Source organism: Falco cherrug, chromosome 7 (assembly GCF_023634085.1).
Source record: "Falco cherrug isolate bFalChe1 chromosome 7, bFalChe1.pri, whole genome shotgun sequence".
Lineage (NCBI taxonomy): Eukaryota > Metazoa > Chordata > Aves > Falconiformes > Falconidae > Falco > Falco cherrug.
The window spans coordinates 33,870,956-34,014,709 of record NC_073703.1 but is presented as its reverse complement, the minus strand read 5'-3'; the positions used below and the strand labels follow the sequence as shown (position 1 = coordinate 34,014,709).

Here is a 143,754-nt window from a genome sequence, read left to right as displayed (position 1 = left end):
CCAGCTCAGGCACAGCCTGCCAGCTGCGTCTGTTTGCAGCCCAGGTTTGGTGGGCAGAAGCACCTGCTGCCATTCATCTTTCACATCACAACCTGGAGCTAGAAAACTTAGTGGGGATGTCCAGCCTTCCACATACAAGATGCTTTGGATCCTGCAGGAACTTTATTGTTGCTTTCCAAAGGGCAATGGCCATTAGGTAGTGGTGGCAAGGGAAGGACGGGATGGTGCCAGTGTCTGTGGAGCAGGGTGTCATGGCACAGGCTATACGTTGTGAAAGCTATGGGTATAAAAGCAGAAAAGGTGCATTTCTCAGCCCCCTTGTCTCAGCGAAGGTACCTAACACCAGTGGTGAACACGTAGCACATTTGTAGACCTCAGGGAAGGACATGACTTCAATGACATCCAAATTACCATGGCACCCAAATTACTTTCAAAAAAGCAATGCCCCCTTCCTCAGCTGTTTGAGCACTTCCAGAAGTTTTTCTGCCTGTTTCCTTACCTGCCGTGTTTCTCTTTGTGAGATGCCAGAAGATCATGCCGAGCTGAGGAAACCTGGGCTGTCTTTCTGCTGTGTCTTCTAATGCTCGGAGCGATGGCAGGACAATGATTCCCTCAGATCTGGCTCTCAATTCACAGCACTGAAAGAAGTGCGATGCCCCCTATTTTCTTCCAAAATTATTTTGAGATCTCATGGAAAGAATTATACAAGAACTAAACAGCATTATTATTTTTCTCAACTTAACCGTGCTTTTGACATTTTTTGACTTTGAAACTAGAAACATTGGGGCGTTTTTTTATTATTTCCCAGGAAGCCATTTAGTTAAATTGTATTTTAATAGTGTTTCAACAGACTTTAGTGCAGGAAATAAAGTAGTCAGAAGTTATGCACCTAAGCGCTGCTTTGCATTATATTTCCCCACAAAAAATGTATATTCGTTGTTGCTATGAAACCAGAAGTTTTGCTTAGATCAGATCATTTTTTTTCTCATGCCATGGATAAAAGAACTGAATGAACAATGCACTGCTAATGTTTTTCACTTTAAATCTACTTGAAGAAACCTTTCACCTCCCACACTTTCCAAACAAATAAGGTCTTTTAAAAATTATTTTGGTAAGTTTAGTGCTCCTGAAAGTGCCTTCTGCAGCACAGGTGGGAGAGGCAGTGAGAGGGGTGCTGGGGCTAAGTGTTGGCTTGGCAATTTGAGTTTTGCAATGATTTATGCCTTGGTTAAATTGAGGGGTGTGTTTTGCTTATGTACCAGTTCCTCACTTCAATAGTGGGGGGCTCTGAGGGTCCTCCTGAGTCCCGAGCCCCAGTGGGAGCCCATTATGGCACCAGGATGTTGCCGATGGTAATGAGAATATAATTTCTCATTGAATAACTTTTTCTGGTTGCCTTTTTGAAGAAAGCTGTGGTTATGAAAGATTCACTTGACTCCTGGGGCTGGGTCTTAAAGGGGAAAAAAAAAAAAAAAAGAGGTGAAAAAATTGACTTTGGATGATGATTGTGTCTGGCCTGCGGTGAGACAGGCAGGTTCTCTGTTTTTTGTTGCTTGTCTACATGTACAGTGTGCATACATCTGTATCTATATCTATATCTATATCTATATCTATATCTATATCTATATCTATATCTATATCTATATCTATATCTATATCTATACAAATATGTGTTTATACATGCTGTATATGTAAATGTATATGTATACTGTATAGCTCTAACAAAAATTCTTGAATATATGGACATATATATGGATGTGTGCCTGCATGTGTGTGTATATATATGTGTATGTGTGCCTGTGTATATATATATAGATAAACTTTTATATATATATATATATATATACACACATACACACTAGCATATTCCTGAAAAAGGACTCAAAGTGAGAAAGTTTCTCTTGCTCCTATCCTCATTTATTTCTAATTGTGGATGATGGATTGCATTTATATGCTTTCCTCTAATCTCTTTTATTTAAATACAAATATATCTCCGTAAGAATTCCTTGGAAGAACTGTGGGCAGAAAGCTAATTTAGCCTCGGTACTGCTTTATATTCCTTCCTCGCTGCAGACATAACAGTAATGGGCTTGTAAACGCCGGTGTTTGCAGAAGCCCCCCACCTGTTTCAGGGAGCAGCTCCAGGGTGTCTCGTGAACCCCCGTCTTTCCCCTGCTATCAGCAGGAGGGTGGCTGTAAGAATAGTGCCTGTGTAACAGCCCGTGAATGGGAAATGAGATGCAGCAGCCAAAACTGGAATGAAAGTCTCTTTTTAGCTGCCGAACAGAAGATAGGAGTTAAAATATGCAAGTCCGTGATACAGCCAGAAAAATGTGTGCTTTGTTAAAATTAACTAGTGAGGGCTGTTCTCCATCCTTCCTCCTCTGCCGCCGCAGTAAACACCACAGCTCCTCTCCAAACAGGAGCTTATTTTTGGGTTCACTTTGCACAAGCTTTGACCCTGTGCTCCTGATTCTTGTGCTGGAGGCACTGGGTGCCGCTAGCTGCAAAAACCTCCCCAAGACATCTGGCCTGGTGTCTATATACACACACATATATATGTAAATATACATATATACATATATATTTTTTTTTACAAGTCTCTAGCTGCTCTGTTTGCAAAATAAAGTTGCAGTCTGTGAACTAAAAAAAAAGGCAGAAAAATCGGCAGTGGGTAAACATAAAGCTGTTTGGAGCAAAGTGATGCTGTCTGTAAAATCAAAATGTTTCTAGGGTTCCTTTTGCTGGTATAGATATAAGTCATACCAAGTGTTACCTGCTTCTCTAATGCAGCGCCCGTGGCAAATTTTCTCTGTCAACTTAGACTGCGTTTTCAGGGAGCCTGAGAGACCAGCCCCAGATATTAACCTGGTTCCTACCACTGTTTCTTTAAAGAAGAGCATCTTTAACTACGACTTAGTTCATTAAATCAGGGATGAAAGGAGAATGCAGCTCAGAGTAGGGGAATTAACCCAGCAGGGAGCTGGGTGAGGGATGGAAATGAAGGGAGGTGTAATATCCAGCATGCAGGGCTCCAGAAGCTGGCCGATATGAGACATTTACAAGTAGCCTTTAAAATTTTGGGAAATTCTTTTTCTACTCAGGCAGCAGGATTTTCCAGGGAGAGGGGATGTACTTGTTAGTAATTCAGGATAAGCCCTGTGCCATATGTAAGCCACAAATCCAAACGGGTTTCTTTCAGGCTCTTTGTAAACCCTGGCATTAAACTTCCAGCAGTTATACTGGTTAAACTGCTGGTCTTGTACAGATACAGAGGAGACAGCTAAGGGTAAAGTGTCACCTTTCCCTTTTGCATTTCCAAAGACAAACTCCCATAAGAAGGTGTCCTCAGCTTTTGGGGCAGGAAAGGAGCAAGACCCACATTGTCTCCCCTTGAAACCAGTGCTGATTCCCAGCTGGTTTGGATGGCAGAAGGAGAGGAATTAAAGGATGCTACAAAATGTAGCTGTTGTGATCAAAGTGAACTTTTGGGTTTGTCACGCTGAGGTGTGATACACAGTGTGGCTGTTTATACCTCCACTAAGTTAAATTAATATTGTTATCCCTTTACGAATGATAGATATTACCATGCTGCCACTTCAAAAAAGCAATTACTGTATCTATTGGGCAGTACATTAAATGACACCATTTAATTACAGCCTAATTTATTTCTGAATGAAAATATTTAAAATTTCTGTACAGTATATTATTCCATCCAATTACTGCAAAGGCCTGTCCGTTTGCTGTCACAGATGAGCTCAGTTGGCAAGCTGGCCACACGCACCCGCGAGCACTTGGCTTTTTTTCTCCTGTGCATGGTGAATCACCTCCAGATTCAGCCCCAGCAGCCTGATTTATGTTTCTGATGGCCTTCCTGAGCTTTAGCGGAGGTGAGATATTTTCTAGCCATCCTCAAATCTGAACCCAGGGCCGAGTTCAGCATCGCTGCTGCTGAGCCCTCCAGAGAAATTGTGTTTCTGTGGGTGCTGGAGCCCTTTGGAAAGCTCAAGCCAAATGGCATGCCTCATCCTTGGAAATGCTCCCAAAATATTTCCATAGTGGGCATTACACGAGGTCAGCTTTGGAGCTATCGGGGGAATCCCAAGTCAAGCCAATAGAGGATTCAGGAAGAGGCTGGAACACCTTTAAGGGGCATGGTATGATATCCCAGCCCCACTGAGGTCAAAGAGGCACTGATGACCATGTTGGTTGGGGTTTCTCCTGGGCCCCCTGGTGAGGTCTCCATGGTTAACCCGGAGCGATGCCAAGCTGAAATCCAACAGTGGCCCATCATTTTAGTCCTTCTAGCAGAGTTACACCATGCCCCAAAAGTTTACATTTCACAAAATTCCTTGTGATTTCAGCCACAGAAGCCCAACAAATGTAATAATTACGGCCAGATGGGCCAATTTGGCATAGATTTGGGCAGAAAGACCTGTTGCTGCTAGCTAAGAACAGATGATTTGCTGTCCGTGCTGTTAACCAGTCACAAGAAAAGTGCCTGCTTTTATGTGTGTGTAACTAATGGACCAGTAAAATAGAGCTTTAAAATAAATAAATAAAATAGCTACGCCTCTGGCCATATGTTCTGGGTTGATGTTATATCATGTCCCAATTTAGCCATGCCATGTTTGAAGTCAGTGGCAGGAAGGTGCATGAGACACAGGGGCAGTATGCTGGCCACAATGCAGCAAAATTATCAGGCAGTTTAAGAAAGCCATTCTTCATTTGGAAAAAAAAAGAAAGAGAGAGAGAGAGAAAGAAGATTAAATTATTAAATTGAATTTATAATGTCATTTCTGGCAAGGTCTGATGTCTGAAAGGGCTGCCATGGATGTGATTGTTGCCACCGTCGGTTGCCACTGCCTATCCGAAGGCAGATATTCCCCACTGCCCCCTGGGCTTGTGGCATACCCACGGCTCATGCTCTGGCTTGCTTTAGACCAGCAGAAGAGGAAAGTGCCTGCAAAGCACTTTTCCATCAGCTTTAAGAGCTGGTGGTGGTGCTAAGTGCCCTACCGATGGGATGTTTGTGACTGCTGTCCTGTTTGCACAGAGTGGTGGGAATCGGGAGAGAGGATTTCACGGCTTTGGGAATACAAAGGGCAAGCACTGTTGAAAGAATAACACTTTTGTGCAGCAAACCAGAAGAGATACAGATGCCCACTGGAAACCTTTTAAATATACAATGGCCATGAAGCACACAGCCACAGCCTTGCAAAGGGCAGTGTGGGAGAGAAGTTATTTCTATATTATTATTTTCTGTGATATTGGTGTCTTCTGAGCAGCCTGAAACAGGGCAAGAAGTTTAGGGAAGGCTGGGAAATGGATGCAGGCAGCGTTCCCACTGCTTTTGCCCTCAGCTATAAACCTCCCTGTGTTAAAGGTTTTCTTCAAACACAGGTGCCATCACTGCTTCGTCCCAGGGCTGTGAAATTTCTGGGCATTGTGTTGTGAAAGGGAGGAAAATGGTGACTCGTCATGCTCCATGGCAGTGCAAGCCCTGGCTCTAGAGCACGGGTTTGAGCACATACCAAAGTCCCAGCGATTTCAGTGCTCTAGTGCTTTGCTGAACAGGTTTGCCTTCAATAGATGTTTAAGGTTAGGCATTTTCCAGCCTGGGACCTGGCACTAACCGGCACATCAGCACCTGCCAAAAAGGTTTTTCTTACCAGGAACTCAGTGCTTCACAACAGAGGGATGAGATGCTGATCTGCTTTTAGCAAAGGGTGAAGACAAGAAGAAAAAGGGAAAGTGAAAAAAAAAAAAAGAAAAAAAAAGTTAAAGATATAGTGAAAGAAGAAAGAGAAAAAGAGAAAGAAAAATAATAGAGAAAAGGAAGACTGATGGTAGACTATATGCTTTTGCATGCTGCTGCTTTTGTGGTTGGTTGGCAGATATGAAAGATGCTGGTGATGGGAAGATCAGACCTAAAGCTTTAGGGTTCATTCACCCTTATAAACCAACTGGGACTGTGGTCAGGTGTGAATTAGGAGCTAGAAGCTACTCAGTTCACATTCAGAGCTACTCAGAAACAGCCTGGAAATGCTCTTCTGGACCACAAATCCTTCTCCAGCTGTGGAGAGGATGTTGTACAGCCCCATGTGCACTGAGCTCTTGTCCTTGTGACCACCTCTGAACTACTCACCAAGTAGGTTTACTTGCAAAGAAAAAAATGGGTTTCTTTCTGGGAGCAACATTGCTCCTTTTTCTTCATGCTCACAGTTTTGGGGTTTTTTTTCATTATGGCTGGGAAAAGGGAGAAGAAATAGAGACACAGAAGAAACCTGACAGTTTTCACCTTGGTAGGGAATCTGGGCTGGTAGTTTGCTCTTAGATCTGTACCACAACTCTCATCTTTATCAGAGAGGGTGGCAACTATGCTTATTTCTCTGTGTGATAAATACACTGTAGTAAAAGGCTGTTTCCAGATGGTAATAGCTGGCATATGGGAGTATACACACATATAAGCAAAACATCAGTACCCCCAACAGAAACCGTCAGCAGGCAGGCTGGTCAAAAATTCTTCAATTTTAATGGTGTGTGAAATGTCACATGAAACGCATTCACTCAATAAAAATCATGGGGAATGTTATTTTCAAATGAATTCTTTAATTAAGAATTTTTTCTTCAGTCTGAAAGTTTCACTTAGTCCTGGAACAGCAAAAAAAGCCACCAGAGCTGATCTTAGCAAGATGAAACACGAGTACTGGAAAACTGGGAGGGGGGTGGGGTAAAAGAGATAATTCAGATTGTAAAATGCTAATTAGCTTCTGGGATAGCAAAACCATTTGTTGGGGGGTTTTTTGGCTGCAAATACATTTACCATGAAGACACCTAACTGCGTTCAACCTGGGGAAAACCAGGCTGGATGCCGAGGTTGTGCTTGCAGAGAAGGTGGGGTGGGATAAGCTCTTTGCCCCCTGAGGCACAGACATGAAGCTGTCACAGCTGTAATGCATCTTTCAAAGCAGGTTAAACCTCTTGCTCTTCATTACCGTGGGATCTATAAAAAGTGCTGGCATTTGCCCATTTGTTTTGTATTTAGATGGTGGTGTTCACATTTGCACCCAGGATGGGAGGTGAGTTGTGTTGGGGAGCTGTGCTGTGTCCTCCCCTTCTTCCCTCTTGCCATGACTTTCTTCTGCTGCTGGCTGCAAGTCTAATAAAACATAAGCATGGTGAATTTTGCAAAGCCTTTAATTTAAAATGCTATCCATAAATCCAGTCCGCTTTGTTTTGCCATGGATGTTTTTTGAGCTATATTTGCTGCTTTTGCATTTTTTTTCTTAGGTCTCTGCTCTGAATCCCCTTAGACCTGCAGTCAGGGTTTGCTCTAGGGACCACATCTGCCCTTGCCCTCCTGCCTTCATGCTCTTTCCCTGCACAGGTCCTTCCATGCAGCCACAGAAATGTGCTATATATTGCCTTTGTGTTATATATTCTCTGCCTGCTACACACAGTCTGTCTGCTGTATGTGGTCTATGTGCTGTATAGCTATATAATAGTATTCCAATTACATTTACATACGGCGACTGTTACATGCACTAGTAGCTTTTGCCTAGAATCACCCAGGTTTGGTTTATTTTACCAAGGCAGCTCCCTAAGTGTGCCTTTAGTGGACACACCAACCTCCAGCCTGCAGAAGGGTGTGTTGTTTTTCTGAGGTAAACAGTCTAATAGCCACGCTGGCTCCCACTCAGAACGTATTAGTTTATGGATTACATGTAATGCAACCCATTGTGCAATGTGGCCCGGATTACAGCCTGATAAACTCCGTGTAAGCGCAAAGCTGAAGCCGTCTTTAGCGCCCTTGAGTGATAGTTACCGATGTGAGGCTGCTCACACGCGGTGTTTAAAGGCTCAAGCCCCGCAGTTTTTAGTTTTCCATTTCAAACAACGTGGGGAGCTGAGCCTCCAGCCCTCCCCGCCCTGGGGACACACCTCAGTACGGGGTGCCCATAACTCGGGGGGAGGCAATTGCAGTATTTCAGCTCCTCGGGCACATCCCCATGGGGAGTACATCCCTGTTCTGGGGTGCAATGTCTTTTTGCAACATCTTCAGGTCCTCAACAACTCCTCCCTCTGCTGTCTGACTGATCCAGAATTACACAGCTGGGGCGATGTCTGCCATAAAGTTATGATGTCTGTGTGACCTTTTTTTTCTTCTTTTCCTCCAATCCAAATACTATCTGCTTTTTTTTCCCTGAGCTATGATAGCGTCATCCTTTGCCTTTTCAGAGTACCATGCTAATTGGGTTGGAACAGAGGCTTTCATTACCAAAAGCAATAGCTTGCAAAGCGGCACCAATTATTTTCCTACCAAATGCAGGATTATTTAATCTGAGGCTGGATTTTGAAGCCAGTGGTACAGGGGGATGGGGATACCCCACTGGCTTGGCACAGGGGGATTTTGAAGCCAGTGATACAGGGGCACAGGGATGATGGTGGTTATCTAGGAGAGGGGCATGGACAGGGCATCACCTGCTTTTCAGGCAGGATTTGGGGGGATGAGGAGGTGTCAGATCTGATAAAAGGTGACCTGCTGCAGGAGCCAGCTGGTATCAGGATTTCCTGAGGCCAAAGTTTGGCCTGTTCGAAGCTGTGTGAGTCAGTTGTGGAAAATGAGAGAACCTGGAACTGCAACGGTCATTGATAACGAGAGAGCTGGTGGGGATATTAATCTTCCTGCTTTCAAGGTTAAGCTTAATTAACCTCTCACTATTAGATGCCAGGATGAAGCCTTGCAAGAGGGACAGAGCACCTGAGGGTTGCCTGTTTCCATCCCTTAGAACACTGGGTTTTTTTCCAGCCTAACCTGCTCAGTCAGCCCTACTGCACTCACGATCTCTACCTTCCCTTCCTGCGCTGGGGCTGAAGGATGCACATGGTAAAGTCAGTGATGAATACAGAAAAAAGCAAGATTTCCTACTGGGGGAGGATTTGGGGTTGCCACCAGCTCTCCAGGTTGGCGTAGAGGAGTAAAAGACGCAGAGCAGATGCAGTAAAATATCCTTGGTGTAGGGGAAATACTGCTCTAAGCTGTTGTAGGGCATTAGGACCGTACAAAGTCAGGCTGTGCAATAGGGATAGAAACCTCCGGGCTACATGGTGCCTGCAGAGCGAGACCTTTCCTAATCCCTGATCTCTATGCAGCTAATACAGGAGATTAAGGCAGTAAGGACAGATGCTCCGCTCCTGCAGAAACACCCGCCTTGGCTGCTGCGCCGCACGTCGGGTTTTGTCCTCCCAGAGAGCTGCTATTGAAGATGGGGAGAGAGGGAAATCAGCAAGGAATCATCTCTGATTAATCAAATAAGAGCGCACACGTCCACGGGGATCAGATCAGCCCTCCACGGGAACATGAGTGCTGCCATGCCGGATTAAGCCCCTGTCCATCTCCTTCAGCATCTTGCACCAGTACTGGCTATCACCACATGTTTCTGGGGAAGGTGTAAGAAAGCCTGGGAGCAGTCAGAACCACCCTCCCCCCTGCAACGTTTTCTCTCCTCTGCCTCTCTGCCTTGTTTCTCTGCCATGCAAAAGGGGCTGCTTTTGCTCCGGACTGTGGGACAGGCTCTGTGTGCTGGGGGGTTTCTTTATTTCTAGTTTTTTCCTTTTTTCTTTTTTTGAGCTGCTATTCATCACTATTGGAAGTGGCAGGAAATGCTGCATTTGTGGCTGGCGGCTGAGGTTGCAATGTGACCTGTAACACCCTGCCACAAGGCACTAGGGACATGGTGGGGACAGTAGACTAAGCCCTGGGCTGTGCTGCTCACTCCACAGTGTCTCAACCACTTGTCCAGCAGCAAGGACATAGCCTTAGAAAGTCCAGCCAGCCCAGGAAGAGGAGCAAGGCAGCGGCTGGAAACGCTTTGGAACATTTATTTTGGATTTGAAGTTCCCTCTGTCCCCTGGCAGCTCATGCTCAGCAGGTTGGCAAAGGAAGCTTTGCCTCCTTCTCCTGGCACTAAGCCTGCTGTAGGCAGAGCCACAGCCCCTGCTCTGTCCCCAGTCACTGTCCCAGAGGACATCGGGCATGGATTTTTCCGAGCTGTTCCCTCCAGCAAAGGCAAATGATGGGTGAAGCCCGGGAGCGGTCAGCTGGGGACAGACAGGCAGTGGGTTCACCATGTGTGCCCCTGCCTTGGTGGATAACTTTCACACCTTCCTAGCCTTAGAGCAGAACCTTGTCTTCATCTGTCCCTGCTCTCACTTTATTGCCCTCCTTGACACCTGGATGGGTGCAGGGCGAAGGGTTGGTGCCCATCGTGTTGCTGCAAGCATGTCTTGTGCTGAGCCTCCACCAGCGCAGCTGTGCTGTGGAGGTGCTGATTTTTTTGCTTTAGAAATAAGATCCATCTTTTCTTAGATCTGCAAGGCTAATTGAGCGGAGGAATTGATTACCATGGGCATAAAAACTTCTTATCTCTTTAAATCCATAAATGATTTGTGCCAGTGTAGTTATGAAATCCCCATAAAGTCCCTGAGGTGTGTTCCGCTGGAGAGCAGAGATGCTTCATGGGGTCCCTTCTCTTGAGAAACACGTAATCCAGGGAGTGATGCCCCATACCTGGCACCTCTTCAGAGGGAAGCTATGATTTCTGTCTCGAGTGGCTCGATGTTGCTCCAACCAGCAGTACTTTTCCCCAGCCATAGTGGTGGAGACCACAGAGGCAGCTGCTTTTTTTTTTTTTTTTTTTTTTTTTTTTTCCCTTCTGGGGATGAGGCTGATGCAGGAACATCTCAGCTCACCAGTTCTGTTCATCCTTGGTTCACTGTAACCCACCCGTCTGAAACACACAGGACTTGCCACTCCTGAACATGCTGAAAACAACAAGGTACACTTGGCAGTAGCAATCTTGTCGCAGCAAAAGACTATGGTGGTGGGTATCTCATATAAAGTATTTTAAATAACTATATGTATTTTAATGTATGTATTTAATATTTTTTAAAAAGAATGTATTTAATATTTTTAAACATATTTTACAATATATTTAAATATAAACTTTAGAAAAAATATTTCTGAGCTCCAGGAGGAAGTGCGATGCAAGGCACCGTCCCTTGATGCATTCAAACAGCTCTAATATTTAAACTCTGCCTTTTCCTGGGAACCTCAGCATCCCTCGCTGACAGGCGTGTGCAGAGTCACATAGAGTATTACAGGCACCAAGCACTACAGTTTCAAGCCAGGTTTTGGGGGACTCTATGAGTTTGTGATGAAACCCAGGCTGTTAGCAATGGCTTCTTTTTTTTTTTTTTTTTTCCCCCACTAGAATATTACCAGCCTAAGTGGATGCTTTCTTCCCCCCCCCCTCCTTTTTAATGTATCCTCTGTAGGCAGAATCATGTAGTGAGCAACCTGTGTGCTCCAAACAAGATAATGTGATGATACTGTGAACCCCCTGCTCAGCTGGAGATTGCTAGATAATATATGGTATTCTGGTGAGATAATAACCCAAAATGGAGTGAGTATTTCTCCCTGCAGCATTTACATCAAATACTTAAGGTAGCCCTTTGTGGACAGAGAAGTCGGAGGTGGTATCATCTGACTGGAGAACAGAAAATACTTGAAAAGGGGAAAAAAAAGAGCTAGTCATTGAGATGATTTTGTTTTCTTGAGTCTGCAAGGCTGGGAGCCTGTGGGATGAAAAGGGACGGAGGGAATAATTGGAGTTATAAATGTGGGCAGCAAGCTTGCTGCTGGGTGAGTTAATGAGCTATATGAAAATTAAATCCCTGGCCTGAGAACCCTGTATGAAGTTGCTCTCCCTTGTATATTTTTCTTGCTGGCTGTCAGCAGGTAGTAGAAAATGGAATGCACAGTGGCATGGGTTTTGCCATAGATGATGCCAGGCCAGCCCGCTGCCAGCAGAGCAGAGTTTGCAGGCAAGGAACAGAGAGCGGCTGCGGTCTGCCTGCCTGCCCGAAAGCACCAGCCGTGTGCCCAGGGGAGATTACAGCAGGAGTTTAAGGGTCAGTGTTGCTGTTGTGGGCTGGGGGAGGGCTGCGAAAACAAGGGGGTGGGTGAGAGGTGATATAAAATAGGTCAAAAAGCCATATTGCAAAGGATGAGCTCCTGAATCTGGGCGATGAAGCAGATTTTCTGCTAAATGAGAGCTAATGAGTACAAATTACAAGGAAGAGAAAAACCTTGGTGCATTTGCTATGTGCAACTTATATGTGATGTTGCTGGGGAAAAGGAAAATGTGACCCTAAAATGTAGTAAGCAAAATAGAGATGAGGCAGTACTTAAGTGTCCTGTGAAACACTGGGGAAATATCTTTGGGAATGTGCCATAGAGTTCTGGTCTTTGCCCCAAAAAGGCTGAGTTGAAATGGCAGCAGGTGCAGCAAAGGCTCGCTGGGAAGGGCAGGGGGAAAGGGGCCTATTTTAGGCAAAGAGATGAAAAATATCATCTGCGTTTGGCCAAGGAGGTTGGGAGAGGACGTGATGCCTGTCTATAAATACAGCGGGAATGTAAACAGGGAGGGAAGCAAACCGATTTAACTCGAAGGGCAATGTCAGCAGAAAAACAAATTGCTCTGAACTGGGCGGGCATAAATCTAAGAGGAGACCCGCACACGGCTATAGGACCTGCGATGACGAGGGCTAATAGGATTGTTGGGGGTGAAAGACCTCAAAGCCAATTTTGAGGGAGAGCTTGTTAAATTGATGAAAGATCTGACAGGGCCGTTTCTGCCAGCAGCAAACTGGGGGCTGAGCTGGGAAATCCCTTTGGGTGCGTGTTAGTGTGAGCTCCCTGACTTGCATCCACAGCATCCCGTGACCCTTAGCTTATTGGTAGTATTAGCAGTGACTATTAATAGCACCATATGACGTTTTATTTTTTTCAATGCCTATCTCATGCTACTTGTAAAAAAATATTGGAGGTATCTGAAAATACCTCCTCACACCAGGCTGGATGGGAGGTTTAGATCGGATATTAGGAAAAATGTCATCACCAAAAGGGTTGTCAAGCACAGGCACAGGCTGCCCAGGGACATGGTTGAGGCATCATCCCTGAAGGTATTTAAAAGCTGTGTAGATGTGGTGCTTAGGGACAGGGTTTAGTGGTGGGCTCAACAGTGCTGGGTTAGTGGTTGGACTCAATGATCTTAAGGGGTTTTTCCAACCTCAATGATTCTGTGATTCTATGATATCAGGATTAGCACGGGGGCTTCTTGGCAAGGTCTCTGCTATAGGTACAGAGGAGGGGCAGCAATGCAAAGCCACCCGTAAATGAGCTTGCAAGGGTCCTGTGCCGATGAACAGAGCAATGGCAGAAATGCTGTTATTAGTCCCCAGGCACTCAGGAGAGTTAACAAGCTTGTGCGTGGGTTGGGTTCATGCTCTGCCTGAGCCAGGTCCTCTCAGCTGGGCTGGGTAGCTGAGCCATGCCCTGGCAATGCCAGGAGGTCCTGGGGCTGTTTTTAGGAGCCTGCAGAGGGTGGTAAAACCAGCACAGCTTTGGCTGGTGAGGCAGGCACAGACTGGAGCATTTGGTTGGGTTTGGACACTGCAGAAGTGGGGCAAGCAGTGCTGCAGGCTGCTGTGCCCCAGGGGAGGGGAGACAGCAGGAGCTTGGAGGGACTGGGATGAAGGATGCTCGTGGTGGGGAATGCTCAGCTCTGCCTGAGAGAAGGATGCGTGGGGGAGTGGGGGCACAGCAAAACTGCTCTGAGCTGCTGTGTACTGCTCCTGTTATGGGAACCACAATATTGCATTAGTGCTTTATAAAGCAGCAGCCCAGAAATGGGCAAAATTGACCTTTTTTTCCCCAGTTGGTCTGAATATCTCCTGCAAGCTGAGAGCCTCCAGGCAGATGAATTGTAAAGTCCTCCTGGTGCTTTTTGGCATAGGCCCTCACAGGGAGGTCTGTGGGCTGCCAGCCACGCTTGGGATTTTGGAAAGGGTCATGCAAGGGAAGTGGGAGAGGCTTCCTTGGGGCGAAAGGGTGTTTGTTCCGCAGCAGGAACAGACCTCGGAGTGATTTCCCTATTTTTTTTCCCTAGGCATTTCAGTTTTGTTAATCAGACGAAGCTTGCAGATCTGTTAATTCGTTGGACTGGAATATGCTTAACCTCGTGATGAGGCTGTTTGGATAAAGCATTTGGGAGGCTGGCTGTTTGGACACAAAGGGGTCTGCTAAAGCTTATGCAGGGTCACAGTGACCTAATTAACAATCTAAGGGAAACGCTGGTTTTGTACATGGGCTGTAAAGGAAGAAGGTACCTGGAATGTGCTTTCAGATGTAGGATATAGTGTTAAATGAACATGTAAATTAGATGGCTCTCATTATAAAAGGGCAAGTTTGATGAACAGTTCCTGAGAGCTTTCCCCAGAATGACGCCTTTGACTTCTGCCGCTCGTCTTATTACGGCAGGACAAGGAGGCTGGGTGGTGGGAAAGATAATGAACTGCTGATAATGCTGCCTTGGAAGAGCACAGCTTTGATGCTGGCAATAAAGAGTGATCATTTCATCTCTGAGCCCAGCACCAGCAAATCTGTGCATCACCACCGAGTTTAGCTCAGCTTCTCGGGAACATGGTGAAACTACTGTCAGGCCCTGAGGGGCTGAAGTACATCTGAAAGTCAAGGTCAGCATTGGTGGAGGTTTTTGGCAGGTCCCATGTCCTGCTGGGGCTGGTATGAGTGGGTGAGTCTCCCCTGGGTGTATTTATGGTCAAACCAAAAGTTGCATGGAAAGTTCCTCCCAGCATCTCCCAAAATTCTCCCCAGGAGCACCCCAGAGCCCAGGGCTGCCACCAGCCATGATGGAGAACAAGTCAAGAGTCATCTCCCTGCACATGGCTAAGTCCTTGGGATGAAACAGCACTGGTTTTTACCTGCCTAAAATAATCTTGACTACTACTAGCCTGATGATATCACTTCAGAGGCATAAGGTGATTTCTTTTGAGCTTTCTACTTGCTGGAACAACCTATGTTTCAGCTCAGCCTGTGCGTGCAGGCTGCGTGCTCCAGCCTGGCCAAGAGCAGAGGCTCTGGGGATGTAAGCAAAATCCCATTTATCTTTTCTGAATGCCAGCAGTTGGAGTATCAGAGATGTCCCTCGCATTTAGAAGCAGGTTAGAGCAATTTTCATGTGCAGGGTATAGATTTTGCTGAATAAGACCAGGTTTGTTATTATTCCTGCAACTGAAGATGAAAAGCCTGCTTCTCATCAGCTGTATTCCTGATTTTGGTGGTCACCTCCTTTAGTTTATCAGAGATAAGCTAACAGGCACAGGGAGAGCCTTGGGGGGTAACAGAGTGGACCTGTCTTTATGGGATCTGTGCTGGATCTCCCAGCTGAGGCTGCAGAGTTTCCTGAACTCCTCTGCTCTCCTGAAAGAGGTGCTAGGCTCTGAGACACCTCTCCAGCCAAACATCCCCAGGTGATGTGTATGTTCACGATTCTTCTGGATAAGTTTTCTCGGTGACATGGAGACTGATGCCCTGAGCATCTGTGAGTATATCAAACCCAAAGCATTTTCCTTTTGGACTCATATTCTTCAGGACCAGAAATGAAAAGGTGTCCCATGCACTCTGCATGCTGTTTTTCCTCATCTCTCCTGCACCCTTGATCTTTAGCTGTGGGTTTGTCAGGGCCAGGACTACCCCTTGCAGTGTGTCAGTGTGGGTTTAGGCAATGAGGTCCTGGTGTTGGCTACACCCCTCAGCAGAAATTGAAATTCTCTTAAACTGGAAACTACACGAGTAAACCCCCAAACTGCAGCAGATCCTACGCTGCTTTCCTGACTGACTACGGCAGTTAGCAGCGCTGTAATTGTCGCTGTAATTGTCACAGTAATTGTAGGGGACTTGGAAACCCTGAGCCCTGCCAGAAACATAACTTAATCTTTTCTGAGATGCTGCTTTGGGGAGCTGAGCATGGGGATTTGCTCTTCTCATTGTGGTGGGGACCAACCCTGAGCCCAGCGTCGGCGGGGAGCATCCAGGGTTTGCTGGATTCTCCTGGCATGTAACAAGGTGCCCAGGTAAGGGCAGCACGTAAGCTTGTTACAGAGGCTTATTCACCAGATGGACGAGTTGTTCCCAGGTAGATCTTATTTTTCATTAATATGCCATTAGCCTTATTTGTGTGCCCTGCTCACCTCTGGCTGTATCATCGTCTGGTGGAGAGCTTGTGTTTCCAGCTCAGCCTGTCCTTGGCATCGCATTGCCGGTGCTCCTCACCTCCCCAGCCGAAAACAAGTGGCGAGGAAGCTTGGGCCCCCTGGCTGTGGCTATGCCAGTTTGCTTGGGGCTCAAGAGACATCCCGAATGTCACAGTCCCAAGGCTATGGGGACAGACATTGGTCCCAGTGCAAAAGCATGGCTCTGCCGTCCCCTCCCTGGGTGTGGGTGTGAGCAGCCCTGGGTGATGTGCCACAGGGTGAGAAGGACTCTGCACCAGTAGGGACACGGGCTCCAGGGACAAAAACCTCCTCCTCACTTCCCTGCAGCCAAAATCAGGAGCTGACAAGCAGAGAGCATAACACCATCATTAAAAATGAATTAACTACGTTGCCCAGAGAGGTGGTAGATGCACCATCCCTGGAAACATTCCAGGAGGTTGGACGGGGCTCTGAGTGACCTGATTGAGTTGCAGATGTCCCTGCTCATTGCAGGGGGGTTGGACTAGAGGGCCTGTAAAGGTCCCTTCCCACCCAAACCATCTTCTGATTCTATGGTTTGACTGCTAGAGATGCCAACATTTTCTGTATCTTCTCCAGGTGTGCTCTCCTAACATTATAAAAAACCTGGGAACCCAGAGCCCCTGGAAGGGTATCTGTGATCTCTGCAGCATGTCAACATGAGGACAGGTGGGTGACATGAAACACCTTGACCTACAGCACAGCGGGGAGCAATTCGGGGCCGGGAACCTGCTGGGTTCATCTGTAAAATCTATCAAACTCCTCTGAAAAACTAAAGCCTGGCAAAATCCCTCCTCCTGTGTCATTCTTTCTTAAATGTTTTCTGTCAGTACATTCGGTTCTCTGTTTTCCTCAGCGCGTACTGAAGTGGGAGATTTTATAATGATTCACAGTGTTCTTCCAAGCAGCTCCAAGCAGCAACCCGGGAGTCTGTTAAATAGACATCCAGCCCGGAATATTTTGTACACTGTCTAAATGCAGTTCTGTAATTAAAAGACATGCTTGAAATAAATGACGGAGAGCTTGGGGTTTGGGTTTTTTCTCCTTTTTTTTTTTTTTTAACCCCAAGGGAGATGCAAAGGGGGGGTTGAAGTTGCACTGAAGTATCAAAAGGCACAACAAGCGTATTTGAACAAACAGTCTCCAACAATGTGGGCCGACACAATTACTTTCAAATGCTAGATGTTCGGTTATCACCCAGGGAACTTTCTGTCTGATTAAAAATAATTATTGCTGGCGTTAAATCTGTTTAGAATTACTCAGTGCAATTTATCTCCTATTGCACGCCGCTACCATATGCCTGGTTTGTTGAGTGGAAAAATGTCTCTTTCGTTCAGATAAATAATGCTTTGTAAATATTTAGAGATGAATGTTCTGGATCAGTGAGCGGCTATTTTTTTCTGATGATAAATATGTGCAAATGAGCTTGTTTTTGGCGGCAGTTCTGTTTGAGGCAGGCGCTATATGGGGCCAGATTAATCCCTATGTAACCGCGCAGAGGCCATGCCAAGATGACTTACCATAGGGATGGCAGAAGGGTCATTTCTGCTGCCAAGCAAGTTGGGCAAAAGCAATTTTGTCAGATTTTAAATCTATTAAGAGCAGTATCTGCAACGCCTTCCAGCCAGTTGTGGTCATGGATACCCGGATATTTGGCAAATGCCGTGAATATCCCCTGTTCCCACTGCCAAAGTCCTGGGAGGACCTATGGGACCCAGGGAAGGGCACAAGAGGTGGATCCTACATGGTGTCCAGATCTGAAAGGAGGTTTTGCATGAGGAGGGGGGGACGCAAACCTCTTGGCATGCCCCAGACTCCTGCCAGCCTGGTCGCTGCCCTTGCAGGCTCGTGGGGCTGGATGGGACTGTGGATTATTGCTCCTGAAACGCTGTGATGGTGAGGGAGCTGATGGTCTGAATCTTTCCCCTCTCCGACATCCAAAGTGCTACAAGGAAACCGCTCAGTGCCAAAACCTGTATTTGCTGAACACATGTAACCACCAGTACAGCTGCTCTGGCTGAGTCTTGGTGAGTCACAGAAAGGGAATACAGCAAGGGCTGTCGGAGGATGCTCAGAATATTTAAAGTATAGTTTTCACATGTAGTGCTTTGTCCAGAGGCTTTAAATGAGACAAAATCTCTCCCACTGGTGAGATAATGGGCTTTGCGAGGGGTGGGAGTTCAGCCAGACACATCCCTCCGCTCCCTAGGAGCAGGGGTGTTGGATAGCACGTCCAAAAGATGAATTTCTTTCCCCTGGGATACGCACAGGAGGGGAGATGCAAGTCCCAAGCTGCCAGTCATCTCCGGCAAGGTCCTGACACCTCTTGCTCTCCATCTCCTCCTTCTTCCAGGCAAATTAAAACTGGCAGGAGATCTCAGTCCTGCCTGACTTGGGCTGACTGTCTCAGCGAACACTCTTCAGATGTATTTGCTTTGCATTCAATTAAAACACGAAGGCAAACAACGGGCATTAATGAATTCATTCGTTTATGATGACAATACGGTTTTGAGTCCTCCCATTGATTTGCCAAGCAAGCTGATAAAAAGAGCAAACTTTGCATTATTTACCACCCCGAGTCCAACTGTAATGTCTGAATCAACTGAGCCTGTTTGCTTTTTAAAATTCAAATGAGGATGACAATAATCTCCTTTCCAGGAGGCTGGCAGTCCCTTGCAGGAGAGATTTTACCCACCTCTCTCAAAAAGATGTCACAGCTTGAGGGCAGCCTGAAGGACCTGATGTAAGTCGTGTTTCCCTGAGCTTCAAAGTCCGCACTAATGCATACAGGGGTAGATGCGGGGTCAAGCTGCGAAAACGCAAAACCAGAGCAAAAAGGCTTTTGACAGTCAGCTGAGTCATCAACTTCTCATGGTTAATTAGGCATGGTTCCTAATTAAAGTCATTATTTACCTTGGAAAGCAGGGAGACTGGGCTGCTCCAGCCCTCGCTAGGTGCGGGGCTTGGCTTTGACATGCTTTCTGAGGATGCTGAGAGGGAGGATGGGTGGGAAATGGAGGCACATAGTTCCTTTGGGTGCCTGGAGACAGAAAAACCCAGAAATTATGAAATAGGAGCCATTGGGAGGGTTGGTGCTGCCTCTGGTGCTCTGGGCTTTCCTCTGCGCTGTCCCATGTGCAGTGGCGGCCACGGGATGGAAAGGGATGAGCAGTGGGAGCCCAGATGACAACAGACTGGATCAAAACTGCTGCTGTGTAGGTTGATAATAATAAAAAAATCTAAAAAGGAAGATTAAAGGCATTCCTTTCTCTCTCTGGAATACCAGAGACTGCAGCTGTACCTCTGCCTTCACACTCACCCCAAGAGCGGATGGAGCAAACACATCCTCTGCTTTCCACTCCAAAGAGGCCATTACAAAAGCAAGTCAAAGCCTTGATTTAAACCAGTTTGTTTAAATATTTGCATGTTCCCTGTGGTTAGGTTCCCAACTTTTACTCCCTGATTACCTTAGCCTGGAAAAAAAAGCCATACGTTGGAAGGCGAAAAGAAAGGCCTGATTCATTGATGAAGGCGCGGCACTCCTGAACACAGGGGGCTACAGTTTCCCCAGGAATGCCTTTGGGTCTCAAAACTCCCTGTAGTAAATACAATCAACCAAAGATTGCCAAGGAGCAGGGGAGATAATTCTGTCCAACCTAACGAGTTACAGGATGCCATTTGGGCGAGTAGTGTTTAGGGGATGCTCCCTGGCCACAATTAGCAATCAGTTGTGGTTACTAATGAACAGTCTAAGCTTTTGGCACCATCAGATTAGTTTTGTTCAGCATCCTGAAGGGACTTCGGGTTTCCTGGGTACCCCCTTCCCAGCATGCCCATGGTGAGGGGTCGGGAGGACCCTTCCCGCCTTGTTTATCGCTCTGAAGTGGTGGCTGTGGGAGGGCAGGGGGGCTATGGGGATGTGGTCACTCCATGACTAGCTCCAGCTTCAGTCACAGATTAATTATGGTCATTACTGGCTTCCCCCTGCAGCCAGCTCCTGGAGTCCTTGGGGCACCTGGTACCACTGAGATGCTCAGCAGGCAAAAACCTCCCAACGTGCTCCCCTTCATGTCCAGACCCATATTTTCTCATTTTTCCTGTAGCCAGGGATGTGCTTGCAGGAACCCCTTCAAAAGCCACAAACTTTGATGTCCAGGGAAGAGACCAGGGAGATGTCCCCCATACCCTACATCTGACAGGCACTTGTGTCCTTCTCCCTTTTCATTGGTGGTATCGGGCCTGGCTGAAAGCCCATCATGGCCATGAGCATCTCTCCAGGGCCATGGACCAGGCACAGAAACAGTGTTTTCTGCAGAAGAAGATTTTTAGGAGGAAGGAGGCAGCTGATGGCAACATGCACTCTTTCCAAACAAAGATAAACAAGAGTGCCCCAAATAACTCCGTTCTCACTGGCAAGGGGTATTTTTAACTAGCAACATGACATAAAAATAACACAGACGGCTGGGAAAAAAAAAAAAAAAAAAGGAACGGCTGCTGGGAGATGGGTTTGCTGTGTTTCATGGGGAAAGAAAGAAGCATCTTTTCTGCAGCCCTCTCCCAGCTCTCCATTAGCCATGTCATTCCCGGGAGGTGCTACCCATGGTGTTTCCATGAACATGGTGGATGTTTTTAAATATCTGCTATAAAGTAATCAAAGTTGAAAGGTCAGGCTTGGATGAAAGCAGCTCCCAGGAGCTTGCTTTTACCCCCTGGCCATGCCCTAAACAATGAAAGAATTGTTTGACTTTATGAATCTGTTCATCCAGAGATACCTTGGACATCTGAAAGCTCTGGCTAAGGCTGTCAGAAGGCAGAAAATACAGCTCTGACTCAGTGCCACCCCAAGAAATGACCTTTTTGCAACAAGCCTGCCTGCAGCCTGCCTTTCCCATTGTGCAGCAGAGCCAAGGCTCCCCTGGACCATGCCAGCAGTGGTGCTGAGCATGCCTGTGGCAGAGAGAGGGCTCTAGCACATCCTTTAGGGTCACCAGGTTTTTCTAGCTGAGATAAGGCTTTGGGGTAATTTATGTACATGCCTGTCAGCTGGTTTTTCCCTTAGTAAAGAGCAGGAAACGAGTAAGGATGGGATGTGCAGCTTGTGGGGGAAGTTTTGGAAAGAGGTTTAGACCTCTAGGCTACTTGAGGCATGTGGAGGTTGCCAGAGATGTTATATATTCAGGTGGGAAAGCAGGCATATCCCCATGCAGGTACATGCACACACATGCATATATGGGAAATCAAGCCTCTCTTGTGCTTGTCAGAGCTTCATTTGGGGTAAGCAGTCAGGAAAAAGGAGTTATGGAGGAAAATCGTGGCCCGTGCTCATAGTGCAGCCCCACGCAGGGGGAAAATCAGGTCTCACCAGCCCCTCTCCATGTTGCTGTGATGTGAGTCAGCTGCTTCCCTCCGCCTTCCCCTCCAGGATGAGTAATTCAACTGTGATAACCTTTAACGAGTCCCAGGGACTGTCACAGCTTCATATTTAAATGCAGCCTTGTGTTTTATTAGCAGAGCCCAGGATGGAGAGAAAGTGGCAGTGTAGGAAATGTGGAGGTGTCTGCGGGGGGTTCAGAGGAGACCCTCCCAAGAAATGCAGCTAGTTCCTATAGCAGCGTCTGCATTTGGTGGGGAGGCAGCCCCGTAACTCAGCCTTCTGAAATTGCAGCAACTTCCAGTAAATCTTATTTGTGTTTTAATGCTTAAAAGCTCCAGCAGCTCTGAGAGCCCTTGCCGCAGTGTTGCAGCACCTGGAGTGAGCCTTTGCTGAGTGGATCTTTGCAGTGCTGTGGCTGTGCCGGGAAGGGGACGCCTGGCTGCAGCCTGTCCCCAGAGCAACCCAGCAGCTGCAACAATTCAGTCAGAGACTGGGGACCAAAATGCACATTTCTGACTCAAAACTGGCCCCTCGATTTTCCTAGGCTGTGGGCTTTTTGCAGAACAGGTTGCTTTCACGGACTCATAGAATTGTTTAGGTTGGAAAAGACCCTTAAGATCACAGAGTCCAACCACGATCCTAACACTGCCAAGTCCATCACTAAACCATGTTCCTAAGCACCATGTTTCTGCCTCCTTTTATTTGTACAATGGCTTCAAGAGGTAAGTCCTGACCCATGAGTGGGATGTTTTGTGGTTCTGGGCTGCAAATAATGATCTCGATCACGATGGGCTGAGTCCAGTGGGTGCTGAGATCTCCCCTGTGGGTGAGGGTAGCCTGATTTCCCCAGTGCCCTGCACTGTGGGCAAGGGTAATGGAACTCCTGTGAAGCCCTACGCTTTTCAGACTCGCACATGAAGTATCCGTACCACATAACGGATGTGCCGTAATTGCACTCAGGTTGGTGAATCAGAGAGGCAAGCAATTTATGTCAAGAATGCCCTCCCCACCTTGCAAATTATAATGTACTATGTTGTCATTATAGGATTATGATTATGTCTAATAAGTAGGAATTTTGGGTGCTGGCAGCTCTTTAAACTTTACTATGGTGTTTTCTTTGCCTTTCTGGAGGCAAAGACCAGCAGTAAAGTCACACGGACTGAGAGGGCTGCCCAAAAGGAGATGGCTTTTGGGGGTCAGAATGAAAGAAGCCGTTGTGTGCCCCAGTCTGCTGCCCGGCATGGGAAGGGCTTGGTGGTCATGTGTCAGCTGGGCTTATCATGTGCCAGCTCTGAGCACAGCTGTTGCCCTTTGATTTTGGAACTGAGGGGTTTGTTTGGTCCCCTGGGGTAATGCTCAGCCCTGTGTTGGTCGTCATACAGGGATGCTTCAGGCTTTGAAGTCATGGGGTTTTGCAGAAGTGTGTGATCATTCAAGGCAGTGCAAGGCCTTTGTTGTGGTCCTCTCTCTGCACAAAGGGCTTAGAAATAGGCTGGTGGTGATGCAGATGGGGGAAAAACAGATGCAAAGAAAGCAGGATAAGACGATAGCCACAGGTGAGCCATTTTAAAACCATTCCTGCTACTAGGTGACTTGCACGTGCTGGTTGTGTCATGCCTGTCTCATGTAAGTCCTATGCTGCAAGGGACTGCCCCCAGAGATGATGGGCACGCATGAGATGTGTTGCTTGTCCAGCAGCTGGGTAACTCCTTGGCACCTCTCACTGCCTGTGAGCTGTCCTGATTGGGAAGAATAACACAGGTGTTATCTGATACATTAAAATATAAAAAGCTTTTTGGGTGCCTGGGCAACAGGTTGCCCAGAGCTTCTTACCTAACGCAGTTCTGCCGCTACATGCAAAACTGCCCTGCATGGGTTATTTAAAGGTAAAGGGGTTTTTTTTTGTGGGTACTGAGCAGTTTCAAAATATGAAAACTCAAAACCCCAATGCCAAATTAAAGAAAGGGAGTGCTATCTGTAATCTGCTGATTTTTTTCCAGTGTCAGTCTCAAGGTTTTGGGGGGCTTGGTTATACCTGAACAACTGCAGTTGGTAAGACTGGATTGGAAGGACTATTATTTGTATATTAAATGTCTGGTATTCAGTTATGTGTCATTCTTGCAAAAATCGAAGCCACCTACTCCCTCAGATCTCCTGCTAATAGTCTTGTTTTAATTTGGGATTGTTAATGGGCTGTATAATTTAAGGACAACCCCCTGTGTTTGAAGCATTCCTAATCACTTCGAGTCACTCATCAGTGCTAATGACTGTCCTGCCTTTGCAGGAGGAGGCAACTGGAAAAAGGTCTCCAGAGCCAAACTACAGGTGGATGCCTCCATCTCAAAGAAGAGGTTAGGTATGTGCATGTTTGAGTGCCCAAGCAATCAGGGATCTGTGCATGCTTGTGAGGACTCAGCATGTTTTGGGGGAAGTCTGCCTCCTTGCTGGAACAGCCCTCAAAACCCATGGTGTTAGGGTAAAGAGCTGGGACAAGGAACCAAACTGGTCATGCCCAGTTTGGCAGCTGATGCTCCAGCTAGGATTTCTTCTCTGGAGATATTGCCTCCTGAGATTTTCCTCCTACTGCTTCCCTGATGGTCTGCTGTGCTCCTTGAGCAGCAGGAGGAGAAGGAGGTGGGCTGTCACACAGTGCTTGCTCTTCTGAGGCTTTTACAGCACCTGTGCCAGCTCCCTGAGCTTCCTACCATGGCCTTCTCCTCTGCAGAAGGATCTCACTCTCTGTGCTGCTGTCTGGTCTCATTCTTCCCTCATGGCTCCTATCCCAGTCTTGAAGGAGAGGTCCTACACCTCCTACAGCTTTAATTCATCCATCTCTCATGGTGTAAGACACAAGAACAGTGTTAAGCACATGCATGCATCTCTGCTGATTTACAGTCCAGCTCGGGAACTCCGTGGCTTCTGGTTGTTGCTGAGTGGTTTTGCAAGCAAAATAAATACCATCCCTCCAGGATTCAGGGTGATAGCTTTTTTTTAGGCATTTTTCCTAAGGGGAAAATATAGAATCTACCCTTTAATTCTTTGCTGATACTTGTTCCTTCTGAAAAATGTTGCTCAACTGAGTCATGGGGGGAAGTATGTCTAGTTGCGAAGTCAGTTCCCACTGCTTGGGATTTATGTGATGGACAATGTCATTCCACCAGGACGTGGCTGCTGTGGGCAGCTTGCCAGCAGGATAGGAAGCTGCATTTATTCTGTTGTGTGCATGCAGAACAGGTATCTTCACGATAAATCCAGTGCCAGTGCCTCACTGGAGGATTTAATTTCTGTGGTAGGAGGAATCTCATTAACACGAACTTCAGAGGAATCCAGCACCGCCAGCCAGAAGACAAATGCAGCAGTGCTGTCGTCATTTATCAAATGGAGAATGACCTTTGCTATCCATTAGGGTGAAATGAAAAGCTTTGGGCTTTAACTTCGTTAAAATGCACATGGCTGTCTTTTTAGATCTCGGAGTCGGCGCGTTGCTGAGATTAATCAAATTGTGCATTTTGCTAGTGCTTAAACAGTATTGTTATATAATTCAATCTCTGCGTGATTTCAAGACAGCAGGCAGAAGAATTACACTGAGCCTGGCTGCAAAATCATCCTGCTGTGGTCAATGGCTGAGGAGGCAGAAGGGGTTTGGAGCCAAGTGCCAACCTAATGTTTTTAAATTGCATCACTTGGATTCAAGTTACTTTTGGTCAGAATTAGATATGTGTCTATAAAGCTGTGTGTGTATGCTTGGGAGCGCTCAGCTGAAGGAAATGCGTGATCTCACTCTGGTCTGCTATAAATCTCCCCATGGGAAGAGGGTGTAGGGATGTATTTCACTTTGAAAAATGCTGATGGCCCAAGGAAAGGTGGCCGTGCTGAAAAGAGGGAGAAGGCGGCATTGCTTCTGAAGCACAGCTTCAGAAGGGGATGGTAAAGGAATCGACTTGTATGTTAAAGCAGATGATCCTTCCTCATACATGGAAGTTGTTCAAGCTGCCAGTGCCAGTGGAAACTGGGAAGAACTGGTGAAGTATCTCCAGATGGCACGCAAGAAGGCCCAGGAGTCATATGTGGAAACGGAATTAATCTTTGCTTGCCAACGGCATTGGCCATGGGAGAAGGGGCCTGCAGAAGGGGAGCCAGGCAGGGGGTGGGTGTCTGTGCCTCTGTGCCCCTTCCCCTCCCTGGACTGGCTGGGGAGGGGGCTAGCATGCTGGTGCAGAACACATCTGAGAAGTCCCCTTTCCACCAGCTGTTTAAGCAAGAGGCCTCAGGACATGGGTCCGTCCTGTTTGCTCACATCTTGCCTCCAACAGTCATCTACCACAACAAATTTGGCTGTTCCCTGGGAGAAGGAATTAGCTGGATGACTGCATGCAAAGTGTTGCAGTCAACAGCTCCATGTTGAAATGGAGACCATTTGGTGGTGTCCCTCAAGGGACTGTACTGGGACCAGTGTTGTTCAATATCTTTATGAGTGACATAGACGATGGGTTTCAGTGCACCCTCAGCAGATTTGCAGATGGCACCAAGCTGAGTGGTGCAGTTGATACACTTCAGGGGAGGGATGCTATTCAGCCTGACCTTGACAGGCTTGAGGAGTGGGCCCATGTGAATCTCATCAAGTTCAGTAAGGCCAGCCATGGCAGGTGGGTTGGAAGTAGACGACCTTTAAAGGTCCCTCCCAATCCAAACAATTCTCTGATTCTAAAAACTCCCAAATCCTCCTGAGCAACTTGGCCACCATCACACACAGCCTGTACCTAACGGCTTTTTGTGTGTGTCTGGCAGCCCTTCCTCCCCCTTTCTCCCCACAAGCTCTCCCCTGCTTTTTTCTGGTCACAGAGAAGCCTACCTCCACCCTGGTGGTTCTGTGGGCTGCTAATTTGGGACCATCTGTGGCCTAGAAACTCTTGCTGTTCTCACACCAAAGATGAATCTATTTTTCTGCATAGCCATTCCAGTATTTCTATCTTTCCTGGCAGTTCATAAGGTGAGAACACTTCTGCCAAGCAATGCAGGCAAGGCAATAAGATGGTGGCTGAAACCTTCTTGTCTTCACCCAGGATCTGCACCCAACTCTGCATCCCTGGGTTTTCAGCCATTGCTACTCCCCAAGAAGTCGGTTCCTGCCATACAGCCAAGTGCCATCTCCAGCTGACTTGAGCAAAGGCAGAACAGCATTGCAGCAAACAAAACAAACCCCGAAAGTCCATGCACTTGTGTGAATTCAGTCTGAGGTCTCAGCCTACAGGCTTCTCCACATGATGGAACTGAAAAACTATGATTGGGTCTCTGGTTAGAAAAACTACAGTGTTTATAGGTTGTAACCCAACTTGTATTTATTTCAGTGTAGGTCTGTGCCCATGCTTCATGTAAGCTTAAGCAGATCTTTTTTTTTCTTTTTTTTCTGCTTAATGTAAATGCTCGTTTACAAACATAAATTAAATCTAGTTTAGAGCATAAGACTTAACAGGGTCTTGTATTGGAATAGTGGCAAACATTGTGGTCTGGCTGGTGTAACTCAGCTTGCAGGTAAGACCATAATACTTTTGCATATAGGCAAGCCTAGAAGCAAACATATATATACTTACAGCTTTGGTGCAAAAAGCAAGAAAAAGCAATGACCATGAGTGCTGGAGCTTTGTAAATCAACTAAGCACCATCGGCTGCTCTGACAATAGCTGAACAAAGAGTGACTGATACCTCAGTGGAAATCAATCCATTAACGGACAGGTTTCCTTGTCTGTTCCTAAAGTTAATGCAAGTCTCTGCAAGACAGAGGCTCTAAAACAATTAGTTGGAAATACATCCTTGTTTGAGAAGGGTCTTTGGGAAGTGTCTCTTTATCTAAAGTTATGGGAACTTTCAGTTTGCCAGTGACATTGATGGAAACCACCTCTAGAGTGGACCCAATCCTGGATTTTTGTCATACCAAATGGCACGGATATTGGTATATAGGATGTGGTATTTATTTCTGGATGCTTGCAATAAGAAAGTTTGCATCACTCAATTACAAATACATATGTAAAGGTCATTCCCAGTGTGCACTGTGAATACCTGGAGGAGCTGTGCAGCACCAGATCCACCTCTCGCTGGGACCTGACTCTTTCCTGGAAATGCCTCTGCTCTGAGAAACTGAGCTGAGAGGCTTGAACAAGAAACAAGTGACTAAATATTGACTCAGAAAAAACAAAGATCCCATTTAGATGTAAATGGAAAATGTGGGGGATGGAGAAGAAGGAAGGAAACAGAAATACATAAAATAAGAGTCTACAAGCAGAATTATCTTGCTGCAGATCCATTTTCCAGACTTCCCTTGGTGAGTTATCAGCAACACTGCACATATTTGTGCAGCCAAATAGCTGTGAGGCACAAGTACATTCTCCAGTAGCAAATAATTCCCTTTCCTGATAACATCTTCAGCAGGCTTGGCTGCAACGTGCAAGTGCAACGGCATGGATTTTGCTCTGAAGGGGGGGGGCACCCAGTGCGCTGTTCGTCAGACAGCTCAAATTCAAAGCAAAACCAAAGTGTGCACCCAGGAGGGGAGGCTTTCAAAGGCACTGAGGTTTTCCCATGGGAGACAGGCACGTCGGTGGCTGGGGGACCTTTAAGCACCTGCCTTCAGCCTTTCTACACAGTCTGCATCCAAACAATGAAGATTATAACTAAGAGGTGATGGGAGCATTTCAGTTCTTAGCAGGATGGTGCATGGGTACCAGCTCCAGACACAACAAACTTTTGGGCGTGGAGAGGGCTGGGGAAGAGACAGAGGGTAGGAAAATGGATTTTTTTCATCTTGCTTCCTGACTGCGTTGTGGATCTGGGTTGCTCATAGGGTCCTCTAACAATACCTGCATTTAGACCTGAGATATGTCAGGTGTTGGTGCTGCCAGAGCCAAGTCTGGACACTGGCCTTTCCCATGCCCCACTGAGTCCAGCTTCACCCAGCTCACCTCTGCCAGGCCTGTCCACCTTTTCCATTGCTGACTTAGATTATCTGCAAGCAGGCTGTAGCTGTATCGACAATGAAATGAATGTGCTCCATTGCAGATGTGAGCATGGACATCAGCGCTGGGCCGTTTCTGAGTTAGAGCAGTGGGAAGGTCTACCAGGGAAACCTGCATCTCACCTTTGCCAATAACACAAGACGCACCTTGGTGTGAAGTGTCAACACTTCAGTATTTGCAAACCAGGATCTGTCAGACGTCTCTGCATGAACACTAATTGTTTGTGCACGGTGAGGCTGTGCAGCCCGACAGGCAGACCCGGATGACTCTGGCCCTCACCCAGCTCCTCTGTGACCACCCAGTCTTTCAAAGACAGGTCATCCATTGGTGCCACCTGTCTGCCTTACTTTGGTTGGGGAGTTGTCACCTCTGGGTCTGAGAGTGTGTGGCTCCAGGAAAGGCTACAGTGAGTTGGAGTAGATCAGATCTGGAAAGATAGAGTGCACCCGTCTCCCTGGCCAGCAGAACGAGTGCCCAGGATGTGCGAAATTAGGTTAAAACAATGTAATAGCCATTGGTTCAGCTTTTTATTTCTCTTCTGTTGGTGTCACTAACGGTAACTGACCAAGACAAAGTGGAGTACCTGGAGAGAAGGGTAACTCTGCTTTCAAGGTCAATGATTTTTCTGAGCTCCAGCAGGATAATAAAACATGAAGGAGCAAAAGTCATATCTCTGCTACAAAGCCCTGAGCCTACGGCATGAAATCATGCCCCTAGCAGGGGTTCCTCCACCGCTGCTCACATCAGTCCAAGTGTTGACATCAAGGCATCAGACCTTGCAGGGACATGCTTGCCCACGTTGGCTTGGCTGCAGGTGTGAGGGGTTACATGCGTCCTACCCTTGCCAAGCAGAAACACCCCTTTTTCTCTCTTTTTTTCCCAGCTTGCTGTGAAAATGAGGGCAAATGCAAGAGTCTGTCATCCAGGTACATGGAATTCAGCTGCTGCTCTGCATTGGCGGCACCAACACAAGAATAATCAGTGCAAGAGCTCAGCCAAGGGACCCTGTTAAGCCAGGGCTCCCAGCAAGTGCTGTTTATTCCCATCTTGAATTTTCCTGCAGATGAAGAGCACATTATCCGTGGAGACAGAACCCAGAGCTGGGCTTGCAAATTGAAATCTTGGTCCCTGCACACTTGCTGGGAAGTGGTGCATTGGCTGTGGATGCTCGCAGTACGCTGGGCTCCACGGGGGCATATCTGCAGGGGCTTCGCTGCTTGCAAGGGTCTCTTGCTCCACAGCAGGGGAAAATGTGATTTTCCTGGAGTTTTTTTGGTGGTAGTTTTGGGGGTATTTTTGGTGTGGGGTTTTTTTTGTTTGGTTTTTCTTTTGCGTTTTTTTGCGTGTGTGTGTATGGAAGGCTTTACAGGCTGGGATTTGGAAGCTTTCCCAGTTTTTGCAAATAAAACTGTGAGTCTGTCTGTGGAGCGTTGGAAGAGGAATCTCAGGAACGTGGGAGCGTTCTCCCCAGAGCTGCTCTGGAGTTTCTCCTCTTGCTGCCTTGAAATACTCCTAAGGCAGTGATTGTTCTGCACATCTCTGTGTGCTGGAAACAAAGGAAAAGTGGGACCTAACAGCAATTTTGTTTGAAACAGGGGAAAAAAAAAATGCAGTGGCAGAACAAAAAGAAGGAAATATCAAGCTCATATTCTGCATAGTGAGTGTAGGACAAAATTAATACCAACATTTATTTGGTATTATTTGCTTGTGCATGGTGAGGCTGTGCAGCCCGACAGGCAGATCCAGTATACAAAAATAAAAAAAAAAGTTTTGCAGTCCCTACTTCAGTCACTGCAGTTTGTAAAAGACCTCAGTGCATCCTTGCATCCTGTTTTTCATGTCACCACACAACAGAAGCTGTCTATCAGGGTGGCTAACCAGTTTCCTAACTCTCATGGGACTTGAGCAAGCCAAGTGATACTCAACGAGCTGAGATAAAAGGCTAGAGCTGTCTCCCAGGCTGTATATATTAAAATGGGAGATATTATTTTCTTGTTCCCCATCTACATGAAGGATACAATGACTAATCATAAGATTTTATGGAACAAAAGCTTATGGGCATTGTATTCCCTGTTTTGTGAGTTAGGAGTTGCAGCCAATTCAGGAATGTGATGAACCCTGAGAACAAGAAGTTTTATCTTCTTAACCAAGGACTGGAGCCACGCAGTACCACCGGCGGGATAATCTATTTCCTTCAGGCTGCTGCTTTAAAAATGTCAAGAAGTTAAAGAGATTTGAGTAAAAATAGAAAACGACATCCTGGATGACGAGGGAAGGCTTTGCGTCCGGTGGGGAGCTGGGGAAGGCAGGAAGGCACCAGGCAAAGCCCAGCACCAGCGGGGAGCCCAGCTTACATGGGAACCTGCAGGCTGGGGTGGGAGGGGGGTGAAGAAACCCTGGGGGGAGTCAAAAATCCAACCTGGCCCTTTTTCTGGGGGAAACATGGGGTTGTTTCTGCTTGTTCTTGCTACTCTGTCATGCGCGTGGGGCCAAAGTGAGATGGGTGCCAGGACTCAGGCTGGCTTTCAGGGCTGGTGGGGTGGAGGTGGGGGGCAAAGCACCTTTTGCTTCCCACAGCAGCCCTGGCGTGTGGGGCAACCCCCCTGAGTTATTGCACATGGGCCATCTTGACAAACAGGAGTTCCTGAAATTTCCTTTCGAGTAGCAGTGGATGGGCAATGCTGGTGACCCTGGGATGCGGATGTGGGGACATTAAGAGCTGAGCAGTGGCGTTTTTCCAGGGTTCGGTGCTGAAATATCTTCTTGTTATAATTGAGTGAAGAAGACTCAGTCTGTCCTCTAACAGCAAATTAAACACAACTTTGTGGGTTTGGTGGTTTGCTGCCAAGTGCCAATGCAGCTCCATATTAATAGCTTATGACAGGATTATTCTCCCTGTTTTTGGCAGGAAGGAGCTCTTTGGCCTTAATCCTGCTTGTGGCTAAGGGAAGAAACCCAACACACCCCCTGTATTTACCAACAGCATAACTCTTCACTCCCAAATATCACTTAAATCACAAATTTTCAGAGATGAGCAGAGTAGAACGACCCTGCATCAATCCAAAAATGCTGCTGGGCAGTAGGAAGAGGCGAGGACCATTCATTCACATCCCAGCTGCTGAGCCCAGGCTTCCCCATGAGGATGGATTCCCCTGCATGACTGAGGGCACCGATCCTCCTAAAAAAGTACAATATAAGCCCTCAGGCTGTTAAATTAAGAGCTCTTTAAAAATTTGTTTACACCTGCATTGACCTCAGCATTTAAATGCTTGAAAGGAGAGAGAAAAAAAAAATAATAGGGCTGGAAATAGAAAAGCAAAAGAGATTTGAAGCAGTAGGTTTAAGAGGGCAAAGTACTCAACATGTAACCAGGTCAAAACCTCTTGGGGGGGCATCTTGATGAAGGCTCCCACAGCACTAATTCTTTTAAAAAATCTCAGACTCCAGCCAGGGACCTCAGTGGCTGTGGAGAATATATTTAAATTAAAATCTCCAAATTATACAGGTAAACTAGTTTCCTGGTAAATCCAGCATCCCACCCTTCCCTGTGCTTGCAGCAAGGAGGAACCGGCCAGAGACGCTTCTAGGGCTTGAGTTTGGGAAAAGTCGAATTGTCAGCACTAGCAACTGAGCTTCACTGAATTGAACTGGCAGCATCCTTGGAAATAAAAGCAGGGATTTTCTCCAATAAGAAATTTTCAAAATTTGTCCTTAATTGTCAAAGTTTTGACTGTGTATGTCAGAATTTCCTGGTTTCTGTGTGGGCAGTAGGTCTGGGCTGGCACTGGAGGCTTTTGGACGGGCCAGCGCTGGGGCTGAGGGGGGACAACAAAGATACGTGTGTGCAAACCACCAAAACCTCCAGGAGAAATGAGGGCAGCCTTGAATTTTTATAAGGAGGTCAGCACAACCATCGCTTTGTGCTTCCCACGGACCTGTGGACAATGTGCCTTCTCACTGTTACACATTTGTAAAGAGGAGGAGGGGAAAAAACCCGTCAGACTTTGTCTCCTTTGCCCTCACCATGCCCGCCATGTCCCATGGGCCCAAGGGAGGTGATGGGGTGGCTGGGGTGGAGGTGACACCCTGCAGCACTGAGCTGCTGTCGCTGCATCCATCAGTGCTGCACACAGTGCTGCACAAAGCTGATCTGAATTTTGGGAGGTAGAAATGTTTATCACGACTTCATGCTGGAAACTGCATGAAATAACCAGGAGTCAAAGCATGAATAAATAACTACAGGGGGGAAAAAAGAAACCCAAAGCCTCTAAGATGCTTGTGTCTGCTTTAAAGTTCTCACGTGGCATGAAACAGAGACATCTGCACTTTTTCTGTGTTGCCTTATCTGACCAAAAACACAGAGGAGCATTTACCCACACGCACACAAACATTTCTGGGAGGATCCAGGCAAAGACACACTAAAATATTTAAATGTAGCACTATACTGAGTCAATGACCTTTGCATAATTAGAAACTCTTTCTCTTTGTGATCATGGAAATGGCCCATGGCTTCTACCTTTGTTTTCCTTGCTATAGTCTCCATATGCTCCATTTGCATCCTGAAATTATTGATCGCCTGTGCGTCTCAAATGTAAAGATTTATAAGCATGGGCTTGGGGCTCCCAGGTGGTGGGTTTGCAGGTCTCCAAGGTTTTGGCTGCTGCAGATGGGACAAGCAGAGGGTTTAGCTGTGTAGGGCCTCGCTAATGAGTTGCAAGTTGGGCTAGTTCTTAAAGGAGGAGGCTTCCTATGGCTCTGTGCCCATCTGCTCCCAAAAATCAGGCTAACAAAACACTACATAACTCCCCGCTCTCACATTGGGCTGTCACGGCCTGTCCTTCCTCGTAAAGATCTCAGCGTGTTCCTACCATTGGCTTCATCACGTGCCTTGAAATCAGTGCGTTTAACAGCCCACAGAGAAGAAAATGCAATGTGTGTCTTTTTCTCAGAGCAGGTTTGGGATGTTTGTCGTATAATCAGCTTGGCAGGGGATGTAAATGTGGCCGCAGGGCCACCTTGCATTGCTTTCACCCTTTGGAGCACCAGAGTTACAAGACCCTATCCTTTACCTATTAAGTCAATGAGATTTCACCACCAGCTGTACGGCTCCTTACTATCCAGATGTGGATTTATAAGGTTGCTTTTGCTTTCCTGGATGCTTTGATTTGACTAAAACTTCTGAATCGAGGAGTCCTTCATTCTAGAAGGCAGATGGCGATTTTTATTAGCAAAAGGTTTCCCATTCTTTCTATTCCTTCAATAACGTATTTTCTGTTGCTGTAGTTGGATGTATGCTATATACATGATTGCTAACACTTAGCAATGAATTCATGTTGGTTTTCTTTCAGCTCAAAGGCTTTTTTCATTCATCTTCTGTTTCTTAATGGCAACAGCAGGTATGTGTGTGATCTTTTTGTACCAAAGACTGTCTCACAATCTTTTCATAGCTTCTTCTAGTGTTTCCATACAAAATCTTCCCTAATTTAACATGACTAGTAAATCTCAGCAACACATAACTGTGCTTTTTCCCTGTCCGAAAGACGAGGAGCTCTCAACCTCTTTCAAGATAACTAGGCTCCTTGTTAAGGAAAGACATTATCTGATGAGGTGCAAGGCATCTTCATCTCCTGACAATTCCAGCAAAAGCCCATAGCAGTTGGGGACCTACCAGAATTGCATTTCACAGCCATTAACTTATTGCTGCGAAATATAGTTTCAGCTTTCCATCTGCTAAAGAGCCCATAATAATGACAACCTGACCAGCATCTCAGCCCATCCTGACGTTAGCAAGCCTTTCAGCTTACAAAGCTAACGACTTACTAATTACCCACACCGATCAGGTGTAGGAGGAGTGACCATCTATAACCATTCATACAGCAAAAGCTCCCATGACCAGGAGGAAGGCAGTGCTCAGGGTTTCAGGAGCATGTCTACTTAATAGAATGTCGCAGGATGTTGTTCCTTTTGCTACATCTTTCTGACATCTGCGCCTGGCTGGTGGTCTTTTTTTTTTTTTTTTAATGGGGTGTTTGTTGTTTAGGGTTTTTTCTTCCCCCCCCCCCCCCCGCTTAGATTTCAAGGTTTCAGGGGCAACAACAGCCTTTTTTTTTTTTTTTTCTGAGTTTATCCATCGGCTAGCTGAAGGCATCCTGGAAGCCTGCCAGGAGCACCTGGCAATGCACTTAGTAAATTATAGTAATGAAAAGAATGTCAAATGCTAGGAGGTAGTTAAAAGGCTTTACTGATGTATATACTTTGAAGGCCAAATGCTACTTTTACCATATTCAGATATGACCTGGCACCTCTTTACCCTAACAAGATGCAGAGGAGCAAACTGATTAATTGCTAGGTCTGACTGCTGGTGAAGTCTGAACTCCCAAGTAGTTATTAACCGCAGATCTTACAGTCCTTAGAAAAATGGTGGGTTTGTCCTCTTCTAGAATCATATGCATGTATCAGTGCTGTAAAGATTGCAAAAGGCAGTGCTGAGGAGATTGGGGAGACAAGCCGATGGGCCCCCGCTGGCTCGGTGCTTTTGGCTGCAGAGCTGAATCCTGCTTGGGAACAGCACGGGCTGGATCACACAGGAGATGGGGAGGGTGTTTCTGTAACCCGCTGGCTGAATGGGAGCCCAGGGACCATCTCCTGTTTCTAACATGCAATAATTTCTAAAAAGCATTTCATTCTCTGTAGTGGAAATATGTGAAAATTATGTTTGATTTTAAGTGACTTTGTGGGTGTTCATGCTTTGCTGGTGTGTGAAATACGTTGGTGCCTACAAGTTGAGGAAAGTTCTGGGTCTGAGGTTCACGGTGCTGACACAGTAGAGCTCCCATCATCCCGGCACTCCTCGAGCATCCCCTGAAAAGCAGATTCTTTGGTTAATAAAAAATGGTGGTGTAATACCAGCAGCTAGATGAGGCTTTCAGCACATGCAGGGATCAGTGCAATTAGCTGACAAGCCGTCCCAACAGGAGCCTTTCATACACAAGCTGGTGTAAGGTAAACCAGAGCCAGGCCGAGACCGTGCAGCCAAGCTTTACCAGAGCTTCAGCACTTGAAAAGCAAGGCTCTGCTCCTACCTGATGTCCTGCAGTGATTTGGGTGTTTCCATTGTGTTCGATGGGAGAAGTCTGGTTGATTTATGGGCTGGCTGAGTACCTCTTTGTGGATGGGGACCCAGCCATCTGCTCTCGAAGCTGCTCTCCTGGGGGATGGGGAACATCATTGCCAGGGATTTTTCCCATAGTAGGATAATGTGGTCCGAGTCCAGGGAACCAGCCTCCCCAATTTTGCCTGCTGGGATGAAGGTCAGAGTAGCAGAATTTCCCCTAAATTAGATATAAGTACATTATAGGGAAACTGTCCCCATCCTCTACCTCCTACTACTGTGTTAGTGCTAACTTTCAAATGGGGGCAAAATTTAAAAGGAAAAAGGCGCAACATCTTGGAGAGAGAAAGTCCATCCCCAGATGAGCAACTGAGGCAGGAGAGAGCATCCTGCAAAGAGGGATGTGGGGATTTGAGAGGGGACTTGGCTCTGGGCTGCAGATCCCCGGTAGGGGTTGGAGCTGCAGATGGATCCAGATCCTCCAGGGGAAGTGGCAAGAAAGGCAATGCTGAGATTCGGGTTGTCAGTGCTTCTGATTTTGGCAGACACATACAAAAGATGTTTATTCCCCCGTAGCTATGACGAGCCCTTCAGGAAAGATGTTGCGAATAAAGTGCACAGTGCTGGTGCTCCAGGGAAGATGCGTGAACTATGGGGCACAGGGCACAGCACTGGCTCTGCCCCATAGGGAAAGGGATACAGACCATCCACCCAGAATAACCCATGTCACTGGAAAAGACATAAAGAAGCTTTGTGGCAGATTCTGCATTTTAGACTTAGGTTCATCTCTGAGCTGATCTTCCAAGAGGAGGACCTATAGTGACTGTAAAACCTCAGGATGTCTTTCTTGAATGATAATGGCTCAATTAGAGCCAGTCATTAGACCGCTATGGCTAAGGTCATCTTCTCTTATGTACTTGGACGTTTTCTTGCTGGGTCCTTCTACGACTCTTTGCGGTCAGCTTAAAATTTTTGTCTTCTCAGCAAACTTTTCCATTAGAAGTCAGCTGCCTGGCCAGGGCCCCACAATACCACAAAATCCCAGCAACAGCCTCTCCCCACTGTGAAAATGAGAACCTGTTTCTATCCTTTGGTTCCTCTTGTAATCAGCTGCTAATCCATGGAGACCTTTCTGTATCTCATGCTACTTTTATTGCTTTGACAGCCTTTACGATGGCAAAGCGTTCATGAAGCCTAGGTGTGTGATACACATTTGGTCACCTTCTCCATCATGTTCATTGCTTCAAAGGATGTGAATGTGTTATAACTTTGATGTCTTTCTGCAAAAGCCCCCCACTGCCCTTTCCATGGTGTATCACATCTGCCAAATGCATCCCTACATATCCCTATTTACCTACACTTGATTGTATTTTCTGGTCATTTGCCTAGCGCAGGTCAGACCAATTGGACCACAGCTCTTTAACTTGCCTCTTCAGAAACCAGTGTCAAGTTTGCTATTTCTTATCTGCTGTGGACAAATACTGTTAATTATTCATGTAATTATATCTGAATCTCTTTACAAGTCTTGGGCCAGTGACATGTCACCCTGGCAATTTGCTCCTCTCTCAATTGACCCATTTATTCCAAAATCTGTGTTGGTGACACTTGTATTTTAGATGCTTGTCAAACCCATTCCAGATGAAGAGACTTTAGCTGTGGAGTCTCCAGCCCCGTCTCCCAGCGCAGACACCTGGGGGGCTCATTTACCCAACCCTCTAGGGTTTTATTTCACCCAAGACTTCTTTCACACTTCCACTGCTTGTTGGCTTCAGTGAGTCCCTGGTAGGCTTTCTGTCTCTGCTATGTTTTTACCTGCATTTTTATGCCTCAGGCAAATTGTTCTGCAGTTTCTTTCTCACTTGCCTTATTGTGGTTTTAAATGTAGCTTTTTGATGGCTATCTTTCTTGTTCCTAATAGCCCTCCTCACTCTGTTACTTGTATTGTCTGCTTTTAAAAAATCCACTAGCGTCTTATGAAGTAGTGTTACATGTTAAGCTGGAGCCTGTAACCTATCTTTAAGCTGCTGCCATGATACTTAAAAGTATTTTATCCTTTTAGCTCTTCCATTTATTTTTTAATTTAATTCACCTTTCTAAGTTTTAGGTGTTACTGTGAATCAAGAACATTACATGGCATGGTGGAAAATTAAGACAATAGCAGGTTCGAAGCACATAGCTTCCCAAATGTTGTAGAGAAAAGCAAATCTATCAAGTTAGGCACTGAACCCCTGAAAAGTAGGACTGAAAGGGTCCCCAAAATATGCTAAACTCAGTACTGCGCCATTATGAGCATTCACATAATATTTTTTCTGTAGTATATTTATCAAGCCTGATGTTAAAACCTCTACAGCTCTTACTTCTGCTGTTTCCACTTGCTGGCTGCTCGAGAGACTCTGTTACCTGTGAGCCTGGAACTTTCCAGCTTGAGAGGTTTGCAACCACCCAGGCGACACCTGGATAATCCTTACCTTGGAGCTGGAGTTTTTCTCCTTTCCTGGGGTTTATTCCCCACCCTGGAGCACCAAAGCTAGGCTGCTGCTACCCCGGAGATCAACTTTCCCAGCCCCAACCATCTGCACTAATGGCTGGACATAAACCTGATCCTGCTCCTGGAAACCTTTTTATTAACAGCAATAGTATAGAGCTGGGAATGAAAAGATTTATCCCTATATATGTGCCCATCCCATGTACCATGAGTTTCATGTGTAGTGTAAGCCACAGGTAAGATACAAGAGCTATGTATGTCTTTCAATACTTTCTCTATATTTTTAGCCTGGTCCCTTAGCCCCGATTCATAAAAGCGCTGAAGTACTTACTCAGAGTCCAGCACATCTGTAAGTACTTTGCTGAATTAGAGCCTTATTAATCTTCCTGCATTTAAAATAACTTTTTATTACATTTTAAAAATAAATGGGCATGTACTATTTCTTCATGTTTGGGATTTTTTCGAACATTGATTTTAATGCTCTTCTGGCTTGGCTGGATATCCCTCCAGCCAGCCAAGCAGCTGCTCGTGCTAAACCTGGGAGCAAATTGCCTCTTGCAGTGCTGGTGTCGCTGGGAAAGAGCTCCAAATTATCTGTGATTCTCATTTCCAGGGGGTAAAGAACCAAACCTCCCTTCACCACCCTGAAGAGCCATGCTGAGCCATCCCAGATCCAAGACCATGAGGCATTTTGAGTTGAAAAATAGCGGAATGCAGCCGTGGCTACGTTTGTCAATTTTTTCAATGGATTTGGGGAAAAATGCCAGGTTGCAAAAGGAATTTTTGGAGCTGGAGGAAATAGTGGTGCTGGGATTTGGGGCTGCGATCTGTGTGGGATGGGGAGCAGGGTGACATACAGCAAAGCTGCTCCCTCCTCCTCCTGCCTCCACTTCAGTAGACAGAAATTAAAAAATTAAAAAGTGAAAGCAGGTTTCCAGTGCTGGGAGCAATAGGACCTTAGAAATGGCAATGAGAAAACCTATGATTTGGGAAGAAAAGACCCAGAAGCCCTTCAAACACCTTGTGGGGCTGTGGCTGAGCTTCCCTCTTCACTTGCCAGCCCAAAATACCCTGTAGGGAGATGCAGAATGAAGAGATTGTGCATGTACAAATGAAGCACATTTCCAAGGAAAAAAATAATGCGTCAACCCAAGTGGCAGAGGTTATCTTGCTGTCTCCCAGCACAGGTATGTGGCGGGTGGGTGCCTCCCCACCCCAGCACAGCTCATTTGCCTCCTACAAATGCATCAGGTGCAAATATTCCCCCCTGAAACGCGCCAAGCTCTTTGTTCCAGGCCTGCACGTTTATTTTTCAGCAATGCAAACCAGTGCATTTTCTGTATTTAAGATTTTTTTTCAGCAATACAAACTAATGCATTTTCTGTAGTTAAAAATTTCAGTATTTCTGTATTTAAACACAGCAAATGTGCTGGTTTGCATGCTGAAAATAAATGCTCAGGCTTGGCAAAGGGTGCAGAACCTTGCAGTTATGAACCTCATGCACAACTTTTTCCTGTTCTCCAAAAGACATAGCGTTGAAAAATGAGAAAGTGGGAAAAAGGGGCAAAATCAGATCTTCAGGGTCCTTCCTCATCCCTCCATCCCCACATGGGGCTGGAGGAGCAGCAGAAGATGCTGTAAATCCAGCCACATTAACAGGAGGTTTTGCTTATGGGAAGCCCAGCTGAGCAGAGTGGTTTGGGAGCACTTTTTGGAAGAGTATTGCAGTTTGTTTATGCCGTGCAAAAGCCAATCTACTGCGAAGGTCTTGCTTTCAGGGGGAGAAATGGGAGAAGTTGAAGAGGATGCAGCCAGGAGGTTTGTTTTTTCACACTGTTTTTGGGGCCGTATTTGTTTTCTTTGACAGTGACTTACAGCCCGGCTTTCTTTTCTATTTTGTTAGGGCAATAAAGAAGATAAATCTGTAATAATTCAGCTCTCTGTCTTTAATAAAATCTTGTCTTCTTCACACAGCCCCTGGGAAGATCTCCTTTTTGCAGCCCTATGAGATTGGCTGGGTTTTTCCATTTCACCTCTTCACCAGAAACGACAGAAAAATAACATTACCGGGAAAATTAATAGCTAAATACAATTTCAGGCAGAGGGAAAGCTTTCGGCAGAAGAAGAACTCGATCCTGAGCCTGAACGTGCCGGCCCGGGGGAAGCTTTTTGCTGAAGGCCAGGAGCAGCGTGGCAGCCACTGCAATTACTTTTGTCTTCGTTAACGGGCTCCCAGGCTGGAGACTTCAAAGAGCAGCTAATGAGAATTTCCATCCTCAACGTGAATCGATGTCGAGCTAATCTTTGTTAGGTTTTTCTGCTTACGTTGGGTGCTGAGGAGAAAGGGAATTAAGCTCTGAGCAAAGGGCATGGTGGGGAGGTGCTGGGGCAGTGGTGGGCTGGGGCGGGGGGAAAGTCTTTGGTAGTCACTGCAGAAAGTTTGGTGTTTGGGGCTTTAGCCTATGCTAAACCTATGCCTTTTTAGCCCTGTTTTGGATTGCACAAGGTCTTGGTGGATACGCATGTGTCCCAGACGCCTGCCTGCCCACCAGTTTTTTGACAGAATGACTTACAATGTGGGGATTTTTTGTTTGGAAAAGAAGGTTTTTAAGGAATAAAGGCAGCCCGGCCCAGCTTTGAAGCAGATCGGAGATGCTGGGGATGGTGGTCGTGCCTGGAGAGATAAGTCAGAGCATTGACAAGCGCTGGGTTTGCAAAGCTCTGCCTGAAGAGCAAAGGCTGGTGGGGGTGGGGGTGTTCCTGCACCCTCAGAAGACACCAAAGAAAAGAGGCTGGATGGTGGGCTCGTAGCTCCTTCCTCACCGAGGGACGAGAGCTGGGAGAGCAGCCATTCCTCAGCCACAAGCGCAGAAGCTGATGGCGGCCCCATGGCTGGACATCGACGTGCTGGAGATGGTGGGGAAGGTGCAGGAGGCGGGTGGTGGGTCTGGAGCCCTGTTCCTGCTGGGGCAGGAGCTGACTTAGGAGCTGCCGCGGGGGGACACCCGGAGTACCACAGCTATCCAGAGCCACAGGGAGGTGATCTCACAGGGAAGTGGCCTCCTGGGCAGGAGGTGGCCTGAAGCCCCTGGAGATGACCCAGAACCGTGAGGTGATCTGGAACCCCTGCTCTAGACAGGCAGTGACCCAGACGCCCAGGTGATCTAGAACCTCAGGCCTCCAGGCAGGTGTGGGTCTAAAGAGAGGCGAGCTAGAGCCCCACACAGCGATCCAGTCCCCTAGGTGATCTGGAATCCAGGACACCCCCACGCGGTCAGGTAATCTAGAACCTCCCCCTATCCCGCGGTCAGGCAGCGGCCTGGAGCCCCCGCCGCTGCGCCCGCCCCCCCCCCGCTCCCCCCGCCGCTGCGCCCGCCGGAGCGCGGCCCCTTTAAGAGCAGCCCCGTCCCCTTTACTCTATGTTTACATAACACAGCTAGGCCGTACCACTTGCCGGCGGTGGGGGGGGGAGGGAGGGTGAGAAGAAGGGGGCGGAGCGCCGGCGCACCCCCTCCAAAGGCGGTGAATGGGAGCGGGAGGGTGGGTAGGAAGGCGCCGCTTTGCTCCTCCCACCCCCTGCCGCGGCGGGTTGGTACGTCCCCCTCGGCACTCCTCCCCCCGCCCCCCCGGTGTAGTGGCCGTTGTCGGGCGGCCGCCGGCTCAGTGCGGGTCGCAGCGCGGAGCCCGCTCGGCACTCGCCCCCGCGGCGGGTGGGACTGCAGCGGCGGGAGACCTAGCGGCGGCCCCATGTTTTCCCCCAGCCAGGAGGAGCACTGCGCGCCTAACAAGGAGCCCGTCAAGTACGGGGAGCTGGTGGTGCTGGGGTGAGCGCTGTGGAGGGGCGCCGGAGGGGAGCGCGGCAGCAGCGGGGCCCGTCCTGGGGCGGGGGGGAAGCGGCGGGGGGGGCCCGTCCCCTCAGCGCCGGCCGCGGCTCCCCGCTGAGGTAACGCTCGGAGGGGCGAGACCCCCGGAGGGGGGCGGGGGGCGCCGCTTCCCGCCTTTCCCCGGGCCGAGCGCACGGGGCGGCCTTAGTGTCGCGTCGCCCCCCACCCCGCGACCGGGGGGCGGCCGCCCGCCGCCGCCGCCAGCAGCTCTGCCCTGCGGTACGAGTGCGGCTCGGCCCCGCCGCCACGGCTCCGGGGGCAGAGGGAGGGCCGGCGGCGGGCTGTCGGGCACCGGGACCGCGGGGACGGCGCGGCGCGCTGGGAAGAAACTTTGTGCGGGAGTGGGGAGGGGCGCGAGCTGCCGGGCGAGGCCGCGGGGGAGCCCCGGCCCCCCAACACACCTCCCTCCGCGGCGGTGCCGCTCGCAGGTGCCGGGAGCCGCCGTCCCTGGGCGCAGCCGCTCGCTGAGCTCTCCCTGGCGGCTTCTCCCCTCGCTGCGAGAGCCGGCGTCCTCCTGGCAGACTGCAGGGGAGATGACTTTGGGGGGGGGGGGGCGGGGGGAGGAGGGTGAAGCACTTGTATTCAGATTCGTAGTGGAAATATTTATTTTCTCAGCTTGATACGGATCTTAAAGTAATCCGCTTGGTATTATGTTCTTGCCCTGCTGTTAAAGCTCGAAGCCTTTCTGCTGAGCACCGTCGAAGCAGATGAGGGAGAGGCGTTGAAGCCGTGCTTGCTGAGAGCCCTTGTGAACCTTGGAAGAGATGCTTAATTTTGATAGTTTAGTATGTAGAAACATATGGTTAATGGAATAATTTTTAGTAACAAATACAATAGGAAGGTTTTGAGCCAGCTGTGAAGCGGAACAGTTACAGCCTTGGTGCGTTATTCAGCCTCCCCCAGAATCTGTTACATATTTGCTGCAAGGTCGTAGACAACCTTACTCTGGTTTTTTAGGGATTTTATTTTTGTTCTGGTGAAGTAATTTCGTAGGGCATGTGTTTACCTCTGCAGAATAACTGTTTTAATCTCTGGGAGTAGATAAAAAGAGCAGTCAACACTGGGTACTCGTGTGTCCAGTGGTGTATCTTTTTTCCTTAAGGGATGCTAAATATTTTTTATCATAAGTTTAGGTCAAGATACAGTTACTGTGGAATAAAATACAGCTATTGCCATGAAGGTGGCATAGCTGGCATTTGAAAGATTTGAATTTAAGTGGACTAACTTGATTTGGGAGAAATATCCATATCAAACTAGATTTAATAAAGAAATGTTCTTACTGTTTCAGTTGTGGAAATGGAGGGTAACCTCAGCTGTGCCACACTGTCTCTGGCAATAAAGTCATAGTATGATGTTGAATCTTTAATTAAATTAGAGAGCATAAATTGATGTTGTGCTGCAGAGGCTTTTTGCGCACAGCTGGAAGCATTTTCCTTTCTGTTGCTTCACTATTTTTAGCAGCAGTTGAAAGTACAGAAGTATGAAATGTTTTGGCTCTGATCTTAACCTAGCAAAGTCTGGTGTGCTTTCCCTTTAATATGGAAATGCATTGATCTCAGCTTATCGGTTCTGCCAGAGGTCTTGATCTTCACTGCTGTGTGTTGAAACATGCCAATAAAACTTAAGTAAACTTTACATGACTGAGTTTATTTTTTATTTGAGTATCAGCTGTTCCCTTAAACTACTAAAGTTGTATCTTCTGGGTGCTACATGTACTAAAAAAGCAAACAAACCCTCTTGCCCTTGTAGTACAGCTATGAACAAGTCTGCAAGCGGGCAGCTGAATCTCTGGTCAGGATGTCTCTCTAAGCTGCACTGGAACAATAGGGCATGTCACAGTTTACCAACACAACGTGCTGGGTAGATGTAATGTAGAAATAGGTAGATATGATGGAAGCAGTCCAGGAAATGTCATGACTTGAGTAGCTACACTTTCCATTTTTGGACTGAAGGTTGGGGTTTTAAGATCCATTTGACACTTTAGGAGTTGATCACTGCATTTTCTATCAGAGATATGTTAAATGTTTTATGTAGTGCCATAAATAATACAAACATCTCTCTCTTTGATGACTCAACATTTGTGACTAGGAACTCTTGGAACAGCTTAAGCATCTGTTCGGTATTCTAAAAAAAAATTCTTAATACCTCTTTTGTATTAAAATCTTGTAATCTGGAGTTCCATTTAAATTAGACAATGTAAATCTGCTCTTCTCTCCATAGTGACACAGACCTGTGGATCAGCAGAAGTGTAGTGTCACAGCTCTTGTTACAACTGCCTGATTAAAATTGATAGTGACCTCATGGCTAGATAATTTTTTTAAAAAAGTTGTCTTGAGACACTGCATGGTTTAGAAAAAAAACCACATTGATTGTGATGTTGATGAACAACTTCTGTCTTGAGCTGTGAGACTTTAAATTAGGTGGTGAAAAGAATGATAAACAAAGGGATTGGCATACCTGGCAAACTGCTGAGAGTCCTGTTTTTGAGATGACAAAACGTTATCTTTTGCGCTTATTCTGCCTTAAAGTAGGGTTGAAGGTGTTCTACCACACTAGAACATGTTCCTGTGTTGTCCTGCAGTAGTTGTGACTGCTTGTCTGCGCATGAATGTGATCAGAGGGTAAAGCCTAAGGCAATTGAAGTCAGTCATTGCAGCAAATTTATTTCTAATAACCTTCTCCCAGTAGTGTGTTACGTATTTTCTGTCAGTGGTATGGCAGTGTGTGTTTGGTTAAGTTTTTGTCAAGGTTTACATAATCAATATTGTTGTGAATAAAAACAGTTTATGTAAATCAAGCCAGCCAGGTCAAGATGGCTGGTAAAGAAGAGATCATCTGCTTGATTGTGAATCTGCTTGCGTACATCTGCTCCTAGCATCATCTGTTCACAAAAGGCTATGGATTTCTTTGGTGAAGCAGAAACATTCATATTCTAATTTTTTTTTGAGGCGAAACAAAAAGGTTTTTTTGAAGTCCCGTCAAAGTAATGGCCCATTATGTATTTCTTGGAAAGTGGGGCTGGAGGGAGTTTTCAAGGAGATACAGAATACAGTATGAGTACCTGAATAGGGTGTCATGGTATTAGTACGTTGTTTGTCAGTAATCTTTGCTTGACTTGTCTGGTATCTGGTTAGCATCTTGAGGTCTATGTCCTGTCCCCCTCCTCCCAGTACCCCCTTTTCCCCCAGCTTTGAAGTGTGCTCTGAAGAATTCATTCTGGTGTAATGGTATTCAGGCCAGCGTGGCTTTATTTTGGGTGCTTGGTCCCTGGCTGCATGGGGCAGCCTTCACTGAAGGCTGGTGCTGTTAAATCTTTCTTCCAACCTAAATGATTCTACAAAGAGACCTTCAAGATCATCAAGTCCAACCCATGTTATACCATGGAATTGTACATTAATGGAAGCTTCTCTTATGTCTTGATTTATATGTAGTTCAAGCCTGCAGTAATCATCAATACATAAATGTGGCTTTTGGGAGAAAACAAATCCAGTTAGATGTGTTCATATGGAACACCATAAAATGACACTGGGTTTTTTCAACATTTAAATATGTTATGTAATTTAAAGTAAACTCTTGGTTGGGGGCAGAAATTAACATCCTTTGGGACTGTATGGTATCAACGGGCAGCTTTAACTTCACGGAAAAGTCTCTTGATTAAAATTGTGTAAGTTGAAGCACAAATACCGAAGTAGCATTACATTTTAGTCAATGGCTGAGTTTTATAGGAGGGAGAGGATTTTGTACCTGGCATTAAACACTTTCAGTGTGATGTATGGCAACCGATTCTGGGGAGTTTCAGATGGGGTTTTCAATAGGTATGTGCATGTGTCATATTTCTTACTAACCAAAGAGTTCCGTTAGCTACTTGTTAGCAAGGAGGTGCAGCCTGGTGCATCCTCAGCTGGGAAAGACTTGTGTTACAGACTTAATGGGTTCTGCAAAATCTATTTTTTTTTTTTTTCCCAATCTAGACAAAACTCTTAAGGGCTATTGCTCAGTGTTGTTATAGTGGTCACTATGAAATCGCTCTCAACATTTTATGTATAAGTTTTCCCTAGTTAACAATTAAAATAAATGAATTGGTTAACTTCAAGTTAACTACAGTGCCCAAAGGAGCCACTATACGTTGTTACGTAAGCTTTGTTTAATGTGGACTATTGGGCATCCTTGAATAAACAGGCTGGCTGTAGGTCTGCTTAAATTTAACTTTTTTTAAAAAATAGAATAAATTTCTCATCGATGTTTACAGTGTGATAAATTCTATGGTAATTTTGGGCAAGTTGTTGTGATGGATCGATTTGTACTTGGATCAAATTTAGATTTGGAACATGTCTTTTTGTGTTAATCTGAAAGGACCTCCATATATACTCCTGTTTCTCATACAGGCTTTTAGTGACTGATGAAAGTTGCTCCTTAACCACTACATCCTTGACAAGCTAAAGAAAGTTCCTGAAGTGTTTCCTACTTTTAAGCACCCTTCTGGTTTTTAACTCCACCTGTTTGGCTTTTCACGGAACTCTTTTGTTAATCTCTTGCTGTGCAGTCCAGGAAGAAGCTGATGCAGTTTTCCAGTGGTGTTGACGAATGCATGCACAATATGGTATCTCTGCTTGCCTCTGGTAGCTGTTTGCTGCTGTTTATGGACTGAAGGCAGAGGGAGGCTCATCCTGGCTATGGCATTAAACTGGGGACTTAACGCTGAACTTACATGGATTTGCTGTTTGATATCAAGCTGAAGCTTTGTTTCATGATTCTGTAATTTTTTGCACTATATGGTTTAGATAAATTGGTGAAACTGCTTAGGTGACTTGTGTTCTACTTTTGAGCCTTATTTAGGCTTCATTTAAAGGAGTGTTCATAGCAAATAATGGTAGCCACCCGTTAAATATGTTCAAGGTCATGATTCTGAGAGAGAATAATTTGCTTCAACAGTCATAGCTGGAAGGCTGCTGTTCTGGAGAAACTGATTTATTTTTTTATTTGATTTGGACAGTGGCTTCTTGGAGACCTTTATGTTTTGTGTTTAGTTTATGATGGATCTTACATGCTGCATATTAAGAATGTGATCAGTGCCAGTTGAGAGCTTGCAACTAGATTAATCATACACCAGAAGTATTGTGTCTCAATAGAACATTAACTGCAATGGAGGAAAAAAAGTAGTAGAAAGGATTGTATTCGAGGAAAGATTCGTGGATTTTTCAGTGGAAGCCTGTGTATAATTGGATAGAGCAAAGGTTTTGCTCTGCTTAAGCTAACAGAGAAAACATACTAGAGTCTCTTCTCTGTGACTATCCTATTCCTTGGAGTACTTCTGACTTTCTCAGAGTGCAGGTTTGTATCCAGCTGTAGGCTTTATTCACAGCATCTCGATACTGATGTAAAATCAGAGAGCAGAAACTTCAAACTCTAGAAGCTAAAATTTGTATTTGTTGAAGCAAATTAGACCATCAAACATCTGTGTGTTTAATGGTTGTTATAAAAAGGAAACTGAGTGCATTCTGGAAGTTAAACTGTAATCCCCTTGGCATGTACAGGCAGTAGGTCACACATGTCAAAGTGGAAGACTTATTATTTTTTTTTTCCCTTAAAAGATGGAAATAAGTGTTTACTCTGAGTAAACAAGTCTGACAGACGTAAGACTTCGTTGTCTTTCACTGGTGCACTTCTCATGTAGAACCAAATAGCTGCTTCTTTCCCATTGCTCCTTTCCTGTCTTGGCAGAATCAGGGATGCAATAGTTTTCCATTTTCAGCTGAAATTTATAAATGAGTAGATACCATGAAAGTCCACTTGGTTCTACTTTAAAATATGTGTGCAAACTTAGAAATTACTTTCTAGGCTATTAAGATTTGTTTTTTGTTGCTGAAAGCAGCATCTTGCTTAAGCTATTTCATGCTCCATCTTAACAGCAGGCTGTTTTTCAACCGTGATTACAAGGTTGCTTGAGAACAGATTTTTTCCTAAGAAGCCAGGAACTTTTTATTATCCAGTTCAAACTAAATTATGGCTGTTTTGTATTCATTTATTATGGAGCTAATGCTACTCTCTAAATTGCTCAGTCCTTATTCCTCAGTAGTGGTAGCACGTATGAACTTGATACTTTGGGAAGATGCAAACCTTCTTTTCCTATACTCTAAGCTAATGAGAAGCTGTGTGAGTGTAGTATGGCACTCAGCCTGAGCCATTGTGCCTTGCTGGTGGTAGGGTTTATTAGTTCAGCGTGCTGGCAAAGAAGTTTTACAACTGTTGGCAAAATACTATAGATGTGTCTGTAGGCAACACCTGTTCAGGTAGGCTGAACCAGCCTTTATCTTGTGGTGTTTTTCTTGTTGGTATTGTCTGCAACATGCTTTGGTTCTGAATTTGCCTTTAGTATCTGTGACTAGTATGGGTATGAAACTTTCCAAGGATGTCTCCTCTAGCATGTTGTATAGTTGCAGTCTTAGTGCACAAAAAGGCATGTTTCATGATGTCATCTAGAGTTGTTATTCTGCACTGTCATACTTGTGGCTTATTTATCCTGTGGTCTGCAAGGCAAGTGAAGTAGAGGAGGATTCGGTCTGAGCTCCCAGCTTGAAGCAGAAACTCTAGTTGGTTTCTTTGGATACTTTGTGCTGTCAAATCCTGTTCCGCTTGCACCGTTTGATACCCTAAATCTCATTTGTGTTGAGGATGCTTTTCCTTTTATCAACAAATATCCTTATGTTTATTCTTACTCTGTCCCAAGGTCACCACTGAAAAGCTTGCATGTGACTTGTCACAAGCTGAAACGTTGAGGTACAGGAATGGGTTTGCTGGCATAGAGAACATGCCTGCTTCCAGACTTGCAAGGCAAAGCTTCTCATTTTGTTTGTTTCATAAATACATCACTAAATGGTGTCCTTGCATTCTTCACTTTTGTAACCTGCATATGCTAATACCATGTTGAAGGGTCCCACTTTCCTTTTAGATGACTTGTTTCCCTCTTGACAAGATGCAGTTCAGAATTTTATGCCTCCCTTACCTTTCCCTTGTTCTTTTGATGTCTACTGATGTAGCTTTATGCAAGTTAGTACAGAATCTTGAGATCAGAGCATTGTTTGTGTACTTTGGGGGACCAATTTGTAACTTCTCTGGCAAACTGTAAGTAACATCTGGGATTAGACTGTTTTAGTCCTGTTACTCAGTGGCCTAGAGTAGGTCTCGGTCCTCATAGTAAGCAAATAGTACAGGCAAGACAGCAGGGGCTTCCAATGCAGCAGATTAGTGTGCTCTGAAGGCTGGAGAATAGCTGGAGCAGTGCTGTCCCAGCTCTTCATCTGTGGTGCACCATTGTGCATCCTCTCTGGATGACCAGGTGTGCCTCTTCTGTGGCAGCTTCTACATTTAACTTTGTAATATGAGGTGCTGTGCAAGTAGTCTCTCGCTGGGTCTCTGTGTATTGTGGATGCCTGTATAATGGGTGCACTTCTGGCTATACGATTTAAGACAAAGATTGGGGGAGGGAAAGAGTAGCAGGCAGTAAGCTGTTTGTGGGGTTTTCTTAGCATCTGAGTAGGCAGCATGGTGCTGGGAGTTCAGTAGTAAAGGCAACCAGTCTTTGGGTTTGACTGACTGCCCTTCCCACGAACGTCACTTCTCAGGTAGAGTTAATAGAGCTTAAGATACAAGAAGCCAGTCCTTGCAGGAAATCTTCGCACAGCAAAGCTTCAACAATTTCAATATAAACATGCACTCTGTGAAAACTTTTTACTGAGGTGCTGTGTGGCAGGAGGATGTGGTGGTTTAGTATGATTGAGTTATAAATGATACGTGATCAAGGTGACACTGGACTTGCATTGTCTAGATGTAGCTTTCTTTTGTTCTGATTAGTATAACTCCTGTTCCGAAGAATAGCAGGCATCAGCTGTTTTGCAGTGAAGTTTTGTTCAACTCTTCCAAGGCCAGGATATGAAGTCCTGTGAGGTCAGTCAGAAGTGTGCGTGCAGCTTCATGGTAGCAGCAGTTATTAGCTCATGGTGAAGAGAGTAATTCAGCTAAAAGCTTTTCTCTATGTCACAACAGACATGTCATATAGATGAAAGAAATTATGAACAGCAGTTGTGAAAATGGGTACAGACATAATCTACAATGCTGAAGAGCTTGTTGTATTAAAAGCTAAGTGGTTTTAAGAAGAACTCAATTTGATTAGGCATGATATGAAGGTGCCAATTGCTGAAGGACCTATTAGGCATGCTTCTGTCAATAGCAATTTATTTCCTTTGTAGGGAGGGAAAGTAAGCAAGCTCTGTTTTCTGCTTTGGGAAGTGATTTACTTTAGGTAAACTTGACAATATCATCTTCTGTACTTGAGTTAGGCATGATGCATATCCTGACCTCACTGTAGGTAAAACTAGTGTGCTTCACTGGGGATGAACTAGATATGGGACTGTTCCTAATCTATTCCGAAGCCTGGAAAGCTTGCTATGCTAGGGAATGGTGTGAAGGCCACACGTGCCCTTATGAAGTGTTTGGCAATAAAGACCTAATGTTTAGCTGTCATATTGCTTATGCTAACTACGATATAGCTACATTACAGTGTAGCAACTACTTGTATTAGATGAAAACAGCGAGTTGCACTGTGAGACAAATACTAACGTGAAATGTCAGTTACTACACTGCCTCCCCAAAGGAATGGGGACAGGCAAGAAAATTTCTATAGAGCTGGCACATAGTAAGTTAAAAAGGAGAAGGTCAGGAAGCATTATGGTCTTCTTGAGTATTGCAATGTTAACTGATCCCCATTGTTGTAAACTTTTCCTTTTTCCTCTTTACATTCAAGGAATTGAGGACAAGGGAGAGATGTTGGCATAATCTTTCTCTCTAACTGATAAAGGCTTTTGGAAGGCAATCTTCATATTCAACTGTAGTGATGCATTTAGTAGGCTTTTAAATTACTCTTTGCCCTCAAATGTTTTTGCTGTCTTTATTTCTGAATCCAGTAAGCTCAAACTGTCATGAAACAGTTTTATTCTTCAAACTGCAAACAGATAGGCTTCAGATCTGAGGTGTATCCTCTTAAGGCATGTGAGTGTCATGGATGAAGACAAAGTGGTACTGAGTGTGAAGACAATTAATTACTGTATGAAAGTAAACTGAACAAATTGAAGCATATAAAAGCTTAACTCTCCTCTTGTGTATTGCATATAAACTGGAGACCAAATGTGCAAACTGTCTCGCACGTGCCTTTAGGAAGACTGAAAAAAACTGTTTAGTCTAGACACAGAAGTTAATGGGCTGAAACTTAGATATAAGCACAGCTGTATTTCTTCGTGTGTAACAGGGTGGCTTTATATATTTTGGTTGTTGAGGTCTGATTTAGTAATGGTGGAGTAGTAATGGCCTTTGAAACAGGAGTAGTGTGTGTATGTCCTTCTTTCACAGGAAACACTGAGCTGCTGAAAGATAGGAAGAGCTGCACGGTTCCTGCTTCCCTGCACATCCTGTGACAAGGTCTCGGTCTCACAGATGGCTGTGTTCTGTGGAATGCTGACTAATAAACCAAAACGTTGCTGTACTTCCAGTTTGCCTTCCTCCTATTCCATGCTTGACCTCTGAGAGCAGACAGCTGTGAAGTTCAGTGCTTAGACTCAAAAATCATTTTGGTATTGGAGAGGTATCTTTCAGACCAGATAGGCATCATTACCATGTAGTTGTCCTAATCTTTCTGTTAACAGATGTGTAAAGCCTGCATTGAATTACTTTCTGAATCTTAAAATTTTCTGGAATAGTTTCCCAGTGCATCAGGGAGTGAGTTTTGAATTCGTGTGTGTGGGTGGCCATTTGTCGTAAGCTGTGGGCAGAGGTCCTATTCAAGAGCTGTGTGTGTGATGGGAAGAAGTTAGTGTCTTGCTGCAGGTCCCTACTCCCTCTGGCAGAATAGCAGTGGAGATAAGATTTCTTTGGAAGACTGTTCCCTAATCTGATTCTGCCAGAAGACTTAATTAAATGGGCTCTTCGTACCTCTGGGTTTTTCCAAAAAACTAGCAGCAAGTTAGGCAAATGGAAAAAAAATGGTCTTAGGGCAGGTCTGTCAGGAGGCAAGCTTTAGTTGACATGAGCAGCCGAGTAACCTCTTCCATCAGAGCTAAATCTGGAGAAGGAAGTTTGGCAATAGCCAAATGGATCAGTCTTGCATTGTTTTTTACTCCTCTTTTGTCTTTAACTGGTGTTTACTGGACTAATGAAAAGTCTGAAACATGAGAGACTCCTTTAAACACCACTGGCATGCCAGTTGCCCTTGGGATGGTACTGGTGGTCCTAGAGGTTACAGGAACTGTCTCTGTGGGCAGGGTCTGTGGAAGCTGCAATGCTTTAGTCTTACTGACTGCACTGAGATTTTTTTTCCTTAGATAAGATGTCTTGCTGAAGGTGCAAGGGTAGAGAGTCTGCAAGCTACTCATTTATTTTTAGGGATGTGCACTGCAATGTTTTTCACAATGGCAAAAGCATTTTTTAAATAACCCTTTTTGGTTGTGACCCTCTGCATCCATTTACAGACTTTGACGGAGTTTTCCCAAAAGCTCTAAATATGTCCCTCCTTTTCCCTTTGAAAGATAAATAAGCCTTTTCTTCTGTTCTGTCCCCTGTCCTGTCCCCACCCCCACCCCCCCCCCCCCACCCCCTGTATTTTCACAGTCTGCTTGCTTAAGGGCAAAAGAGCTTTAACTTCTGACTTTTGTTTTGTGCCTTACTTCCAATGTTTGAGCACAAAATACTACTGTTATGTTGCTGGCTCAGCTGTGCCTTATCTCTATGGTTGCACAATCACACTTCCAGCTGCAGTACTTGCAATAAAACTAGATATATAGCACTCAAGTTTTGTTTCCAACATGCAAAGGCTAGTATAATATAGCAAATACCTTTCCATGTAAGGATGCAGAAAGAATACAAAATATAAAGTACAATTCCCTCTGTAAGCAAACCTAGGGTCTAAGTCAAGCTCAGTGTACTCTCCTAGTTTATCATGTGCAATGTGACTTCCAACTGAATTCAGGAATGGGCCTCTGATCATATATTACTAGTTTGCACCTTAAACACCTTGGAGGAGACCGGTTTATATTAAAGCTTTACCTACTGCAAAACTCTCAGCGTAGAGAGAGCAATTGTAAAATAATACTTTGTTAAAGGGTAAGCAGATCTTTCTGTGGCAAAAGTGATTTACTCTTTCTCCTCTGGGCATTTTGTAGCCAGTGCAGGCAGGAAGGAAGGAACTGGATTTGGGGTTGGCTGCATTCCAGTTGCAGACTCTATTCAGACCCAAAGCAGGAGTATGGGCTGATTTGTAAGTTTTGGGCAGAGATGGCAGTTGAGAAAAAACGGCTGTCTCAGTTTTGTGAACTGATGAAATTTGTTAAGACTGTCAGGTGGTAAAAGTGTGATATTTTGTGCTATGTAGAGTTAGAGAAGTGCATTAAAGATGAGTTTGTCATGCATAAGTCTAGAGCAAAATGCTTAGTTGAATTAAACTGAAAGAAACATTTGTGGATAATTGGTGCCCTTTAATGTACAGAAAATAAGTGTATTAATTTGTGAAGACAACTTGTTCATTAAAACCAGATGTGTGAAGTGATCTCTCCCACCTGCGCCATTTTCTTGTGCATGAGCTAAGTGAAGCTGATGTGAGTCTTGTTTATTCGGTGAAGGTAACTTCCCACCTATATTCATTACTAAGTCTAAAGATTGGTCTGGCTAGGGTTATTCTAAACTTTTAATTTTCTTCCTCCTTCCGCTCCTAGGTTTTACATGTGTTGTTGCCCATTTTTGAAGGAAGAGGAGCTTTATTTGATGTACAGACCTATGCAGAGTGTGACAGCTGTTGTCAAAATACAGAAGGTGGTATAGCAAACAGAATTTGACAGGACCTTTTAGCTTCCTATTATTTGTTGCTGGTTTTATCTTTCTTTGCTTTCGAAGAACAAAAGTCTGGGTAATGACTGTTCAGATGTGTAGTTTGTCTTGGCATAAAACCTGTTTCAAACCAGTCATGGTAACTCCTTGTAACCTCTAGAACTGCTTGTATTTAAGTGATGTGGGATAAACTGTTTAAAGATCTGATGCCTCTTTGAAGCTGTAAAGGGCAGACATTGGGTAGGGGCAGATGTCTGAGGTAGTTACTGCTCCTGGCTGTCTAGGCAACCTTCTTGCAGGAGGACACTGCATCCTCAATTCTGTTGGCACTGTTGGGTCCCTATTCCAGTAATTTTCCATCTGCCTCTGATGAATATGCTGTGATTTCCTGAAAGATGTAGTGACAGGTGAGGTTGTAGTCTGTAACTAGCAATGAAGTATGTCACTGATTTTTATTCCAAAGCCTCCCAATGCTGTTTGAGCTCTATTGAGAAGAGCCTGTAAGATGAATGAGCCCCACACACCCCCGCCTTGTTAGACATCAGGGAATTCATGTGACTACAATTCTCACCTCTGAAGAAAACCTTCAATTGGAGCTGTCACCTCAGTAGACAAAGAAGGAATCCAACTGCAAGACATACCCAGGGGAAATCATGCTTTGGTTCTCTGACTTATGAAACTCCTTGGGTTTCGGTTGTTTTCTATGTCACTGCTATTGCTTCACCTCTACTGCCTGCAGTAATGGTGGGATGTTGCCTTGGAATGGGAATGGACACATGTTCTGGCACTGCAGGTAACAATGGGAAGGGGTTTGGCTGTAGAAGTGTTGTAATCCCTAGGGCAGCCTGGGCCACACCGTAAGGTCTGTCATAGGTGTGTTTGAAGAAAACTTCAGTATAGTAAATGTTCGTTGTGTTGTGTATACAAGTCAGGACAGTGCCTTGGGATCAAAAATTTTCTGGTTGTTTATTGGGGTACTAGAAGAGCCTTAAGTAAGTGTACTTCATGAGGAACTCAGTATAGAACATAGGTCTTGTGGTGGTACGTACTTCTGCTTTGTATTAGTTCATCTCTGATTCTTCAGTAGAAAAAGGTGTCCCTGAAGAATAACCCCAACTGTCTGCTTTTCTTGGACAACCAGCTTTTTGGAGGCAGTTTGAACACAGCCTGAAACTTTTGTTTGGGGAATTGCAAATAATGTCCTGTGTAGTTCAGCAGCCTCACACTTTTGCCTCTCATGTACAAGCTCAGTTCAGAACTAAGATGACTATTCTGTGTTACTTCATATAAATGTTAAATTTTCTGGATGTGAAAAGCTTCCCTTTCCACATGGTTGTAAAATAGCCTAGTAGAGGATTTTTGTCCTTGGCCAAAACTCTGAAAGGAGAAGTTTGGGATTTGTCCAGATGTGAATGCCTCTCTAGTGGACTTCAGGCTCGTTCCGTTATAATGGGCAGTTCCATAAGATTTACTTTGGAGTTTTACAGGCAAAGATACTGAAACAGGCTGATGGGGGATGAGTGTTTCTGTACATTGATCTTATCCTCTGTTGGAGGTAGAGCAATGGCATCTCTTGCCTGAAAGATTTCTACATAGTAGAAGCAAATGCTATAGCTCTTTCTTCTGTTTTTAATAGGGCTGTAAGATGAAAGTAAAACAGTTGTGGGAGACTTACAGATATAGGTATAATGCCAGAGTATTGGCAGAGTAGTGAGGGAATGTGGTCTTTATTTTCTAAAATGCATATGCAGTATCTTTAGCTGAGTGAGGGAAGAGAGGTAAGAATTTGGGTATCTGCAAAACCCTCATAAAAATAAGTTAATGTCTGTACTTGCGTATCCTCCTGCACTGGCAATGGAGTAGGATGCAGAATTCCTTGGCATTGTACTGCTCCCCTATTCAGTTAAAAACAGTGTATCATGGCGAAGATGCCCTTATAGAAAGTGATGTCAGGTATAAAAACTTGAGGGCAAAAGAGAATCTCTTCAGGCAGCCAGCTGTAACCAATTATTTGATTTCTGTGTCTCTGAACTAGTTTTCTCGGACGTGCTTTGCTGGGGAATCCACTTCCAATTTCACTCTTGGGCTCATGAGCTTTATTTCTACAGCTGAATTTCCATTTGGCTTGCAAGTGCTACTTCTGAGTCCTGTAATACTGTTTGGAATTATAGCCTGTACTTTTGGAAACATTGATTTGAACAGATCCTCTGTTTTCTTGGTCTGGTTTGCTCCATAGGGGATCCTTTAAAATCAAAGAAATCTAGATAAATAGAGAAACATATAGGATGGCTTGTTTTTTGAAAGTTGGTGAACAAAAATAGTAATAGTATACTGACTGTCTTTGTGGGTTTTGGCTAAGAAAAAAGAGTTGGATTTTCAAAGGAAAAAATTTGAGGGATAACTGCATGTGGTTTTAAACTTGTTTTCTCTTCTACAAACCATTGTGCCACTTGTGTGCATTACTTAATATCTGTTGGAATGTATAAATGCAAAATCTATGAAACTTTAATTTGTAGAGTATTTAATCAGAAGTAGGCAGGCTGCATTAGCGCTGCAAATAAGCAAAGTGAAATTTTTTGTCGTTTAAGAAACTTAGCCACTGTAAGAGCCTTCCGCGTGGCTTTAGGGTTTCAGTGGCTACGTCTGTATATAAACAGTCTTGCATAGTTATTTTGCATAAAACCATGTCTTTCTGCATCAGTGAAAGTAATGTGCCTTCCCATCTAGAGACAGCAGTAGTGCAAAAGCTCTTGTTCCAGCAGTTGCTGCAAGAAGCTGCCTATTAGATTCTTCTAGAGATCAGAATTTCTGAGAATTCAGACATGAAAAGCATTAGGAATGCACCACTTCTGTGACTGATTCATTCTTAGTAGGTGCATGCAGATACCTTATAATTCTTGAATATTTGTGTTGGTGTTCTGAGACGTGTGAAGTGTCAATGTTTATTTGATGTAATGTTTTGGGAAGCCCTCTTAAGGGAAGAAAAATCTCAAAATTCTGTGGGTAGAAGTGTGAAACTGAAACGTTTTTTCATAAAGCTATATACATTAGAATTGGTTTTGCTGATCAGTAAACATTTCATAACCTTGCAAGTTCTTTTGCTGGCTAGAGGTGTCTGATTAACTTTGTTACAGATTGTGATAAAAGCAAACACCCAAGGTTGCTGTGAATTAGTGAGTTGTCAGTGTGGTTTAAGTCTGAAGAAGATATATTGAAGTCTAGTTCTCTGCATTGCTGCACTGTTAATTTCTGGTTTATTAAGACCTTTTTTTTTAAAAAAAAAAAAACCGACCAACCAACAACAACAAACCCACAGCTTCAGCTGTGCTGTGATACTTGTGTACTTAAACACCCTGATCTGGTAGGTTTCAGGTAGCTCTTTAAAACTGGGTGTGAAGAATAACTTAGCCTGTATGGGTTTTTGGGGCACATAACATGCTTGTTACCAAAGAACAGGTACTGCTTAGCTTCCTTGCTAGCTGTTCTAGGTGTTATGCTGTGTTGCTTCATGGTGCTCTCCAGACTTCCAGGGCTGTGCAGTTCTTCCAGGCTTGTCTGTGTGTCCTTTATGTCCCACTGGTTTTATTTCTATATCTACCTCAGAATGCTCATTCTTTTTTATATTGTTTGGAGAGTAAGAATTAAAAACAGGAACGCTTTTAAGGAACCCAAGCTGAATACTACATGCTAAACGTAACCACAGAATTATGCTCAGCTAGATTGGTGTATCTGCTAGGTTGTAGTGCAGCTGCCCTCTAAAATAACCTCCATCTGGAAACTTCAACCTCTAGAACTTGCTGGGCAGCAGAAGGTAGAAAGGTAATTCTTTGGGTTTTCTCTTCACTTACCTGCTCTAAATCTGCTTGGAGCAGGCTGTGTGGTTGATTGTCTTGCCTTGGACTGCTTGCGCTGCTGTAGCCGTTGGTGATGATGCAGCAGCACCAGTGATATTAAGGAAGCTGCTGCATTCAGAAAGCCAGTAATGCTTGCAAGTGCTATGAAGAAGGAAAGCCAATTCTTTATTTTCTGCTTCCAAGGCAAACATTTGGGATTCTGTTAAGCAGTTGGGATTGAACAGGGTGTTTGTAAGGGCATCTGGGTAACTAAAAGGAATGTTAAAATTGCTAGGATTTGACACGTTGCAGGTCAGATACAGTAGCTGAGTGCTTCGCTTTCTATTCAGTACACTGCCTGTGAGATCACCTATATTCACAAAATGGATGCAAATTTTCTCTCTTCTGTGCTAAATGATACAGGAGCTAACCTAAGAAGAATCTTGTCATGCCTGAGGGTTTGAAAAAGCTATAAGTAACAGACATCCTGGAACTTCCTGTATGTGGAATCACAAAAATGATATTACAACTACTTGTATTTGGAGAATAACTGAAGTTATAAGAAAGCTGTCACTTTTTCTTACAAAAATGTGAACTGTCAAATAGTCCTTGATAGTGTTTTAGGGGAAGCATTTGATTGCTTAGAAAATGAATTGTCTGGATTGTGCTTTTTCTTTCTTTTTTTTTTTTAAATGGGCCAAATGGTCCTTTGACTCAAATGTAGTTTCTCCATAATGTTTAATGTAATGAAGTCTCGGATGAAATACGGTGTTCTTACTGTTCATGCCTCAGACTAAAATTTGAACAGCTTGCTTGTGCACCTTCAAGTATGTGTGAAGCACAAATAGGTTGGGAGCATGTTTGGGATGTCAGGGCAGGTGTGTTTTGAGCTCTTGTCCCCTTGCATTATGTGAAGTCTAGTTTATCTTCATTTTGAAACTAGCAGCCTTTTTTTGATCGGGGATTGTAAATTGTTTCCAGAGTGTGTGGATCCTAAGTCTATGGTGTTTTGGATAAACAGCCTTCCTCCTTCATTTCTTTCTCTCTTGCATCAAAACCCAGCTGTGCATAGTACTTCCCTTTGAAAGGGATTTTGTGTTTTTCTGACTTGTTTTGAATGCAGTAAAAGCTAGATCTCACTTTCTATCGTGTTTGTATTTAGTTTAACAAAATGCCGTATCTAACAATTTCAGTGGCATTTGGCTAGCTTATAGATAGTTCTCAGAGGAATAGCATTTCCTCTATGGCATGAGAGATTTAGGGCTGGAAAGCGGATTCTCTAGACATGGTGCTTTGCCCACCTCTTATGCTTTTTTAGCTAGGATAAAAAGCATCCTTTGAAATGAAGTTGATTAATTTATACCCTGTATTTTGCTGTGCACTATCATTGTTGGTTTTACGCAGTGGTGAATAGTTTTTAGTTGACAGCTTTGGAGATGGGCTCAAAGCACTGAATAAAATTGCCTCCTTGTTAAATGAATGCTGGGGGGAGCAGGAGAATGTTGGATATAAGGATTGTTAAAGAAATCATTATGTGAAAGAACAGCATTCCTTACCCATGGCTCTCTAAAAGGAAAACCCCTTGCATTCTAATGCTCTTCTGGCATATTACTTGTATTGGAGTTGGTATAACAGTAAGCTAAATATGAGGTTTTGGTGGGGTTTTTCGTGTTAAAGGTAGCTGTTGTTTTTTTTTTTCTTTTTCCCCCAGTAGTATCATGGTTATGGATAGCTTCTAAGAAATTTGTGTTTTAAGTGAGATTATATCCTTTTTCTGGCTGTAGTGCTTAACTGGGCTGCCTATATAGGTTTTCAGCTATGAAGTTGTTTGGAACTGTCAGGTTATTTGACTACTTTAATTGATACTTACCATGATGCTCTAGTAATCTGCATCAGCATGCTCCTTTAGGCTCTTCCAGAGTATTGGCTTTTAATCAAACACTTGTGCTCCTTATATAGTGGTCTTGCAGAAGCCTGTACAGCAAATGCCCTGCATTACTGCCTTGCAAAATACCTATTTCCACATTGTCATTAACATGTGCAATTGAAGATCTTTGATTTCTTTAATTAAAATGACATTGCAATGCCAGTTGAAACTTCTACAGAAACTTTCGAAAGTGGTGGCAAGGGTCTGCTGTCTTTGATTTCACAAAAGCAGAAGTAACAAATTAATTTCCAGAATAATCTGGGGCAAGTAGCAAAGTGCTTGCTAAGAAAAATGTGGTCAAGGAGTTACAAGAAGCCTCTGTGATAAGTTTCTCCCACCCCAAAAGTAATATCAGCTAGTTTACACGAGTGCCAAAACTGTTCCTGATTGGACCTCTGTCATCTTTGTTACAAGTAGTTGTTCATAAAGCCCCAGCTTCTCCTGCCCCTCACTTTGAGACTGGTTGCTTTTGCTACTTCTATATTTTCTTGCTCTGTATTTTTTTTTTCCCTCTACGTCAGTGAGGAGGGGAGTATCAAAATAGCAGAGAGGTTTGGGAATTTTGAATGAAACTGGATGTGTAGTGTAAATAAAGCTGACTAAAAGCAATTCTGGCACAACAGATTTGGTATTTGCCAGCCAATACCATACTTTAACTTTTTGTATAGGATGGAGTTAATATAGAGCAGGTGTATATTCTTGAATTGCCTATATTATGCAGGATAAGCATGCATGAGGATTAGTCAGCCGTATTTTCTATAAATATTCTCCCTAAAAAAACCTATTTATTTCTTTTTTTAACTATTATGTTACAGTTCTTATACTAGTGGGCTAGTCCTGCTGACAGTGGGGGGAGTGTGCAGAGTAATTCACAGGCCACTTTTTGAACTATTCTAATCTGTACTGTAGCGTACCAGATCCTTACATTGCTGAGGGGGGTATAGCAGCCAGAAATAGTCTTTCTCCCTGTGAACCAGAAGAGCAACCAGTTCTGTTCAGAACACCAAGGGAGAAGTAAGGTTACCCTGGAGAACCCCAGCTGCTTCACATATGATTTCTTGTGGTGTTTTCATTAGATAAGGTTCTAGTTAATTTGTATACCTAGTGAAGGAGGGAAGTAGGTTCTAGCCTATCTAATCTATTGTAGGTGCCTCTGAAGTTGTTTTTCCATGGTGTCTAGGTCAAGCTGACTGCTAGGTTCCTAGTGGTAGCAGGAGCTATTAGGAGCAACTTTTGAAGGGTAGCTAAAAAAATCCAACAAACCCTTACTCACTACCCAGTGATGTAAATTGGCCTCCTTTGAAAAATGTGCCTGATAATCCTTATAGTTATCAGATCAGACTGCATTTCAGTGAAGCACTGCAACCTCTTATGAAAGCTCTAGAACTGTACACGTAGCAGTAAACTAGGCAGGCAGTGCTGAAATTTGGTGCTGGGGAAGAGGATGCTTGTGGTGAATGCACAGCATTGATCGCTGTGCCAATGAGTATTCCAGAAGTACTGGAGAAGGGAGTACTTCCTAAAGTGTTTTATGAGAGTAAAATGGCCTCACAGATGCAAGTTGTAAGAACACACACTTATCTCTTAAAAAAAAAAAAAAAAAGCAGCAGCTGATTATAGCCACAGTTAACTACCATACCTTTTTCAGGGATAATCAAGTTCACAGATGCAAAAACATTGCTCTTAGTTGGGGAAAGACATGAGACTATTTGGGGCTTTGGAATTGAGTGGTTTGGATTTTTTTTCTCTGCAGGCAGACAGCTTTATTAAGCTGTGCTGCTGGTAGAGATTAGGAAGCATTTATGCCTATAGAGATGTCTTAGCCAGCAGAGTTTGAGGTGGAACTGTCTTTCATTCGGGACTTCCTCCAAGGTTGCATAAACCAAAGGTCTTGGATCAGTGCCTTTTGCTACCCAAAGGATGGAAGCCCTTTGCTTACTCAGAGTTACTCATTGCTATAGTTATTATAGTAACAAAAACTCTTCTGCAGGGTGTTTCAGTTTGCTGCTGCAACTTCTTAAAATCTTTTCAGAAAGAAAGATAGATCAGATGGGAATCAAATCTTGTAGCACATGCGCCTGCTGTGGAAAAGAAAAGGAACTAGGTTGTTTAGGTTCTTTGGTAGATTTGGCAGGAGTCCAGGAGACTGACTTTGACCTGAATCTCCCTTGCTGTGTGCATGGGGAGAGTGTTAACTGAAAATGTTGAAATGAGGTGGTGAGGCCTGGATTTTCCAGACGAACCAGAACAAATGTCATAGATGGACTAGATCAAGCCTTGTGGTATGGACTAGGGGATTCCTTGGAGTTCTAACTCTGTTTTCTATCATTCTGATCAGGAAGCAGCTGTGCATTGTGCCAAAGGTACATGCAAAGCAGTTGGGAAGGTGCATCTTTGGGAGACAGAAGGGAACCTTCTGGTCAGTCTAGACTTGTTGAGCTGCTTGTTGAGTGCTGGGGGGTGATGATGATGAGGACAACAGTGTTCTCCTTCCAGCCTCCAAGAAACTACAAAGTTAAAAGATTTTTGTTGTAGTCTGTTGTAGTCAGCTATGAAGCACTGCACTGTTCAAGAAGCAGTCTTGCATTCACTGCCAGAACTTCACTTACAGGAACAGGCTGACAATTAACAGTACCTCTGGTAGTGGAGGCTGCTTCTGAGACAGAAATTGATACATGTAATAATCAGCAGGAGACAAGCTTAGACTTAAATTCATAATGAGTTAATATCTGTAATACTGATACACAGTACCAGAGAATGGAGTTCAAAGGAGAAAATAAACCAGTACTATCCTGTTGGTAGAGAAGTACTACCTACCTTTGCTTTTCCTAATTGGCAGCACTTCCCAATGAGATTAAGTTTGAGAATAACTTCACTGTTCTGTTTCACTGAAATTCTGAGATCATAGAACAAGCAGTTGCTGTCTGCCAATTAAGTTCTGCTACAGAAGAATGTATCTGTAATAAATGTTGTCTTAAAAAAAAATATATATATCCAAAGCCATTCAAGTTATTTTGCTGTTGGTTCTAGATACAGAATGAACAGTTCAGTATGATACAAGGGGTGATGGTGTAAAGAGTGAGTGCTGGCGGTGGTATTACATCAAAGGAGACGCAAGTTCACTTAATTTTATGTCAACATTGTATATGTTGAAGCTTTCTGTTTGTGTTTTGATATAAAGTAGCATGCGACTTTCCCTTTTAATCTACATTCAAGGGAGTAAATGTTAGATGCTTCAGCAGGAGAGGACTTTCCAGTTAGTCAAGACTTGAGCATACAGTTGTGAAAAACTCTGTGGCTGGATGTTGTGGAGTTGAATAATGTATCTTTAGAGTTCCAATGTTGTAGATGTCGTGATAACTTCGGACTTGCAGCACTTCCAAGGGAATCTCTCCTATCCCTCTATGCCATTTTTCCCTTGTTGCTGACATAAGTGCTTCTGTGGCTTTGCAGTGAACTGGAGAGCAAGGCATTTGTGGTTTAAAACTAAATTTAAAGCATAAATCGGGTTTTGTTTCCCCTTCATGTGAACCAGGGAGAGAAGTAGCAGGAACAAACTAGCAAATGAAAGGTAGGACTGCTGCTTTTGGCAGCAGTGTTGGCCTGTGCTAGTTCAGTGATGGTAAAAATACAGTGTAAGCATACACTGAATTTTTTTTGTGTGTGGAGTATATACTACTGGATAATGCCAAACTTGGAATCGGAACATACTTAAAGAAAAAAATTCCCTCAAGTCTGGCTTTACTTCTGCAGCTTTATTGTTTAGCACAGCAAGGATATGCTTTCTCTTACTCATTTTTAGAACCATGATAGTAACTGAACTGTAGTATGTCATCTGTTCATAGCTAAGTCTGTGAAATGGGATGGTTTGCATCTAAAAATGAAGTGTGCGGTAGACTACTAGTAGTAGGTGAGGAAAGTAGAGTGAAATTACTGCGCTTTTTTTTAATCTGTGGAAATTACTACTTTTCTAGTTTGTAGTCTTTTATGAGGTAGGTTGCATAAGTATGGAGAAGTATTTAAGTATAATGATAGTTTGTATTTTCATAGCATTGTTAAAGAAATTTTAAATCTGTTATATGCAGCAGCTTCTGTGTCTGATGGCTAGTAGATATTCTGCTTAATTTTGAGGATGACTTCCCTGAGTTGAAGCCTTGTCAAGGTGCAAGTCAAGATTTTTTTAGAGCTCTTGTCATAAATAACTGAGGTCTTGTTTACTCTTTGCCACTGGCTAAGCCTGATTCTTTTTAAAAAAACAAAACAAGCTGTCTGACAAATGGTTCAAAAGTTTTTGATGATCTCTGAAGTAGTCAAGTAGGTTCATACAAGACTTGTAGAAAATAGGAACTTGCCACAGTGCTTGAACTATGGAATGGAGCATGTGTGGTCTTGCTCTACAGCCATGAATCCATGCAGAGGAGAGACTTGCATTACATATCCCAACCATGGGAAAAACTTAATTGGAGTTTGCAGTTCATTATATACTAAAGTCCTCAACTGTTTGATGCAAATCTGTAGGAAACTGGCTTTGATAATTATGGTGCCCATAGCCTATGCCAGCACCACTCCCTTATTTGCAAGGAATAGTGCTATTAACAGAGATAATTATCCCCACAAGGTTTCATAATGCTAGTTGTCCCAGTATTGCTGTTAACTGAGAAGCACTTGGAAGAAGTATAGGACTGCTCTTACCATATGCATTGATCTGCTTTGGAACATCTGGAGAACTTCTGAAGTGCCCCATAGATCAGTGTGTGAGCAGGACTGTCTCAGAAATGGTCATTCTGTCTCTATGAAATCTGGTAGGTTTTTCTTTGTTTTGTTCATTGGGTGAGGTGGAGTAGAGTTCTAGCTGCAGGTTATCGTTTGGTAGTGCTAGCTGTCTTGTGAAGCAAAATACTGGCATGCTAATGTGCTCGTTCCTAAGCTGCATCAGGCTTCTAGAGCTATCGGAAGGGTGTGGGGAAAGGGAAAGGGCCAGATGTTTGTGGAGAGGAGTCGGGAGGGGATTCAGCAAGGAGCTTCTGTTTTGGTTATGAAGCTGCTGTTGGTTATAGGGAAGCTTGGAGTCTTCCAGTGTTCAGTGATGGGGAACTGGTGGCCTTTTGTCCATGTCCCTCCTCTTGCTGTGCGGTTCCATCCTGCTGCTGCCTGGGAGGAGGCAGTTGTTCCTCACCAGGCATTGCTCAGTAGAACAGCTGAGAAAAATTGAGAGGGCTTTTTCTCTTGCTATAGTTCCTTGTGCTTGTGCTTAGAAGAGCTGACTTGGCAAGGTGTGGGTGGACATGCCTTGTATTCCCCCTCCTGAATGCTGAAACTCACTGTGTCCTGTGGGACAGCTTGGTTCAGAAAGGCAGGGACTTGCCAAGAAGTGACCGTGGGTCTGCTGCCTCAAGAGCAACCTTAGTTGCACCCTTACCAGGACAGAAACCCTGAGTGGGTGGGTAAGTGGGTGCGAGTCCTGTTGCGGCTGACAAGATCCCGAGGTTGGTTTGTTTGGTATGAAGATTGCTTAGGTAGTGGCAAGGAAAGGTGTGGCCAAGAGTGCCATGGGGAGTGCTGGTTTGTAGTGGACAAGCTGAGAGTCCTGGCCTAGAAAAAATGAAGGTGTCTGCTAGCTGTGGAGAGTTCTCCAAGAGTGATCCCTGCCCCTCCCCCCCCCCCCCCCCCCCAAAATAAAAGCCACACCCCAAAAAAACCCAACAACAAAACAACACAACACACACATGGATGCCTAGTAATTGTCCTAGCTCTTTTTGCCAATGTCAGATCAAAATAAAACTTGCAGGTCTGTAATTAAAGCATAACGAATAGTAAATCTGCCACTCAATTCTTCCTGCCCTTTTGTGCAAATGAAATTTAGAAATTGGCACAAGGAAAACCTTCATGCAGACTTGTCAGTGCTAATCAGGATGAATGAATTAAACTTTCAGTTTGCTTGTATTTTCTTCCTATTTAAAGTTTCCAAAAGGCCTTTTAACCTTGAGTGGTTTCTCTCTCTTTTAAAAACAGGTAATTAAATCCCACAGAGACCTGAAATGAAATCAAGTAGCCTTTCTCAGTTACAGTTGTTTTGTGAACATGAGAAAAAACAAACAAAATAACCCCACTAGCCTGGTTTTAACTTTCAGTGGAGCCACTTTAGTTCAGTACTGCTTAACAATTACACAAATACAAAAATTTTACTTACAGAATATAAAGCTAGTGATGATACTAGTTAAATATTATTTCTGAAGGAGTTACTGCTTTCTCAGGTTTTCAGATAAAAATACTTGTATAAAGAATGTTGTCTTCAGGCAAGTTAAAACTTGCTGGCATATTCACAGTAATAATGTCTTTGAAAGAAAGCACATGTATATATCTAGAAAGATGCAAGCTGGAGAATCAAGTAATTCCTATTTTAAGGGCTAGTAGTTAAGTTGCCTGTGGATTGTGTTGATGTATCTTTTAGGAGTTTCTCTCTTGTGACAAGGATCTGCTGTGTTAAGAGTGCTACTTTTCTCTTGCATAGGGTTAATAACAAGTTTCCAAGATGTGGGTGGGCCTGGCTTGAAATAATAGTGGTTTGCTCCTGTGTTTTTTCACTGTGCTGGGAATCTCTTAATGTTCCAGAAAGATACAGTATTTCTCTCTATGAAAATGGTAGTGGGAGATAAAGTTTAATTGTAGCCCAGCTGAAAAGCTCTTAACTTATTATTAAGTCTCTAGCATCGTGTATTAAATGTATATAAAAAAGTCTGTTTTGATGTTCTAGGGTACTTAAGACTGAAATAATCTCAAATTTAAATTGGTTCTTTTTTTGTGCTCACAAATGTTCAGCAGTCCTGCAATTCAGATCACTGGTGTTTAGACATTGTGCGTATGAAGTTTTAGCCTGTTTTCCTGTGTGACAGCAGGTGAACCTTGCTGAAGTGAGCAGTAAGCCTTCTGCACAGGGCTGCTCCACAGCCTCAACTCTGAGACAGCTTGCGTTCAACCACTACCCATTTCTCGTTTGTTTGCAAAAGGACACAAGGCTCTCCAAGTGCATTCTCTTGTTACACGAGCTAGTTACAAATAACAATAAAAAAAGGTTCTGGGCTACTGCATTGTTTTTCCTAGTCGGTGATTATTATAGAACTGTTCTTATAGCCCAACAGTGAGTAGCTATTAGCCCTCTGCAGGGCTACAAACAAATGATTTTAATCTGCAGATAGTGTGGCAGATGGTAGAGCTAAGCTACCTCTGGGTGTATCTGTAAGCAAATAATGATTTCTTCTAACTTTTTTTAACCTCTTTTGCTTTGCAGGGAGTTAGTCACCTTTAAATCTTCCTCTTTCTTCTCCTTTTCATATTCTTTTCCTGACTGCAATGTTAGCTTTTAATCATAAAGACTGTAGGAGAGGGATATATGTGATCAGTACAGAACAGAACTCACCAGTAAGGCAAATGAGATTTTATAAATGGAATAACTTCTGTAGTTCTTCGGGCAAAAGTCTGAAATCTCTGAGGATCAGGAATGCAAGAGGCATCTATACAGTAAAGCCTGGAGATCTTCATAGACCAGCTGAGAGTTACTAAGAATATTACAGGTGACAGTGCTATGATGCAAAGCATTTACTTGTCCAAAATCCTCGGGGTGGGGTGATGGTGAATTCTGTGCTTATGTGTTGCAAAGAGATTTCCAGTTGATGCCTTCCCTGGGGAAGGAGCTGTGTCCCCTTGAGGCTTAAGACTTCTCTGAATAATTAATCTGTTGGGTCTCTGTCCTCAGAGAAAGATGAAAGAACTATCGAAGGCTACAGTGTTACACCTGATAAAGGAAGTCATTAGTGAGTCTTCAGATATAGTCATGTGAATTAAAAACACTTGCATCCTCTTTAACAATAGATGAAGCCTTTAGGATTAGAGTTTAAAAAAAAGGGGGGAAAACAACTAAAAAAACCTTCTATGAGTAAAATTCCTTATCACTTAGTTTTACTTGCCCCTAAATGACTTCGTTTCTTCCTCTTCCCTGTTCTTCCTCTTGTCTTCTCCATTCCTGCATGAGATGTGGGGAGGGGATGACAGGGTAAAAACATTTTTAAAACTCCATGTTCTGAATTTACAGAGAAGATTTAGGATTAGTTATACCAAATTCCTTGGATTGTAGAGTTAAGTATTTATGGCTCTGAATAACTGTTTCATTTGTAGTTTATTACCTTGTTAATGATCAATAAAATTTCAGCCGTTGGTAGGTAGAGAATGTTTGAATGTTTGTAATTCAAGAAACAAACCTGACCATGGTGGTTACCTTTCTTGGTTTTGTGCATGTGTTTGACATCAGGATATTGTGACCAAATTGCTGCTCTCCTTTTCTCTATTCCAGACTGGTGGTGGCTTATGCCAAACTTTTTTGTTTATTTCTAGGTATAATGGATCCCTCCCTAATGGTGACAGAGGACGCAGGAAAAGCAGATTTGCCCTTTATAAGCGACCGAAGGCAAATGGAGTTAAGCCCAGCACTGTTCACGTGATTTCTACTCCTCAAGCATCAAAGGTATGGGGCAGTGGGGTGAATTCTGTTCTGCTGATGATCTGGGCTGGAGAACAACTCATATGTTACTACTGATTTACCTGGCTCCTGGTTCATTCTGTGACAGACATATTTGTTTTAAAGAAGTCTGCAGTGGATTTTCTTTCTGGGGGTATATCTTTAATTTTAGTCCATTTAACTGTTCAAAACAGTCTTTAACCTCAGGTATGAGATAATCTGACCCTTCTGTCTTTGTTCAGAAAGATGACTTTGCCAGAGCTAACAGTTTTATTTGAGCTATAGAGTAGTCGGGTGATGCAAATACAAAAAGTACTTTTATTTCTTTCTCACTGGATTGTAAGATTGGTATGTCTTTTTCCTCTTCAGGAAAATAACTGTCATGGTATAAAAAAAGTCATGATCCCTCTGGCCTTTAATTTTTGTTGCTAATAATGATATTGTGTATGTTCTTACCTGGAGTTTAGTGTTGGTGAAGGAGGAAAAGCAGTAAATATATTAACATAGTAACGTATTAACCTGTAGAACTGTTCAGGATAGAGTTCTTGTGGTGGAAAATATTTCAAGCTGCAGGAAGTTATGCCATCTCTTCTCTCAAAACCTTTTTCCTAGAAGCAAAAAGTGACTAGAGTTCGGGCCAAACTGCAGGAGCAGTTCTGTGGTGACCCTCACAAAAGTGGATGGTTTGTAAGAGGTGCACATCACTTTTACCAAAATACGTACTGGGGGAGGGAGAGAACCTACGCTGTTTTCACCAAGAAAAGAATTTTGTTTAATCTGTAGTACAGGATTATGTTTTGAGAATGCATACCATACACAGTATACACCTAAAATTTTCAAAACACACAATATCAGAGCTTGTTTTCAAGATTGTATAGGGCCTGCTTAGTGCAGATAAATGTGTAGCCTTTTAGGATTAACAGTTTCTATAAGTACTTTTCAGTGTTCTCAAAATTAAAGCATCTGCGAGTGACATCTTCCTGATGAAATCAACCTTCAAAATGGGCCTGTAGTATATGTTTGTGTGTTGGTAGCTCTGGTCTCTTGCTTAAAATGTAACAAATGAAAAAAGTGTTACGTAGCTGATGGAAATACACGCATGTTCTCACTGGATAGCCTTAAGCATTTGGACTGCAGATGATATTTTGGCATTTTAGTTGCAAAATATTTAAACACCACAAGGTATCTGGTTAATGTTTATCTGCATTGTTATTGTAGTGCAGGTAAAATGTGTGCTGTACAAATTAGTGCCCTTAAAAAGATAGAATAGGGTCTGAGGCATTAAAGCCCCTCCTCTGAGGATTTGGATTCAGGTAGATAATGTCAGGTTGAATGTATTTTGCACTTTCTCTGAACCCTTATAAATGAGCTTTTGTCTGGGGCAAGGCTGGTGGATGTGCGCCAGAACAGTGATGCTGTGGATTTCGGTGAGTGCTCTTTTGATGCACAGAAAGGACACTTACATTTTAAGATGCTTTAGTAGGCTTTTCTGACATCTTCGATACTGGAGCCTAAGTCTGTTTTACTAGGAATGGTTTCTGCATACAAATCCTGTAAATGATTGCAGAAATATAGACTAATGTATAAATAAATAGTAAGCTGCCTTTGTCTTCAGAAAACAACGTGCAACTTGACCTTTCAAGTTGTGTTCTGCTCTCAGTCTTTCAGCCTAACTCTTATTTAAGGAAGATAAAACAGTGGGAACTTGTGCTGCACAGGATATTAACAAGTTTCCTCCCTTTACATCCTTCCTTCAGACCTTTCAGATACCAGTTCTCTGTTTTGCTTTGCTTGCCTGTCACTGTTTAAACTGAATCTTTTGAGTAGAAAGAAACATGGTTTTTTTAGAGTACTGATGCTTTTTGGGTGGTTGATTTAGCAGGAGTGGGTAAAGCACTGACTGTCTCCAGTGAGTGGCTGGTTTTGTGCTAATTGCATTAATGCAGCAGCTCAAGAACTGTAGCTGTCACCAATTTTAAGTTAGTGTGTTAGCCTGAAGACTGCAATAGATAGTGAGAGGATGCTTGTCATGTTCTATTGTCCCTGCTATGCAGGTGTCAAGGACAGCTGGAGTAGCAATGGTTTCAGTAGTAAATTTAGCTGAGCTAATTGCATATGAATCAGTGCCTTTTTGTGTTTTTCCACTGGAGTGCTTGGTTTTTGCCACTCTGCCTTCTGGAGGTGCTGAAGAAAATTTAGAATTGTTTGACCTGAGTGTATATGGGTTTATCTGGGGGAAAGCCAAATGCATGGGGTAATAAGTCTCAAGCAGAGTATTGTTAAAATATGCATGCATCTCTACAAAATTATGCATTTGACTTAAAAGCCTTTTAATTAACTCTGTGCTTAGGCACCATTCAGGAAACTTTCTACTGTCCCCTATTTTACAGAATCCAGACAGTTTAAGATAGACTTTTTCGAGCATTGTAAAAATCAGTATTACTGTAAGGAAGGAAGCTTAAAACTCTTATGCTGTCTCTTGTTTGTGTCTGTGTACACGGCTGGGGGGAGGGGAGGGGGACTGTGAGACTTTTCATTAACTGTGTATGAATCTTACTCAAGATTGTAGTAATCCACTTTGCTAGACCAGAGAGTTTGTTTTGAAATCAAGTCACATTTTTTCGATTGACTTGGGTCTCATAGAATCATAGAATAACTTAGGTTGGGGAAGACCTTTAAGATAATCAAGTCCAACTGTTAACCCAGGACTGCCAAGCCTATTGCTAAACCATGTTCCTGAGCACCACATCTACACTGCTGTCAAATACCTCCAGGGGTGGTGATTCCACCACCTCCTTGGGCAGCCTGTTCCAATGCTTTTGATGAAACTTTTCCTAATAGCCAATTAGGAAACCCACCCTTTTGATGAATTTTTTCCTAATAGCCAATCTAAATCTCCCCTGGTATAAATTGAGGCCATTTCCTCTTCTGCTGTTGCTTGTTAACTGGGAGAAGAGACCAACCCCCACCTGCCTACACCGTCCTTTCAGGTAGTTGTAGAGAGCGGTAAGGTCCTCCGAGCCTTCTCTTCTCCAGATTAAACCCCCCCAGTTCCCTCAGCTGCTCCTCATCAGACTTGTTCTCTAGACCCTTCCCCAGCCCTGCTGCCTGTCTCTGGACATGGCCCAGCACCTCAGTGCCTGTCTTGCAGTGAGGGGCCCAAAACTGAACACACTATTCAAGGTGCGGCCTCAGCAGTGCAGAGTGCAGGGGGATGGTCACTGCCCTGGTCCTGCTGGCCGCACTGTTTTGCAGTGATGATGAAGAGGAAGACTGTCATCAGTCATGATCGTATGATCTGTGAAAACCTTCCTGTGACTATCAAACTCTTAGGTTTAAGTTTGCTACTAGTTCATCATGACATAGCTAGGATTGCTGATTTTGATCTTCAAGCTAGTAGGGCTGTTTAACAAAATGAAAAGTTAGTTGTAATGTTTATTTTGGTTGAGTTATCTTAACTATTGCTTTCATACATGATAGTTAATGCTGTGGGACTCAAGTCTAGGTGTGTGAAATGGTTACATGGTTTTCTTGTGCAGAAATTTTCCAGTGAGTGCTGAGCTGCAGGTGAGAGGGAGATGTAAGTTTTCAAAATAATCGCCTGGGAATGATGGGATACTAAGATGCTAAACTGGAGTTTACTAGTTTGGCAGGGGGTTGGGGGGTAGGTGGGCATGGGAGGATTTTGAAGGGATTTTTTTTTGTATTTTGGAGATTTGTCGGGGGGGTTTATGGTCTGAGGGTATATATGTCTGACAGGGAAAGAGGTGTCTGTAACTGAAAACAAAACCAGCTTAATGATGTTGTAGAATCAGTAACATTTGAGGACAGTATATCTTTCTTACAGATCTTAAGTAGGTGAATTATAAGCTCTGTCTAAATAAAACTGTATGATCCCAATTTCTGCTAAGCAAAGATGTTCATGTTCCTGTACACATCCAATCTGTTCACTGGGCTATTAGGTTAACACTTTCTCCCTGTGCAAACACAGGTAGATCTTCACTCCTGTTTCCTCCTCTTCATAGCCATCACTAACTCCTTGTTGGATGTTGTTGGAGAAGTTATTTTTGTATAACACTGGGAGAGAACTCCCCCAGTTCCATATGAGGGGGGGTGCTGGCAGCTGGCATTAACAGTGAGGTTGCTGGTGATACTGAACACTCAAGTCATGTAATACTCCATGACTTTAGGTATGCATGCATTTAGATTTCATTATTGTTTTCTAATGCTTTGGAATTACATCCATGGGTGTGAAGTTTAGAAAAATGAAGAAGGAGCTTCGTGTGTGTTTGAGTTACTTCAAGTATGGAAGCATGAATTGTTGACGTTAGCCCTCCAGGATTCCTTAGGATTATTCTGGAAGCATGAATGAATTCTATTGTAATAGCATGTACAGCATTTGAAACTTTCCGAAGTGGTGAGTCAGTAGGCAAGAGATTATAACTAGCAAGCACTAAAAGTACTCCGTTCTAACAAGTGAATGTTGCGTTTTGATACCTAAGCATTTCATTCTTATACTTTGATAGCAATTATATAGCAAATAATAATTTGATAGCAATTCAAAAGACATTTGCAATCTTCTATAGACTACAAAACTTCCCACCTTTTAATACCTTTTTATGCTGCCATGTCTTGGTATTTATTATGTCTGTCTGTCTTGGGATCAAAGTTTTCCTTTGGTAACCTGTGGTAGATAAAGACAACCTATTTTCTCCCCTATGAAATTACTGTTTCAAGCTGACTGGGGAAGATCTTTCCTACTTCAAGTCCAATTACCTGCCGAGTTGGCTTCTGCTTTGTGCTATCACAACAGCAGCTTGTATAGTCACTGGCTGGGTTCCTGCAGCTCAAATCAAGTTTCATGCTGCTACTGGAGAAGAACAAAATGCAGCCATACGAATAATTATTAGGTTGGGGAGAGAGCTGCAATTTGTGCTTTGAGTGATGAGACAAAATGAAAGTATAGGATTCTTGTGATTAGTTATCTGCTGTAGATATTGCATTTGCTTTGGCGTACTTTGTGAATTTTGAGGAAAAAAAAAAAAACCAGAAATCCTTCTAGTACTGACAGCTTTTTGGTGTTCATTCTGGATGAAAGCTGTAGAGCTTAGCTGCTGTCAGAAGCCACTGACAGACACAGTATCCTCCTCTTTCTTACTGGGCTTATTTATGGTGTAATCAGTTCGTGGAGCACTAATTTGTTCTGAAGTAACTTAATCACACAGGTATCCTGAGAGTCCTGAGTTGTGCAGAAGAAGCTTTTTCTTGGCTCATTGGACTGAGTCTGCTTGAATAATAGTTTCCTTGGTGTAATGCCCTTTTCTATGAAATGAGCGTCATCTTAACACGCTAAGTTCCTATGCCCTTGTCCTTGCACATAGCAGGGAATGGCTAGACAGAAGAAAATGGTTAGAGAAATTTCATTAGTAGGGCTTAATAAATAACAACTGTTGGTTGGTTTGAAGCTCTCCTTCCTGAAGTTTTGGGACCTATTGAGCAGAATGCATGTCAAAGGTTTTGGAAAATCATTTTACAGTGTTTTCTAACAAAAACCAGATGTTTAGTGAAGGAAAAGGAATTAAAAATTGCTGAGGACTACAACAATTATTTTTTTTATGACTTAATGTTGTTTTTTGTTTTCATGCTCTCCCTTCAGAGGGTAGACAGAAGATCAAAAAATGCTTTTCTTGTAAACTCTGTTTAAACTACATCTGTTTTAAATCAGTATTTGGAGCAGATTCTATATGAAGTTGGGTGCCTTTTGAAAGCAAAGGAAGGTGCAGTGATCACCAGGGCTAGTGTTAAACTTGGGAGCATTGCATTTCCCCGTATGCTTCCACTTCCCTTCCCTCTGGGAGCCGGGCTGTGTAACCCACTGCTGTGCAATTCCTATCAGTTTGCAGCTTCCTTAACCGTGTCAGAAATAACGTGGGGGAGTTTGGTCCTGTGGTAATGCAGAGCTAGGTAAAGTAGAGACTACCTCAGCTGAGTTTAAAATGCTGTAGTGTAAGGTCAGATGCTGGATGCTTTTGCCCATCAGGGAATGTCCTCGATTGTTTGTGCCACTGGAAAAGCTACAAGGGGGATTTCTACTGCAGGCAGCAGAGCCGCTCGTTTCACTGAAAGAAACAATTTCACTGCTTTAGCTTCGTATAGCACAACTTGTTTAAAACTACCTTGTTCCAGTTTGACTGGTTTCTGCATGCTTACCCTTACCATTCCTCAGGATTTAAAGTGGAAATTTTGGACCACCTACTGTAGCGGTAAAGGTCTGTCCTGTTACACATGTTCTATTCAGACTCTTAATTGGCTGGAATGGATCTGGTCTTAGAAGGGCATGTCTCCTGAGAGCTGGGCTGGGCTGAACTTCATAAAAGTTAGGAGAAAACCTGAAACTGGTTTTGGATTGAATGAAGCCACATGGACTGAGCACAGTGGTACTGCCTTTTGAACTTGGAACTTGCTGTCAGGGGTAACACGTTGCAAGCTGGCATTACTGAATGAGAACTTCACTAGAATTTTAAAAAGTGGTGACAATCTGCTGTTGCATTCCAGGTGTGTAGGTGGGCTGTGCTGCAGCACAATTATGAACAGCCTGATGGCTACAGGGGCTTGTATACAACTGTTAGAAGAGTCTGAGGCATCTGTAAAGTAGGAATTCCTAGCTACTGTTTTGGACACATGCTTCATTACCTCTGTCATGGGGGGACTTCACACAGGTCTGAAGTGCAACTTTCACATTAGCTTTGAACTGCAAAGCCCCCGTAGAGAGAGACAGTTGGATCCTGAGCTGTATAGAATGTAGTTTTATAGCATGTATGACACAGTGTCTGGACTTGACTGAGACTTGTACCACAGAACTGAAGACAGAGCTCTGGTGCTATGAGGGAGGTGTAAGGCAGTGTGCACGTTATTTTTGTGTTACCCTGTTTTGATAAAATTGAAGGCTCCTGGAGTATTTGTTGCTAATGTTATGTATATATTTTCATTCCCAAAAGAAAATGCGGTGCCAAGAGGAACATGCAGCTAATGATATATGTGCTTTTCCTGTTACCTCAAACTGTAATGTCCAAATGAAATTGTGTTAAATGGATGAATTGTGTTGGAAGAATAAGGTAGCGTATACTCAGTGATAGCAGTGTGGAACAGCTCTCCTGGAACAGAGGAGCTGGAACTGCTTCAAAGAGTAGATGTGACTCCTATGCTCTAAGGCCTTGTTGGGAGAGGCAGTTATTTTGAAAACACAGCAGTTCAAGCCTCATGGGCCAACACTAAATTTTCAAAGAAACACACAGCTGATACCCCTTTTTTTAGAAAACAGAAAATACTTCTTTTCCAGAGTGCTTTGAGATTTTTGTTGACTGAAATAACTATCTAAATATTTCTCTGTTTGGGAGTCTTTTATAAAATTACTCATTTTACGGATGTAGTCATATTTGCACTGAGTGAAGTACTAGAGGGGTGACTGACTTGTGAGACTACAAGATTCTTCTTTCCACTATAGGCCTCTTGTCTGAGGTGTGTTTATACTTTTTTAGATGCAGGACTACTTTGTTCTGGGATCCTGCTGTTTTGCTCCTACTCAACACCGAAGAACTTACAAAGATTTTAGGAAAAAACAGGGAGTACTCTTGAGGGGATGTATCCCCAGCAAAGTGCTTGTGGTGATGGTTCATTCACTGAATGCTCCAAGCTCTTTAGCGCTGTGTGCAGAAATTGTTACCTGTGTTTGGCAGTCATAAGAGCAATTCAGAATTCTTCAGCACTATGGGTTTGCTTCTACAAGATCATTATCTTTTTTATTTTTAACATCTCATGAGCTGTCCTTCCGTGGAAGCAAGCTTGTCTAGCCATTGGGTCTGCATCAGAGCTTGTATTTATATGACCTCAATTCAAGACTGCATGTGTTATGTACAGACTTGTCTTGAAATTCTGGATATGTCTCTTGTCCATAGTGATTCTGCCAGTACTTCAGGAAGTTCTGGACTCTGCAGATGCCTAGTATGGATAACGTGTGTGGTAATACATACTTAGGCCTTCTAATTTCAGTAACAGCAGATACCTATCGCTGTGACTTGAGGAAGCTCATTAAAAGCCCTGCACTGCCAGCTTGCTTGGTTGTACAGTACTCTGTTTTCCTCCAGCTCCTATCGGTCTGAGCTCAGAGGGATGTCTCCTACACTGAGCTCACTACAGTCAGGGAATGATGGATGCCTTCTCCTTTGCTTTCTAGTGTTGGCAACCAAGGAAGGGTGTTGGTCCCTGTCTGGCTGAAAAAAACCTGATTTGGTGTACGCTGAAGTCAGATTCACATATTTCTCCTGTAACTCTCACTCCAGTGGCTACTGGCCTGGCACTTGACTAGTTGCTCGTGAGCATGAAACCAGTGCCTTAACAGTGACCTGTCTTGGACTGGGATCATCCAGAAGTGCTGTGTGCTCAGCCTTCGATGTTGACAACTACCACTTTTGTGGTTCCCGAGATTTCCCTGGGAACAATTCCTGTTTTCTAGGTTTAAGATACTGAGACATACTTTTTCTTTCTCCTTTGCCCTAACGCAGGGTAAGGAAAGGGGAAGCAAACAGCAGGCTTGATTTTTACTTGTTTAACTTTGTTTCATGGCTCCCGTGTGACCAACAAAACTTCAGTTTCAGGGTCTGCATGTAGTTACCTGTAGCTGCCCAATTCTGTTTCTCCTCCCAGACTTTTCAACTGGTGAGAGGCTTAGATGACAAAGCACTCCCAGTTTGCAGCTTGGAGAGCTCTTGTGTCTGAACAGCTTCAGTGAGGGATATTGTTTTTGAGAAGGGAAATCTGAAAAAAACCTGGAACTTTCCTGGTGATACAAACCACATTTAAATACTTGCTCTGCAGCAAGGCAAACTGCTGGTTTTTATTGCTCCTTTATCTCAAATCTCAGTTAAGTTCAGCTGAAGGGATATTTCCTTTTGTAGGATCAGACTTCTCCTGGAAATCAAGACTTTGTGGGACCAGAGCATATACATCTATATTCTGGATGATCCTACTATTTCTGAACCTGTAGCAGCTTGCTTGTTCTCCAGCTCTTTGGGGAATCCTCAGAGAAGCTGTTCTTTGGGTAGGGGTTACGGCCTCTGAGGATTAGAGCTTCTGTTCCCTTCCCCAGACAGTGTTCTTCCTAAGCAGCTGCTGTTGCTGAAGCTTAATCTTAGCTGAATGAGATTACTCATTCCATCTTTTTCTCTCCTTGCTTTCATAAGGTATGTGCATTCTTGAATGAGTTGTGCTGTCTTCCTAAAAGAATGGTTCAGTTCCTGACGTTGGCCTTAGTTACGTGTCACCAGTGTAACGCTACTGCCAAAATACCCAGATGCTCTATGTGGGAAAAGCTGTCCTGCAGTCCTTGGCTTAAGTGTGGACTTTGGGAGACTGTTTTTGCACAACTGAGTCTTGAGTAGTTCTCCTTGGAGTCCCTCACTGGATGGATGGATGGATTTAAGCTGATGACACAGATAACCAGCCTCTCTCTTAAAAGCTCTTTCCCTCACAGTATTTTGACTATGCATCTGTTTAACATGCAGTCTCCTCCCGACTCCAGAATTCCAGAAAAGGTAATTAAGGAGTTCCTGTGGTGGAGAGGTGTGGGGTTGTTGTGTTTGAGGTTTTGTTATTAAAGCAAAACTTTTTATCTGTACTGCATGAATGCAAAAAGAGTGCATGAACAGTCAAAAAAGATCTTCAGCAATTATAGGCTGGTTTTTCTGGTTTGCACATTTGATCACACTGTACTTTATATATCCAAACCTTACTAGTTTTGAATTTTCTACCAAGCAGGTTTGGAGGAAATCTTGAATAGGATAGGGACTGCAAACCCACAAAAACTGGAAGGAAGACTGAAAGGAACTTCAGGGGGGCTTTGTGGATTACTTTTGACTGCTAGCCTTCATATAATGACATTTGCTATTATAAACTTTAGACAATAGACTAATGTGTAAGACATGCAGAAATATTTTCCTCCTCCCTGTTTTCTTATGCTGGCATTTGGTTTTCCACACCATTTTCTCTCTGCTTCAGCCCACCAAGGAATCTTCCACTGCTGAAGGTCAGCAATAAGGCAGTGCCTTGGTGGTCCAGGTGGGAGGCAGGCAGGAAGAAAGCTGACCTCGCTTCAGCATGGGCAGCTGCTCTTACTTTGTTCCAAATGAAAAGCTGGCCTTGGAAAGCTGGATTATGAAACTTCTAATGGCTCATAAAGTGTTCTTCCTAAATCACCCCTCCCCCTCAAAGCTTTCTCAAATCTTACTGTTTGGTGTTTTGTCACAAAAACTGACTTATTGCTGCTTGAGTGGAATAAATAAACTGTAAGTCAAAACAACATGTTTGCATTTTTGTGCAAGAGTCAACCCATGTAGAATATCTTAAAATACCACTCTGTTATCTTGACTGTTAATGGGAAGGTCTAACTCTAGTTACCCTGCTCAAAAATATTTTGGTTATTTAATGTTGTGTCTTAGTGTCTTTGTATTATAGTAGCAGATAGCACTGGAGTTAGAGTATTGCTGTGTCATTATGTGATTCATATAGAAACAGAATTTTCCTAAGGACCTTTTCTTTTCTGGAAATAATAGAACAAGATTTCATAAAGGAAAGATGTTGCATATCTTTTAATTTTCTTTGGATGTATGAATTTATTCAAGGTTTTGAGTAGATTGTGAAAAGATCAGGCTATCAAGTTAAGGTAGTAGCCCCATTCATTAGTCTAATTCAAAACTCTTCCAGAAGCGTCTTTGTCGAACACTATGAAATGTACATATTTGGATGATGCATTGTGTGTTTTACAGATATTTTTCTAAACTGGTTTTATGGCTTTTGCCATGAAAATATTTCAGGGATTTGGGGAAAAAAGCATTCCAATCGTTATTTAAAGAATTTGTAGCTTTAGATCAGTGGATATAAAATTTTTACAGTAAAATTTGAGTATGGAGTTCATTCAGTAAGTCTGAACAAGAATTTGTGTTCTATACCTTGTACTTTGTTCCAATATTGGATGTTGGACAACAATTACTTCTTATAAATCTATTATTAAAACTCTTTGGCAGAATCTTTTTCTTCCTGTTTGCTGTGGGGATTAATTTCAGACCTTCAAGTTCAGAAGGCCTTTTCCTGGGGAGTGGGTGGGAAGAACATCCCCAAATCCCGATAGATTAGCCTGCACCTACCCTGCAAACCTCTGTAACATCCAAGTTTATTTCAAATCCTTAGTGCTCTAGAATTAATCTCTCTCTATACCAGTATCTGCGTACTTGCTGCTGTCCTGTCTGCTATTGCTTTAGTTCAGTCTTCCTCATTTTTTAAACTCTTGATGTGGAACATTGTTTAACGCTTTGGAAAGTTGACATTTGTGTGATGGTGGAGGTGAAGCAGTGGCATTGCATTGCTTGATTCCATCACCTTCAGGAGGGATTTCCTGTCTCTGTCTATCTTTAGATGATGTGTTTGCTAAGGTGAAAAAGTAGAGCCCTGATTTTCCTGTGACTGCACAGGAATTCTATGTAGAAAATACTCTGATTAAACTTTGGCGATAACGATAAAAATACATATATGCATACCAAATACAGATGACGAGGGAATACCATCATGTTGTGTGGCAGTATGAATGTGCTGAGCTTTTTTCAGACTGAAACAGTGTTTTTACGTGGTGTCAGTGAAGGTAAACACGTGTAACTTTAAAAGCACTAAACCATTTTGGAACAGGAGTGTAGAGGCACCCTCCTAGGTCAAAGGGTCGGTTGGCTTCAAACAAATTTCTGAAAAGGAGAAGTTTTTAGAATGTAACAAACAATACTTCTGCCTCAGGTAGGATTGCGGGCTATGCAAATGCTGGGAGATGATGGTTCTGTCTCAACAAGCAAATATTACAGCTTTCATGAAGCAGTAATCCTTTCTGTTCTGGTGTGTGCCACATAATGCTTAGCTGCAGCGTTGATAGCAGAGCATTAGTGCGAATTAGATGATCTCCGATATGTCTGGGAGCCACCCATTTTGAGTAGGTGAAACAGTCCTGCCTAGAATTGCTCTGAATAAGCCACTTTGCAATAGATAAAAACAAAACACCACAACAGCGCTCAAAGGTCGATACAGTAGAACTACTCCATCACTTTGGCAGCCTAGCTGTTTCAGCAGCTCTTGCTTGTGGAGGTCGCCGAAAGGAGTGTCAGGGCCATTAAGGCTGGGCTTGAGTCTGAGACCAACACCAGTGTTTGACACGCTTGCTATAGGTGTGAAGATGTTGAAGCCTTGTCTGTGCAGGTTTAGTCTGTACGTCAGTGGAGTCTAGAAGGTGGCTCAGCTGAGCAGCATGTGCCTCTTTTGGTCAAGGCTGTGGTGACTCAGTAGCGGCTTAGCCATCTGATATGTATGGTAGGTCATACTTATTTAGGTGTCTTAATTGCTGTTTTAGTCCTAGCTTAAAGATGACTCCAGAAGGAACCCTAGCAAGTTTGGGTACAGTGACCGTTTAACATTTTTGGAGCCTTGTGTAATTTGTTGTCCTCCAGTAATATTTCTGCCAAACACCCAGGGAGTGTTTGTAGGGTCATTTTGTTCTGTCCTCTTGCCAAGATTCCAATTCTCTTTGTTTTGAAGTCAAGGAAGTCTCCTTCAAGGAAATGTCATACCCAGAATCATTTGCTAATGGTGCATAGCTCTGCTGATATTTAAGGCTGGCTTTTTTAGCCCTGAATGGTCTGTCTTAAAGGCAGTTCTTTCTTGGCTTTCACTTGCCAACTTGTGAATTGAGTTGTTAGTGCTAGTAAAAGTTCATAAATCAGATACCTAGATTCTTATCTAATCAGCCTGTTTAGTGTTCCAGGATTGTCTCAGTCTCGTGTTTCTCAGGCTTGATTAACAGGAAGGAGAGAGCACTTGAAATGCATGTTACAGGTACATAATGTCTCTTGTATGATTTGTGTAACTCTTCCTGTTGTGCATCAATATGTATTTCATGGACAATTACAATAAAAAGTAGGTTTTCATTAAAATGAAAAATCTTCACGTGAATTGGACATGATGGTTTGCTGCTTATGCACTTTATTTTTGGGTTTGGTTGGTTTTCTGTTTATGCATTGGTCTCGATACCATACTCTTGTCACTAAAAAACACAACTATTGATAAGGGAAACTTAAATCTTGGGGGGTGGGGGGGCATGCGATTTACAATTGCAACCCTTTTTTGTGAAGCATCTCAGATACATTTAAATGTGTGTGTTTAGTGCCTACTAACTATAGCTGCTAAGATGTTTGAATGCTCTTTCATGGAGACTAGTGGAAGACTTGGAGTGGAGTAAGATTCACCTTTGATGGAATTCGCTGGCGTAATTTTGTCAACAGCAAGCAATTGCAGGCAGAGCAGAAAAGCAAAAAATGTACTAAATGTCTTGGCATTGTCAGTGCTGTATTAATCCAATTTATTATTATGCTTTGCTGTAGTAGTTCTATATTAATAACATGTTACACTGAGTGTATGCTTTGCTTCAGGTTGGAGGAAACCACCACACCTCTGAAATGGGGATTGTAGTTATATTAAAGTGCTTTTGGCAAAAACTAAATATATATACTGTTCTGGGGCAGGTTGTTTTCTTGTCCAGTATGCAGTTTGGTTGGTTGTATGTGTAAAAAGTGAAGGGTTGCTTTCTGGTGATTTGGGTTGAGAGATAGTTCTCAACTCTGCTGAGACTTTAAAGCCTTAAAAACTGGGGCTGAGGAGGTTGCGTTAAACTCTTAAATAATATATAGGATTGGGCTGTGACATAATTTTGGAAGAATGTATTCTAATAACTTCTTATGAGAAAATGTCATATAATTTGGAAACAAGCTGATAATGAAGCCTTAATATCAGGTTTGGGTTTTTTCCCTTATGCCTAATCTCCTGCACATCTTACAAAAGTGGATGTAATACATAGCGTAAAGAAGTGGGCTTTGATTTAACGAAATGGTTTGAAAGGATGGGTTAAAGCTCTTCTGCAGTTACTGTCCTTCCCAACGCACCTCCCCTTTCCCATCCACTGCCAGTTACCTATCTTGTGCTGCTCCTCTGCTCAGTGCTCTGGTGTCACTGAGAAGTAAGGGACACCTTACTTCTTGAGTCTTGAGGCTGGTTGAGGTTTTTCTTTTTTCTAGCTGGCCTATGACAGCTATCAGTGAGATGCCTTGGCTGAGCTCTTTGAAAAAACATTGCTGAACATTTTCTTTTAACATTTTGCTTTTCAAAAACTGTACTCGTGGGTTTTTTAAAGAGAACTTTCTTTCTCATTTTGCATTTAATATATAAAACATATATGCACTATGCTTAGCACTCACTACTTGTTGTAGAGCCTTGTTCCTACTAGAATACATACGAAGTAAAAATAGGAATTGTGAGACTTGATGTGTCCCAGGTTTTTTCATTCGTACCACTAACACTTCCACCCTGTCAATCCATATATCAATCCACAATACCAACCAAATGTGTTCGTAGCGTTTGATTTTTAATTTTTTCCTCTTGAGCTGGCAAAATGAGAAACTTGTTTTTGCCATAGAGATTTCATCCCTTGTCTCTGAACACAAATTATGGCAGTGTATCAACAGAAAGGGGGGAGATGTGTTGACAGAATATTCACATGTAACATTAGATCTGGAAAAGATATTTTAATAATCTAAAATGTTAGAACTACAGATTGTTCTCTTAATTTGTTTTCAATGCTGGTGTTCGTGAAAGTAGTTCAGAACACTACTGGTTCTGGCTGAAATCCTAAAATCTTCACTGAACCCTGGTTTTGAATCTTCATGAATAAATAGGTCTTGACTTTGTACAGCTGGAAATTGTAGGATTTTATTGCATTGCTGTTTGTTCACCTTTCTGTGAAGGTGAATCCTGGAGTAATACACATGCTTCTATAATTAGAATATTAGTTACACTAGATTATGTCTTTGCTTTACTATATCATACTCAAAATCAGTACTTCATGTGCTTTGCTAAGTAAGATGCACAGAGGCAAGCATCAAAAATTACATGTTACAGTTGACTTCAAACTCTTCTGCTGTTTTTATATTTTCCTTGGTACTGAAGCCTTTCACTGCTGAAGGGAAAAATGTAGGATACATGCTGTTCTTTCATAGCTGTCGTTTCCTCAGTACTATTATTTTGCTTGGAAGCTAGTCTGAGCTGAAAGTCAGTCATCTTTCTGCGTGTCTAGCGGCAGAACACTGATTTGTGATCTCCTGGTGTCACAAATAAAAATGAGTCTTTCTAGATCTGGACAGAATTTCAGCTCATTTTTCCTGTAGGGTTTGTGCTGGAGAGGCTTCATAATAACAACTCAGCTTTTTTCCTCTAGGAGGAATGTCTGTCTTTTGTTCCTACAATTTAAGCGCATTGTTCTTTTCTGAATGCCTTTTCCATAAGTGCTGTGTGGGGTTTTTGTTTGTTTTTAACTAAAAAACAAAAGAAAAATAAAAAATTCTTTAATTTGTGAAAATGCATTTGAACTTGCTAACAGAAGTTAGTCAGGTTGATGTGCAGTGATACAAAGCTGCAGTTATCTCTATCTTTGTCCTCCCGTGGGGCTTCATTAAAGTGGCTGCTCTTTAGCTGCTTCGGTTTCGCAGCATGGTGAAGTTCAGGATTCAGCAGAGACAACAAATATTTTTGTGTGTAGTATTTCATACTTGCAGATGGAACATGTAACAGCCTTTTTTTTTTGCTGTTCTTATAGCAACAGGAGAATCTGTGTGAATTCTGACAGACCTTTTAGTATTTAAACCTACTTGTTTGATAGTGATGTAGCAAAAATATCGACTGTTCTGCTGCATCAGCTCATTCACTGCTCTCAGCTAAAAACAGGGACAATTGCATCTCTGAAATGGCTTTAAACTAGTGTATTTCTAATATTGCTTAATGCAGTTTGACAGGCACATAATACTTTAACTTTTATGCTATAACAGCAATTTCATGATGGGATAGTGTATTTAAGCAGGCTTTCCTGAAGTTTTAGGTTTGCTAATCAACCCTGAGGGCAAGTATTTAATAATTCCGACCTTCCAGGCTGTTAGTTATGTATCGTGGTAACATCGTCCTCTTCAGGCAGTGCTTTGTCTCTTCATAACACTTAAACCTTCATTCATTTGACAGTTTTAGCAATTAAATCTAAGTTTGAGCCTCAGCACAAGACTGATAAAGATGCGTTGGGTTACGTACACAAAAATTGTCTTATGTTTATGCTTTCCACTGCATAAGAATGTGTCAGTTGGGCACCTAATATTTCAAGACCCTTTAAAAGATTAAACTCCATATAATTCATATTAGACTACTTTTTTAAATTACATGCATCTTTCTTTTTTTGCTTATGTATTTCAGTGGGGCATAGTTCTTTTTCCATAGTGTATATAGTGATATTTTTGCCAGCATTTAGGTGTTGAGTGTACGTTGGGGAAACGAATGCTTTATACATGCTTTTATAGCTCCTTGTTAAGGGAAAGTCTATAATCTTTTCAAAAGAATGTATTTAAGTAGCTATCTGCAATTCACAGTACTCTGTCTATGCCTGGAAAATGAATGCTAACTGTTGTTCAGTATTTATTTTTAGAAACAGAGGTGGTATGGACAGGTCTATCCAAAATATTTTTCTTAAAAGAGAATATGTCAATACATAGATTTGGCATGATGCAAATCCTGGCTTTCTCAGACCCCCTCAGCAAAGAGGAGGCGGGGAAAAAATGTGCCATGACCAGTGAGAATTCAGTGTTCTGGTGTTACGCATTATATTGTTCCATTTCAATGGAAGACAGGACTATATGAAGGATGACCCTAATTTTTCGCAAGTGGAATTGTCATCTGGGTTGAAGATAATTGAGAGCACCCGGGAGAACAGTCTATGGTGTGCTGAGCAGCATATGTGAGAAACTCATTCAGCAGGCTCTAGTCCGAAAAAAATCCTTGCTTGCCTACATAGTAATGCAAAGAATCTGTGTAAGTCATCATTTGAGAAGAAACTTCCTTTGACATTTCTGTAACTTGCTGAGGAGTTGCATTAATGAAATGCTGATATAATAAAAGACACTTTGAGAAAGTGTATGGGGAAGTAGGAACAGCAAATGTGGTATTCTAAAGTATTACCCTCCCATTCACTGAGGAAGGGGCAGGAGCATAGCATGAACACCATGATCTAGTTCCATATCCATTTCTGTTAGGTTGGGCCCCTTGCGGTATCCTTTCTATAGTTGAAGTAATGAGGCATTCTTTAAGTTTGTTAGGAACATGAGAGAGCCTGGCTCTCTGCTTCCCAACAGTGGGTGGGCAGGATAAAGCTCACACAACACCTTTTCAGTGCCTTTTTGTTGCCTGTGTCTGGAGGGAAAAGCAGAACGGTGTGTGTCAGTTCACTGGAGAATTATAAGGTGAGTCTTGGCTTACTGAGTAAGTACTAGAAGAAACACTTCTAAATGAGTGTGTTTCTGAGAACCTTAAAGTGGCCAAAGAGAGCGAGAGCACACGCTGGCTTGGTAATTGATTACTGATATTAGAGCAGTGGGGGAATTCCTGAGGAGTTTTAATGGGCCACTAAGAGCGTGAAAAGGTAAACTGGATGATTAGGGAATGGGGTTGAATTTTATAACTCCATGTACAGGATGGGAATAGGTGGTAGTGAACACAGTTCCGTGGATGATGTGCTTCGGTCAATAATCTGCTGACTTATATGGGACCTCAGCATGCAACTTGTCTGATTTAACTGTATCAATACCCTGTTGCATATAATCCTAAACAAGCTATTGTGGTTCAGCTGCCCGGTGATAAGTCTAACTGGGCTGTTACTATGGTGAATATGAGGAAGCTTACTTGTTTTTAACTGAGGGATTAAATAACTGCTAGCGCCCCACAGTATTGTGGGATGCTGTGATGTGAGAATTGTGTATGAGGACAGTAGAACAGCTGATTTATGATAACTTGTGTGTTGCATTTTCCTTGTTCTTTAAGATTTTTTTTTTAAAGATACTCTGGTGTGAAAAGTCAAGAAGAGGGAAGTGGGAAGGAGCTCTTTGTGATATCTTAGCTGTTAACAGCTGGCTATTAATTTAAATCCCAATAAATTATTTGTGAAACAAATTCCTCAGCTGACTACTAATGGGGTTCCATAGTGGTAAGCATTTTGCAGTGTTAAATGCATCATGTGAAAGAAAACTAAAAAAAAAAAAAAACAAAAACCCAAACCCAAAGAAAACCCCAAATAACAAAACCCTCAAGTTTCCTTTGACAAAACTCATAGCAATTTAACTGTCAGAAGAGTAAATAAAGGTGGCTGTGTACAGTGGTCTAGATGGCTTGGTGATAACAAGCTTTTAAAAAAGGTGTAATCTAACTATAGCCAAAATACTAGCAAAGCTAAATATTTGGAGTGTTTCAATAGGGCCTATAGCTATTGCAACAGGGATTGTATCTTGGAAACCAGAGTTTTCTACAAGCAGTAAAAAGGAGTAGTAGATTTCTTGGCTTGGATGAAAAGAGCAGTAGGGGGAGTAAGGGAATGGTGGCATTGTATAGTCGATGAGGCTGCGTAATCAAATACTATGTGCAGCTCTGCTGTCAAGTTTTCAGAAGGATTTTGAAAAATTGGAGAGGATGCAAAGAGGAGTTGCGAAAGTGGTTTGAAGGAGTGTATAGAGAGTCTGACTTGTATAGCATCAAATGAAAACTGGCAGCTTAAACTAGCTTTTCTACAAGTTACCACAGCTACTGAAGAAGCTGCCATTTCCATGGCAGAAAGTGGCTCACAAATTTGCTTCTGAACTGCAGCAACTGCCTAGCAATTTTAACTTGCTGCTGTGTGAAAGCTGAAGCTCCTTGAAGAACAGTCTGTTTTGCTTCTCAGAGACTATTGAGCTCTGCTAGTGTGCATCCTGCAGCCATGAAAATACGGGGTACGAAAAGGCAGTCTGTTCTAGCAGGAGAATCAATAACGAGAGCTAGAAGCTGAAGCCAAACCAACTCAAATGGGAAGCTGTTTAGGAGAATAGTTAACTATTGGAGAAAGCTAGTAAGAACGATGACTTTTAATATCTTGATGAAACCAATTTAGTGTGGAGCAGATTGAAAGATCTGCCAAACACAGTGTACTTAAAAAACAAACCACAACCAACCACCACCAAAAAAAATCCCCAAAACAAAAACAAAAAACCCAACTGCAATATGGGGACAACTGATGACATCGGAAGAGATCTGGTATGGGGAAAATTAGAGCCGATAAAGAAATGCTCATTAGGATTTAAACTCTGCATTACTTAGTGTTCTTCTGGAGAAAATACGAAGTGCACGGAGGTATTTGGTTATTCTGAAGCAGGTGCTCACTGCTTGCTTTAAAGCTGGGGTGGGGGTGAGGTAAGTTGTGCTGCAGTAACTACGGTGTTTTGAGAATGATGAAAATGTCCTTGTATGTATAGTAGCCACTGTTTGCAATGTGTGAAACTGGATGTTGTAAAAAAATAAATAAAAAAATAAAAATTAGGGCCATTGGGGGAGTAAATGCCAAAATTGAGACTCACTTCTTTATATGTAGAAAGTGATAGTACTTAGAGTAGTATCTGTGTATACAATGTGGATAGAAAACCTGGGAAGCATTAGTCTTGGAAGACTAAAGGAAGCTACCAGCTTTATTGCCCCTATGTGATTTGTAGCTTCAGCTCTGTCTGCAGAGGCGTCCTGTTGCAGGGAAGGAGGTGAAAGCCCCATGCCTGCGGGACTGCGGAGGAACCCGCTCAGCTCTTGAGGCTTCTGGTGCTGCATTGGACAAAGCAGTTGCTGTCCACCTTGAATGGAGCAGAGATTTAGGAAACTTGCCGCTCTTACAGAGGCTTGATAACAAAATCCAATACCAAAAAAATCCTCAGACAGAAGCTTGTATTTAATCTGTGGAATTGTAAATTTGGAATGATGCTGTATGTAGTGTAAAATGGCTTATAATCAAACAGAAATTTTGGTTTATAGCTTCTGCTGTCACTTTAAATCCCTGTTTGATGTGTACTCACTGGCCTAACAACTGTCAGAGGGTGAATCTCTTGAGTGAAAATAATTTCACATCAGTTGCAGTGTACAGAAACTAAAAGGCCAAAATGAGATACTTAAAGATGTTCTAAATTACTTTTTACATATAATAGCTATAATAATAAAGGTTGATCTAGCAGGATAGATTGATGTAGCTGGGGGAAAAAAACCTTTTAGTTGTGAAATGTTTTCTACATATTACCTCATTTACTAGGCTTTCTGTTACTGAATGAATGCCATTATCCCAGAAATTTATTAAAGCATTGGAGAGTCAATGCAAAAATTAATGTTTTGATAGGACAAGATGTGCTGAGACAGTAAGCTGTTCAAAGTCATGTTGCAGGTGGGGAGTGCATTCAGTTATTGAGCCACTCAAACCCTTCCATACATGTTTCTTGAAGAACTGAATAAGGGTTCTGCTACTGTTTTCTGAAAGTAATGCTTTAAGTAAAGCTACCTATTTGTGTACAATCTGTACATAAAAAAAAAAATTATTGGCATTGCACTCTGTGGTCTGCATTTCTCCAACAATACTATGTTATTTAGTTATTGTTTTTAAGGATCAGTGAGTCTGCACTGGTGTTACAAATACCGGTAAGCTTTTTTCAGTTACAATTTATGGTACATGTGAATTTGAATACATTCTTTAGTTATATTGACTTTGAAGAGATTATAATTTTCTTTGCATTTCCTTTTATTGTATTTGCTCTAAAAATATATAATTTCTTAATTATTTTTTTTATCTGGCATTTGATCTGGATTGGCATTTTCGTCTGTTGTCATTAATTAGGTTTCCTACTGGGTTTTGTAGCTTCACAGTTCATACCTTGTGAAAGAATCAATTTGTTTCAGTGCAGTTTCCCACATTAACTGTTCTTAAATTACTTTTTTAGCTCAGCAGAGTGGTGGCTGTTCAGTTCTAGCAATTTGATCTTCACAGTCACTGCTGTTTATTTTATATTAAAACAGTCTATTCATGATTTTTCTACTGCTACCTGCATTAGATAATCTGGTCATGTATTTGTAGATAGCGTTTGCTCTAGGGAGTTGCTGTAGCTGCTTCCTAATTCAGTCATATTCATTTGACTTAACTTGCCATTTGTACATTCGGCATCCTGAGGATTCCTATGGATACCATCCAGATATTCCAGAAGTGTACTGGAATTTGACTAACACTTTACCCAAGCCATGTGATTTCAATGTTTTAAATGATATACTATATAGATATAATACAATATATGTTTTCCGAATCATGGAACAACAGTCGTTAGCTATTTGGTCAAGAGGACATAAAGGTTAGGTAAGTCTGGAGGATGGAGGTTGATGCAGAAAGAAGGGATGGTGCAAATGACTTGGATGATTCTGGGACTGCTTTTATGCAGCAACTTTCTGGAAAGTGGTAATGGGCTTTTTTGTCAGAGGGCTTGCAGAAGACAGTCTTCTTGTTCTTATCTGCAGCATCATTTTTATGCTGGAATTGTCAAAGCTCTGAAACTTATGAACATTGGTCTGTAATAAACAGCAGTTAATATGTATTCATTTCATGTGTCGAATAAGCTTAAAAACCTGTATAACGTGCATAATCAACAGACTAAACGTCAGACCCGGTTGTGTGGATGAGAGCGGTTTGTCCTTTAAACCACTTCGTCAAAAATAGTGGGTGTTGGCCAGCTCAGCTCATGGACCCGGGCAGGTTCAGGACCATCTACACAAGCTGTTCCACTGGCAGCAGTTGTGGTTGTGGGCTGCAAAGAGTGAGTAAGCAGTAGTCTCTTCAGCGGTACACAATGTGTAGGTGTCTGCACCAACACTCTTTAACTGGCAATCTGCAGCTCATGTGCTGCCTCCAAGGGAAAACAATGAATGTCTTGACAGCAGTCAAAAGCATTAAACTTGGGGCAAAGTCTTTTGGAAGCTCACAGAGCTGTAACTTGAACTTAGTGTGGTGTTATACAGGGGAGTCTCGCAGGCTTGTCACGCTGCATGTGTGTTGTGCTGCAGTGCAAAAGACTTAAAGAGAGGAAATACTGGGAGGGTGGTTTTGTTCTGCTTTTCAGTAAACTTGTAAAATTGTGGATGGTGAGATGGGTTGAATCATGTCAAATACTGCTATTAAAACTCTCAAATGGATGTAAATTTATGAATTCTTAAATGTAAGCAATAATCTTGAACCCATTTATCTTTATTATGGGCAGCCTGATAGTACCGAGTGCCAAATGCCCCTAACTGTCACAAGACAGATTCAAAGCTCTACCAGGAGAGGAGTTCAATGCAGTTATTTTCCAGCTTGTTAAAACCTGGTTTACACAGCTGATGTAAGAAAACAAGTGGTTCAAGACACCAAATTAAAAATTTGATTAAAATCAGTTAATACTGGGAAACACTAATTTTTATGTGAACTTGTGCCTAGGCATGCTGGTGGGGAAAACAAAGGTCCTCGAAGTGCTTTTTGCTGTATGTCATTTCATAGGCTTTCTATATTCTCCACATAAATACAGGCTGCTTTACCCTCAGAATCACTTGATATTCCATAGCACTAATTAAAACCATGCCTTATGCTGTGGGCCTGTGAAGTGCATTGTGTAATATTGTTTCTCAGTGTTTATTTCATTCACTATAAACCCCCAAATCCCATACATCATTAGGTACTAGTCTGTATTTTTCATAGAAACAGTGACTTATCCTGTAATTTTGCTGCTGCAACTCTAGTCTTGTCTTGTACCTTTTTAAAAAAATATCTTTTTGATCATATGCTCAGATAACTTGGGCCTTATTACTAAATGTACATACAGGGAAAAAAAAGTGTTAACACAGGACAGAGTTCTGCCTTGCTTATTTTTGAGAGCGCCTGTATGTGTGTTTGGGGAAGAGGGGGAAACAGGTCATATCAGTGGTAAAACCATGTTGTATGAAGTGCATAGCTTTTGATGAGCTGTTCTCTTATCTAACATGAATATAAAGCAAGTTGCCTGTAAAGCTTGCTGTAAATTGTAATAAATTGCAGAAGAGATAAGTGGTAACTTACAGATATGACTGCATCTAGCACGGCCTGCTAAAACCAAACCCCAGTATTATAAATTTTAAACCAAATCTTTGTGGCTTGAATCTTTAAGCTGGTATGATAGATTTAAATTTAAGGGACATAAATTTTCCTTGCTCCCCTCTGTCTGAATTAATCTTACTGAAAAATGACAGAAGATTTGAATTTGAGAACACAATGAAAATAACAGGAACTGAGACCAATAGAGGCGACTAATCCCCTAATTACTTTCTCTGAACACTAATATCCTTCAGTACAATCTAGACTAAGCAAAATTTATTCTGTTCCAAAGCTACAGAGGGAAGGATTTTGCTGCTGACTCAGAATAGTAATGGGCTGTGGTGGTCTTTATCTGACAGAAGTGAAACAGATGTGGCTGCTCTGTCAGATGTCTGTCTATGGGCTTGAATTTTCCTGGGTGTTAATTGCCCTGTGCTCACCCTTACACACCCTGGGTTTTGGAATATAATTAAATGATCGGGTAGATGGAGCATTCTGCTCTGGGGGGCAGAGGCTGAGGATGTGGCATACTTGCAGCAGTGACTGTGTTGGACTGATGTACAAGTTCTCTTCGGCTTCACTGTGATGTCGAAGCTATTTAGTGGCAGACATGACCCATGTTTTAGCTTAAGTGCTTTCAGACAGTTCTTTTGTACTTGCTTTACGTAGCGAACCGGTAATACTGAAATTTTCCCCAATCTGGTATTCCACACTGAAGTCAGTAAATAGACAAAGATGCTGTAGTTAAATAGTTGGCTTTAGTTGAACCTCCCTGTACTAGTGTTGAATATATTTTGTGAACCTAGCTGTTAACTTGGACTACAACATTTTTGCAGGGTTAAAACATTCTGATAAATGAATCCAGAATTTGGTTGCTAACACTTTGTTATAGTTCAGGTAGGTGACTGAGAGTGGGATATGTACTTACTGCTTTCTCACTGTCCTCAATTTGCAAGGTGAGGAGGCAGTACTAGTTACTCCCAGAGCCATGCCATCTGCATGAAGAGATGGTTTGTCTTTTTTTTTTTTTTTTTTCTCCTCGATAATTTTTTTTAAAAAAGTCTCAGCATCAGGGCCAGCCTTGTTTTCAGTTCTGCCTGGATTCAGAGACAGCACTTGGAGGGGCTTGCGGTCAGTTATGATTTGAAATGAGCTTAGCAATTGCACATCTCCTTGCTTCCCACTTGTTAGCAAGTTGATTTTTCAACTCCTGTGCAGCAACATAAATCAGGATTGCATTTTGACTGCTGCTTGTTGTGTTATCTTGTTGACTTAAATCACTTCAGTAGCTCAGTTGAGTTCAAAGAGCGTGTGTTTTTAACTATACTAAGTTGTGTACAAGGACTATCAGTTCTGACCTTCACGTAGGAGGATGCTTGGTGATATGTATAAGTAACTGGAAAGATTAGAAATACTTCTGTTTACTGTAGACTCATAGGACTTCAAAAAAATGTGATCATTTCCTATGTGTGAGATGCATGCTATTTCTTCTTGAGTATTAGCATACTGAGTGCCTGCTGGTCAGACCCATTGCCTTCATCTCTATAGGAGGCAGATCCTACAGATGTACCCTTTGGTGCCTTCTGCCACTGAAGTGTCTTGCAGTAAGGATGCTCTGTTTGGAAGGTGGGCTTAACTTGAATTTCCTGAGAGCTACTGTCAGTAATGTTTGTCCATCTTGGTTCAAGTACCAGTTGAACTATTCTGCAGGAATTTTTTTGTTGGTAGTCTTCATGAAGCAAAATGCTACAAAGTCCAGTTTGTTGTGATGGCTTGTAATTTCTGTAGAAATCTCAGACCAATAGAAAAGAATCTGATTGCTTTTGAGTTTGTTCTGTTGAAGAGTGCTTTCTATCAAGACTCTAGCTATAGTGTGAAGTCTAGCAAGCAGCTTCTGTCCCTTGTTGGGCTTTATATAATGTAACTGCTTTCTGTAAGCACTAAATGGCTTTTTGGCAAGAGGAAGTTCACATTTTAATTTATTTTTTTTCTCTTGAGTTTTTTGTGCAGCTGCTTAACAGGTCTGTTAAGGTAACTGTCTGGAGAGTCTTTGGGTGTCTTAATGTAAAATTTATTTGTGTCAGATTGAATTTATGGTTTCTGGAAGCTACAGAATGATATGCAGCTTCTCATCGTGTTATTATGTGCCTTCCTTTGGCAGGCAGACTCAGATTGGTGCTCATGGGTGCTTTGATTCACAGAAGCATTCACTGCTGATGCGCCGAGTGTACAAATCTTTCAGTCTGTGTATTGATAGAAGCCCTTGAGGGGACTTTATCACTGTTTATTTTTTTTGTCTGATTTTTAGTTAAGGATTCCAATTTGTGGCTATTTTGTGTGCTTGGCATATCAAAATACATAAATGTAGCCAGGCATCTGCTGCTTTTGTTCCTGATGTATATAAATGAATTGTAGACTGTTGGCACCAGAATGTTCAGCTACAAACACTGTTGCATCCTTTTCTAATTACTGATATTTTTGTGGGTGTATCAAGAGTCTTGGGAGATGTGCTCCAGCTGCAGTGGCAAAATTGAGTTTATGCCTTCATTTTTAAATTTATAGGCTTGTAGTCTCCCGAAAGAGACCCTACCCTTAGTGAACTAATGCCAGGAGTTTTGGGGTCAGAAGTCTTGCTTTTGGAAGGTCACATGTCAGTGAAGGTCTTACTGGTCTTTGGTATGTGATCTAAACACAGCAAGCATCATATTCAGCACAGCTCTAGGTATAGTAGGCTTTTTTCCAGTCAACAATTTAGTGTTTCTGCCTGGAACAGCTGTAGCTGAACTGTCTCTTGTGCAAAGCCTGTTCTAGTAGACTGCTAGTCTCTTCAGTGTCCCTTGCTTTTTCAACAAAGGGTTTCTTAGGCTACTTTACTGTGGAGATGAGGAGAGTCAGCTCCATTATATGAGGGTAATCAGCTCTAGTGCTACTAAAGTCCTAGCAGCATGACTAGGAACAGGAGCTCTCAGCATAGCGCAGCTACTTATGTCTTATTTTCTTCCCTGCTTGCTGCAGATAGAGAGCCTCGAATGCTCAGTATATTGTAAGAGGTCTTGTTCCAAAGCAGTATCCTGGCAGGAATATGTTAAACATTTTGGTCCTATTTTGGGGGGATATTTTGCTTCCTTTTCACAAATAGCAATAAAATACTTTGCAAAACCACTTTGCAAATTCACGCCTATATGCATTTTTCTTGTAGATAGCGATATGACTGCATGGAGGGTTGAAGCTGAAACAGGAACTGATGTGTCTTCCGAAAAGTATCTAAATCATTCGGTTGTAATCTGTATTCACAGGTACATGGAAATCTAACCTGTAACACAGTGGATGGATCTCTATATGCTCTGTAGTGATCAGCTGAGATAATGAAAAGAGAATACCTGGTGGAGTAAATAAGAAGTTGTAGTATGACTTAGGTTGTTGTTTGTTGAGGGTTTTTTTGAAGTGTGATTAAAATATAATTGTTCAAAGTCAGTTAAGGTCACATACCAAATAGATGAACAGGACAGTAATAAACGTACATCTCCTGGGTTTCCAAAGCAGGTGATATGCGTCCTCAGCACAGGACTACAGCAGGTAACTCCAGAGCAGTTGTGATAGAAAGTGTAGCAGCAATATGCAGGCAGTAATTTGCCCAGAGGAGCGTTCATGAGTTTGGGGTAAATGACTTATGCTGTGGGTAGTTGATGTATGTGACACTGCCACAGCTTTGTGTTGTGCCTCTGAGCGGTCTCTAGCTCTAGTCTGCTTGGTGAAGGAAACTTACCAAGCTGACTAAAAGAGAAAAACCACAGACTATTTCAAAGCTGGATGAAAGATCACTTGTGATAAAATGTTACTGAGCGTGGATGGAAGAAAATGGAAGGGGAAAGGAAAGGTTTTAAGGGTTAGAAAAGATAAAAGATAGGAAGGAAAAGGATTCTTGGGTTGATTAGGTAAGGGGTTGATTCACAACCACCAGAAGTTTGTGATTTACAAAAGAATTCCTCAGCTCATGTATTGTATAGCTGTGCCTGTTAGTATAAACTGGCACCTATTTTGAGCTGCTTTTGATACTTTAAGTGGAAGAACTTGGGCTGCTTTACCAGGGCTGGGCAAGACTCCTAGGTATGAGATAGGACTTGGGTCTAGTAAGTGCCTGCAGCAGTGATGGTTTTGATGACCGGACTTTAATTTGTGCAACTTAGTCAACACCCACTATGCATTTTGAAGATGTGCTTTGAAAACTTGCTTTTGTCTGAGGAGTAGCCTATTCTACATTGTTCCCTGGAATAACAGCATGCAGTCAAGTGTCTGTCAAGCCTGACCTAGCTTTACAGTAGCTTATCTAGAAATACTTTTAGATCATTGCCTCCTTACTTGTTGCAGTACCCAAAATAGAGAATTACGAGAATGCATATTTTGATGCCTCTTCTGGAGAAAGGCAGTAGGCAACTGTATTGGCTAGTTGTCTATAATTGCACAGCAATGCAAATTCAGCACAAGGAGAAAATGATTTAACATCTGTCTGTTAAGTTGATAAATGGTAAATTGCTTTAGTAGCACACCACCTCATGTGCACTTGTAGCAGATGGCTTTGATGTATGCTAGAGACAAATGTGTTGTCCCTTCTGCCCACCTCCCTCCCCTGCTAATCTCCAAGATCAGCATGAAAGAGTACATAGGACAAACCTGTGAATGCTTTGAAAGCCATAAAATCTTGAAGTGTAAATAAACTAGATTATTTGCTGAAACTGATTCTGCATAGGCACTGAGCCCCTGTACCGTGAGTTTCGTGGGGGTGACTTGCATTCAGCAGATTGAAGACGGGTGGCTGCAGGTTACATGCATCAACTGGTGTATAATGAGGAGGAGTGCCAACAGTGCCACATGTATCTAGTTTTAAACTGTTTTCTTAAATGTCAAGTGTCTGTTGTCCAATAACTTGTTACATGTGTATTTTGAGCTTTCCCCGGTCTGTTTGTTAGTGCTTGGACCATTTAACAAATAAACAAAACTATCTGACACCAATGAGGAATTGGTAATGGTTTTATAGTTAATTGGTGTTTCTCACGAGGCAATCATTGCTCTATTGAATTTACCATGTAGGAAAAAGAAATAATTTGCCTGTAGGTAGTTGCACCATCAGTATATGTATTAAAAAATTGTCAGAAATGTGCACTGCGCTGTCTACAAAACTTTATTTCTTTATGGTGGCATATGCATTCTACTTTACCTACATTTGCTGACTCTTGGTCTTTTGTGACCATTTCCTAACACTCGTTTACTTGTCAAGAGAATATTGACAGCTGAAATTACAGACAAGGTGTTAGCATTGGTATTCAACAAATGTGCATGTGGATGTTAGTGCAGTTCTAATGTAGACACTTGTTTATAAGGGAAGGAAGAACGCGGCAGGATGGGCTTGTATGGAGCTGTGCAGGGAGCAGATGCAGACTTCTTAAACAGCCGGGCCTGTGATTCTGGTTGGTACAGTCATTTCAGCCCCTCCTGTAGGCACATGAAACCCGTAAGGTTTCCATGATAATGTCTTCTGTTTTCTTTGCAAAAGGCTAGAGGAAAATTATATATAATAGCCGTATCAATAGCCAGAGGTCACTGTAAATTTTCAGTGTTATTGAGCTCTAGTGTTACAGAAGCAGTGATTCGGGACAGTTACTGTTGGGTTTCAGTTGAGACAGAGTAAAATTGCAGACAGTCTTTAGTTAATGTTATATGAATAGACATTTGTCATAATTTGCTGGGAAACTTCCTAAGTGGACGCAGTTTTCTGATGTGGGCAAAATATCAGTGTGTCATGATCACGAGCTTTTGTTGTGTTTTCTTACGGTAACCTAATGTCTGCTGGCTCTGGCAGTCAGTCTGTCCAGAAATCCAGTGGAAATGTGATGTGTTCTTTGCTTTAAAAGGATTCCTTCCTTGCCAGCTAAAGCTTCCTTTTAAGTTGCAAGATCTTTTGTCTGACGTCCCTGAGTGTTTCTTGTGTTCTCTTTTTATAAAAGAAATTGAAGGCCAGCAGCCAAGTAAGAAAGCATTTAACTCATGAAGGCACTGCTGTCATTAATTTTAAACACGTCAGTGTGGTGTCGGTCAGCTTGACTACCAACAAAGAAAACTAAAGTGTTCCCATAAATCATTTTATTGTCCTAATCCAACCTAATTAACTAAACTAAACCTCTTATTCTAATGGAGCAGTCCTTCCTGTGAGACATCTGCCTCTCTTTCTTAATGGATTTTAGCCTTCACATCTACTATAGCACAGAAGAGTTGGTAACCGTAATAATGCTAAGTCCCCCCTGATCTTTGGGGAGCTAGCTAGGCACAAGTGGACTGTGAAGTCTAAATTGCTGAATGCAGAGCTTTTTTCTTTTCTTTTCTTGGAAACATTGCTTGCAGACCAGAAAAAAAGCAAAATCTCCATTTCTAGAAGTGGATTAGACCTGCTTCCTGCAAGGCTTGTAAGCAGCAGCCTAAATGCTGTGAGAATTTTGGGATCTGCTTTTCTAGTTCATTGACATACTCTTTACATGGAAGGTTTGACCTAATATTGTTCTGTTAATGTAGTCATGCAGTGAGCACCTGACCTGTTCTTGAATTCTTGAGCTGAAGATGACTAAGGGAAATGAGCAACTTCATCAGTGTGCAGAAGAGCTGCAGCATACCAGAAGGTGCTTCTAGATAGGTGCTTCTGGCTGAGGGTAGATGTAAAATCTGTGTAGTATATAATGTAGAACATCTTCATAAAACAATTAGTATAATTTTGGGGGATGGGGAAAAAACAAATGTGTACTTTGCAAGCCTTTCTTCAGGTCTGATCCTTAAGCCAGAATATTTGCTATATACCCTTACGTCTGTCATTGGTCAAAACAGTGGCATGCTTATTACAGAAGACAAATTTTAAGAATATACATTGCTTCATCATGGTGTGCAAAAAAAGGAGCTTTCAGAGATCTCAAAGAATAGCCCATTAAAAAAAGGAATGCAAGGAAAATGTGGCTTTTCTTGTTGTGCTTGGAGAAATCCAACATGGTATAGTTAACCTCTTGAAAAAGAATTCCGTCTTAGGTCAGATGATTTTACAGGCTTTTCGTGTGCTCCTGAAGAAGGGGTGGTTTGCTGCTGTTTTGCCTCCTTGTGGCTTGTTGGTTGATAAAGGCATTTCTGGAGATGTTTGACACTGATTTGTTTTTGTTGCACAATGACAGGTTAAAGTTTTTCAGATGTACTGACCTTTCTGCTGGTTTCCAGGACAGTAGCCACCAATGTGACCAGTGGCTGGGAGAGAGGTGGCACTCAGTGGAGCTGTGCCATTCAGCACAGTGCACGCTCCTGGGTAACGCAGTGTTTGTAAATGTGGCAGTGGCATCACTGCCAGTCAGCTGGGCCTACGTCCAATCTGCTGAAGACTTATTTTTAGTTTTGTGTTCCCTCCTTTTTATCTATCTTTGCTAAAAAAGCAAAGTACTAAGAAATAACTGTTTCTTGAATGAAACCTTTGTGTATTCTTGTTCCCCATATCTGCAAGGTGGTTTTTTATGTGGGGTGAAGGGAATTCTACTTTCTCACTTCTTGAAATGGTGGTAAAACTGATAGCAGCTACCTTTCCAGGGCAGGGGTGTGAGCGGAGAGCAAAGAACTCAGGTGGGCTGGGATGTGCCAGGGGCTGGCTGAGTTGCTACATTGCTGCTGGGAAAGTAGTATTTATATGATCTTAGTTCCTCTGAGACCGGACAGATTTGTAAGCTCTAGCCTTTAGCTGCTGCTTTGGTGATGAGTGCAGAGTGCTGGAACAAGGTTTTGCTCTCAAAACAGAGGAGAGCAAGAATGAAAAGTGTATGTAAGGAGGCAGGGGGAAAAGCAAGGCTAAGTGTAATTCCAGCCATCAGAAAGGATATAACTAAAAACTTAAGCTACTAGCAAAGTGTTTTGTGTTGGTTTTGTTTTTTTTAATATTTGTTTAGACCCTGTTAGCATGGGGGGTGAGACAGTGGGACTTCTCAGATGCAGCTCCTTTCAGTCTCTGATAAGATATGGTGGTTCTGATGACCCGAAATCATGGGAGCGCTCAGGGCAGTGGGAGTGCCATGCAAGTGTGGGTAGCTGTGGGGTTTACTTCAAGTTATGGGGAGAAGAGACTGCCTGCTACGGTAAACTGGCTCAATATGTAGTGAGGCTTGGAGCTGCTGCATGCTGTCCTCCAACTTTAAAGCCCTATGGAGATGGATGGATTACTGTGCAAATAAGAGCTCTGTCTTGGAAAGATGCTGTGGCGATCTGTCCCTTCATGCCAGGGATGTGGCACCTCAGGATTCCCTTGTTGCTTGCACTTGGACTTTTAAAAATTCCCCAGCCCCAATATGGACATAAAGCCACTAACAGTGGAATTATTCTGGACAAAATATCTTGCTGCTGTTGGTTGTTCGCTCTATTCCACCACGGGTTTTTTGTCAGTCTGTACTTTGCTATCTGTTTCCTCCGAAGGGAATTACTTGAATTCAGCAGCTTGAGACTCTTAACCATATAAAACAAACTGTTGTGTAGGCGGCTGAATTCATCTCGCCTCTATCTCCCCACCAGCATTCCGGCTGGACAAGAGGTGCCATATGCTATGGCTAGTCTGGAGCCATGTTTCACATTCATTGGGCAGGCTCAGGCTATATACATTAGGAAGGTTTTTCCAGCATTTGTTTCTGTTGGGAGCTGATTTAGGGTAGTGTTTTTCTCCTGTGCTGTTGATGACTTTCACTAAACTTTTAAGAACCTGGAAGATATGAGAGAACTGCTCTCAAATACACTGAAGAGTTTGGTGGGCTCTTGAGTATGAGCTTTGAAAATACACACTACTGCTCTGGTGGGTCTTTGCAGTCTTGGGGTGGAGGTGCAGAGACAGAGGTAAGGTTCGGTGCCTAGTTTTGTGCTCTCATGTTTTAGTTTGTGTCTGGGAAGGTGGATGTGGTGGTGTCCAGCCTGAAACTGAAGTCATCTGTTAAACGTGTGATGCTTCTGTATGTCCCATGGGAGTCAAGGCTTTTTTCATCCCAACTTCAGTTACCACAGCAGTGCAGTTACATGACAGCATCAAGGTTTTTGGTGGGTGGGTGGGGTGTTAGTCTTACTGGTAGAAAAAACTCTGGAAATTTGAATGCTGAAAGCAGTAAAAAGGCAACCTTGCTATTTTGGCTGCTACAAACCAATTTTCAGAGGTTTGAGGCAATCACTCTCCAAACTTTTTTGGTACTTGTAGTATGCTTCGGTAGCTCCTCAAGCTGTCAAAATCCTTCATGACTTTGCTGTGGCAACACTTACAATGTTGTCTTATTGAGACACTTACCTTTCACTTGTCATAGTCATTGTGAATAGTTCTTCTGTTTTGTGTAGCTCCTCAAATACTGTTATTTTGTTGACTTGAAAGTGGCCAATTGTTTCGAGACCAGCAATTAAAATACCTGTATAATGTCTTTGAATTGGAGCAACTGTTGTTGCTGAGCAGACTGTGAAAGCACACAAGTTGAAACTTTTCTCATAATGTTCTTGGCTTTTTCAAAAAATAATTACACAATTCCAGGAAACTAAATGCAGCATTTCACACTAAAAGTAACTGGTTTTAAACAGCAGAAAACAAAGAGGAGGGGAAATAGGATGTGGAAGTAAAGTTGAGAGGGAAAGGAACACGCACAGAAAAGAAAAAGATTGTCCTACCCTAGTATTTCAGAGGAGATACTGACCCTGGTCAACCTCACGGGAATTATTAATATGTCTAAGTCCCAAGTTCTGTCGGTATAGGACATGACCTAACTAAAGAATTCTGGAAGTCCTTAAATTTCCCCCCTTTGGTTTTTCTATCTGGCCTTAAAACTTCCAGGTTTGGGTCTTGCCAAAATTTCCATTTGATCCAGTGTTTTGTCTAACAAGAGCATAAGCTTAGGGCACGTATCCCTGCCTGGGAATTTTACCCAGTTGCTGGTGGTCGGTGCTGACAGACTGGCTGGAGCTGAAGCCAGGACCGTTGTTAATAGCTGCTGATGGGCCTGTGCTCCATTGTATCTGCAGCTGCAACATGATTTTGTGGAAATTCATGAAAACTTTGTGTGTGAAAGCTATTACTTTCTGGTGTTTGAAATTATGATATATGATATGAATATAGATTAATTATTCCCATATTATGCTTAAAATGCCAGGTGTAAGGGTTTCCTGTTCATCACAGTTTCATTTATATTCTAGGAACACCTGAGACCTGCTCAGGGCTTGAGACCCCCTTGGTAGTTGTCAAACTTTATACATGCTTCAGACCTACTACAGTTTAGTGTCCTACCATGTCACAAAGTGTTAGTGACTTCGTTTGAATTGCATCTCAAGATGCTCTTTGTCCTTGCAACATACTGCACCAGCATAATGGTTATTACGAAACACTGTAAATTTAAACTGGGAAGTTTAGAAACGGTGTACTGCTGATTACCAAATATGTTTACCTCACTTTTTGGCTGTTATAACTGTTGGAATAAAATCAGGGAGACTAGACTTTATGGCTTTAAGTTTTGTTAAAAGGTTCGTTGCAGAAAAAGGTACTGGAAGGGACTGGAAAAGTCATCTTGCCTAACCCCTTGCTTCCAGGTATTCTCACCTAATCCTAACCTTTAGCAAGCGTTAGAGCTGCTAAGAGTTTTCAGCAAGAGGCATGTTGTAGAAGTAGTCTCTAACCTGTTGCTGTAAATGTATGAGGTTTACAAAAAATTCTTTTATTCTGTTTTTTCAATAATTGTCAAATAGTTTTGCTAACCCTTAGTGGGCTTTTAGTATGCACATAGATGCGTTTAATACATCCAGTATTCATTAAGGCTTAATGATTTAATTGATCTGTAACTTCGGAATAATTTAGACTTTTGTGAAGAGATGACAGACAGATGAGTAGGTTATATTTAGTTGCTTAGTTTAATCATCCCTATCTGTGAATTTTGTAGGTGTAGAGCAGCATTGATGGAGCTAGTGAGAGAACCTCTTCTAGAAAGTTAACCCTCCTTAGCAGAAAACTGGAGAAAGCTTTAATTAACCTATTAATTCAATACATAAGTGTCTGCAAAGTGTTTGCTGGGCAGTAACAGTCATTGCCTTTCATAAACTCGTGCAGTTATATGGACCTTACATTCCCTGTTAGATTTAGTTTCTCTGCTTGTTTCCCTCAATCCTGAAACTTTTACTAGTGCATGTGCATTGTGCAACTAGTGCAGCTACACTTTTGAGACACCGCTTAATCATTTGAAGTGAGTGTTAGTTAGTCTTTTAAGCCTGAGAAACAATCACCAGCGTCACAAAACTTTGTATGCTGAGTCTCTGAGGTTCTTAAAGGATTGTACTGGGCCCTGCTCTTTCTTATGGTTCTCTGCTGTGAGAACTCTGCTCTGTGTTTATTTATCAAGAAAAACTGTTTCTTGCTGTTTTCCTCTGAACTGGGACTGCTCTTGTGTTGGGGGTGATGCCTCTGTTTTGTTCTCTGAAGTAGCTGCTGGACTAGTAAAAAGGCAACTTAAAGATGTAAACCTGGGAAATCTTAACAAGTAAGGAATGCAGTCTCAGTCAGATATAGCAGAGTAACAGGAGTTGTCCTCTTCTAGTCTTATTTTGAATACTCTTTAGTCTGATCCGTATCTACAGAGATCAGTTTCCTTTGACGGGTAGCAAGAAGTACCCTTCAATGAAGAAACCCAGGTTGAAAGTGCTCACGCTTTGTCACAATTTATGTAAAACTGCTTGGCCCTTTCTGATATAACTAGGAATCTTCTTAACTGTAATGATACCCCTGAAATCCTAGTGCTTTTAACTGGAAATCAATTGTACTGCTTACTTGCTTTAAAAACAAACCAAGGAACCCTAAAAGCCAGCTCTTTGCTGGGGTACAAGTTCCTATGAGGGTTAAGAACTTAATAGAATTTCAGGAAAAAAACCACATGTGTTTGGAGTCTAAACTATGAAAATGGAAGGTATTGGCTACTTCTGAACTAGAAACAAGTGTAGCTCGGTTTTTCATTAAAAACAAAAAAAATCCTATGGTATGTGTTTGCCCACCCTTGTAATAAAATGTTCCGATACACTGCTTTTCCTGATCATAGTAAAGGTATTTATATAGTGAAATGAATTTGATTATTATATTTTTGTGGAGGCTGTGTATAATAGACATCTTTTTTTATTCAACAGGCCATCAGCTGTAAAGGTCAGCACAGTATCTCTTACACGTTATCCAGAAACCAGACTGTTGTAGTGGAATATACTCATGATAAAGATACGGACATGTTTCAGGTAAGACTCAATACAATACATGCATTGTTTTTTAAAAGCAACATACAGAATCACAGTTCTGCATTATCTGCATACATCTCTTACTGCTGCTTTTCCAACACAGATCATGCTGCCTTCTTCTGGCAGCTCTCAGGCGCCTGGTGAAATGTTGCCGAAGTGCTAATTTTGGCCCATGTACTACTTCACCTGTGAGAGACTTATATTTCAGGCAATATCTTCTGCGTATCTTTGATCTGTGGAATTTCCGTGGTTGAACCCAGATGCGTTAATATGGGAGCACTTTGAAATTTTGCATTGTCTGCTCTTCTCAAACCAGTGCCAGCATCTGTTAATATCCTTACTGCTTTCACAGGACTCTGTTTTTTCTGCAAGGACAGTGTAGCAACTGTACAAATAGTACTAGAAAGAAATGTGTGCTCGGTTTGGATTCATGAATAAGCACAAGAGTACAGCCTCCACCCTCCAGTTAACTAAGTATCTGGGGTAACAAGGAAGTGGATAGAAGTACAACATGGGATGGGGAAGGAGGAAGGTAAAAGCCAAAGGTAGGGAGAGGAATGTGGGGAGCTGTGTGCTAAAGGAGACCAAACTAGTGACAGAATGATAAAGAAAACTGTTCCTGAAAGGTCTGCAAGTATATCAAATGGTGTAGGGGACTGTCTGTGCTCAGTTTCTCTAAGCTACCACCTGTGCAGCATGTTTTTGCTCTCTCCTGTATGCATTTGTGGTTTTATGCATCATCTAATATTCTGGTAAGCTAAGTTATTTTCTTATGCAATACTTTTTTTATTATATATAATGAGCAAGCAGAAATTCTGTACAAACTTAGACTTCAAGCTTGGAAAATACCCAAACATGCACAACGTTTTCCAGTCTGGACTAATCAGGTCTGTCTTGTCAGTGACCTCTAATTAGAGCATCTTATCATGAATTGTTATCCCTCCTTATTCAGTCTTTCATATTTAGAAGGGTCAGCAGTTGAGTGCTGTTGACAGAAGAGGAAATAGCTCTGTCAAGATGTCTTTGCTTCATATGGCTTCTGTTTTTTGCTCTATATAAAATTTTCCTAGTGTGATTTCAGAATGATTAGGTCCAAATAGAGATTGATTTTAAAAGTCTTGTTCACTTGCTGCTGCATGAAGGATCATACGGCCAGAGTGAAATGAAGTAGTGGTTTGTTGGGTTTTTTTTATGTTGACTAGTAAAAGAAAAATGTAACCCAATCTTTTGGGTTATTGTGTGATATACTTGTTTATCTCTGCAAGATGCTTTTGTGCCTTGAGTAGCTCCAGTGAAAGTTTCCTGTATATAGATTTTGAAAAGCCATTTCTGAAAGTTGGAATTTTTCCACTTCTTGTGTACACCAAAACATGAATAAAGAGGTGTTGCAGAACAGTTGCTTTTCTGGGCATATTGTATAGACAGCTCTTTTCTTGATTGCATAATATCCTAGTAGTGGTTACAGGTTTTACCTGGGGGGAGTACTGATGAAGGATTAGGTAGGTTGGGATGCTCAGCTGCAACTCTAATGAAATCAAGCAGCCTGAGGTGAGGAGATGAAGTGCAGGCAAAGCAATGCTCCACAGGTTGAAGTGACCCTTTGTTTAAGGCAGTAGGTTAAGGGAGCTAATTAAGGATGCTTTGGATCTAAAGCAGGGGTTTGGCTCGGTGAGGAATGAGCTGGTTAAGCATAGCATGGCCTGGCTAACGACTTATCTTCCCTTGCTTCCCTTTGAGATCCATTGATGCTCAATAGAGAATCAGCACAAGGTGGTACGCTGAGACAGCTTGGACCACGCTGCCTGACCCAGAGACCTAACTGCATGTCCACAGCTGGCACTGGAGCATACATCTCTTACTGCTGCTTTTCCAACACAGATCATGCTGCCTTCTTCTGGCAGCTCTCAGGCGCCTGGTGAAATGTTGCTGAAGTGCTAATTTTGGCCCATGTACTGCTTCACCTGTGAGAGACTTATATTTCAGGCAATTACCTACCATATATTTGTACTTACATGACTGGTTTGGCTTGTAACAGGTCATACTGTTCTATCTTAGGAACGCTTTTCTAGCTGAATCTTGTGTTTGTAGAGTATCTCAGTCCTTCTGGTGCCCTCTGAAATGAGTAATGGGTCAGGGTTAAGGCTTCCATATTGTTGAAATTCCTCTTTTCAGTGCAGTCTGTTTCTTCTGTCTTGAGATGTGCAGACTGTCATGCTGTGACTTGATCTCAAGCACTGTCCTCATTCATTTTTCCACACACTGTGGCTGTTTTCTGAGGATTGTACTCCATGCATTGCCCTGGAGAGGTTGATAGCCGTGAGAATGGGAAAAAAGAATAGTCTGGTAGACTATGGCAATATGCTGCTGCTCAAGTGATGCCAGAGAGCAGCTGAAGAGGTTTCTGTTATTTAGAAACACCACTAGATTTTTAATTATTCTCAGTAATCTTACTGTAGGCAGAGCAAAGTTACTTGAGGATCATTTTGTGCAGCCCTGTGGTACGTGATGACAAATTAAGTGGTGTTTGTTGATCCATGGAGTAAAGTCTTACTATTGATCAAGCATCACTTGGATAGACAATCCCTGAAGGTTGCTGTTTTGTTTTCAAATAGGTTTTCCTGGCTTTTGTAGAATGCTAACAAGGATGTGGAAACTGAAAAGGGAAGGGATAACACCTGGACTACAGGCTTATCTTGAGACATGAGGCCCCTGCTTGGCTGCTAACATGTAATACCTTGGGCAAATCACTTAGGTGTTATTTTTTTAATCTCAGTCATCCCCTCTGTGAAATGGGAGAGCAGCACTGCATGACTTCACTAAAGTAACCACAGTAAGCAATGTGAGAAGCTTAGAATGCCAGTTGTTAGTAACACTTGAGTCAGTGGGACCTGAAATGAGGAAAGGGGATGGCAGAAGTCTGTTTTCTTGGTCAGGGTACCATTTCTAACCTGTGAGAGCTGAATCTATTGGGTTAGAGCCGATTTCCTGTGAAAATGAGGGAGATTCACAGTTCACAAAAAAGCTGTCACCTTTTTCCTTCTTCCACTCAGAATCTCTGTCCTTTTTCTTTGAAGGAAAATAAGAAGTGTTGGTGACTTGTATTCTGCAGTTTTTCCAGAAACAAAAAGGAAAGTCTCGAAAATTTGAACCCAGAATAGCTCCTTATTTTATGTTTTCCAGTCTTACAACCAAGAAGAAACATGGGAGATGCTTGTTGGAAGTAAGGCATATATATACAGGGGCCAGTAAGGAAATTCAGAAGGCATTGAAGAGCAGTGTTCAGGCTGTCTAAATACCAAATGTTCTTGACATTTTCCATAATTAAATGACCATATTTTCACGCACGTGGTTTGAATCACCATGCACATAGTCTACCTGCCCTGCCATACAGAGAGACATCATTTGTTAACCATGCAGGTTACATGCATATTCAGTAGATGCATGATGAAGTTTCATATAGGAGTAGTCCTACCCCTGTTCTTCTAGTAGCTTTTGTCTGAAAATAACAAGAAGAGTTACTTACAAGTAAGTGTACTCTTAAGAGTGTTTGAAAATATTACTTAAAAGTCCTAGCTAGGAATGGTCTTGCTTCTTGAAAGCTGGAAAAAATGCAGAAATGGGTGCTCTTGTCTTTCCTACTTGCTAATATCCTGGTCAGTCAACTGACAAGCATCTGCTGGATCACTTAAAAACCCAAACAACAAAACAAAACCAAACCTTCACAGCTTCCTGCTTTGGAAGGTTGCCCTGGACATCTCATACGATTCTGTTCTTATGTCCTGTACTGTTGCCTTTTCTTTATTCCTACTGTATTTACTGAAGTATTGCTCTGCTGTATTGTGTGTGGTTTCATTTGGGGTTTTTTAAATGTAATTCTATAGTGAAATTTGTGTGCAAATTCTACTATTTACTTTTGTCGTAGTGACATCAATTGGATTTCTTCATTTAATAAAATGAATGTACTAATATGTTCCATCTGGCATCTCCTGAAGTCTGCTCTATATGATGATAAAAATGAAGATTTTCTTCAGAGTTCAGTTACCATTCTGTTGATCGTATGTTGGTTTGAGTTGAACCTGTTCCTTCATGACTTGCTTGCATGAGAATTGGTTGATTATATCTATTCATACCACTACAAGGAACAAAAATGTGTAGCCTGTACCCTAAATAATTACAAGTTTATACAAGAAGCAGGTACATTCAATATGAAGAATTGATTTATTACACCACCACCCCCCCCAAGAACAGCCCTTCAGAAGATGCATGGTCCACTTCTATCAGACTGAAATTCTGTTGAAGTCCAAGAATCTGCTGCTGTTAAATTATCTGCTGGCAGGTTGTCTGGTTTTGTGTTGTCTCAGGAATAAATGTTTTCAACAGCACTTCCTTGATTGACGGTGCACACTAGCAAACTGACTGCCTGGCTTTTACGTAGCCTTTAACAATAACCTGTAGTGTAAACAAAAACTGTCTTATGCATCATTTGGAAGATTTATGGTTTGTTATGGGAAATTAGTGAAATAATATGTAATATGACACAGTTAACAAGAAGAGTTGCAAAATACAACCTAAAATTCCTAGAAAGAAGAAAGTCTTCTGTGCTATAGAGGAGAATAGAAGAAATGAGTAATGAAGTCTGAAAAGAGTAGCTTTGAATAATGCAGGTAGGTCTGTAGTGACTGTAGGCTGACTGCAAAATCAGATGAGTTAAAATTTTTTGTGGGTAAATGTCGATAGCATCAAGTTCTTCATTTGTTCCTGAGGGGCTTTCTTTTCAGGTGATCTCAAACCCAATATCTTGATTTGATAGGGAGTGTGAGGAAACTGCCGTGTTTTGAAATCCACTTCTTAAAATAATTTCTGGTGTTGAAATGTAACACAATACATGAGACTGATCCTCTAGAAGGCTTTTTCAACAGGAAAAAAAATCCAACAAAAGAAAACCAAATATTTACAATATTTGATGTTGTATAGACCTACTTGTGACAAGCAACAAAGTGATTTATTTATACATTAAAAGATTGTGTGATCTCAGATTTTAAAAACCACATAAAAGTGTTTTATATAGATTATAATGCTTATATCCAAACATATTTGGGTTTTATATAGATGTATTAGTATGACATAAGGAAGACTGGGAGCAAACACTCATGTGTTTTGTTGTTCTTTAGTGAAAAATAAGTTTTTTCTCTAATTGTATCGAAAAGCTTTGAAAGAGTGATCTATTGGAGAGACTGCAACAGGCAGAAGCTTGTTATGAACAAAATTTTCATGTTCGTTATTGATTATCCTTTAAGAGACTTCACATGCAGATGGTGTATAGTAAGAGAGTTATGAATAAGCTTCCTGCTGCTGGTCAGTGCTGATTCCTAGCAGGAATTACATTGGATGGGAAATAGAAGCCTGTTAGAAATAGTCCTGTAAAAGGCGGAAGAATATAGCTTTAAGTTTTAGCTTCAACTTGTCAAGTTATATAAATCAGAAACATCCTGTATTAAACAGTTTCTAAACTCAGTCTCTTGGGTATTCCACTAGTCACTGTACTTTCGAAGGGCACACTTTTGATTAGGCCTTTTTCAGTATTTCCTTGGCACTTTATCTGGAGAAAGTAACTGGATGTGTCACCTAAGACATGAATTCCAACATGTGTTGGAGTTGCACAGTGCTGCAAAGTAGAACAGAAGACAGAAGAGAAGTGTGGGAGAGATCCCTGTACTGTTGTCAGTTCAGTTGTGACAAGGGTTAAGTATTAATAATACTGCTTTCCTTGACTCTTGAATAATGTTTCTTTACAGCATATTTAGTTTGCAGAAATGTTTTAGTGATGGAGCCATACATGTCTTCCCATAGCCGGCAAAGCAAGAAGCTAATAGTTTCTTGGGGGAGAATGAGATAGTGTTCAGTGAGGAAGTTATTTTATGTGAACATAGATGCCTGATACTGAAGGCAGTGGCAGTTTCATGTGAAGAATGTTCTTAATTTTCTTCTGTTTGATCACAGGTTGTCCGTAAAATGAATACTCTGTTCCACTCCTTGCTCCTCAGCTCCACTTTGCAAGTTATGTGCAAAGCTGGTGTAACACTAATTTGCCTGTAGAAGTATTGGTGAAGTCTCACTGTGTATTTGGCAGTCAGATCCCTCCCTTGGTTTTGTAATAGTTTTCTGTTCTAGGTGCCTAGATGTTTCCAGTTTTAGAATTAAAACTTATAGAAGGCAAGATAGAAAAATATTCTTGTGTACTGATGAGCATTATTTCTGCTGAAGAAAGTTTTAAAATTACTTTAGTCATACATGTGCATGAATAGGAATAAATTTAATCATGTGGTGGGTTTTACCGGAAAACTCTTCTATTCTGGAACTAAAAATTATGAAAACATGAAGGTGAGTAGCTTTTTGTTATGATGTATCAAAATAAGAGTTCTGGTTTAATAAGTCCTGTATTTTCATGGCAAATTAATTTGGAACTAGAAATACGAATAAAGCTTGTCATTTCAAACTAGTGTTTTCTTAATTGACAGAATACAGTGGTAAATAAATTGCTGTGGTTGGATTATTAAATAGCAAGGTGATAATACTTTCATGTTACTGGCAATACTTTGTCAAATTAATTGCAGCTGTGTTTGGCAAGCATGTACATCAGTTGTAGTAAGTGAAAATTTGTCATGCCATATCAGTGGTGTATTTCGGCCTCGGACAAATGTGAAAATACAGATTAGGCTCTGGCGGAAATTCACTAGACAGGAGTTTACTGATGTCATCAACATTAACTTGGCAAAATGGTGTCCTTAATGATTGATATTTTTATGGCTTCTTCTAGTTACACCATTATCTTAATTCTTTTGCAGGTTGGGAGGTCAACAGAAAGCCCCATAGACTTTGTAGTAACAGATACTATTTCTGGAAGTCAAAATAATGATGAAACCCAGATTACGCAAAGCACCATATCCCGTTTTGCATGCAGGATTGTTTGTGACAGGAGCCCGCCATATACAGCAAGAATTTTTGCAGCTGGATTTGACTCATCTAAAAATATATTTCTTGGTGTAAGTAAATTGTTATCTATGAACATACCTTGGGTGTTTTATTCAGTTACTTTCAAGCCCCAGAACTTCCTTGTACTAGTTGATAACTTACAGTGCCGTTAGACTTTTATTACTTCAGTGTGCTAGCTGCAGTGTTAAGTAGAAACTGCAGTTTTATGTGCCTGACTTATTACCAGCAAGGACTCATGGTCATAATTGTCTTTAACAGCAAAGCTCTACTTCAGTAGCTTACTGAATTTTCTTTAGGTTTGTTTGATATATTCTTGATAGTCATTGGGAATAAGCCACTGTTGCAGTTCTGAATGCTGAAGACCAAGGAGCACACCAGCTGCATTACAGAAAAGGATGTGCCCGTTGCAGTGGTAATCTATTTACAGTAGTTAAGAGTATGCTACTGACCCTTGAGGCCTTAACTCTTACTTGACCTGCGAGGTTTAAAATAATGAATTTAAAATAATCATATTTAAGGGAGAATAGTAATTGAAGATGCACAAGCAAAAGACGTTACTGCTCTGGCACAAGGTATTCTTAAAAATACTTCTTTTGTAAATCTATGTCTCAGCACTGCCAGCTGGTGAGGAAATGTTGCTTTTCAGACAGTGCTAGTAAAACTTCAGTCCATAAACTTTTAGACAAACTTACTTTCCTGGGTGGTTGTCACATGCAGGAAAAAGCGGCAAAGTGGAAAAATCCTGATGGCCACATGGATGGATTGACAACTAATGGGGTGCTGGTCATGCATCCAAAAGGAGGGTTCACGGAGGAGTCTAAACCTGGAGTTTGGCGGGAGATCTCAGTCTGTGGTGATGTGTACACTCTCCGGGAAACCAGATCTGCTCAACAAAGGGGGAAACTGGTAAGTTGAAAGTAACTGGTAATTAAAACAAAATAAGGGATACTGTTTTTTCTGGCATGGAGACAGTCACAGTGTAACTGCATAGTAATAGTGCTGTCCCTGACTAGTGGGCACTGGAATCTGAGTAGATGTGTGTTACAGTAGATTCTGTGCTGCTATTCTGTTCTGCTTATACAGGAGAATACTCTTAAGTTTTCTGCTAATGTCACTTTTGCAACTGAAATAGCATAGAGTGTAAAAGCTAAATAAACTTTGCTCTTCAATCTCAATCTTTGAAATGTTCTGCTGGGACATGGGGAAGTTACTGCACAGGGAGCTGTCTTTTGCAGTACTATCTTAAAATGAAGAATCCACTTGCGTGCAAAACAAGTTTGGATAATGCAGCCTCTGTTTTATTTACCTGCCACTAGGAAGGTAAGAGAAGCCCTGCTAAGTGTATTCCAATTTTATCCTGTGAAGCGGGATGGGCTTTGCCTTTACCAGAAGTGAGAGATTCTAGCTGCCAGAGACCTGTGGCATACATAACCAGGAGAAGGGTTCCCATGAAAGCATGTGTCCACTTCTTCACAGAAAATGAGAGGGAATTCCTATAGCAAGTCCTTTCTTTCCCCTTCCCAAGACCTGTGGGGCCTACAAAAAAAAGAAGCTATCATCACTCATCTCTTCCCCCCTGGCCCCAGCCTCAAATTGCAGGGGAGGGGGTGGTTGGAAAATCAAACACCACCATATAAAAGTAGCCCAGCAAAGTACAGTTTTCCCTATTTCCAGTAGGGCAGATGAGCCTCCCCAGGAGTTGTCTTTGTCTCTGGGTAGGTTAGAATGCTGTCTTCCCTGCAGAGCTGGAAAAACCCATTCTCCCTTCTGTTAGGGTTCAGGAAGTGAGAGGATGTTCAAGGGGCATCTTCATAGCACCTGAATATGCCCCTTTTGTTTTGCAACTTTTACCACCCAGCTGCTAGACTTCAAAGATAAGAAAGTGTGCGTGGTGGGGAGAATATCCTTCTCTTTTTCCATGCCAAAGTTACTTTTGTGCTGCTGCTGCTGTGAGTTCCCATTAGCTTGACTGTGTTAGAGGTATCCCACATACTCGTGCTGAACTGACTTTCCAACTTTACCACTGGCTTTGCAGAAAACTGCTTAAAGGAGTTGGGAAAATGTGGGCTGACTATTTTGTTCTGGTCTGAGCAGACAGCCTGCAGTACATAAATTGCTTTGTCACTTTAACGGTGGCAGACACATCGCCTTGGGGACTGGGGCAGATGATGTTGCAGTTGCGCCCTTTGTACGTGGTTAGCAAAACACCTTTTTAGTGCTGCTAAAGAAAAGCATACTAAAACAAATCCCTTTCCCCGCATCCAAAATTACTTGAATGTTCATTTAAATAAAATTACATGGCACACTGGTATTGATGTGATCAGTGTTCGTTGATTGGGTTCATAAAACCAAATGCACACTGTATAATGAATTGAACGTGTTGCATACGAGAGCGCTTTTTGCTTTACTGTTTGTGAAGGAATTAACCGAAAAGTGCATCACATCAAGGCTTCTCTCCCAAGCTGCATTTTTTTTTCTGCTAGAAGTACTTGACACTGGTGACCTGTAGTCTGTATTGTAGCATCTAGGTGTCTTGTACAAGGATGATCCACAGTTCATCTGTAGATTTAAACTGATCTAAAATGTAAATGCCAAATTGGTTGTTATTCATAGTATTTTTTGGCAGATGTGATGATTTCATGTGACCTACTTAATGTATTTATTTGTGTTTGGGTATTTGTTTTGCTTTAGTGGTATTTTCTGTGTACTTGCTATGTATAAAGGCAGGCAGTAGGTCTGTTTTCTCCTTAATTTCATAAAGAACCTTTTTAATATATATTCATCGTTACTCAACTGGTAGCAATAGTACAAGTTGATTGTTTGACATGGCTGAATCATCTTTATTTTAAGTATGCATGTTTGGCATAATCCCTTGAAAATGTTTTAAGTATCTGCATTTAGTCAGATAAGAGGAGTCTCTCGGCAGTGCTTGTTGGGGCTGTATTTGCATGGAATGCTTCATTAAATCAAGGGCCTAACTAGTTGGGGTGGTTAATTGTTCAGAAGTTGAACCTGTGTGGCTTCAGTTGGAGAACCTGTCACTTGAGAAATTTGACTGGTAATTCACTCTGCTGTAATCCACTCTGATGTACCTGTGCATGTAGCTAGTATTGCATTTGTCATTTATCCCTAATGGATCTGTGGAAGAGTTTCACTGTTGATGAGGTGCACTGTGGGAGTTCATGCTTCTGCAAAATGCTTTACAGTTGCTACAAGCTAAAAAAAAAAAGGGGGTTTATCTGAGTGGCAGGACAGCTGGTCTGTCCCAGGTAGCACTTTTTAGTCCAAAAATGATCATCTGCTGCATGAGCAGCCTCTGCCAGTCTATGTGGGCAGAGAATTCCAGGTGAGCAATCTGCTAATACAGCCCTTAAGGAATGGCAAGTTTCCTCTTCAGTCCATCGTGCCTTACCTTAAATGTGATAAAAACATACAGAGAATCAATGATAGAGAGGAAAAAGTAGCATGCTCAGAGGTAGGTAGGGGGTATTTATGAAGGCATGAGCAATTACTAATGTAACACCTTTCCCAAAGAATTACAGGCAGGGAGACCTGTCTATAATAATTAGTACTGCCATAGCATGTAACAGTTGCAAATTTAGGATCTCCTGTACAAGCACGGGATAAGAGACCAATGCTCGTTATACTCTTAAATACAAGATAAGAGCCAAGAGATGGATTCGGACAAATGGGGGGCTGCAAGGAAATGATAAGGCAAAATTAGGCAGCAGGCTAGGGAGGGTAATGATTTGATGAGAAAGACAAAATGCTTAGTTGTCTGTAAAAGCTCTCAGGTTTAACCCCTTACCCTTGTGTTCTGCCACTAGGTAGAAAATGAGACCAACGTCCTGCAAGATGGCTCTCTCATTGACCTGTGTGGAGCCACCCTTCTGTGGAGAACGGCAGATGGACTGTTTCACACTCCAACTCAGAAACACATTGAAGCTCTGCGACAGGAGATCAACGCTGCCAGACCACAGTGTCCTGTTGGGTTAAACACTTTAGCATTTCCCAGCATCAACCGTAAAGATGTGGTAGAAGAGAAGCAGCCCTGGGCATACCTCAGCTGTGGCCATGTTCATGGCTATCACAACTGGGGACATCGCAGTGACACAGAAGCCAATGAGCGGGAGTGTCCTATGTGCAGAACCATTGGCCCCTATGTGCCTCTTTGGCTTGGCTGTGAAGCAGGCTTTTATGTGGATGCTGGTCCTCCAACTCATGCTTTCACCCCCTGTGGACATGTGTGCTCTGAGAAGTCTGCAAAATACTGGTCTCAAATCCCACTGCCTCATGGTACTCATGCATTTCATGCTGCCTGCCCTTTTTGTGCAACACAACTGTCTGGGGAACACAACTGCATCAAGCTAATTTTTCAGGGTCCAATTGACTGATCTCACTTTGCAATGACCACAATAACATTTTCTTTAACAATTTACTGTGAAGATTTTGCCACTAACTCTAGATTTTACCTTTTTTTATAATGTTATTAATCGGGTGGTAGGGTGGGGATGGGGAACTGCCAAGGAAATTGTGAGGAACTGTGGTGGAATTGGGATACATTGATACCTGGAACTTGACAGATATCAGTGGTGTTGCATGCTCAAAAGCAGCATATTCATGAAGTCTTCTTGGTCAAAGTGTAGTATATTTGTAATCTTTTTATTAGTACCCTGGCTCAGAAAAAGGTGTCTTAATGATTTTTTTAAGCTAAGATTTTTTAATGGAAAGGTTTTTTCCTCTAAACTTTGACAAGCCTTTAAAACCTATTTTTCAAATCTAGAAGGAACATACAGAATGTAACTGTCTTTAATTTGCAATATAATTTAACTTGAATAGTTTCTCAAGGAGCTAATACAGAATGTGTGGACAACCATAGGTGAATGTTCACTAGAGGTAATTGGATATGTAAGAGAAAAATTAGCTGCCTAAATTGTAGAGTATAAAAGCTATTAAAATATCTATTATGGTATAACACAGCTGGCCAAAAAGGCATCAAAGATTACTTGAAACTGAGGAAATCCTGTTGGCATTGATTTCCTTTCAGTGTAATAGATATCCACTGTTCATTGTGTATGGTATGTGGCTGTTTTTTTCTTTCTTTTTTTTTTTTCTCCCCTGTTTAACCTGCATCTGGTGAAACTGCTTTACTTTTTTACATACTTAGTTCTGTTTTTTAAGCCGATGTTCTGTATATGTGTAGTCTGGCCTTTTTATTTCTGCTTAACTTCGCTTGCCCTAACTGCTCCTTGCATGCCCGGGACCATTGGGTTAATTGAGATGTAGCGAGCATTTAAAAAACTGTATTAATGAAGGGGCAGTGCTGCAGCAAGACAGAAGGTTTAGGTATGTGTAACTTACACAAAACTTACTTACATAGACCTGAATTCAGGAAAGCACTTAGTATGTGTTTAAATATAAGCCCACGGATGGGACTGTTTAGATTCTCAAGTGCTTCAATGGATTGTGGTTATATGCTATTATGTTTTGAAATAAAAAAGCAATTAAAAATGCTTTTTTTTTTTAAGCTCACTTACTAGCCAAAATGCTGTAAGGAGAGCAGTCGTTTCTAATTCAGCTGAGTATTTTTGTTGAATTTTCAACTTGCTGCCATCTGTCACCTTTTTTTGCAGATTGAGATGTGTTTGTATCCATTTTTTAAATGTTTGCAAATCAAATAACATGCAAGTGTAATCAAATATATGCACCAGGGTGGTACATCTGAAGTGGATCACTTGAAATTCCTGACTTGAAGAGAGCTGATAAATGTTTACTATGGAAATAATTAAATCAGAATTTCATGAGATGTACCCTGCCCACTGTTAGTTTCATTTCCTACAGAAAGATAACTCTTTGATTTGTGGGTTTTTTCTTTTGCTTTCTGTACTCTTGGTATCTGAGGTATCAATCTATCCAGGTTGAAAAAAAAAAATTGGGAGAAAATTATAATATCTCTAGATGAAATTGATCATTCAAGCTCAGTTCTGTTTAATCAACTATAGCTTTTTGCTATATTTGTGCCCTTTGTATAAATACATAATTTATATGATTTTAATATATTGTGTATATATACTTGAATTGGCCTGTTCATATTTTGGTTGTAAAATTGTTTTATAGTTAACCTTATAAACATTTTACATGTTCCTTGCCAATGGTGATGGGACGTACTTTGTCTGCTGCTGTTTTTAATATAATTTTGCTGTATAGATTTTCAGCATTTTAATAATTTGAAAATAGCTTTACTTTTCTTTTTATGTTTTTGCTGTTAAAAAAGAAATTTTGCAGCATTTTCTCTAAAAATCCCAGACTGTACAGTTTTTGTCCCAGTCAGTGATTGGAAATAGGATCGATTTTGTTAACCTAAAAGTATACGCTTCTTCCTAGTGCCTTTTCAATGAGATGCTCTTATGATTCTGTATTCCAGGTCCTTACTCCCACAAGACAACCTTGTGGCTAATCTTCATCAAGAGTGGCAGCCCAACCAGATTGGGAAGAAATGCCTTTGGCCTTCAATTCCTTGTCATGGTTTCTGTCATAAATGTGAAGGTGCCTCTTCTTTGTTTATATTCAGTACAAGTTCCTCAGGTCCCACATGCATACTGCAGCATTATTTCTATTTAGCATATACCTCATCTGTGAGAGGCAGTCTCACCTCCACCTCCTTCTTACTGGACTCTGAAATACTTAACTTTGTTTCTCACAAGAATTGCTATGAAAGCAGGTTTTCAACGAGGAACATTTCCTGAATTAAGGCCATGAGCTGTGTGGTAAGGCTGGTGGTCAGAGGTCTCGAGCTCCACGTACAACATCTTCGCAGGTCAGGTGTGGCAGCTGTGTTGCTGAGCGGGTCAGGACTCGCATGCCTAGTCTCCCTCTGAGCATAAACAGGTTGGTCTCCCTCTGAGCATAAACAGGTTGGTCTCCCTCTGAGCATAAACAGGTTGGTCTCCCTCTGAGCATAAACAGGTTGTAAACGCGCAGGTTCCCAGGCACCTCCACTATCGAGCTTCTTTACTTTCTTCCTTTGCCGTTTAATTGCTGCTTCAGGGCTTCGTATAGCTATACCCTGTGCAAAGTGAACGTACAGTGTTAGAAGAATCCTCGCTGGAAGGACTAGGCCACCTCTGGTTGTGGTGTTTGGCTTGCGTGAAGTGGAAGACTGGCTAATGATTTGTATCCAAGGGAAGTGTCTATTCGAAAGACTGGTGTTTGAGAGATTTTTTTTTTTGTTTCCTTTGCTGTCAGCAATTCTGTGTAACGCAAGAAATACTGCAGGAAGGAAAACTCTCGTCTTACCTGGGAAACAAATTTCCACAGTTCCCTTCGCATGAATCCAGGTACTTCGCCCTTAACCAGTATTCAAATCTAGGGTGAGTCCCGCAGAGCTGGATTTACTGGGAAGGCAGAAGAGTTTGTAGCATTGTTTTTCTCAAATGCTACTGCCACACGTGCTGCTCTAAGTAAATGATGGACCATTTGGCTGCTTAGCCCTTTTCTCCTTCCCTCGTCTTGGTACACAAACACCTTCTCTGGTCTGGTAACTCGATAGGATAAAGTAGTTTCTGGATAAATAAGACTGGTTCTGTTTGGAGTAAACTTGAGAACAATCCACAAACTTTGTTTTGAAAGCTTATTTTGTGATTTCAGTGTTAGGATATTTCTTGCATACCATTTCAAATGCTGGCAATGTATTCTGTAAGGATTTTTTTTCACCTGTTACTGTTCGTTCTATTTGAATGCTTCAAAACCAGCTTTGACTGTGTAACTTTGAGCTAAAAGTATTTTTCTAGTCTGATCTTTAACAAAAAAACCCAAAACAAAACAACAACAACAAAAAAACAAAAAACAAAAAACACTGTCACATCCATGCATGCGGGAGCTGTAACACTTTGCTTCTTCCTGGCAGCTTTTTGATGGAATGCTGAAGTCTAAATAGATGACTGAGTGGTAAGGGTTGTTCTTATTTTGAATCATGGTCCAAGTTGTACAAAAGAGTTAGCATGATACTGCATTTTAATAACAAATTTTTTAAAATGTGGTCACTTTGTACCTCAAGGTACAGTGGTGGTACTGTACTGGCAGAGTAATTAAAGGAGGATTACGGATTTTTTCTTTGTGAGAGTGGGAATGGGGCTTAGAAGAAACAAAAGCCATTGTCAGGCTGGTTCTGGTGGGGACAGATCCACCTTGAAGCAAAGGCATACCAGGGACCGATCAGAAATGTGATTGGAGCTGTTCCTGCTTTCAGACCTGGTTGTGGCTCTAAAAAGAACTCTGCTCAGTTTGCTAGCAAGTGCCAGGATGATGTGGAAGGGTTGTGATCTTCCCAACCAAACTCTCTGGTGTTTTAATGGCAGTTCCTGGAATTTGAGGGTTCTACTTCAGAGCCTGAGTGAGGAGCAGAGGTGCTGAGTGTGCCATTGTGAGTAACTGCAATAGTCTCTGACTAGAACTTACTTATTTTTAATTCCGCACCCTACCCAAAAGAAACTGTTGCTTTCAGCTGTGGTGACTTTCCCTTTGGTGGTGTTGCAGTAGCAGATTGCTTTGCTTGCCATTTTTTCATTCTTCTGGAAGTGGAAGGAAGCTTCTCCGAGACCATGTTTCTGCTTATCCAGCTCATAGTCTACACTTTTCTGAGGTCAGAGAACTGTTGGTAGTGATCGTCATGAGAGCAGATAGAGGCATTTAAATGCATTTTTTAAAGTGGTAGGAAAACCAGCCTGGCTTGACTCTTGCTTAAAGTTGAGTTGGGCTGTTGTAAAGAGCTGTGCTTGTCTGTTCTTTGCGAAGGAACACTCTGCCACGGGTGGTTAAGTCTTGTTTTTCCTGAGACTGTTGTTAACATGCCACATGGGATGCAAAATGGCATAGACAGGTAGAGCTGTCAATTGGAACAGGGAGGAACAGAAGTCTGTTAGGTGACTGAGCTGAGTAGGTGTGGACAGCCCAGCTATTCTGCAGTACTCTGGCCAAGGATTCCTCCTCGTTTGCTCAGTTTTCAGCCTCATTTGTTCAGTTTTCAGCCTCTTGTGAGTTCTTGGCTCCTCTCATTTTCTGTTTGTCTGTGTAGTTGTAGGTAAACAAGTAAATAAAAAGCTTGGAAAGAAAACAAACAAGGAAGAAAATTAAAAAGATACCTTCGGGCTTGCTAATCTCTGAGGAAAATATAAATTGGAGTTGCAAATATCTTCTGCAGGTTTTCTCAATGTTTTGATTTTTTTATAAGCACTCTTCACAAGTCTTCACGCTTGGTGTTGTGAATTGAAAGGAAAAACTTAAAAAGGTAAGGCTGGTTTTTTGGGGGGTGGAGAGGGGGTAGTTTCTAGGATGAAGATGCAGTAGTTGTGCAGGACCTGTGGAAACTCTGTGCCCCAGTGACTGCAGCTGGCACTTCGGTCTTGAGCTAACAGTAGAGTCAGCCCTGAGAGGTGAAGCTAGGGCTTTCTTTTTTGTGTCTATTAGAGTTTTCATTTATTGGCAGCAGAACAAAACTGTGAGTTGCTTGGACAACCAAACTACAGATGAAACTAGTGACTCTCAAGGTTTCCTTTTAACAGGGCATATTTATACGTTCCTGGTGGGCAAGCCAGTCTTCAAGTCACCTGGAAGTCCCTTCTGTTTGTCACGGTGATTAGGGATGGGTATCACTTTCCTCTTGGATTAAATACGTGATGGAGAGGCCTGGGAGGCTCTGTGTGACACAACTGTAGGAAAAGTCTTGCTCACACAGTGAGTCCTGTATGATGGAGAAGTGATGTTTACCTTTAAACAGTGTTAGCAGCTGTTGAACTGCTGGGTATATTTGTAAAATTGGTCTTTTATACACCATGTGAAATGGACTGAAATAATTTCTTTGCTGTTGTACCTGTGGAAGTACAAGCCATTTTACAGGAAAAAAAAACCTATAAAAAAATTAAAATATTATCTCAGTATTGTTGCAGACTCCTTCAATTTTTTTCCCCTGCTGGTTGGTTGTCAGGGTTTAACTTTGATTTGCAAAAGCATATAAATAACTTAAACAGTTTTTCCTACCCTTTTATCCCCTTTCTACTACTCAACAAACAAAAAGCTAAGCCTTTGAGGATTTGTAAGTATTCAAGGTAGTGGAGCATATTCAGGTGTGAGTGCCCTGAAATTTCAGTTAATTCACTTCCCTGATTTTTAAATTGAACTGTTTGTTTTCAGTGCCAACTGCCGCCTTGCAGTGTTAACATAATTGCTAAATAAAAGCAATTTCCAGGAATAACATGCTTTGTGACTCTTAAAATTAATTTCCATAATGGTAATTCAGTGTTTTGTTTGCATTTGTGTATTCATCCCTTTTTGTATGCAACCCCTGTGAGTACGTAAGCTTCATTTTTTTTTTTTTTTAAATGAACTGAAATGAATTGTCAGCCTTTTTTGGTAAGTAAAAAAAAAAAAAAGTTGCTGTGAGCATACGAATGGGAAATAATGATATCTGTGACTTTTTCTAGATGTGGTTGTCTGTTGGCTGGCTGTCGGGTCTTCCTTGTAATTGAAGAGTTCTAAATACTTTCCGGGGAAGATGCTCCCAGACGAAGGGCTGGGGGGAAGCTTTGGGTTATTTGTGTGTAACTATATCCCCCTATCAGTGGAAGAGTAAGCCTTCTTTCCTCTGGGACCGTTGCTGCCTGTGTGGGGACCAGCTTTGTTTCAGGACACCTTAGATGCACTCAAGGTGGTGCTGGGCGGGTGCTGGTAGATGTGGTCGAACCAGTCTCTGGGTTTCTGAGCAGGGATTCTGTGCTCCAAGTGCAGGGCACGGGTGAAGCATGGCTGTTCATACCTGACCAGAGGTAGACAGGATCCCATTTTGTTTAAAAACAGTTGGAGGCAACCTAAGAGAAGCAGCTCTGCTGTGGATGTCGGTGTGGGAGAGGTTTCTGCTAATCCTTGGGGGAGATGAGCCTTCAGGCAGGAACAAGGGCAGAGGGAGGAACAGGCAGCGTTCAGAGCTGAGGTGGTCAGTGGTGGTCCCCAAAGGCCTGGGGAGCAGCTCACATCCAAAAGGAACCCCATAGTATCCCTCAGTAAACCTTTTGTGAGCTTTTCATGCGAATTGTGTGGATTCTGTATCAATTCCATCAGACAACCCCAAGTAGTTTTGCTTTTAATTTAAACTTCCAGCTTTCAGCCTGTTCTTGGTTCATTTTATGCAAAACGGGACCAAATGCCATCCCAATGACCCTGTTCCCTTGCTACTTTTCTCCTTGTTCTTCCAGCTACCTGATTAAAGATGCTGTGGTCTATTTTTAATTTATTTATTTTCCTGCTTTCTGCTGAAGAGAGTGTGTATTCCTGCCTCTGCATTGCCTGGTTGTAAAACTTCATTTCTTAGTTGCTGTAGCTTGTGCTGCTGGGAAATGATCTTTGTGAGAGGTTTCCAGAGCAGTTGTGACGATTGCTTTTCTTTCTCTTTCAAGGTGTTGCTGTATGGATGCATATTGTTAGGAAGAACTTAAGAAATCTCTTTCATGTAGAGCTAAGGCAGACAGAAATTTGACATAGGAGTCTGAGCTTGATACTTCTTTTTAAAAAGAACTCGCTGAAAACTCCAGTCTGAAGATGAGCTCAAGATGAGGAAATACTTCACAGCAGAAAGGAATTCAGTAGAACCCCAGTTACATCAGTGCTTAAAATTACATACGTGATGTATATAATTATATATGTAAAGAAATACATTTTGTGGAATATTTGCCTTAAATGCTGTATTCTTAAAACTCCAGCTACAGCAGCGTGCAGAGGCAGGGGCCCTGGCCTTTGAACTGAGCAGAAATTTGCTACTTAGGGTAGAAATTGTCCTCTGCAAGAGCAGCAGAGGGAAGAAGTCTAAAACTAACCTCGGGCTCCCTGGCTCTGTGGTGAGGCACTGGGGACTGTTGCTGCCCTTCCCAGAGAAGTGACTCGGAGTCCCCTCATGGGTCTGGGGTTAAATGGCAGCGTGTGGATGGGGCTGTGCTGGCCTTGGGGCAGGTGGGGCCCAGAAAAGGGATCATAGAAACGTGGAATGGCTTGGCTTGGAAGGGACCTTAAAGACCATCCAGTTCCAGCCCCCTGCCACGGGCAGGGACACCTCCCACCAGCCCAGGTTGCTCCCAGCCCCATCCAGCCTGGCCCTGAGCACTCCCAGGGATGGGGCATCCACAGCTGCTCTGGGCAGCCTGTGCCAGCGCCTCGCCGCCCTCACAGTAAAGAATTTCTTCCTACTGTCTAACCTAAATCTCTCCTCTTTCAGTTTAAAGCCATTCCCCCTTGTCCTGCACTCCAGGCCCCTGTAAAAAGCCCCTCCCCAGCTTCCCTGTCGGCCCCTTTGGGCACTGGCAGGTGCTGTCAGGTCTCCCCGCAGCCTTCTCTTCTCCAGGCTGAACAGCCCCAACTCCCTCAGCCTGTCATTCCTGCTGCTGCCTGTGCTGGTGGGTTTCCTCACAGATGGCTTCCCTGTGGTCCTGCTGTGCATCACCTTGCGAAGGGGAGGGAGGTGTGCCCAGGCTGCTGGAATCCAGCTGTGGCTCTGGGAGCAGCTGTGCAGCCAGGTGTGGTAGTGAGGAGAGGAGCAGGGGCTTGGCCTCGGCCTCGAGGGCGATGTGGGATTTGGGCCAAATGGCCTGTTCAAGCGAAGACCACAAATCCAGCTCAGCAGGCTGGGGAGAGCAATGAGTAACATCTGGCTGATCTCAGGTCTGTGGTGCATCCCCTCCCCTCTTTATTCCTCTCTGAATCAAAGTGAGGAGCCAGGGAAAGGGTGGAGGGAGGGAGAATGGACCAGGGTCGTTCTGATGAGAGGGTCCAGCCGAGGATGGGGCTGAGCTTTGTCAGAGCAGTGTCTGTGCAAAGTGGTGTCGCTTCTCACATTAGATGCGATTCAGCCAACCCTGCCTGTGCATGTACCAGGAGGCTGGTGTGTGCCCCAGCCCCGGGCTCCCCGCTCTCCTGCTTTGTAGACCTGGGAAAGCTGCTTTGCTTTTTCTCTCCCATGTTACACCTCTGTTGTCTTCTGTTTGGAAACCTTGACCTTCACAGAGTTCTTCAGGTCCCTGCAGAAAGGTGCTGAGCGTGCTGCCACAGGAGCCCTGTGCTGTGGGGGCACCTCAAGCCCAAAAAAGAACAGAGGGGGAAGGCAGCGGGTTTACAGGGCAGGCAGGTCTGACTTCTGGCTTTTCCCTGCTCTGCCCTTGGGCTGCACAGTTTTTCATTTCCCATTTAAAGAATAGGAACTGCAGGGCCACCCAGCCCTGCTCGGGGGGTTGAAACAACAATTTGAGGGTTTTCTGAAAGAAATCTGGCTTTTGACTAAAGGATTTTATCCCCCCTCCCTGCAAGCAGAAAATGCTCCCCTTGTTTTAATGGGAATGTTCCCTGCAGAAACCACTGCCTCTGTGGCTGGTCTCCCTTCACCCCCCCGTGGGCTCCCAGGAGGGCTGTCCCTTTGGTAAGATCTGTTCTCTCCTTCCCCTCCCTTCCCACCAGGATACACCACCCTATCCCTGAGTCCTCTGGCCAGGACCTGCATATCAAGGTCCTTCTGCCTTTCCCTTGGCTGGGGAGAGTTGTGCTGGCAGGGAAAGGCGGCCCCTCCTTGGGAGGAGAGCCAGGAGGGTCACTTCAAGCTAGATCAGGAGCGGCTGGGGATTTGAGTGCATGTAACCAAACAAATCTAGACAGCCAGGAGCCTCCAGCAGAGAGAACAGCAAGTTTTACAGGCAGTCCCTGACATACAAGGAGAGATCTTTCCTCCCCAAGACACATGTGGGCCAGATGTTCTGCCTCACGGTCACCGTGGCCACCCACAGGCTCCCCAGCTGCATGGACAGCGAGTGGCAAAGGTGGGCTCCTTCTCCCCTTCCCAAGGGCAGGTTTCCCAGGCAGGGACAGGTATGTGTGCAGCAAATACAGAAAGGACTCGGACATGTGTGGAGCAGCCAGGACCTGCTGCCTGGCCAGACAGGCAAGGAGCGTGCGGAGAACCTGAGAAACTTCAGATTCAGTCTGTCCACACGGAGTTCCACTCGGCAGCAGTAGGTTATAGGATCAGTTAGACTGGAAAAGACCTTTAAGATCAAGTCCAATTGTTAACCCAGGGCTGCCAAACCCACCACTAAACCCTGTCCCTAAGCACCACATTTTCTTTTTTTTAAACACCTCCAGGAGTGGTAATTCCATCACCTCCCTGGGCAGCCTCATCCAGTGCTTGACCACTAGTTCTGGTGTGTCCTGGTGCAGGTGGATGGGTCAGGTGTGTGCCAAGCAGCTATCTGCATGGGACTTCCAGCATATAAAAGCACACAAATAACCAAGCTGGGTTTTGCTTGGGGTTTTTTTTTTTCACTTGGATAGAATTTCCATGTGGAAGAAGAGATTTATATTAAAACTTAAATGATTCATAGCCCTACAGTTAAGAGGCAGTATCTATAGCCTGGATAGAAGGGTGGTGTGTTTAAGGCAAAGAGCACCTTGCTTGTCTTCATCCTCCAAACACTGTCTCATCTGGTTTCCAGGGACGGTAAGTCTTTGTTGATCTTTGCTCACAAATGCAAAGCTCCACTGCTGTAATCATTTTAAACAGAAAAACATCTGATCTGGATAAAGTTTCCCCCACTCAAAAAAACTCCAACCTGTTTGGTCTGAGTAAACTCTGTAATGTGCATTGTCATTGCTCCACCAGCTTCTGAACAGAAGTGCTGGGAGGGGTTTGTTCCGCAGCAGCCCTCAGCATGTTAAATGTAAAATCTCAAACATCAAAATAAATTAAAATACTGAAAACATCTTTAAGGTGACATTTCCAGGAAGATGCAGAGGTTCAAGCCAATGACTCTGCTGTGGTTCTGGTTACTGGAAACATTGCATGTGCCAGCAAATACACCAGAAATTTCCTCGAAAGCCCGAAGTGTTTTCAAGTGATTCATGATGCCAGACTGGCTGGGAAGAGAACCCAGACACTGTTTGCAGATTTGAAGGACTTGGCATATTTTGTATTCAAGGTCTGCAATTAATAAACACAGAGCCTGCTAGGAGATAGTGCCCTGGCCCCTTGTCTCAGCAAATGGAAGTCGCTGCCCTGCTGCAGGGGCTGGTGGAGCTACTGCACTGCACTTCTCTGCATCTGCCTTTTTGAAAGGGAAGTTTTTAGAAACAGATGTGGGTGGTTTGCAGAGTTGGCCAAAGCATGTCTGTCTTTAGCATGGGAGGACAGAGCACCATTAATGCCACTCTGTGTACAGCAGCCCTGTCTGTGTCCCTGCATCTCCTGTGCTCTGCAAGCGAGGACCAGAAGGGCCAGGTCCTGCCCTTCTGAACTGAAGACATGCTCACACTGATGGGTTTCTCTGAAAAAAAGAGTATCTTAGTTTTGAAGCCAAGAATAAATTTGCAGTGGGAAACCAAAGCATATGATGGATGCTGTAGCCCAGGGATCTCTTTGGCAGCCCTGCCCAGCACACAGGTTTCTGGTTTTGTGCTTTATTCAAGTTTCTTTACAAGATCTGTGCATGTCTTTCCCTCATGAGCTCCTCAGTGGGACACAGAGATGTAAGTCTGCAGCCAACACTGAGCTGGGGGCAGTGTTGACCTGCCGGAGGGCAGGGGGCTCTGCAGAGGGGTCGGGGCAGGCTGGATCCATGGGCTGAGGCCAGTGGTGTGAGGCTCAACCCGCCCCGTGCCCGTGGGTCACACCAGCCCCGGCAGCGCTGGGGGCAGGGGGCTGGGAGAGGCCTGGGGGGAAAGGGCCTGGGGGGGCTGGGATGGCCGGCTGGGCATGAGCCAGCACCGTGCCCGGGTGGCCAAGGAGGCCAACAGCGTCCTGGCTTGTGTCACAAACAGTGTGGCCAGCAGGGCCGGGGCAGTCACCGTCCCCCTGCCCTGGGCACTGGGGGGGCTGCACCTCGAGCCCTGGGCTCAGCGTTGGGCCCCTCAGCACCAGACAGACCCCGAGGGGCTGGAGCGTGTCCAGAGCCGGGCAGGGGCTGGGGCACAAGGCTGATGGGGGCGGCTGAGGGAGCTGGGGGGGGCAGCCTGGAGGGAAGGGGCTCAGGGGGGACCTTATTGCTCCCTACAGCTGCCTGAAAGGAGGGCGTAGCGAGGTGCGGTTGGTCTCTGCTCCTGGATCACTAGTGGCAGGACAGGAGGAAACGGCCTCAAGTTGCGCTAGGGCAGGTTTAGATTGGATATTGGGAAAAATTTCTTCACTGAAAGGGTGGCCAAGCACTGGCACAGGCCGCCCAGGGAGGCGGTGGAATCACCATCCCTGGAGGTGTTTAAAAGACTCGTAGATGTGGTGCTTGGGAAAAGGGTTTAGCGGTGGGCTTGGTGGTGCTGGGTTAACGGTTGGGCTTGATGTTCTCAAAGGTCTTTTCCAATCTGAGCAATTCCATGATTCTCAGATCATATCCCATTTTTGCAACCACCCTGTTCATACCTGCAGGCTCCAGGCAGCTGGTAAGTAATGGGGGCTGCTGCTTTTGTTGAGCTAAAGCAGGTGGGATGGGGGATCCCCAGGCTGCGGACCCCTACCCTTCCCGGGGCTATGCTCAGCCTGCCCAACAAGCCCGATTGCTCTAATAACCGTCCTGCTCTCCTTGTTACTTGACACTCTGTCTGCACTCAGCAGAGATGTTCAGATGGATTTCCAGCTCATTAACAGCAAAGTCCCCAGGCAGTGGCTCAGCGCTGATCCCCACTGTGCCCCGGGGAGCTCCCCCAAGCCAGAGTCTGGTATTGACCACTCTGTAAACCACTTAGCCTATGTTTATTGATATTTTGCAGTCCTGCTTTCAAATGTCAGGGTGTTCAAAGTCAAAAGCCTCCTGGAAGTCTCTCTGCAATCCCTACAGCGTGCTGGGCTGTTAGCAAACCTGAGCATTAGCTCATTAAGAACGAGAGCACGTGTGTCTGATGCTTATTTCCTACACAACCAGTTGTTTTTGCATTTCTTTGTTGTCTGAGCTGAATCCTGCACAAATACATGCAGTTTTCCACCTGGAACTGACATCTGGTGGGAAACAGCTCAGGTTATCCCCCTTGCTTTATTTGATCCTGGATCCACCCTAAAGCATCTTTCTATTTATCTAGAATTTCTTTACTGTCCACAATTAATTAGATACTATTGGCAGCACTGTGTCAGCTGCTGCTTGGCTCTGGAGGGATTCTCACCTCTGTTTTTTACAGGAGTGGAGCAGCAGCATGCAGGGCTGACTGACTACTGCTTCCATTAGTACCAGTAAGAAATGTCCTCCTTCACCCAGTCTGTTAACGCCCAAGCACTCTGCACCCAGGCATTTGCTTTTTACTTCCCCATTTTTCTCTTTTCTCCCCGCCCCCCCACCAGTGATAACATCAAACTACGTACTCCAGTATTTCAGGATTTACAAGGTAAAACTGCTCCTCAAAGAATACTACAGCAGTGATCAAAGTCCTGGTAGCTTTTATTCCCTGGTGATTAGCTGGGTGCTCCCACCGGCCCCACGCCACGCCAAGCAACACATCAATTTTATTTAATCGGATTATGCAAAGCATTTTGCTGTGCAATGGCAGGATGAGGCAGACACCTGGTATGGCGGCTGGGATTATTTCTGTCCTTGCTCAGATTTGGGGAGCTCTGCAAAGTGCTGGTTGGGGATGGAGAAGCCCATGGGCAGGGCTGGGTGCTGGGCTGGGGGGGCACTGGTGCACTCTCTGGGTTGCTGCATGGGGTTTTCCTTTAATTGCCTCAGCAGGAGAAGGAATCAGAGTGGCTTTTTCCTTCTGCCTAGTCCTGGGTATAGGGTGGAGCTGCGGGAAAGGAGGATTTGCCCCATCCCTAGCTCCTGGGAACAGCACCAACTCGTTGAACAGACATCCCAGTCACCTAAACCAGCTTTTTCTAGGTTTTTATCTGCAAATTTATGGCCATCTGCTTTTCTAGCAAATCCACATCTAGCGAAGCAATAAGGTACCTGACACACACCCCATCTCTGTTCCTACCACTGCTCTTGAGCATAGGGCATGGACCTCCAAGGCGGGAAGGGTACCAGATGGGGTTTTGGGTGTGGAGGCAGATTCCTGGAGCTTCCCACCAGCTATTGTGGTTTCATCCTGATTTTTTGTTTTCCCCTCTCTCCCTATCTGCTTTGTTTTAAGGATTAACATCTGGAGCTTTGTGAATGTATCAGAATTGCAGCTATCTTTTCTTTTTCTTTTTTAAAACCCATATGGTTGCAGGGAGAAACAAACCCGAAGAGAAGATACATCAAAAGAAAGCCAAATATAGAACATTAAGAAAAAAAAAAAAAAGAAGAAAAAATTAAGACAATTTTGAATAATAGCAATGTATGAGTGAGTTTCTAAAAAATCTGCCGACTTTGAAGCCAGTCTCATGACTTATGAATATTTAGAGCTGACAGTCCTGGATACAGGCTTTTCCTTGAGCTTATTTGGAGAAGTGGAGCTAAACTCGAGCGCAAAGCTGAAAACGTGATGAGCTCAAAGCAACTCAGCCTGGCAGGACGTTTGAGTTACATGAGCTCAGTTTCTTTAGTTTTGGGGGTTTAGCCAGAGGGTGATGTTTCCCTGAGATGCACTAGGGTTTTGGGAAGCAGCCATCCTATTAAACCTGCTCCATCAGTCCTTTGAGCATTTCTGGGTGACAGTCCTGAGCTTGGAAAGGGGATGCTGGGGCTGTTTTAGACTTGGCTGAATCCTTACCTGCCCCAGGAGACCTAGGTGGTCTTCCTAAAATGCTGTGAGATGTGAGAAAAGAGCAATCTTGGGGTTTATTTCCCCTCTGGAGCATGGGGGAAGGATGCTGTTGCTTTCAAAGGGTGGGTTTGCTGCTTTGGAGACCCAGGACTGCAGGCAGGCCTTAACATAAAGGAAGGGCTAGAGGAGATTGCTGATGATCAGGCTGATTTCCTTGTTTCCTTCCGTATCGCCAGGTTTTGTGTCTGACACATGTCCTGGGGCTGGTGTGGGATGCAGCTGTGGGTATCATCCCTGTGCATGGTGTTTGTCATGTAAACTCTTGTCAGAATTAAGCTGCTGGTAGAGATACAGCTAAAAGCATCGCTAGTGAACTTTAAAATTTATTTTTTCTTTTTAAGGTTAAACAACTAACATGAGTGTATGAAGACCGTAGTGTCTGCAGAGGCCAGATGTTGGGGCCACAGGTAGGTGTAAGGCTGCAAGAGGGCTTGTGGCTGTTGGAGTCCATGAAGACTTGGCTTGTGCATGGGACACTCGGTGATTTCGTGCTTCTTCCCTCTCTGTATGCTCTGCTGGTTTGCAAAGCTCATACCAGGGCAGCTTTGAGCTGCTCAGTGAGCGACACGGGGATGCAGCATGGTTAAGTCACTGTGGGGGACCACCCTTACATTGCATGGTTGCTGCGCGCGCTGTGTGCCCTGGAGCCCGTGCTAGTGGAGGCTTTCCAACGTACTCTGCCACCACACTGTTACCAAATTCCATTGCACCCACCTAGAGAGAAACCAGGCTCCCAGACAGCCCCAGATGCGGCACCACAGCATCTGAGATGCTGCAAGGCCGTCAAAGCATCATCACTCAGCCAGAGCCATCGCACTGCTCAAGCAAAGTTCAGATGCAGCATCCGAGCATCCCTAGCTTCTGCCCGGACAGAAGAGATGCACCTAGTTATTTTCATCAGAGATTTACTGTTTTCCTGCCCTTGCCAAAGCCACTTTGCTTTTACAGTGAGGGCTGCTCAGGCTTTGTCACGGCCACACTGTAACTCACAGAGGAGCATCAGCATGATGCAGACGGTGGCCACAACCGCTAAGCTTTCAGCAGATGTTCAGCTCCCACAATATTTAGTGCTGTGTAGGTAATGCTCTCACTGTCTGGCACCAGCCAATGCACTGAAAAATAGACCCCCCAAAAAAAATCCATAGGGTTTTTCCTGGTGACTTTGGCAGGAGAAAAAGTGGAACTCAACAAATAGTGAAACAAAGGCACAGCTCAAGGTCCTGCTGGAGGCTGTTGCGATAAAGGTCCTGGGGTGCTGCAAGAGGGCTGTATTTTGCAAGGAAATACTTGCTGTAATAAATAAAGTGATTATACATTTTTCCAGATGTATTTAGGGCTAGGAGGCTAAGAGGAAATGCCTAGCTGAATTCCTGTCTGTGGGATAACACTGTTTCCATGCTTTTCCCTGCCAAGAATCACTTAATTATGACTAATTAAAAAAAAAAAAAAAAAAAAGACCCAACAAAACACAAACTAAACCAGGGCTTTGATTTGGCTTTAAAATGCAGAGGGATCTGGGGACAGGAAAATAGAATAAGGGAACAAACACCAAAAAAAATGAACCGAGTGACCTCTTGTGTGGGTGGAACTCAGCAAAGAGGGGGATGTTGAAGGGGAGGGGGATGCTGCTTTTCAGGGCAGGGATTTTGGCCACAGGCGAGCAGTGTCTGGTACGGTACGATCCCGCACCCATGCTGGAGCCAGGGATGCCTTTCAGTTCCTCAAATAAGGACAGCTCCTTCTCTCCAGAAGAGCTGTTAATTGTGTCATTTCCCTCCTTATTCTCCCTGGCAGGCAAAATCTCTGTTTTCTGCAGGGATCTGGGGTTGCTGCAAAGCGCTGGGGCTGCTGGCTCACTGGTGTGTGGAAAGATACAGCTTTCCCAGGAAAACCTGATGTGTTTGGATGGGGCTGGTTCTCAGATGAGGCGAAAAACCTGAGCCCTGGAGCACTTGCGGTAAAAATTTTTAGAGATTCATTTAATTTTCCCTTCCCTGTCAGCGATTTGAGTACAGACTCTCTGAAACACAACACTTAAATCAGCAAAATGATAATACCAATGTGTAACTTCATCCCTGAGAAATTAAAGGTTTTGCTCAATCCTCATCTTATAGAAAATGGGGGGCGGTGTGGGGCATAGGGGGTATCCAGTTTTGAGATTTCCATGTCTCAGCTACCAGCCACTGAGGAAGGCATAGCTGGTTTGAGAAATCAGGTTGAAAATGCCTTTTGCCAGCTGTTTGCCCTGGAGAGGGGTCATTGCTCTGAGTTGTCCTGGCATAAAATGCATTCATTCTATAAATGCTTAAAAATCACACATAGACCTGGGGCTGTTAAACACCTGTGTGGGTTTTGGGGGAGCGATCCCCTTAGCCGGCAGCTCAGGGCAGCCCTGTGCTGCTTGCTTCTGCCTGCCTGCATCCCGAGATGCTTCAGTGAAGCATAAGCCCAAGTGGGATTTTTGTGTGGTTCATCTGTGTTATCCCTGTTGCTATAACTCGGACACCCACGGTGCCAATGCGACGGGGAGGGTTTGCACATGTACATTTAACCCTGCCAAAGCTGTGGGGTTTAGGTCCTGGCAATAACTGCTGCTGTTTCATGTTGGTGTGGGTGCTCTGACACGGGTGGATGCACTCACAGGGGATGCGCATGTTGCAATGAACTAGGCATCTGTGCATATCAAAGCCTGCTGAGGCCAACCTCCTGGGCTGATGGCTTTGGAAATGCTCCTGATTTTGTGGGAGAAGGGGAGAGAGCTGGAAGTGATAGAGGGAAAATATGATGTTGAGGGAAATGGGTGGGGGAGGATGGAAAAGGAGGGACAGGCTGACCCTTTTGCATGTTTAGGTTATGATAGCCACGAGGGCAATAAAACAAGTGTGAGGCTGAGGTGGAGCCTGCGTCCATAATCTCTTTCCCTAGGGGTTGGTCCACCTGTTTGGGTGTGTGGCCCTGCTCCCGCCCAGCCAAGGGGAAAGGTGGGGAGGGGTTGATGAAAAGTGCTTGCACTGATCACCTTTTCCAGACTCAGAGTCACGGCTGTATAAATGACCCCCAGCTCCCAGAACAATGTTGCTATTTTGCTTTGGCTGTCAAGGACAAATGAAAAACAGCTCAGGGGACCAGGGATGCTGAGCAAAGCTGCCCCTGTGCCTCACATGACACATGAGTTCATCGGCCGGAGGCAGTGAAGGAAAGGCGATGGGTGTCTGGGTGTCTTATGTAGAGGGCATGTGATAACGTAACATTTATCAAATGAGAAGCTGCAGCATGATGCTACCCTGGGTTCCTCGGTAGCTGCCCAGATGCAGCTGCTGGGCTGGATGGGAGCCAGCCATGGCAGGGAGCCGCATGGCAAGGGATGCATGCGGCTTGGGAAGCAAGTTTTATAGCAAATACTGAGCTTTGCCTTATCTGCTTGTGTTAAAGAGACCAAAATGTGCTTTTTCAAAAGAGACCAAAATCCAACACAACCAGGATGTTTGCGGTTGGTGCAAAGTACTTAATGTTCCCATTTAATTATAATTTGAGCAGAGGTGGGATTGCAGGCAGCTGGGCTGAGATGTGCTGGGCCTACTGGGTGGGGGCAGATGCACCTGTCTGCCAGGCACTGGGGGGATGGGACACCCACACACCCCCATGCACCCACAAAATGCTTTCTTACCAAACACACTGAGGGGGACTTGTGTGGGATGCCCCAGTCCTGGAGATTGAGACCTGGGGAACAGCCAAATGCTGCCTCTTTGTTCAAACCAGAGAAATTTGGGGAAAGCCAAATGTTTGGTGGCCCGATAGGAGACACTGGTTGAAGTTTGCACTCTGCTTTTGTTCGAACAGCCACAAGCATCATCTTGGAGATTGTGTCAGTATCTGCCCGTTGTCTCTCTAAGATGATCAGGAATAACAGCTTGTATCTTCGCTCCCCAGCTGTAAAATTCTTTCAAACCTTTTGCAAAAAGCCTGTAGGTTTTTGACAACATGTTCTTTATGAAAAAAGTCACAGCGACGGTCTCAAGCAGCCCTGGCTGTGATCTTTAGCTGCCTGGGAGAGAGCCATCGGCACGGACGCAGGCTGAATAATAAGGACTCCCATGGCTGCAGAGGACAGGACAATATATTTTTGCAGGGCAGTAAAACCTGCCCTTTGCCAGGCTTTGGCAGGAGCTAGGGCTCTGATCTGCTCCTTCCTTGCCTCCAGGTACAGCACTTCATGGGTTCAGCCCCGTGCCATGGCTCGGCACAGCACAGTCCTGATTTCCCATCCTCGGGAGGTTTTCGAGGTGTGAGTGATGCAGAGCAGGGGCTCACCAGGACCCGGCAGTTTTCAGGCAGCTGTTGAAAGAGCCTCAATTGCAGAGCGCTCAGTTCGTGTTTAATCTCCCCCTCCATCTAAATCATGGGGGAAGGTTTTATATACAGCTCTGACAGCGCTGAATGGCTCTACCGGAGAGGGATGCGGGGAATTTATAGTGCACCAACTGCTGCTGGTTAATATGCAGGCAAGGCTCTGAGTGGTGAAGGATTTCTGGGTTTATTGGAAGGGGAGTTTGAATGTGAGGCAGGAGCTGGCTGGGGATCTTCCCAGCTGAGGTGGTTTAACCTGCAGTACCAAAGGTTTTTAGGACTGATGCAGGGGTACAGGGGCTGCGGTGAGGGGTGGCTGCACACCCCATCCTCTCCTGGGGACCAAGGAGGGCATGTCTGGGGGAGGTGCACAATTTTCTGATACCACGCAGCTGCACTGGGAAGGAGGTGGGAGATGAGCTGGGTTTTGGAGATGGGATTTAATGCCCAGCACCCCGAGAGCTGCATCCAAACCTTGAGGGAGGCAGGATGAAGGACAGGAGCTGAGGGCATCTGCATTTCCCTCTTGCCATCCCAGGCTCTTCCACAGCATTGGCTGTGCCTTGGGTGTTGTGGTGCATCACCTTAAACCAAAAAAGCAGCCCATTTTTGAGCCCAGTGGGGATTTTGCAGGTGGAAGGAAAGGTTGATCTTGTCCTGAGCACAAAAGAGGCTGTTCCCTCCCAGGACCAACCTTTCCTGACCACACAGAAATACGGGCATGCCGCTTGAGTCAGTGCTGGTGGGGACTTCCCTGCAGCACCCCCTGCTCTGCATCTCGTCCCCAAACTCTGCCCACGAGTCCTGCTCCCAGATACTGCTTTTGTGCCTGCTTTTCCATTTTAATCTCTTGTACTCTCAGTATCTTTGAGTCTTCACTGGCTTGGAGACATCTTTCTCTCTCTCTCTCGCTCTCTCTCTCTCAGTCTTCATGCTACCATCAGCTTTCTGACACAGGAGTTTTATTGGAATAAAAGATTTTTATCTCCCAAGCCTGTTTATTAAACTCTCTCCCTTTTTTCACAGTAAGCTACCGCCCACCCTCGCAGACGTTTGTCGATTCAAATCAGGTTTAATCAACTCACAATATTGGACACAGTAAAATTGGATTTCTGAAAGCCCAATAAAGTTGTGCCACTGCACTGTACCGTAGCTCGAGAAGCTCAGATTTCATCACATCATGTCGGCAGCTGCAAGAAACGGCCCATAAGAAACTCATCTACTGTGCTCCAGCAGGCTGCTAAAAATGGATGAAGCCTCTCCCGAAGAAATATTGACTATTAGTATTCTTATTAACATTCTGCTGTCAGAAATGACCGGTGGTAATAAATACGGCTGTATCTTTTCATCGTCCTGCCCATTCATCACTGTCTGGCTGAACTTCCCTCGGTGCCGGGTGCGCTCCCCATCACCGCACATGACCCCTCTCTTCGCCTCGTCTCCTTGCCCAAAAGGAACCATTTGCCCTCATGCTGCGACCTTGATTTTTTTATTATTATTATTTTCTTTTTTCCTTTTTTGATGGAGCAAACAGCAGAGCAAGGAGGAGCCCCTGAGAACAGCTTACTCCATGTCTCCTCTGGCAGAAGGTCCCACAGAGATGGGAAAGGGCAGGATGCTGCCCAGGTGCCTGTGATGCTCCTGCTCTATATAATTAGATTTCCATAGTTAGAATGAGAAATATTGGTAGACTTGGATTATCCTCACATCTTATTTTTTCCCTAATCTTGGGTGAGCTTTAGCACTAGGGTAAATCCAGCTGTACTTCTGTAATTCCTTTGACCTAAGCCCAGCAGAGCTGGCTTTGACCTGTGCCGCTGCCCATCACCAGCCTCCTCGTGCAGCTGCAAACCTTCCCGGGAACCCATCCAAATTAAACCAACCCTCTTCTCTTTTCTTTGCAGGCTGGTTTTAATCCCAACAAACTCCATGACGTCTGGCTGTGTGTGTTTGCAGGATGGTGTCAGTTGTGTACAGGAGGGGAACAAGTGGTGGTGGGAGCAGAGGGAGAAAAACTACTTTTTTGGGTATTAAAGGGACTGAAACGATGCTGTGAGACAGCAGGTCTGGGCTTGACTCTTTGCCCAGAAGCATTACCTGGATGAGAGCAAATGCCTGCAAAATCCCTGTTTGCAAACTCATTTCAAGACGAGCGAGGGCCTTGTGTCTCGTTTAATTTCAGCAAGGACATGACTTCCCTCGCTCACTGCAAAACCAGCCGCCAAGGAAGCACGCAATAGATAACGATGTAATTAATGCTGAGAGGGAGCCAATTCACGTATTAACAAATGTTGTTTCCCAACACTGGGCAAAGGGAGGGTGAGTTTACCACTGCAGACCTGGCAATTTCCTTCCTCCCCAATTTTTCCTGGTCCTCAGTTTCACCACTTCTTTTCGCAGGGATCACGGTGTTCAGCTTTGCCCTGGCAGGTGGGATTTCAGGAACCTCGACTGCTCCTGCCTGCACAAGTGGGAAAATCCCCAGGAACAATTTATGCATTTAAACTGATCACAAAGCAGCTGCTGCTCCATGGAGGGACAGCTCTTGGAGGTAAGCAGCTCTGGCAGGGCTCTGGTTTTGGTGCAAGTGATGGTGTAAGCCCTGGATGCCTTTCAAGGCAGTTGGTTTGATGGGGATGGAGACTGCTCTGAGAGCGAGAGATGGTCCCTGGCTGTGGCACGACTGTACCTTGCCCATGGGGTCAGCATGCAGGAGGGGTCCCTTGGCCGTGCCCTTCTGCAGGGTGTCTGCTCACAGCAGTGATACTTCATAAATTCATCTGAAGGCAGAAATCCTTCCTGAAGAGGGGCTCAGCCACCAGCCTCACCTGTGGTCACTGTGGCCTTGCCCCCGTGAGGGAGGGGAGTGGCTGAGGGTGGCCGTGCCCCGATGGCAGTGCAAGGGAGCAACTGGGAGATGACGCAGCCCCTTGCTGGTTGCCAAAACCAGCCTCTTCTGAGCTTAATGAATTTGTATTGGCACCACCTCTGCAGCCTGGTGTGCTCCTGCATCCCTGCTGCAGCATGGCAGGTTCCTGGGGAAGGGACACGAGGGCTTTCCCACACATGTAGTCCCCGGGGGAGGCAGCATCCCGCAGCACTGTGCCCTCCACCTCCTGCCAGGCTGGGAACGGAGGTTGCAGACCCTCGTGGTTCTGCTGAGATAAAGACCTTTTGTGGATCTATGCCCATGAAAGCCAACCTCGGGGTCGGGGGGAGGGTAGGTGGGCTGGGGACTTGGCACCACTTGTGTATTTAGCTGTGGGGCGATGGCATCCCTCTCCTGATACACATGTAGCTGTGGCCAACAGGACCAGACTGAGTGGGGCTTTGCTGCTCTGCAGAAATGAAATATTCACTGAGCAGCGAGCGAGCTGTCTCTGCTGCTGAAATGCAGTGTCTTAATGGCTGGGAACCAAAGCCTACCGGCCAGTCTCGAGTAGAAAAAATGCCATAAAGGCAAAGCAGCTTGTTTTGGTGGGCAGCTTAAAGCCAAGCAGGGAGTTTAGAGCAGCTTTTCCCTGAAGGCATTGGTGGCCATTAATTATGCAGGGGCAAAACCATGGGGACGTGGCTGCGGTCCCAATCTCCCCCTTGGGGTCTGCCTCAGCGGAGCCTATGGAGCTATTCCTACTGGACATGTCCAGAAAATCTCCCTGGCTCCCCTCCCAGGTCTGGAAATTAAATCCGAGCCAGTTTCCAGGTGTCCCAACCCACCCAGCGCAGAACCCCGCTGCTCCAAAATAAATCAGCCGCGGCGCGGAGGCAAGGTGATACGAGCAGGGAGATTGGATTAGGGAGCGAAGGTGGACAAGACAGATGGTGGGGTGGGAAGGGATGAAATGGGCTGGTGGAAATCAAAAGGGAAAAGATGACAAGGACGCCAGGCTCACTAAAAAAGACAAAGTGCTGGGATTTTCCTGCAGGGAGCTGGGAGAAAAACAAACCACTGAGGAATATGTTACATTGCGGACGATGTTGGTTGCTTTTGGGATGCGATGGGCTTTGCTGGGCAGAGCGCAGCAGGACCCAGCCCCACCATGGTCCCAGCCCAACAGGAATAGTTCTAATTTTTAATTAAGGAGAAGTACTATAACCCATTTATTAAATATGTTTTTAATGCCTCCATTGTGAATTAAGGTCGAAATACAACTTTTAAATTCTCAGGCTGTACCACAGGATTAGCTTTATTGATCTTCTGCATGATTTGTAGGAGTCCCCATCATTATTTTGACAGTTTTATCATACAGTAATAGACTTCCTTTTAGATAATTACAGTGACTACGTTCCATTTCAGTCTTTGTAGGACTTTTCTTTAGATAATAACACTTAGATCATGTTTCTTTCTTTAGTCATGCATATGCAATAAACTTGGATAACAGCACTTATTGTTTTAGCACTGTGATTTCAAGGCTTACCGAAACAAGTTCAAGGGTTAATTATACAAGAAAACTTCTATCTTTAGCATCTGTTGCAACACTCATAAGTAATGAACATGTATTTTAGGGACACAAAAAGAAGAATAGGTAATGTTCATACATAACAAAAGTGATTTAAAGTCAGTAAGTTGTACACATCTCATTTCAATTTATACCTGTTTCTCATCCTAGCACATCCCTGATGGGTCACAGAGGGGTCCCCAAGGGCTGCCAGGGAAAGTGCTGCCACCTCCTTCAGCCAGCCAAGCACTGTGGATGTTTCAGGCTGTTAATTAGGCTTTACCATCAGTAACGAAGACAGATTCCCCCTTCAGAGCAAGCACAGCCACGTGCTTAGAGCTGATGCTCCAGCCACCTCCAGGGTCGGAAATATCTTTGCACCTCCCAGACCAGAGCGATCTCTCCCTTCAGTCCCTGGTCATTAAAAGGAAATTAATTTCATTGGGCACTGAAGTCAGTAAACTCTCTGATTTCTGGTCTGTTATGACTGTTAACCAGCTAGATCTCTATTTAATAGCTTATTTAAAGCACTGGGCTTCTGACAGCCTGGGTGATGGATGGAGCTGTCGGCGTCTGCTTCGTTTGGAGAGGAGAGGAACATCTCTTAAACTAGAAGCTCTATAAATCAAAAGGATGAAAATCAGCAAGTGCATTTTTCTGGACAGGGGCGTCCTTCTCCCTGCAAGTGTAACAGGCACTAAATTGAGGTTGGATTTATCGGGTCTGAAACCCCTTTCGACAGGTGCTTTCGCAGCTGAAATGGAAGAGAGTGGGCACGCAGAGACAAAGGCGGCTGAAGTCCTTCACAAACCCCAGCCTCAGAGACCCCAACCTTGGGCACCCTGACCACGCTCACCAGCAGCCCCTCCATGGCAATTTCAGAGCAATTGCTTGTGGATGCAGGGCACAGCTGCTTTTCCCCATGGTCAATGCTCCCCAAATCCCATGTGCTCTCTGGAGACACACGGATTCATCCCGCCTGCAATGCCTGGAGGTTTGGCAGTGCCAGACCCATAGCACTTCTATTAATGGAAAAGGAGCGGCGTTAAGTTTCGCCTGGGGAGATGGTTCTGCATCCTCCCTTGCTGGGGAAAACACAGACCACTTGTTCAACCCATGGAGCTCAAGCAGAAAGCAAACTCTTGGGTTTTTCCAGCCACCAAACCACCATCATACGGCACGACGTTGAGCAATACATCAAATATTAGCAAGGCAGATTGTTATTGCTGTGGGCTCTGCCAGGTTTGAGACCCCAGTAGCACTAGAGCCTTTTATCCATGTTTTTTGCAAGGCTGCCTTTCCCACAAAGCTGGTGCCCTCCCCCACTCCCCACCCCCACAACGAGTTATTCTCAGTGCCTTAGTTTTGTTTAATATTAAAAGACGTTTAAAACGTGGCTCTGACCTAGATTGGGAGCTCTTTGGGGGAAGGCTGTCGCTGTCATGGGCGGGTTGGAGAGCAGTCGGTGGAGGCAGGGCCCGTGCCTTGCCAAGGAATGCTGCTGCAATAAAATAATCATTTAGGGATGCAAATTAACCCACTTAATCAGTGGCACTCTTGGTTTGCTCCTTGGCGAGTGCTCAGAGGTGACTTGAGGTATGCTGCTCCTGCTCAGCCCCCACGGTCCCTGTTGCTGCTCCCATCCTTGTCTTGCTTCCAGGATTCCAAAATCATAGAATCATAGAATCGTTTAGGTTGGAAAAGACCTCTGAGATCATCGGGCGACCTGCCAGGCCCACCACCAAATGCTGGCCCTAAGTGCCACATCTACACGGCTTTTAAACAGTGTTAAACAGTGATTCCACCACCTCCCTGGGCAGCCTGTTCCAACGCTTGACCACTCTTTTGATGATAAAATTTTTCCCAATATCCAATCTAAACCTCCCCTGGTGCAACTTGAGGCCATTTCCTCGTGTCCTATCGCTTGTTACCTGGGTCAAGAGACTGACACCCACCTCACCACAACCTCCTTTCAGGCAGCTGTAGAGAGCAGTAAGGTCCCTCCCGAGCCTCCTCTTCTCCAGGCTAAACATCACCAGTGCCCTCAGCCGCTCCTCATCAGACTTGTTCTCTAGAACCTTCATCAGCTGCATTGCCCCTCTTTGGACATGTTTGGAACTTTCCTTTCTCTTTTCCTTCTTTGCCTTTTAATTTTAATTTTCTCCTTTTCCTCCCTTTCTTGTTTCCCTTTTTTTCTCTTTTCCCTTTTCTCCTTTCCCTTTTTCCTTCTTCTCTTTTTTCCCTTTCCCTTTCCTTGCTGAGGCTCCCCTGCAGCAGCCCCCGGCTCCACCATAAGCACACTGCCCTGCCACACCAAGCAAGCAGAGGGGTCTTGAATACTCAAAGGACAGACATTTTTTGAAAGCACAGCCAAGGTGCTCTTTTTAGGTTTAAATGTGAATTTTGAAACACTTCCCAACATGAAAGTGCATCCTTTAAAAATTCAGAAGTGCGGTCACATCACCCTGGGATGGGTGTGTGTAATGACCTTTAAAAAAAATGTTAATTTTACTTTTTTTGCTCTGAAAACATGAGCGTGCACCCAGCTGCTGCAGGGCTGCCAGGACTGTTGCCTTTGGGGTATGTGTAAGCTGTACTCCCTTTGATTTCTGCAGACAATGCATCGACATTTCAGGGGTTCCCCCTAAGGGGAACCAGCGGTGGGAAAGGGGTGCAGGGCTCAGCTGGGGCTTCCCCCCTCCCAACCCCCCTTGCACAACCCCCATGTCTCACACCAACGTGTGGGGGCTTCACTTGGAGGAGGCTCGTGATGTGCAAACCCTGTTGGGCTCTGGGTGCAAATCTCCCGGTCGCTCACAGCCGAAGTTTGGGTTTGACATACAAACCCCATGATGCTCCCTCAGCAATTCCAGGCTCATCCTAAATTACTTGGACCTTTCCTTTTTGGAAGGAGGAGATGTTTTGTGCCATTGCGATGGCACAGTGTGTCTCCCTGCCCATCAGGTCTGGGAGTTTCATGGCAGAGTCATCAAAGGGAAAGGGAAAACTAGCGAACCACATAATTAGTTTTTGCTTCAGTGATTAATATCCCTTGCAAACAGGTAATCACAGCCTGAGCAGGCTCCTTCGCGTTGCTTTTCCTAATGAATGAATGTAGCTGGCTGGTCCTTTGCTTTTTAATATGAATACAAACGGAGGCAGCTGCCACCAGAATAAATAGACCATCTCCCAGCAAGAGCAGACTTCTTTGCTGAGGATCAGAAACTCCCTGATATTCCCCAGCAGCTCTTCACTGCCACCTGATCTTAAAGCATCCCCTTGCAAACCCCCAGCCCAGCATCCTCCCATCGCCATCTGGCAGCGGCGTTGGCCCTTCCAGCCTTCCCTGCAAACTGATAATTCCAGTTCGCTTTCAACACACAGCAATCAGCCTGGAGAATCGTATTTGCTGGTAGGACAAGGGGTTGCAATTCAGCATGCGGGAGAGGCATTTGTACTTAAGTAATTGGATAGCGGTGGCGTATAAAATCGTAATGGCTCTGTAATCTTGTCCTACAATAATCCAGAGTGTGGCTGCAGAGCGCGGCTCCCCCCGACCCTGAGCAGAGCACTGCCCTCGTTTAAATGTGATTTAACGAGGCTGGAAGAGCAAGCTCTGATTGCTCTGGTTTTAACAGGCAGGCAGTGTGGCCACCGTTGCAGAATAATCGCTTTGGGGAATGTTGCTCTGGGGCTGAGCGGAGGAGCTCGGTGTCAGGATGAGCCCCAGGGTCAGCCCCAGCATGTCCCCAGATGGATGGAGGGCAATGCAGCTTAGTGGTCCATGCCATAGTCTCCATGCTAGGAGCCTGGGACTTCTTTTTTTCTTTCCCCCCCCCCCCCCCCCCTTTATTTTTTTTACAGCCTCAGCAGTTGTTCAGGCCACTTGTCCTTGGGGGCTGAAGAACCACTTCTTCCCATTGATATTTTGGATACTGAATTTCCATGTATAGGCTGTACCTCTCTTTACACACCCCGGTCGTTGGTAATGGGGGTCATGACTCAGTGAAGCCAGGGACACGGATGACCCTATTGCTGTAATATCCAGGCACTTCTCGTATATTTAAAAATAGAAACACCAATAATGATCTGTCTCTCTATCAAGCCTGCAGGGGAAGTAGCTTGATTAGCTTATAGATCTCCTCGTTTACGTGCGAGTGACCATGGTGTCCAGGGAAGGGGACAGAGGAGGTGGGGATGTGCAGGGAGAAACTGGGGAGCAGTGGGGATGGGAGACCCCCCAGCCGCATCTGTGGGTTGTGGTGTGGGTGTCTGGATGGTGCTGATACCTCCGGGTTTGTGTCCCCAAAATGTGCCTGGAGGCTGGTTTTCGGTGGGATGGCTGGTGCAGAGCTGATGGATGAGTGAGAGCCTTTGGGGTGCCGCGCTGGGCTGTGTCACTGTGATTGATAGCAGGGAGACGGGGAACCATGAACAGGGAGAAGACTGAAAAATGCAGGAATGACACAGTTGTGGCTGTTCAGTGTCAGTTTGCTGTGTGCGATACGTGGTGTGGGTCCACCTGCAGCGCTTTTGCCTTCGTGCCCCAGCACCCAAACCCAAGGTCCCAGGAAAACCCTGGGGGGTCAGGCTGGGGCTACTCCCAGCACTCTGCTTTTTTATGTAACAAGGGAAAAGTTGCTTTGTCTCCCTTCCCAAAACTCAAGCTGGTAACAGTGAGCAGATTATTTTGCAGCCTGCAGTCGCTGCCCTTTTCAATCCAAATAAACACCCAAATCAATGCAAGTGGGAAAAGGAAGAGGGGAAGGTGCTTGGGTCCTGTCCAGCTGGTGAGTGGGTTGGTGTGGAGGTTGCAGGCGGTCACTGGTGTGGATTGAATGTATGGATTAGCCCTGGCTCGGTGCATTCAGCTTCTGGGAGCCAACCCTATGGAAACCGGGAGCAGAGCAGGGCAGCAGCGTTGTCTGCAACATCAGCCGGCAGCTGCCGGGAAGCGTGTGGGATACAGCAAATATGTCCCCCGATGGTTGGGGAGGGGCTGGCTATGTTTTAAAAAAGTGATTTATGCTCTAATCGGTCTTGAAGCTTCATTATTCCAAGCATTAGTGTGTCTGAGCCAGTGGCCTTATTTGTTAATGCACTGAAAGCAGCAGCAGATGTGCTATTTTTCATCTGTGACCTGATCAGCTCGCTGATACATCTACTTCCATTTTCATTTCCCTGTCATTGATTTATTAATGATGTCTTACTTATCTGGGGCTCTTTTGGAGGGTTCCTATGGCCCAGCCCCCAGAGAGATGCTGGAGAAGTTCTCTCCCCTCCCCAAATATCCCATTTTTTCAAACCGTATTCATCCTCATCACTCCAGAGACTAGATGCTTTAAACATTTAGTTACTGAAACAACCTCTGTGGCTTGTACAATTTGCGGATAATTTGTCTGCTGAGAGAGCAACTGCCCTCTTTCCCCCTACAGCTATCTACATGGTACCCCATCCTCCAGGGATGTATTTGGGCATGGGAGGACATGAGGGCTTCATCCAGGAGCTCCACGGGACACAGAAGGGGGATGTCCTGGCCAAGAAAACTGACTTTTTTCTTGCTTTTCTACCCTCTCTGGGTTAGTCCAGCCTGGAATAATCCCAGGGGCAGAATTTGTGCAAGAAGCTCAATTCCTTCTTTAACTTTGAAAAGCTGGTGAGGAGTTTGAGCAAACTA

The 143,754-nt window shown here is 43.7% G+C and overlaps 1 protein-coding gene across 2 annotated transcripts; it reads left to right on the top strand.

The window, feature by feature from the left end:
• Positions 1-41,765: 41,765 nt before the first annotated feature.
• PELI2 (pellino E3 ubiquitin protein ligase family member 2) lies at positions 41,766-120,473 on the top strand. Of its 2 annotated transcripts, none has more exons than XM_055716545.1 (7): positions 41,766-41,941; positions 68,042-68,171; positions 103,444-103,545; positions 110,391-110,588; positions 111,256-111,444; positions 114,366-117,426; positions 117,505-120,473. In XM_055716545.1, the coding sequence occupies exons 1-6, from the start codon at positions 41,889-41,891 to the stop codon at positions 114,930-114,932; spliced, it is 1,239 nt and encodes a 412-aa protein (XP_055572520.1). In that variant the 5' UTR covers positions 41,766-41,888; the 3' UTR covers positions 114,933-117,426; positions 117,505-120,473. The 2 variants fall into 2 exon arrangements, with proteins under 2 accessions (XP_055572520.1, XP_055572519.1); XM_055716544.1 differs by having other exon boundaries at positions 41,766-41,965.
• The last annotated feature ends 23,281 nt before the right edge of the window (positions 120,474-143,754 follow it).

Bases quoted from the DNA above. Each gene is read 5' to 3' on its own strand.
- PELI2 (XM_055716544.1), top strand. From the start codon at position 41,889: ATGTTTTCCCCCAGCCAGGAGGAGCACTGCGCGCCTAACAAGGAGCCC. The intron at 41,966-68,041 runs GTGAGCGCTGTG...GTTTATTTCTAG, and splicing joins GGGGAGCTGGTGGTGCTGGG to GTATAATGGATCCCTCCCTA. The intron at 68,172-103,443 runs GTATGGGGCAGT...TTTATTCAACAG, and splicing joins CTACTCCTCAAGCATCAAAG to GCCATCAGCTGTAAAGGTCA.